At 41.6% G+C, this 118,397-nt stretch overlaps 10 protein-coding genes and 1 long non-coding RNA gene across 17 annotated transcripts; 7 read left to right on the forward strand and 4 right to left on the reverse strand.

Annotated features, from left to right (window-relative positions):
* Window positions 1-6,039: 6,039 nt before the first annotated feature.
* Window positions 6,040-27,563, forward strand: tinagl1 (tubulointerstitial nephritis antigen-like 1). Its single transcript, XM_044052900.1, has 12 exons — window positions 6,040-6,170; window positions 8,946-9,256; window positions 11,391-11,457; window positions 17,041-17,133; window positions 17,218-17,332; window positions 19,042-19,168; window positions 19,421-19,571; window positions 19,673-19,859; window positions 20,855-20,900; window positions 21,630-21,753; window positions 24,630-24,675; window positions 24,801-27,563. Exons 2-12 carry the CDS (start codon window positions 8,953-8,955, stop codon window positions 24,966-24,968), a joined length of 1,428 nt encoding a protein of 475 aa, XP_043908835.1. The 5' UTR covers window positions 6,040-6,170; window positions 8,946-8,952; the 3' UTR covers window positions 24,969-27,563.
* On the reverse strand, window positions 8,247-9,049 carry LOC122786532. The gene is made up of 3 exons (XR_006362452.1): window positions 8,921-9,049; window positions 8,811-8,842; window positions 8,247-8,606 (listed from the first exon to the last, which is right to left on the reverse strand). It is a non-coding gene; the product is annotated as an uncharacterized LOC122786532 (long non-coding RNA).
* A 2,188-nt stretch (window positions 27,564-29,751) lies between the features above and the next one.
* Window positions 29,752-32,261, reverse strand: LOC122786127 (lens fiber membrane intrinsic protein-like). Its single transcript, XM_044052171.1, has 5 exons — window positions 32,055-32,261; window positions 31,085-31,293; window positions 30,552-30,701; window positions 30,313-30,447; window positions 29,752-30,106 (listed from the first exon to the last, which is right to left on the reverse strand). The coding sequence occupies exons 2-5, from the start codon at window positions 31,257-31,259 to the stop codon at window positions 30,045-30,047; spliced, it is 522 nt and encodes a 173-aa protein (XP_043908106.1). The 5' UTR covers window positions 31,260-31,293; window positions 32,055-32,261; the 3' UTR covers window positions 29,752-30,044.
* A 1,887-nt stretch (window positions 32,262-34,148) lies between these two features.
* Window positions 34,149-42,595, forward strand: LOC122786321 (ubiquilin-4-like). Its single transcript, XM_044052542.1, has 11 exons — window positions 34,149-34,347; window positions 38,198-38,349; window positions 38,613-38,761; window positions 38,869-39,131; window positions 39,257-39,415; window positions 39,582-39,804; window positions 39,929-40,068; window positions 40,443-40,526; window positions 40,771-40,886; window positions 40,992-41,160; window positions 41,253-42,595. The coding sequence occupies exons 1-11, from the start codon at window positions 34,204-34,206 to the stop codon at window positions 41,403-41,405; spliced, it is 1,752 nt and encodes a 583-aa protein (XP_043908477.1). The 5' UTR covers window positions 34,149-34,203; the 3' UTR covers window positions 41,406-42,595.
* A 1,848-nt stretch (window positions 42,596-44,443) lies between these two features.
* On the forward strand, window positions 44,444-46,744 carry LOC122786324 (ras-related protein Rab-25-like). The gene is made up of 6 exons (XM_044052547.1): window positions 44,444-44,535; window positions 44,705-44,764; window positions 45,257-45,452; window positions 45,557-45,750; window positions 46,279-46,359; window positions 46,442-46,744. Exons 2-6 carry the CDS (start codon window positions 44,728-44,730, stop codon window positions 46,567-46,569), a joined length of 636 nt encoding a protein of 211 aa, XP_043908482.1. The 5' UTR covers window positions 44,444-44,535; window positions 44,705-44,727; the 3' UTR covers window positions 46,570-46,744.
* A 4,991-nt stretch (window positions 46,745-51,735) lies between these two features.
* LOC122786322 (zinc finger protein 385D-like) lies at window positions 51,736-66,345 on the forward strand. Of its 3 annotated transcripts, XM_044052545.1 has the most exons (8): window positions 51,736-51,875; window positions 55,492-55,607; window positions 60,350-60,457; window positions 61,987-62,155; window positions 63,229-63,480; window positions 63,922-64,103; window positions 65,172-65,273; window positions 65,550-66,345. In XM_044052545.1, the coding sequence occupies exons 1-8, from the start codon at window positions 51,866-51,868 to the stop codon at window positions 65,790-65,792; spliced, it is 1,182 nt and encodes a 393-aa protein (XP_043908480.1). In that variant the 5' UTR covers window positions 51,736-51,865; the 3' UTR covers window positions 65,793-66,345. The 3 variants fall into 3 exon arrangements, with proteins under 3 accessions (XP_043908480.1, XP_043908478.1, XP_043908479.1); XM_044052543.1 differs by lacking the exon at window positions 55,492-55,607 and having other exon boundaries at window positions 51,811-51,875; XM_044052544.1 differs by lacking the exons at window positions 51,736-51,875; window positions 55,492-55,607 and adding an exon at window positions 58,600-60,242.
* Window positions 66,346-72,148: 5,803 nt separating this feature from the next.
* Window positions 72,149-77,333, forward strand: sgo1 (shugoshin 1). The gene is made up of 9 exons (XM_044052048.1): window positions 72,149-72,605; window positions 73,310-73,521; window positions 73,617-73,669; window positions 73,765-73,829; window positions 74,172-75,029; window positions 75,117-75,248; window positions 75,421-75,588; window positions 76,562-76,733; window positions 76,837-77,333. Exons 1-9 carry the CDS (start codon window positions 72,461-72,463, stop codon window positions 76,994-76,996), a joined length of 1,965 nt encoding a protein of 654 aa, XP_043907983.1. The 5' UTR covers window positions 72,149-72,460; the 3' UTR covers window positions 76,997-77,333.
* Window positions 77,334-77,853: 520 nt separating this feature from the next.
* Window positions 77,854-85,715, reverse strand: kat2b (K(lysine) acetyltransferase 2B). Its single transcript, XM_044051993.1, has 18 exons — window positions 85,392-85,715; window positions 83,854-83,980; window positions 83,621-83,766; window positions 83,428-83,514; window positions 83,149-83,330; window positions 82,866-83,057; window positions 82,645-82,748; window positions 82,413-82,538; window positions 81,993-82,126; window positions 81,666-81,874; window positions 81,457-81,583; window positions 81,250-81,360; window positions 80,969-81,112; window positions 80,761-80,875; window positions 80,633-80,663; window positions 80,340-80,403; window positions 80,165-80,249; window positions 77,854-79,293 (listed from the first exon to the last, which is right to left on the reverse strand). The coding sequence occupies exons 1-18, from the start codon at window positions 85,590-85,592 to the stop codon at window positions 79,100-79,102; spliced, it is 2,379 nt and encodes a 792-aa protein (XP_043907928.1). The 5' UTR covers window positions 85,593-85,715; the 3' UTR covers window positions 77,854-79,099.
* Window positions 85,716-86,426: 711 nt separating this feature from the next.
* rab5aa (RAB5A, member RAS oncogene family, a) lies at window positions 86,427-93,498 on the reverse strand. Of its 3 annotated transcripts, XM_044052001.1 has the most exons (7): window positions 93,338-93,498; window positions 91,047-91,087; window positions 90,425-90,646; window positions 90,102-90,253; window positions 89,837-89,959; window positions 89,595-89,688; window positions 86,427-88,927 (listed from the first exon to the last, which is right to left on the reverse strand). In XM_044052001.1, the coding sequence occupies exons 3-7, from the start codon at window positions 90,588-90,590 to the stop codon at window positions 88,812-88,814; spliced, it is 651 nt and encodes a 216-aa protein (XP_043907936.1). In that variant the 5' UTR covers window positions 90,591-90,646; window positions 91,047-91,087; window positions 93,338-93,498; the 3' UTR covers window positions 86,427-88,811. The 3 variants fall into 3 exon arrangements, with proteins under 3 accessions (XP_043907936.1, XP_043907934.1, XP_043907935.1); XM_044051999.1 differs by lacking the exon at window positions 91,047-91,087; XM_044052000.1 differs by lacking the exon at window positions 93,338-93,498 and having other exon boundaries at window positions 91,047-91,299.
* A 621-nt stretch (window positions 93,499-94,119) lies between these two features.
* Window positions 94,120-97,236, forward strand: otud6b (OTU deubiquitinase 6B). The gene is made up of 8 exons (XM_044051998.1): window positions 94,120-94,390; window positions 95,165-95,313; window positions 95,419-95,517; window positions 95,756-95,956; window positions 96,250-96,370; window positions 96,484-96,545; window positions 96,628-96,734; window positions 96,862-97,236. The coding sequence occupies exons 1-8, from the start codon at window positions 94,315-94,317 to the stop codon at window positions 96,944-96,946; spliced, it is 900 nt and encodes a 299-aa protein (XP_043907933.1). The 5' UTR covers window positions 94,120-94,314; the 3' UTR covers window positions 96,947-97,236.
* Window positions 97,237-97,315: 79 nt separating this feature from the next.
* Window positions 97,316-100,058, forward strand: lrrc69 (leucine rich repeat containing 69). Of its 3 annotated transcripts, XM_044051995.1 has the most exons (9): window positions 97,316-97,818; window positions 97,926-98,052; window positions 98,149-98,221; window positions 98,310-98,505; window positions 98,648-98,719; window positions 98,816-98,917; window positions 98,995-99,174; window positions 99,266-99,392; window positions 100,000-100,058. In XM_044051995.1, exons 1-8 carry the CDS (start codon window positions 97,621-97,623, stop codon window positions 99,371-99,373), a joined length of 1,056 nt encoding a protein of 351 aa, XP_043907930.1. In that variant the 5' UTR covers window positions 97,316-97,620; the 3' UTR covers window positions 99,374-99,392; window positions 100,000-100,058. The 3 variants fall into 3 exon arrangements, with proteins under 3 accessions (XP_043907930.1, XP_043907929.1, XP_043907932.1); XM_044051994.1 differs by lacking the exon at window positions 100,000-100,058 and having other exon boundaries at window positions 99,266-99,675; XM_044051997.1 differs by lacking the exon at window positions 100,000-100,058 and having other exon boundaries at window positions 98,995-99,179; window positions 99,266-99,307.
* Window positions 100,059-118,397: the final 18,339 nt, after the last annotated feature.

A 118,397-nucleotide genomic window follows, 5' to 3' on the forward strand; every position in this document is an offset into this window, starting at 1 on the left:
GTTACCACTTTTGCCTGGAAAGTAATGAATTACAGTCACTCGTGTTGCTGTAATTAATTAGTTTTTTTTGAGTACTTTTTGTGTAAAATTTCTAATTTTACTTTTAATTAAATATGTGTTTTTGGAAGTACTGTACTTTATACTACGTTTTAAATCACATCTGTTACTGAGTAAAAAAATGATGGCCTAAATTTAATTTAAATTCCACTTTCACGTAAACGTTTGGCAGTGAATGGCGAGGACAGGTGAATTGTCGTTAATTAAGGAGTGAGTGACATTTGTGACCTTTTAACTCATTTTGACTGATACATTGTGTGTTTAAATATTCAATTTTGTCTTTATTTTGTAAAGGTTTGCCTTTAATTAAAAACAATAATGTGACATTTGTATCCCTTTGTCACAAGAAAAAAGTAATTATATTTAAAACTTTAACGTGAGTATATTTTAATCGAGTATTTTACTTGTACTTAAAATTAAAATCTTTATAAAAATAGTGATACTTTTACTTGAGTAGAATATTTCAGTACTTTTTCCACCTCTGGCCTTTGCAGCAAGAAGACCTGGGTTCACAACAAGGGCCTTTCTGCATTCTAAATCAGTGTTTCTCAATCCTGGTCCCGGGGACCCAGTGTACTCCATGTTTTAGAAGTTTCCCTGCTCCAACACACCTGAACGAATAAGCGGCTCGTTATCAGAGCTGACTGTTTGCACCAGGTGTGTGTGAGCGTGGCAGCATCTATTATTGAAGAAACACTGGTGTGAGTGTGAGAGCGAATGGTTGTTTGTCTGTATGTGGCGCTGTGATGGTGACCTGGGTGTCCAGGCTGTGCCCCGCCTTTCGTCGTCGCCTATGACGGCTCGGATTGGCACCAGCATCTCCCTGTGACCCTCATGTGGAGGATAAAGCAGTAGAAGATGGATGGAAATCTTAAAAAGGTACAACTTCCTTCTTTTATTTTGGTGTTTTTAATTCCTGTTTTGTGTGCTCTCATTGCAACTAACTGCTGAAGATATCTATGACGTGTGGCGGGGTTTCCTGGTTCATGTGGCAGGGCTGCCCACCTGATCTTCATTTCCACTCTGCCGTAGCACTTAAAGTGACACAATGTAGTCACAATTTTAACCTTCGAATAACGTCTCCATGACTATTCTGATGGTACATCAATTTACAACAAGGTGAATGGCGGCTCTGTCAAAGCCTGAGCAGGTCTGCATCGCCTGCATTGGCACTTCTGGTTTTGCGTCCATGCCACAAAAAAGAACTGCAACATTCTACTTTACGGCAACTGCAGGAGCCATTGGAAATCTTTGAGTCTCTTTGAATCTCTTCAAACCTGTGATACATCTGAATCCACTCCAGCCGCTCACAACACCCAGCAGTACAAGAAGTGAAGATACGTAAGTAACTGAATAAAAAAAGTTAAAGGGAAACAAAGTGTTAGAAGTAACAAGTGTTTAAAAAAAAAAGTGGAAACCGCTATAATCTTTCTCTAAACTTGAGCATTTATTGATTATACAGCAGCTGTAGAATCTGTGAGTGTGTATCCTGTGTTTGCGCTGCCTTTTTTTATGACTGACTCCTCTTTGCCTTTAGCCTACAGACACTTTTAGGAATTGGCCTGATGCTTTTTCCACAGTTTGATTTCATATCTGCAAACTTAAATTTCACAAGCATTTTCTGATCCATGGAGCTTTATTAGGAAAAAAAAGGTTCCTTCTTTTATCAGCCTTGTTCTTGCTTCACTGTCTGACTGTGAGACAAGGGTTTTGTGTGGTTCCTCAAACAGGATCGGGACCTGTTTGACTCGACATGAGACGTATTTGAGCATGAAAGTGACTTGAGGATCAGTGGCCTAGCGCAGATCTAGCGTATCTCATATTTCACTCTTCGCCGAGCTGTTTTTGCTGCGGTTGTTTTGAGAGAAGCGTCCACTTCTCTCCAAAACAAATATATTGGGAAGCTGCAGCTGCAGAACAGAGAGGACAAACAGTGCAGTGAGGTTCTGATAGTCTCCCAAACGTCTGTGCTTCTCATCAACACAAACTGGTGGCTGTTGTTTCCACACACACACACACACACACACCTGCTGCTTCAGCAACTGCAGCGAAACTTCTAGAAAGATTGTTGACGCGCTCCGTTCACGTGTGCGCTGCCAGCACGCTCGTTCTTGTTGACTGTCCGCAGCACTCGTCCCACATGTTCTTGGAAAAGAAAGCGCTCCAGAGAGATGGAGATGGATACGTGTCCACTCCTCCGTGGGGTCAGGGGAGCTGACCTCCACCCTGACTCAGTGCAGCTGGGATTCCCGGCCTTGCTGCGTAGCATCTCGAGAGGGTTGTGATGCAATGAGCTTAAGAATGAGAGGGATTGTTTTCTAGGATGACTGAGTGTGTGAGTGTGTGAGTGTGTTTGGCCCGAGCTTTGTACTTGTCGGGTCCAATTTCAAAACAAGGTCCTCTCTCTCTCTCTCTCTCTAAAGGTTCCGTTCTTGAATAAACATTAAAGCTAGTGTGTAACTTTTAAATATAAACAAATATCTGTTACTTTCAAACCGTTTTCATCTGAGTTGACACACACAACTCTCTCTGTTTCTCAGTATATTGGTGTTTTTTTAGATCTTGTGTCGCCCGTCGAAATCCCTGCGCTGCACATATAGGAAGTGATTTATTTCAAGCTGGGGACACAACTACACAACTTTCACGCTTGAAAAGACTTTGAGTTTATAATAACCGACTGGTTTCAGCAGATTTACTTATTGTCAAACCAACTGAACACCCCAACGAGTGCTGACTGGTGCAGACTCTGCCCAACTGTATCGTATTGTCGGGCAAATCGGGCAAAAAGATCTTGTAGGCTTTAGGTGAAGACAAACAAAGGCAACAGCAACACTGAGCTAGTTCATTGAAACGGCTGCAAACACACACCAAAACCTTTTTAATGCTAAAATTAACAGATTTTTTAACAACAGCAACAACAAAAATCCCCAATCTGAAAAATCAGTTAGTTCCACAGTGCATCCACAGTGTGTCGTGCATATGCTCCTTGTATATGTATAGACTCTATTGTTACCATGTGTGTCCTCAGCCTCCACAGTTCAGCCTATTTTCGGGAAATGACCTCACAAACAGAAGCACTGATATCTGTTTCCTTTTTTTTCCCCGTTTTTTTGCAGCGTTGAAGAAATTAGTGTCACAGTGCAACATGTGTAGGACTTGTTGAGGCCTGAGTCACCACAGGCTTGGTCGGGGCCTATGTGAGCTCATATAAAATGTACACAGTGACATGATTCTTGCAACACGCCACCTACACGTGTTGCAAAACGTACAGTATTTGTAACAGCCGGTGATTCACTGTCCTCGTCTTCACGGAAAAATGTAGGATGAATCATAAACACACTCCCTTGTCTTGTGATTTCCTTTAATAGGGCCAATCTGAGGGTGCTCACCACTTGATAATACGTATTATTGTTTAACTTATGAGTTGCTGTTTAAACTTACAATATCTAGTCAAGCACGCATGCACTTATGGACTTATTATGCTCATGTGCTCATTTCAAGTTTGCCAGTTGCACTAAATCAACATTTGACTAATTTATTAGGTCTTTGTGGATTATTTGGAATAGTTTTTTTTTTAGGGGCAGGAGATGGCAACTTCATAATAAACATCCCCCCGTTGTTTACAGAATTTATGGACAAAATTCATAATTAGTCCTGACAACCAATAACTGCAAGTTTAACTTTCGAAAACTGTGAACTTATGTTTATTGGGGGTATCATGTTTTGTACACAAACACACACACTTGTTTTCATATTTTTTTTTGAAGACACATCATAGACAGTGCCTTGCCTAGTCCCTTACTCTAAGCATAACCATCTCAACTAAGTGCCTAAGCTTAACCTTAACCATTACAACTAAGTGCCTTACCTTAACCCTTACCCTAATGCTAACCTAAACCTAATTCTAACAATAACCCTAAAATCAGGTCTTAACCTTGAAAAAAGCCCTTTAAAGTTTCGAGGACCAGACTAAATGTCCCCACAAAGAAAAGGGTTTTTACATTTTTTTTTTTTTGGACCTCACAAAGATATAAACACAAGCACACACACACACACTCTTCACATGGGGACAATCAAGCTCTTGAGCGTTTACCGTCAACAAAGCATCACAGACGTATACCGATAGACGTGAATCATTTGCTGCCAGTATTTGTGAGAAACAGCATTCTTTACACATTAGTACAACTGAATCAGTCTTCACTTGAAGGTAAATATCATTCACAGGAAAACAGTTAAAAATGATAGAGTAGGTGGAGACAGTAACAGAGTGTAAACACACTTTACTGTGCTTGTCTTTCTCGAGGGGCTACCGCAGGCTGTGGAAGAAGTGTTGAAGCTGTAATTACAGTGGGTTTTTTTTTTTGAAAAGGGAAACACGCTACTCAGATCCGTCTCATCTTTGTTCACGTTACTGACAGAAACTGTCTGGGAGCTTTTCATTTCACTCTTCTGAGTCTTGCAGATGACAGATTTAAGTGTCTGGGGATTTTCCCCCACATTAGACTTTACAGGATCAAATTTAGCAATAGAATAGTTTTTTTCTTTATTGCATATTCAACTCACATTTGTCTTCAATCAAAATAGAGTGCAGAGCTTTTGAATGCAGAAATATTTTCCTGACGTTTAAGAATTCCGGTCTATAGCATTTCATTCATTGATATGATCACAGGCTGTGAAGAGAAGTCAAATATTGTTCATAAATCTTTTACAGTGGATTTATTTTTTCCCTAATCTGATCTGACTTTAAGCTGTAGAGTGGAATTCATAAATTTAAACCGTTTCCAATGCTAATTAAGCCCATCAGCTCCACATGACTCTCCTGTGGTGACACACGCCGATGCATTTCACATCACGACGGATGGAATTAAGGCATTAACCCTAAGTTCTGGTGGGAATGAAGTTTGTTGACGCTTGTTTATTTTGAGTTTTTATTTTCTTCATCTTTATGTTACAACTGCCTGTATGTTTCACGGCAGCGTCTTCGGCCATTTTTGTTGAGTGTTTTGATGAGATACTCGTCATTGATCAGTTACTGCTGGAAGACGCAGCTTAAGTACATTTTTGTGTTTCTTCACATTTCTTTTGTCCTTGAAAGCTTTTCTGTCTTCCCTCGCTCCCCAGCCTCGTCTCACACCCTGCTGTGTTACAGTTATTGATTCAGCCTTCAGTTTATTGATCAGCCCTAACAGGCGGGTCCGTGGGGCAGCTGTGTCTTTTTGGGACCACCATGTCAGTCCCATATGAATCCCTATATTTAGGACCTGAAACGGTTAAACAAATCCTACACACTTTGAGAAACAAGTGTGGATACTAATATTTACAGACTACACGATAGTTAATTGATAAATTCATGAATAAACGAAAGAAAAACCTTTGTATATTCCTATTCTGTCTTTGTTTGTTACAAAACAGAGGCAGATGATGTCATAGAGATCCACACATGGCTCGTGCAGAAAGAAAACATCCGTAATATTTTGTACATACAGTACACAAAACCTCAGCTCCAGAGAGTCATTTGTATGTTTCTAGAAACTGGGAGGTCTTCCACAGACTCTGAGAGAATTCCCTGGCTGTCTGACGTGACGTTATGCAACCTCATGACCACTAGATGGTGGACAGGAGGTCAGCGGTTCCAAACCACAGTGTCCACAACAAGTGGAGTTGACCACGCAGGGGGAAATGCATAGATAGAGCAAAGGAAACTCACTGTGAGTTAAAAACAAAAGTGACAGTGGAAAGAGAAGAAGCATTAGGAGCAGCAGAGTGAATACACAAAAGTTGTCACACACTCACACTGGTGGTTCCACTCTGACAAGAGAGGAAAGACAGAGACGGACAACCTGTGGGAGTCACAGGGAGGGACGACTGAGGGAGAGTGAGCACAGACTGGAGCAGGAGGCAGTGAAGCAGGGACACAGTTAAGGGGGTAGAGGTGGGGGCGGGGGGCATCAGGGGAGGAGTGGTTTGTCCTCACCAACCGCCTGTATAAAGAGAAGACAGTCTGACAGGGCAGATCCTGTGAGACGGAGGCAGATTACTTTCCTACCTGAGAACAAGTCCATCGAACAAGCCTCTGTCGGATTACACAACCTGGATTTCTCTTTCAATTTGTGGTAAATCACCCTTTTCTCCTTTTTTTGTCAGCAGCTCTCTGTTTGTGCCAGATTTGAAGCAGGTGCAAACTGAACACCACAGATTCTTTCAAATGTCTTTATTTTTCTGTGTTTGCTGATCTTTTTTCTCTCTCTTTCTCTGCATTTGTCTTTGATGAGGCAAAGGTTCTGAACTTGATGAACTTGAGTTTGTCGTGTCTTGACTGTTGCAGCATATTTACCAACTGGGTGTGGAATTGTATGGAACAATATTCATGTTTGAGTTATAGTCGGCTGCTGAGATTTCTTTTTAATAAGGTCTAGTGAGTGAGTGAGTGGCTGCACCAACACCAGTAATCCCTTAAACCCCCTGTTGTGGTTAAGGCCTTTTTAGACACCTGTATGTGTGTGTGTGTGTGTCATAAATGTCGTCCACTGCCTCTGACCGGTGGGTGTTTTTAAAAATAGAAGTGGTCAGATAAAAGTCAAGGACTGTGTCTCACACAGGGGGAAACGCAACTGAAAGGGCTTTTATGCAGATACACTGAGCCAAGATTCCTGAATGTTCTGCCGGTGGGTGGTGCAGTGATATCTCAAAGTTCAGCGGAGTGAAGGAAAGTGAAAAAAAGTGTTGTCATAAAACATGTATAGGCAAATGTGTAAAGGTTCATCTCACCCAAATTACAATATGCATAGAGTTTGAGTTTCTTATTATTTGGAGATATCCATCTGCAGTGTTTCTGCCTTAACACCAGTTCATGAGTGTACATCTCTCCTGTGTGTGGCATCAGTAGTTTGTTTGGCCACAGCTGTCCAGAGCAGTGATGGCCATATGGAGGCTTTAGTGACACTCTGTCGCTAAATCCTTCTTTCATTAGACTAAAAAGAAGCTGAGACATCAGTATAATAATAAAAAGTATTGAATTAGAATTTTAGTTTTTTAGATGTGTTTGAAATAAAAATAATGAGTTTTACTAAATAGTTTGACACAAACTCATCAGTTATTTAGTCTTTAGTTAAAAACTGAGCCAAACACAATCAAATGACTTACTCACTTTTAAATGATGACATTGATTTTTGCAGCACGTCAGGAGAAAGTTGTCAGCAGGCACCATTAGAGTCATCGCTTTTTTTTTTTTTACACACACACACTTTGACCTGAAGGCTCCAGCAGCTTGTTGAGCAGACTGGTGTTTTTATTGCACTGCTGCCACAACATAACACTTGGGTTAAAAAGGTGGACCAGCCCATCCCATGCTAGTGTGTCTGTGTGTATGTGAGCGAAAGGTGCAGTCATGCAGAAAACTGCACAGCAAAGAACCTTTTTCCGGAGCCCCCGTGTCTATTGTGCTCTGAGATCTGATTGGATAATTAATGATGCTATTTATGTAAGCAGAGGGCCAACCCCACATCTTTGTCCGGCCCCACAAAGACCAGCTCCCATTGACTCACATGAGAGAGACACACTCACACTAACAAGCATAGGGATGGTTTTTTGACCTTTTGTGAGGCTCTTTTATAACACACACACACACACACACACACACACTCCAAGCTAAGCCTGAATAGTGAAGGTGTTACACAACATAGTGACACGTTTGAGATTAAATTGCGCGATGACTGAAACAATAGATGAACTGTATCGGTGCCTCACTGGGCGTGTGGGAGATGAACCTACTGTGTTGGGCAGGACAACACAAGAAAAAAGTCAAACTTAGGACATTGAATCATACAATAGCATCATACAATAGGAGCAGGGGACACCGTGGAGCATTAAAATGTGAAATCAAACGACTTGCTTTTATTTAATCAAACCCTTAAATCAACTAATGCGTAAGTGACTGACTAATTGTTGCAGCCTCAGTCATATTATATCTGAGGATCCAGTCAAGGACAAGGAGACAAAAACATTTTAGGAGGAATATTTCTTCAAATGCTTGAAATTAAATTACATGCACTTTCTTTAATTTGTTCTACAATGGTTGAGAAAGTGCACATTCTGCAGATCACAATCAATCATTTATATATATACACACACACACACACACACACACAAGCCCCAACATGACATTTAGATAAACTTTATTGTCTCCGGGGTCCATTACAACACGAGTAGACTATATCTATTCACCCAGACAACTTCCTCGAGGGTGACAGATTACCTCTGACAGCAGGACATTACTTTATTTCCGTTACTAATCTTGGATGATAGTGGCTCCTCCCTGTGGTAGTAACTGCACTGGTGATTCTGTTTTAGAACATTTAATCACAGCGTGATGACAGTTCAGCTGGATTAAATCCCATTCTAATAGACATGGTGGAAGAGGAATTAAATCCCAGTTTGTACTGCAAAGGACACCTGGAAAAACGAGCCTTTCACCCTCTCTTAAAGGCAACATATTTCAAGTGCTTGTTTTCCATCCATTTTCATATTTAGCTCCTGTTTGTCTTGGCATCCTGAAAGGTAAAGTTGGTTAAGGTTAGCAGAAGTAAGCAGATGATCTCCAATGATCACATGGGCCTTTTTTGGAGCATTCAAATGTATCCGTGTGCTTGAATGCCAGCAAATAAATGAGTGTGTGTGTATATGAATTACACAGCCTGAGGTGGGAAGTGTGTTGGCAGCAGTCACACCATAATTAACCTGCTCTCCTCACTCACCTTTCTCCTGGTGAAGCACTTTGACTGTGTCTCTGGAAAACAAGACAAACATCTTTTATTCCATATTTTAATTATTTTTTTACAGCTTAAATAGATTCACGTTTGCATACATTTCTGTTCCCTTTCCTTTTCCAGATTCATCATGAAGCTCATCCTGTTCACTGTTACTGTGCTGCTCCTGGTGGTGGCAGAAGTTACTGCAGACAGAGTCCTGTCCAGGAGGACCAAGAGGGAGCTTGCGAGTCCCCTCCATGTTGGTGGCGTCAGGGATCCATTTGGCTCCTACTGCGAGAGGAGAGGAGGCTGCTGCCCGGGCAGAGACGACCAGTGCACGGTGCCATACCTGGACACCATCTGCTACTGTGACCTGTTCTGCAACCGCACTGTCTCTGACTGCTGCCCGGATTTCTGGGGTCACTGTTTAGGCGTGGCGCCACCTTTTGTTGGTAAGTATGAGTGCAGATGTGTGCGTCTCTGAGATTTACAGAAGTGTGTGGTATAGGTCTGTATTTTAGGCTTATTCAGTAACACAGAGACCCCACTTACAAGCTATGTGTGACTGGACCACTATGCAGAGCAGCAGGACCTGAGAATGAATTATTATTACACATCTGCTTTTTAAAAAAATACATTACATTACATTACATGTCAGTTAGCAGATGCTTTTATCCAAAGCGACTTACAATGGAATTGAGTACAATCAGCCAGGGGTGGAGTTGAACATGCCACCATTGCGACCATGATGATCTATAAAATAAACATGTGTCCAAGTGTGTCAAGTTTAGCATGAAAACCTCCATATGTGCATGACAATGCTCAACAATATGGAAATAACACAAGCACACATCACGTACCTCCCCCACAGAGACACACCCTTAAATACCAGGTGGGCGCCCCAAAATCACAAAGGTTCCACATGACACCATAAACTCCCGTGTCAGGGTAAAACTTAACAATAAAAAAACGTTACATACATTTTGTAATTATAACATGAAAAGGAAAAATCAAATAAGTATCAGGTGTGTGATGAATTGCAGAAGGTTAAAATATGCTGCAGTAACTTAACCCTGTTACATTAGGAAAAAAGAAATCTACTATGCTATGAAAGCACTTGCCATTTCGTATTCCCTCCTCTTTCGTGCAATCGCCAAGAACGTCACATTTCCATATTCCCCCCCTTCAGCTTGTCTCAGTGCTCAGTTATCTGGACTCTGGACTCACACATGTGTCATGTGACATTCCAGCCGTGCAGAGGTGTAAAAAGTGTCAGCGACAGCAGAGACCTACCTGAGGACAGAGACGGGAACACTAGGCTTCTTATTAACCCAGACAGGGGGAGGGATGAAAGGATGAATGGAGGTCAGGAGAAAGAATGCGGGCAATGCAGAGGGAGGGACAGACAGACAATGAAGGCGGGGTTGGGGGTGGAGGGGCAGCCGGTGCAGGTATGTGTTCCCTGGGTGACAAGGCAGGAAGGATCATGAGGTGGGACCCGTGCACACGAATGTGTGTTCAACACGCACCTCATGATCTAATCAAAGGTTTTGACACCTGAGCAGAAAATACGTGAGTCCTCTTGCTTCGTGCTGCTGTTCAGTCACAGCTGGACTGGAGTTAAATATAGGAAAACAAAATGTGCTCAGTCAAAAAAAATGTCACAACCACCCATTAACACGAAATCACATCGCTGACTGTCAGCTTAACAGTCTCCTGTATATAAATTACCTCTCCATAAAAGTTTGACTTGTCCCACAATGCAGCTAAGCACTAAATGAGTTGTAATTGGCATGTTGAGACAGCTGTGTGGGGAAAATGGGCTTCAGAGTCGTAAATTACACCATCAGCTCAAATCCTTGCACCAGAGGTGAGCAGAACATACACATGCTGCAGATTTCCAGCTGTAAATTCTATATGAAATCCATACTGTGACAGCCCCAGCTGCTGTAAATCAGCTTGTAGATACACTTGGACGTGAGCCTGTCACCAAGTCAGCAGGTGAGGTTGAAAGCTCGAGCGTCGTTGTACGAATTTATTCAAACGTTGCCACTCTTTGCTAATTTTGTGGTTTATGATAATGCAGAGTGAACTTAACGCCCCCACTGGAGCTCACTGATGCTGACTACTGTTTTTTTTGGTGCTCAATTATGATCGTTGCACACTTTTGTCGCCCTGTGCCTCCATCTCAGAGGAGAGGAAAAGTTGAGCGTAATCTGGGTAAAGCATTCCCATGCCTGGGAAGCTGGGATAGAAGCTAACACCACATTCCAAGCCTGGATTACTAGAGCTCAGAACTCCTTAGACCTCACATATTCTGTGTATACTCGTACACAGACCCAGGCATACCGCACACACACACACACACACACTCTCTACAAGTTACTCTTAAGATGGTTTATTGTAGAAGTATTTGAAGGACTATAACCTTTGTGTTTGCATTGTATTAAGTATATTAAGCTGTATATGTAGGTCAGCCTCTGTTTGTATCATTTGTGAGGGAGTGTACTTTTGTGAAATTAGATTTGTGATCTTTGTTACTCATCCACATGAGACTTATAGAACCTTCTCTTTGTCTCCTCTCAGGCAGCTGCGAAAGAAATGGAAACAGGTTCTTTACAGGGCAAACATACAAAGAAAACTGCAATTTATGGTATGTAAACACTACTTTCTTTCTACACTTCTTTCTCTTAACCTCTTAAATCCTGGGCTTTTCCCTCCAATGTCCCTTTAAGTTGCTCAAAGTCAAAAAAACATTCCCCCTCCCTCCGTATGAGCGGTTTACCCACATGTGCTGTCAGTGTACTGGATCTGACACTTCACCTTTAAGTATTAAGAGATCACAGACCAAGACACCATGAGTGCACATTACAACAAATTCAATTGTATGTCTTGTATTTTCGTATTTCGTCAAAGTTCCTATTGACTCAGAGGATTATGTTTTTTTAAACACATTGATCTGAATGCCAATCCCAGCTGACAGGGGGCGAAAGGTGGGTACATCCAGTTCATGGCAGGGCCAACATATAGAGATGAAAACAAAAACTACGGACAATTCAGTGTCCACTTAACCTCCATACAACCTGGACTGGACCTCACGTGCATCAGTTCAGAACGATGCATGTGGCTAGCACTGTGGCCTTGTAGCAAGTAGGTTGCTGTGTGTGTGTGTGTGTGTGTGTGTACACCATGTGTTTATAATAATAAACAACTGATGGTTTTATTACTAGACACAATAATGGCTTTAGGGAGCAATAACTAGTCTTTTTTTCAATCTGGCAATATAGCAATTTTTAGATTCACATTTTGGGTAATCTCACTTTAATAATGACATGAAGTTCATGCCACACACACACACACACACACACACACACATTTTGACGTGTGCAGCAAATGTGCAGGTCTACCCAATAAAATGAATGATGGCTGAATTCCATTTTGCTGCTGTAGTTTCAGTGTGCTCGTCACACTGTTGTAGCTTATGCAGATGCTGAACAGGAGAGAGTTCCTGAAACCATACCAACTATATATTTAAAGGCAGAGAATTACTGAAATGTAACTGTAATTACTTTGTTTGTCTATAGTGATGTTATGCCAATCACTCCCAAATGATCCCAACTGAGAAACATCCTGACTCCTTGAGTAGATCTCAACAGGGTCCCATTATTTTGTCCACTTCAAGGTTACTGACCTTTAAACAAACCACTGTTCATTATATTATGGTCCTGACCTTAAATGAAGAGGTCCTAAAAGCAGTTTTTTAGATAAGATTGCAGTGACTCAGTGAGCTGGCTTGTATCTCCTTGGCTCCTTGTGTAATTTTCTGAGTGGACAACTGTCAACGAGACATTGCACAGTTGTTGACGTACTTGGGACGAGGAGAGATGGAGGAGGTTATAAGAGTGGTGGCAGAAAAAAAAAGGAAAACTGAATTCCTCACCTGTGCTCACCTCTATGGTTCCTCACATCTGCGTAATCAGATGTTCCTCAAAGACACTGTACATGAACACGTGTGTGAACATGCACACTTGCGTGTTAATGTAAAGGTAACATCTATTTGTGCATCCGCTGTATATTTAGTTGCATGCGAGTGAGTGTTTGTCCTGACACGTCCAACTTAAACCAGGCTGACCTCACTGATCTCCAAATGATCCTGTTTAAGCATCCTGCTCATCTCCTGAAGCTGGTGTGTCAGTTTGGTCCAGGGCTGAGGTCTGACTCTTTAATTAGACAGCTCAGTTGGGTTTGACCTAAAGGGTGTGATGGGTTTGCAGATAGGCGAGGATAAGTTGATGAATGGCAGGCCTCACATTTTTCTTCAGGAAAGACTTTTGTGCTTAAAAATAACCCCCAGTGTTCCTGGTAAAAAAAGAAGAAGCATTTTTTCTGCTAACTCCTCCTTTCTACACCAAACAAAAGAGTGTTTTGTGCGTACGCTCTCACACAGGCTTGTTAAGGCAATACACATGGACGCTTGAAAAATTGCACCACAACTATGGCACACAGGGACAAACACTCCCTTTTCCTGCACCCACTCCTCCTCACTTATTCATTTCCCAGATGTGTGTCCTCCCTGGCTGGAGGAGGAAGACAAGCCTTCCGCTTTGATTCCATGGACAGCTTTTCCTCTTCTCCCTCCAGTCACTCATTAGCAATGATGGAGCCCCCACGCGCACTGTACTGTGCTATTTCTCAGTGTAGTGGTTATTTCAAGACAGACAGAGGCAACAGCGAAACACGGTTAGAGAATCACTGAAAACACAAAGAATCACCTACAAAAAGTTCAGTAAATTCAGCTAAAAAACCACTTCTTTATTAAGAATAAATCCATTCCATTCCATTATTGCTCTTGCTTGACGAGTCTAGGGTCATGCTGGAGATGGCATCGTGTGTAGAGTCAAATTCTTGTCACGTTGGGGTTTCTCCTCCGCACTAGATGATGGGTCATCGTTGGTCTGAACCCCCCCCCCCTTGCCACAACAAGACCAGACCCAGAGGGAGTTGCTTCTTCTTGTCCGTGCCCCTGTGTTGCTGCTGCTTAGACAAAAGATGAATGATGCAGAGTACAATAATATTACATTGTTTCTGCTCAATGGCCACACGGTGGGTGAAGTGGTTAGCACTCTTGCCCTGTCGGAGCAAAGGCCTTTCTGCATGGAGTTTGCATGTTCTCCGTGTGTGTGTGTGTGTGTGTGTGTGTGTGTGTGTGTGTGTGTGTGTGTGTGTGTGTGTGTGTGTGTGTGTGTCTTGTTCAGGTTCTCTGGTTTCCTCCCACAGTCCAAAAACATGCAGATTTGGGGATTAGGTAAATTGAACACTCTAAATTGACCGTAGGTGTGAGTGTAAGTGTGAATGGTTGTTTGTCTCTATATGTGGCCCTGTGATGGACTGATGGCCTGTCCAGGGTGTACTCTCGTATTTTGCCCTATGCCACCTGAGATTGGTACAGTCCCCCCCCCACCCTCATGTAGAGGATAAAGCAGTAGAGTATGGATGGATGGATGTTTCTGTTCACGAAGACCAAACAGATGCAGAGTAGTGATTTCACCAACAAAAAAAAACCACAGAAAGTTATGCACTGCAGCTTTTACACAATCATTACAAACGTTATCTTTCTGTACAGTATCATTACAGAAATAAGTGGGGTATTAGGAAAAAAAATAAAAAATGCTCATATGTGCAGTCATGTGTGAGAAGATAAGTGTCATGATAAGTTTGGCAGACTGTTGTAGTTGTTTTAATGAGATCTCCTGCTTTTCCTCCCTGAGGCCTTTGGCATTCTGATAACATCTTTATCTCCTCCAAATCATCTGAAACGTGGCACCGCCTGCTCGCACTAGCGCTCTCCTACAGAAGCAGCTATGCTTCATCCTGCTTGTACCGTACTTCAGATTGGACCTCAGACAACGCCACCTTGGACTTTTTTCTACACTGTCGATGGTGCAGATAATGTCAGATTAGAGCGCACACAAAAATGGCTCTGTTCCACTGACCTGGCAGGTGTGTGTGTGTGTGTGTGTGTGTGTGTTGTCTCCTCAGTCGAGACGGTCTCTGTCTCCACAAAGAATGTGACAGGGATGTGAAACTTGGTTTCTCACTGTCAGATCTTGGATTTCATCCCTCTTGTTTCCATAAGTCTGTCATTGTGTGTATGCATGAGAGAGACCCCCGGCTCTATTTCTGTGTGAATTTACGGTTTTGTTTTGACCCTCTGTCACTGAGCTGCATGCCTTTTTGTTCCTGCGGCTGAAGCGACTGAGGTCCCGGAGGTCAGAACAATCTTACAGTCTTCTGCAAGAAAAATTAGACTTAAAGGTTCCAGTCCCTGGACAAACAGTCACATGTCTAAACTCTGCTATTGTGTTTATACAATGTGCATGTAGGTGTGTGTGTGTGCGTGTGTGCGTGAGCTTGAACATTGTCCTTGTGTCCCAGCAGGGAGGTGGGCAGTTTGACAAGTGATACAGACTCTAGGATGCAGTGTGACCGAAAAGGAATTTGACCATTTTATCTTTATGTGTGTGTGTGTGCGTGTGTGTGTGTGTGTGTGTGTGTACACTTGTATTTGTAACCTCTTTAGGACCCTTTCTGTTGTAAACTCTGACCTTGTCAGGACCAGTAGTCCTCATGGAGACCAAAACTTGGTAATAAAGAGGCAGGATGTCATGTAATTTCTTAGAAACTGGTTGAGTTAAGGGCTCATATATGAGATTGTGGTTAGGCTAAGGTTAGGGTTAGACATTAACTGGTTATGGTTAGCGATAATAATACCGCCGTCAAAATGAATGGAAGTCAATGCAGAGTCTTTAAAAGGATAGCTGCGTGAACCTGTGTGTGTGTGTGTGTAATGATCCTCCTGGAAAGGTTCCCTACTCTGTATCAGTAAACATAATTTCTCAGGAACAGTAGACTTAGATAACAGTCTATACAAGTCTGCATGGGAAACACCCCTCATTCTTTTTCTCTCTGTGTTAGTTCTTACAATGATGGAAATCACACTGGCATCATCATGACACAATATATTCTACTTTACTCAGTACATACTGTAGGTTCAGCAACTCTTGTCACACAAGAGAAACCACATGAAAACACAAATGAATATTAAAAATAAGCCAAATGTCAAAACGTTTGCAGTTTATTTTGTTGCACAATGGTCAGCCTTTAAGCCGAGTATCAGCTCTAAAACGGAATCCTGCAACAAACCAACGTGTCATTGGTACAGTTCAGTTTTTGTGTTGAAAAAACAAAACACAATGGGAGGTTGAAATAGTTTGTTACCTTTGGACAGAGCCAGGCTAGCAGTCTTTAGGGTTTATGCTAAGCTAGGCCAAATGACTATAGTGCAGGCATGAGAGCAGTGTTTCCTCATTTAACTTAAAACAAAAGGTATTTCTTCTTCCTTCACAGACATTTCTCTAGAATAAATACTGACATAAGATGTGACTTTTACAAATGTATAAATTAAATGAGTAATTATGTTATGTTCGATTGTCCATGCAGCTGCCTCTGAGAAAGGGTCATTGTAAAAAAAAACAAGGATATTTTGATAAAACTACACTTTTTATTGAGCAACAGCTGAAATAATTTACTCTGAAGTATCGATGAGGGGTGAACTGTAGTCGTGTGCACACAGTTGTTATCAATGACAGTGACTCATCCGAGTGAGTCAAGTTTCTGTCGCACATTTTTCTAGCGTATATAAATCCCTCCATCTGACCTCGTCATTTTCTCATACAAGACAATTGAGATTTTCCCCCACCATTAATGTCACTGCATTGCACATGCTCACAGATTAAGGGGAGTTTAAGATTCAGTGGCGCCAGAAAAAGGTAGATCTCTCTCTTTATATGATTTGTTAAAGGTTGCATCTGTCTTAAAACTACAAAACAAACCTTTCTATGGGGACGATAAAGGGACATTACTTGGAGGTTACACACCCACGTACAAGTAAAGCGAGAGTATCTGAACACTAATATCCTGCTTTTTCATCTTTATCACGTCTTCATTCCCTCTCACTAAAAAAAGAAGTGCATTCTGCAGCCATAAAAGGCTGAAAGTTCCCTCGAACATTTCCTTCTCTTTACTGTAATTCTTCATAATTCATGTCTTATTTGGGAATTCCGGGAAACCTCGGCATATTTGTCCGAGATGGTCTTCCCACCTTAGCTTCTGACTTCATACATCGGATACATTTCAAGGTCTCACATCTCACTGTCTTTACTGTGTGTCTCTCCAGTACCTGTGGGACTACAGGGCGATGGGAGTGTGAGCAGAACGCCTGTCTGATGGATCCGGACATGATTCATGCAGTCAACAGAGGAAACTATGGGTAAGAAGCAAACCCATAATCACACACATGTAAACACAACATATGGATACAAATGTTTTGTTGTTCTTTTATGACACATTTCAGGTGGAAGGCGGCTAACTACAGTCAGTTGTCTGGCATGACTCTGGACGAAGGGATCCGGTACCGCCTGGGGACGCAGAGACCCTCCAAGACTATCATGAACATGAATGAGATGCAGGTACAGGACTGTCTTCATTTTCTTTATTTGGGGTTTTCATGACCTGACTGACCAAACAAATGACCAAATGAAATTCTCAAAGACACAGAAACAATACTCTTTCATTCTTTCCTCAAATTCCCTTTTGTCCAGTCATGAATCCCCACATCTGACATCTGCCCTGAGGTGGCAAGAGAGATAAAATGTTTCTTTATGTGTTGCTAGTCGCATAACCTCTTACACCCCTTTAACCCTGGATTTCACCATAAACTTTTTTTATATTTTAAAGATATTCCCTATGAAAATAAAATAAAATTTACACTGATATTAACTGATATTAGTCAATATTTCTTCACGTATATACACTCTGTGCTTTTCATCGGCCAGAAACTCAAGAAAAAGAGAAGAGAGAAGTATAGTTGTGCAGGGTGTGAGTAAGTGTGGAAAACTAGTTTTGTTGTGGCTTTTCATGCTTCCTCTAAATCTGAGATTTGTCGATGACAGGTTTTATGATCTATTACCAAACAAGGGAGTGCTGATCAAAAATTTTTTTTTTTTTTTACCTAATTATAGTAGCATGCTGGTATGTGATGGCGTTTCCGTCTGGAACCTCTGTCTGCTCTCAGCCACTCAGTCTTTGTTTACATTTCACCCAGACAGATTACATAAGACGGAACCAAAACACCATGCAGGGAGAAGATGGAGGTTCATGGTGGCAGTGTCCTCCTCAGTCTGCACCTCCCCACCACTGCTCCACACCCATCCCTTCATCTCTCCATCTATCCCTCCTCACTTCCTTCTTTACGTCTCGTATGCAGCATTCCTTGACTTCTTCCACCTGTAAATTCTCAACTTCTCCTCCTCCTTCCGCCGTGTGCGTGTCCCCACCTGTGGCAGGGGCTGGATCAGAGCCTTGTAGCCCATTCATAAATATTTCTCTCTCTCTCTCTTTAGTTTCCTGTGTGTCTGCTGACTCCTGCGTAAGGGGCGTAAAACTGGAAATGACTTTTCCCCATTCACGCAGACACTTACAGTACCGTATCACGGCAGCTTTTATCACTCCTTCAGGTGTCTGATTTGTTGGACTCTGGACCCTCCACAACTGTAACTTTGTGAACAGTGGTACATTCCTGAGTTATGTATGAGGTGGTGATCTGTTCCCTGAATACCTCACTGTTTAATCAGAGGAATGCAGCTCAGGCAGCCAACCTCTTAATGAGTGAGAGGAGCAGGAAGTTGCACAGCGGCGTGTGCTGCGTTTCCACACATTACAGGAAGATTAGGAGAGCATACGACTTGGAGAGGAGACTAATGGATTGAGCATGTTTGGCATCCGGGAAGCACCTCGGAATGAGTGTGCTCTATCAGACAAATATGTGCCTGATAGACCACACCCTTGTACTATTTAAGAATTATCACCATAGAGGCAAAGGCCCTTCTGAATCCTGTGACTACTGTTGGGGCAAATAGTCAGTTATACATGAAATGGTCTAAAGGTTTTGTATCAAAGGTTCCATTATCAGAGATTCCTCCTGGGCTCAATAATCCTAATCATCAGTGAATAAGAGATCATTTCTCTCTTACCTGTCAGTTATGATAACTGTTTTTCCAAAGTATTATTTTAGTATGTTTTTCTAGAACAGTCTAGAGGGAACACAGGAGTGATTAAGCTGTCAGGACGAGGACTATCATGAGACCACTCTGACTTTGACTTACTGTGTTTCTCTTAGATGAACATGGATCCACAGAGTGACCAGCTGCCGTCCTACTTCAACTCGGCAGAGAAGTGGCCAGGGAAGATCCACGAGCCGCTGGACCAGGGCAACTGTGCTGCTTCGTGGGCTTTCTCCACTGCAGGTAGGACTGGAACATGATTTATTATAGTAGGGAATGGTATGGAAAACATGGGATACTATTACAAGACATGCTGAAACATAAAAACACACAGATGCTCTGTGCAGACAGAGACAAAGTTCAGTCACCTGAAAAGAATTGATGGGTGTGTAGTTTCCTGCATTTTAGAACTTAAAGAAGAAACGTATGATTAGATGTGTTCATAAATATGTTTTGGCCTGTATAGTTTGTAATAGACCCAATTATGTTCACCAGCTGTGGCCTCGGACAGAATCTCCATCCAGTCAATGGGTCACATGACTCCTCAGCTGTCTCCCCAAAATCTTATTTCCTGTGACACACGCAACCAGGGAGGCTGTGCAGGGGGGCGCGTCGACGGAGCCTGGTGGTACCTCAGGCGCAGAGGGTAAAGCCTTTCTTTTAAACAAACAACGCAAGCCATTTTATTTACTTTATTGTGTTCTAATATGTTGTGTTGATCATCTCACCTCTCCTCCCTGTTCACAGAGTGGTGACAGAAGACTGTTACCCGTACGTACCTCCTCAGCAAACACCAGCGGAGGTGGGGCGATGTATGATGCAAAGCCGCTTAGTCGGGCGGGGGAAGAGACAGGCCACGCAGCGTTGTCCCAACACAGTCAACTACCACAACGAAATCTACCAGTCCACACCGCCCTACAGGCTCTCAACCAATGTAAACACACACAATGCAGATGCACACAAACATCTCTCAAACTCATAAAAGGCGATCCTGCATCAGTTCAAGACGAGGCTCCAGTGAACATGTTGCTTCTATAAAATCACTGTACAGTTTTGGGACTTAATCAGTAGAAATCATTTCTCTGAAGTGTTTCATGCACACTCCCTTCCTACGTACTTTCTTTAGGATGTGGAATGTGTGGGATTAAGTACTCAACAGCGCGCACACTTGTGTGTTGGCCAGCTTTCATGGTCCCGGCAGGTGAAAGATATTGGATGAACATGGCAGTGATTTCATCAGACCAATTTTTCAGACTTTGCACTTTAGACATCATAAATAATAATCATGATATTGATATCACTTCAAGTGCATCAGTGTGTCTGGATTTTGATTTACATGTTTACCTTCTTACAGTATATCAAATAACTCCACTCTTACTAAGCTTCTTCTTTAAAATGCAAAATGCATGCTCTGGCTGGTTTGGTTTCGGGCTGCTTAGAAACATGGCTGCGCATCCTGACAGCCAGCAAGCGGAAGCAAGGCCCTTGTCAAAAGTAAATGTAAAATGTATTGTACGAAATTTTTATTTTATTTTAAATGATTATACATTTTCCACAAGATTCTTATGGGTACTTTTAAAATACCCTCTTCGAGTCTACAGTACTGCATGACAGCACTTCTGACCTTTTATATTTGTAATTATTGTTCAACTCCATTATTATTATTGCATCCATCCAGGTTAAATTACAGATAATGCCTCTCAAAATCATTATAGTCTGTTGTTTTCTGTCACCCAACGTCTCGTGAAGTCAATAAGCCCAGCATTAAGGCCTGAGTCGAGGGCCCTGCACTGAATCTTGTTATCTAAGTTTTATCATCATGGGTGGGGGGTGTTGTTGTCATCCTTCCAATTCCCTGACATGTAACGATCTTTCTGTCCATCTCTCTCTGCTCTGCCTATCAATTCTTCCTTCCGTCTTGTCTTTCAGCAAAAGGAGATTATGAAGGAGATCATGGATAATGGCCCTGTGCAAGGTAATGTGATGCCTCCGTGTGTTTCTTGTTTGAAAATCCACTTGTAAATTGTATATTAATGCTAATGTTTGCTCTCAGTGTGCATTACTGCTTCCCCCATGGGACGCACAAATCTAGATATGTGCAACTTAAAGCCTTATGTTGGGTATATGACCTAGGATGATGTCATGCTTGACCTTATCACTCTGAGGGTTTTGCCCAGGTTTTCAACTTTGACCTCATTTGGTTAGTCAGAAAAGATGGGTCGACATGTCAGGGCAGTTGATCTGCCTTTCCTTCACAAGCCCGCCTCTCTGTCTGCTGCCCATCTGGACCATTGTCCGATCAGAGCAGTCTCATGTGGTGTGTGTGTGTGTGTGTGTGTGTGTGTGTGTCTCTTTAGCAAGAATCGCTGGCTTCACATCAAGTTTCCTTTTTTGTGTCTGACTTTTTTTTAGACATCATGTATTTTAGTACATCAGTGTATTTTTATAAGTTTCATTTTCTCAGACGCGAACATGGGATTTAGAGGGACTTTCTGAGCTTCATATCCAAAAGGATATTACCTTTTAAGAAGGAAAATGAAAGCTGCATGGAAAAAACCCCTCACACAATTACTTTTTTTTTGATTATTACACTACGATTTTTTTTAATTCCCCCTTTAACAATAGATTCAACTGTGTGGAATGTCATATTGTGTGTGTGTGTTACATCCGCTCACTAATTCTCCCTGCCTGTGTGTTCTTACAGCGATTATGGAGGTCCATGAGGACTTCTTTGTCTATAAGAGTGGGATCTACAAGCACACTGATGTCAGCTTCACTAAACCTCCACAGTACCGCAAACATGGGACACACTCAGTCAGGATCACTGGGTAAGTTACCACTATACAGTGTCACTTTAGACTGTATAACGCCTTTATATTATGGTTGTTTGAATGGTTGCACATACTGTACTGACAAAAAGCCTCAGTTTTAACCTTTGACATATTACAGTGATCACAGCATGGCCACGAGTAGACGTGTTCTCTTTGCACAAACCCGATTAGACCCAACATAAACACACTGGGTTTTGAGATAGTGGTGGGATTTTTACGATGAAAGATTTTCTTCAGTCTAAGTAATCGGGCAGGAAAACCACGTGCTGTGTCTCACAAACTTTACACTTCTCACTCTCCTCCCAGCACATGTCTGGTTTCACTGCTGCTACATGCTCAACAGTCACCGTTTCAGCAGAAATCTTATTTATTAAGGATGAATCAGATTTTAATTGAAGCAGCTGCTGCTCTTAGTCCTAATTCAAAGCTTTGTTTGCACGTGTGTTTGAACAAGAGGGCCGAGAGTGTACGTGTGGATACGCTTCCCTCCAGGTCTATTGCTCTCACAGACACACCTTTGGCTACACTCCTCCGTCTGCCCTCGACTCCTTTATCTAGTAAGAATGGCGACCACAAATATGCAGGCGGGCAGACGGCTGACACACCTGGATTACATTCCCCCACCCTCTTTGTCTCATTTCCCACCCTGTCTCCATCACTCTCCTGCCACGACTCCTCTCGCTGTCTCCATCCGTCTCTTCATCGCCGCTCAGACTGCCTTATTACTGACCAGCCGTCCTGCTACTGACTACTCTTGCTTTCATTCGGGCAGACAGGTGGTTGTTTGCGGCTGATTTTATGTGCTGTGTGGAGAGCAGCACGAAGCCGGAGGTTCTGACCTGTAGAATGTCATAACTTTCAACACAGGACACCCGCCTGTTAGTCACCCAGCTGTTTTTTTAAGTGAGGTCAATGATATGTTCCTGCTCACTAGTCCCACTTTCCAAATCAGTGAACTAAGCAGCTACCTTGTAATGGGTCCATTGTGGAGGCTGAGGAATGTGTGTGAGAGAGAATTTGACTGCACATTGATGGATGGATGGATGGATGGATGTTAAAGCTTGTCCCAGACTCTGAAATAATAATAATACAAAACCTCCAGACAGCTGACTTCAGCACTATGATAAAATCAGTCTCTCTGGTTTTGTCTGACTGGCCATAAATGAAGACATAATATAACCTGTTGAGAGGGGGGGGGGGATCTTCAGCTTTTCCTGTACCTTTTGTGTGCACGTCTTCTTTCATCATGAATAGACATGTAAATGATAAACATTCAACCAACCGGTCTTTAGCCGGTATAAATCACATTCCTGCCCTGAGATGTCTTGTTGGGGTGCTGTGCATGTCAGGATCCCACTCTGTGGACTGTAATTACATCTCACCCTGACTTTTTTTTCAATAAACCGTGGAGATGTGCCGGGTGTGAGGCAACGCTGAGGATACCCAGCTTCCCTGGAGGCATCCTGCTTTTTGACACCTGTCTGTGATTCATCACCGGTCACTGTGTGAGTGGATGTGGATGGAACAGTGGCATTGGTGTGGGGACAGATGGAGTGAAGCGCTAACCTGCCAGCCACGAGTATCCGTATGTCTACATAGGCCAAATCCCATCGCGATACGTTCCTTTAAGCCAGGGCCTGGGAAAGTTTGTGGAAAGAGCATTGAGGTCCACTGTGGTGGAAAGGTCTTTGTCCGGGCTGCCGACTCTGGCTGCACCGGACAGAAAGAAGGGATCAGTGCCCTGGAGAAGAGGTCAGGGGGTTGGTTGAGGGCCGGTGGGGTGAAGCGGGCCACATGGGCACAGTAGTCTGCCCATCATTGTCCCCCGACTGAGCAAGTGAGCTGATTGGAGGCTTGATTAGAGTTCAGCAGAGGTACAAATCTGTCTGTCAAAATAAAAACAGACAGGAAAGCATGCAGATATTTACATACACACACATATACGCTATAGGTGACACAAATCACATCTCTCCGGTCTTTGTCAGATTATAATTAGGAATGTGATGATTACACAACTGTCTCTAAGGTGTCTCTCTGTGGTTTATGTCGCGTCTCCAGTTATGGAAACTCTGGCCTAATAAAGTCACTTGCTGATAGAAGGCTGGCACTATCTATGAGGGCTGTGGTGGTAGACTGCTGAGTCTGAGACCTGCCACTTTGTTTCCCTGCATTCCTGTCCTCTATAAAAGATAACAAGTGGTCCACACTGGGTCTCTCTTGGGACATGAAAGGCTCAGAGTGCAAAAACAGGATGGGAATAAGCTTTGGGAGAATGTTTTAATCATAGCTACCAGAAACTGTTTGCGGCTAAGCTAAAATGAAAGTGCAAAGCGTGATGGAAATTCATGGGCCTTTGCCAGGTTTTTCCTGAGAACAAAGCTGCTGGAAAAGGGAGGTGGACAAGATAAGCGTCTGTGTTCAGACTGACATGTTTGTGTGTTTTTCATCACTGGTTGGTTGTGTTGTCTATGCTATTGATGGGGCACAGGGTGTGTTTGCTTCCTCGTAACCTTCCGTCTACTTCCTGATTCCCGTGAGTATGGAAATAGCAGAGGAAAAGGGGAATTCCGTGTTCTTTGGATTGGATAGACATAGGAGTGGAACTAGGTGGTGTCCAGCCATAAATACTCTGTTTTCAGGATGTTTTTTAACTTGATGAAACATAACTCCCCCCCCACACACACTTAAACACTACTTTAAACCCCTTCCTGGTTTCTTTATTAATAATACCAAGTGCTTCCAAGTGATCACATTCCATAGAAATGTTCAGACAGCATGTTTGTTGGAAATCATGCACACATTCACCTTTTATCCGTAGCCCTGTAACTCTGACACAGCTGTTGAGTAACCACATTTTCTACTTTTTGCACCAGGTGGGGAGAGGATAAAAACTTTGATGGGACATCGAGAAAGTATTGGGTAAGCTCATTTTTACAAAAATGTACTTGAACTTGCGACACTGTCAAATCATCCTTTTAAAAAGTTCCTTTTACCATATCAGAAAATGTGAAAGCTGTCAAACCTAATCACAATCTATGTTCCAGATTGCTGCCAACTCGTGGGGGAAGAACTGGGGAGAGAACGGCTACTTCCGCATCGCTCGCGGCGAGAATGAGTGCGAGATTGAAGCATTTGTAATTGGAGTGTGGGGCAGGATCGCGATGGAGGACATGCACAAACATCATCACCACCATCGCCGCAGACACATTTAGAAACACAACAGATGTTGTTTTTATCCCACGTATTGTAGGGTGTTGCCCCAGAGGAGAATCACAGCAAGAGTCTGAAAGCATCATCATTTTCCCTTGTCCACTGAAATGGCTCGGACAGCCACAAAACCAACAACAGAGCCCCCGATTGTTCTCCTTTTTCACCTTGCTTAAATCTGGGGATTACTCCCCCTCTCCTCCATTTTAACCATTTTAAGAGAGCGCCCTCTCCAAATTTCTCCAGGAACTTAAGGTTTATGTCACCAAAAAACAAAGGAAAAACCAAGCAAAAGTGCTTTTGTTTCCTTGCAGTGAAAACACCTCAGGTACCAACTGTTCCAAAGAACCACACATCCCACAATCCTCAGTAATATCAGGTGAAGGCCCAAGATGAGGCTCAGTCTGATCTTTTTAGGCTTTCAAGTGTCAATGTGAACCTTTTACTTTTCTGTAGCTTTCTGTAGGACAGAGAACAGGAAATCTGAGAGTCAGATTAGCAGACATCAGACCCCCTCAGTGTGTCACACACCCAGCTCAACCTCGTAACGCAATAACATCTCATAGATGCTCTTGGTGACGTCCACCTGTCAGCCATACATGGTCACCGCTTGGTTTAGAGTTAGTAGCTGCAGGGAAAACAGTTGCGCACACATCCTAGTAAAAACGAGACCAATCCATCACTGGAAACGTGAGCTGATGCGCGAGTGTCACATCACCAACATTTCTGGACAACTGACACGTCAACTGACAGTGACTGACAATTAGAAGTCGTCAAATGCCAAGAATTGTGACATAATAATGTAACAGGTTAAACCGTGACCTTCTTTTGAAAGAATACAAGTGTCAGTGGATATGTTTCTTCTATCTAAGACACCAGGTGAATTCATTTATTTTCTGCCAAGATAATAAACGGTAGATAAAAATAAGAGAGACGTGAATTCTGCCATTCCTGACCCTGACCATCTTATTTAAGAGATTAAAGAAGAAAAACCAGTTTCCAGCATTTCAGAGGGTAAGAAGAAACAAGAGACAGGAAATAGAGTTGTTTAGACCACTAAGAAAAAAAAAGACATTCTTGTATAGTTGTCTTAAATTGCTTTCATTTGTTTTGTATACACTGTTACAATTTTGAGCTAAAGATGTTTTTGCAGTTATATTTTAAAGTTTTATTTTAATACAAATGTACTGTATTTAGTGACTGTCATAACACATGCATCACGTGGCTGATTTTCTGCTCGTACACAGCTGTAAATCTTTTTTTGGGAGGGGGAGGTCCATACATTCATACATAAGTCTTAAGTTTGATGCATTTCATATGAAGCCACTTCTCACTAATGCTGAAAAAAAACACCAACTCACACAGATTACATATAAGCTGTTCTGCATGTTTCTTTATATTCCGCTGGGAATTGATCATGTTCCAACTTCTCAGCCCTGGGCTTGTTGTTGCTACAGTGTCATAGCTCTTTGTGATGTCAGGGTTGAGGGATTTTCTGATCCTTTTCAAACACAGCCTCACTTAAAAAGAAAGAAACATAGAGTATTATTACACCTCACCTTAAATTACATCGGTGTGTCATTCAAGTGCAACTTGAAAAGGATTCTATATTTATTCTTTATTACTATCAGGTCTTGTGATCTCTTTTTAAGGCATGGATCAGTAGATGGATTTAAAAGCAAAGCGAAAATGTCTGGATGGACGCACAATGTGCAGCGTGCTGGAGGGAGATCAGACGTTGTTTCATTACATGTTCTCACTGAATGTATGGTTTAAGTTTTCATTTTGAAATAAGCAGTGGTAGTAAAGAAACATGTAGGGCACCTCCGACCTAGGATTCACACCAGCGTTGACAATACCCAGAGAACAATGTGAGATTATTTATGTTTTTATTTGCTAGCTGCATTTAGCATCATTAACATTAATTTATACAGGAGTGGCATCAACGTGAGATATATTTAGCTCTCTTAGTGGACCGTGTTCCCTACATGCACCTTAGGACCAAGATGATCCTTCAGCCATTTTAAGTCTGTCAGCTGAGATCATTCTAGCAGTGAGATGGTTTTGAGAAAGAGAAGCATCGTGTGAAAACAGACAAATGAGTTTGTTCATGCAGAGGACGATACAGTGGACTCTGACCAAAGCTGGAAACATTTCATTTTGATTGTGCAGAGATATGTTGTTTTTTTGTGTGTTTTCAAAATGTATTTTGCTTAGATTACGGATTAGCTTTTCAACATAAGGTTTAAATAGGACTAGTAACACAGTTGTTGCTCAATACTTTTTTTGCAAACTCCTATCCATAGAAAATGAGCCAAACACTTCTCTCCAACTACACCTCTAAACACAGCTGCATCACACATCCACTCATAAGTTGTGTATTTTATGTAAAATGTATGTAAACCACTTAGTCGACATGTAGACTTTATTTATGATCCGATCAGATGTGTAAATGACATACCTTTTTATTCTTTGTTTTTTTTTTTTTTTCTCCCTGTTTACCCGTGCAATTGTTTTCCTGTCTTGTGTATTGTGTGCACTAAATGCATTACCACGTTAGTGTTCACCTGTGCGGCACAATAAAGTCTTTCCAAAATGGCTCGGGTTGTATTTTGCATTTATAGAGGGCGAAGTTATGTGGAAAAAATGTTTTAGAATTTAGATTTATTTTAGACAAGGTGTGTGGTTTTCAGGAATGTTTGGGATCAGCCAGCGTGGAGAGACTGGTGAGCGTTCAGGGAGAAGAGGCTGGGTAGGATGTGTATTTCCAAGGATCTGCTGTGTCGACATAATTTTGCAGTACTAAATTTTCCAGTACAACTCAATAACATTGACTGGTGAAAGACCAATGTTTTTTTTTGTCGCATAATAATACTGTTTGTACAGTATACATTGTTTTTCAGCACAAAACTGCCTTCTCCTGCCTTAAATTAGTCTGTGATTTCTTTATGTGTTTGTGCCTCTGTGTCCCACCAACACACCTGGCTGCACATCTGCCACAGAGAGGGACAGTGCTGTTTGAAGTGTGCAAAATTGCAGGTCTGTAAAATTAGCCATATTAAGCAAACAGCTTCTGTCAGTGAAAAATACCAGTTGTGCAGTTTGTCTAACGGTGTGTGAGTGAGAGCAGATCTATGGCCGTGGGTGACCTTAACCTTGCATTCCTGAGTTTAATATTTCATCTATGAAATGTTTCAATGAATTTTGAGTATGTATTCCTCAAATTAGGTTATTCTTTAACTTTAAGTCCACACTGGGACCAAGCATTACATTCTTTAAACTAAAGCAACAGAGTGGGTGTGCAGCTGAGATGATCGCTCTAACTTTCTGTGTCAATTCACAAGAAAGATAATAGTGCACATAAACAAAAGAATGAGGGTGATGATGCTACTCTTTCAAAGAAATCTCATACTGTACCTCTTTGTGTTTGTTGTGTAAACTACATTATGTTTTCAGGTAAAACACACTGCAATTAAAATACACGACTAATAATTGACCAAGCCTATTTTGGGCAAAGCAACATTTAAGGGCTTATCAAATACTTGAGAAGGTATTTTTGTAATTTCTCAACTGATGAAAAGACCTTAATGATACTTCTGCATCTTGGACTGTAGCACATTATGAACACCCTTACTCAAACTACTCATTGTGTTCAAAAATGTTGTTATATTAACTTGGATTTATAAATAAAACGTCTTGTGGCTGCACTTAGGGTTAGTGCTTCTCTAGAGTCTATAGCGTTAAGGTCTTATGCTTCTGGCCTCGGTGAGAGCCCAGGGACCATAGAAGAGTCTGGAGAAATAATCTGGGAATATTAGAGTTTATCACTTCATTGCAGCCACAGGGCCAGTCATGGAAACTTGGATCAAGGGGTCGGTCCAGAGACTGTTTACATTTCCCTCATTGTTTCTGCGTCACTATGTAGCCAAAGCTTCATTACCTCAGCAGCTACTGTTCTTGTCCCCGATGATGGTGATTAATAGATGCATACCAAGAAAAAGGAGGAAGCAGTTATTAAAATGGAGGAGATGGAACAATCAGAGCCTGGAGACCCCACCCGGTATTGTCCCCCGGTCCAGGAACATAATCTTCTTCTCAGGTTGTGTTCTGCATCATGAGGCCTATCACACACACACACACTGCCATAATATATTCCCTTTACCTTACACCTCACAGAACCTAATCAGATACCCAAATCTAAACCTAAACCTGACCAGATCCCTACAACCTAACAGAAAGTCTTGACCCTGCACAATCCTTTTGAAGGTGTGTCACAAAGTTGAGACTGTAATTCAGTGTACTATACTCAGAGAACGTCAACAAACATGTTGTGAAAGATCGTGCTTGGAAACTTGGAAGCTGGAACTATTTCCCATAAACAACAGCCTAATAAAAACATATTAGTTTGGGGGAAGCCTCAAACACATATTGTAGCTTCAGGGGCAATCCTGAGACAAAGCTATGCACTGTTTACCTTTTATGCATTGTTCTCTGCCGTGCAGACTAATATTTCCATTTCAGCTAATTCTTTGAAGCATTTCCTGAGCAGAAACATTGTCTGCGATCGGTGAATTACTGAAGTGAAGTGAACAACTGTAGCTCGAGATAAAATGTTTCTCAGCATCTTGTGCTTGTATCAGATTTAACCTTGAGTCAGTCAAACAAACACGCCGCTCTCGTGCTGTGCTTCAGTGCTGCCATCTTCTGGTGTCCTCTCAGTGCAGCAGCGGAAACAAAGCAGTGGAGCATCAACTTTATTGAACGTGCCAAATCACAGAATGAACAGTATGATTTAATGAAGGTTTAATAAGTTTGATAACACCAACATCATGTTACAATTATCAGACACATTATTCAGTTTAACTGGGTTTGTTTTTACTCCATGCTAATATAATGAATGCTGTTAATATCCGTGATTAAAGAAGGTGTCTTTTAGAAAGCAGACCGTCTAAGGCCTCTAGGACCAGCGTCAGTCATCAAATCTTCTGCAGATCAGTGAACACTGCCTCAGTGTGTCCAGCTTCTCCTCTACTCAAAGTGGCATTTTTCTCTTTTGAGAAACACAAGCAGTTTGTCTCCCTCTAGCGTGGGCTGTTTCCTCTCCTGCATTCACACATTCTGTAAGCACATATGTAGAAAATTCCTGCAACAGACAGAGGCAGAGTGTTTGGTGACGTACATTATGTTTGATGACAAAATGACATACAAATGACACACTATACAACTACAATCTAAATATTATTATGTATATATATATATATATGTATATACAGTGTGACCTTTGGACCACCTTTGTCCAAAGTGACCTTTGGACCACCTTTGTCCAAAGTGACCTTTGTCCATTCTCACCAGCAAAGAAGTTCATGAGCATGGCCACCCAGCCCAGTATGTAGGACCATGAGAAGCGCCAGTCACCAAAGCGCCTTCCCAGGAAGTTGATGGTCACTCCGGTGTAGATGGCCATAGCCAACAAAACAAACAAAGCTGAGTGGGACAGAGGACAAAAACATGTCAGTTATGCTTTGTGTGTATGTGCTTCAAAGTGTGTGTGAGTGTGTGTGTCAGGTCAGAAGAAAGACGGCACTCACTGGAGATAAAAAACATGACTCCTGCAGCAAAGGAGCGGTTGAACCTTTCGAAGGAGGAGAAGTGTGAAAAGGACATGATGCCAGCTATGATGCCTGCAAAGCACGACATCCCTGAGAGGATCATGAAAGCCCGGGTGGCATTCCAGTAAGCTGGAAAAAAGAGGTACACGTTATCAATAATGTCATCTGCTGTTATGGATATACAGTCACCCTTGATTAATACTAACATGACATCCGCTTTTACTAAGTGCTTTTGTGATTTTTCTAGCCAGTGATTATTTCATATTTAGCTCAGGTAGTTGAAAAAGTTGAATACCTTTGGCAAAAACACAAACCAGCTGCTGAATCTCAATAAAAGAATAATGTGACATGGCTTGTTATGGCAAAGCATAAGACCTAACAAGTTAGTCACACAACTAGTGTCATTTCAAGGAGGCAAATTCGTCAATACACTCCTACAATAGAAAGAAAACAACCACAGGTGCTTTTGATTTGTTTAATTTGTTTCCGTGATTGCTCCACAGATGACTTACCTATATTGTCTGTCTGCATGTAGCACTTGTTGGACATGCAGTATCTCCACAGACCCTGGTGGGCATAGTTTCCAGAGAGCCTGTACTGCATCCAGTAGTCAGTTGCAGTGGAGACCACCAGCAGGATGTTACCCACGATGGCACAGAACAGACCCCCTCCCATGAAGCTGTACATCTTGAGCTGAGACAATGGGGCCACTTCAGAGCAACTGCAGGAGAGGAAATCAAACGTTTGGGTAACATCATACCTGACTGTTCAGGAGTGCCACTGAGGAGTAAGCTTATTAAAAATAATGAAAACTAAAATTGAAAAAAAAACAAAAAAACATTTTCATTAATTCATAATAAAATGTTTTTACTTAGTTTTTGTTTACAATGTTGGACATACATGTTAAACATAACATTTGTTATGTAGTTCATTAGGTTGAGTTGGTTCATCTAATTGAATCAAACCTCTAGTCTTTGATTGGGTTTATTTATTGGGTTGTTTTTTTCCTCAGATTGAACTCCCTGAAACTAAACTAACACTAAGAATTTACAAAAATAAAAACAAATAAAAACTAGCAACTAATTAAAACAAACAAGCTTTAAAAGCAAAAAGTCAAAACTAATTAAAAACTAAAATGAAAAATCCAAAACTATTGTAAACTCACTGAGGAGCTAAAACATAATGTATGAATTGAAATACGTTGTCAGTCAGTGTCAGTGTGGCACTATGCATGTGCATGTGTAAAGCCCTTGGCTGGGCTATCGTAAAAACGAAATAATACAAATCCTGCCAAAACTTCACAAAGGATTTAAAGTTCTGCTTGAAAATCACATGATTCTAGCCAATACAAAACTTCACTCAACAACACGGACGACTAGAAACTAGTGACTAGTGCACAAGTGCAAAGCAAAACCAATGTTCAAGCTGCTCTTTACAGTACGGTTATGGTAAATAAAAAAGGTATGAAATTTGATGCCTTACCTTGTTTCTGAAACTGCCCACCTTCCAGAGGTAGAGATAGAGATGGGTAGAGGGTAAAAAGTGAGAGCTGCTGCTCACTTAGTGGGAAAGAGAGAGAATCAGAGAGAATACGGCGACCAAAAAGCTGTCCCTCACTTTTCTGTTGATGATAGCAAAATTCTTTGCAGCCACCACTGTCTCTGTGTGGGGGGCATTTGAATGAGATGCTACAGAGGCCACAGTGCATGTGACCCTGCACATTTGAGTGTGTGTATGTGTGGGCATGGGGCCTTGGAAAAGGTGTGGTGGCCCATGTTCCTTTTTTGTGGGCTTTTGTTTGATTTGCTCTAGAACTAAGGAAATGCATAGGTATGCAGGACTGTCTGTCTGTGTCAGTGCAACGTGCTGAAACAGACACTTTCTTTCAGTGCCGTCACCGTCACACTGTGGCAGTATGGAAGGGCACATACGTATAGAGGGAGCACACTACATGAGCAGCTCTTTCTCTGTCCTATTGGGCTGTTTTAACTTAAAAAACAATGATTTGTTGGTTCATATTTTAATATCTGACAAAGTTAATTGTGCATAAGAGTTCAGTGGGAAATTGCTGGAGAGTTTGGGGTCTGGAGATCGCTGCCAAGTTGACGTTACCACCACCAGGACACGTCTTCAGTTGTGTACAGTTGTGATTATTTTAGCGTACAAAGGTTTAAATCTAAATATATTTGAGCAATAACACTGGCCAGGAAGAAATGAAATACTGCTGTATAGACCGTTCACATGACATTTTGTTCTGTGTTTGTGTGAATTGATGAGCAAAAATAAGGCAATGTATCATCCCTTCAGTCTATGGTATAAAATAGTACATAATAAAAGAGAAATGACTCATACTGTAAAGAGAAGTAAAACCCTGCACTGTTGCCCTTGAGCAAAACACAGAAAACAAAACAACTCTACTGCTTCACAAATTATATTATATCTGTATTTATTGAGTGATTTTCTTTTACATAATACAAAAGAAGATGAGCTCAAGTCTAAGAATTTGACCAATCATGTCATGTGAGCCATTTATGTAGCTTTGCTAACCAGTGTCTCAGAGTATGTGTAGTAGAATGACAATATTTATATTTAGTAACTGATAAAATCATGTACATATTGTATTGTGTGCTTTGGGCTAAAGTGCAATTTGAAATGTTCAAGTTTATATACATTTGAGATTACATTTGAGATTACAGAGTTTTATAACTGTGTTTGAGTTGACTGAACAAGTGGACATGTAAATATGTATGTGCGTGTAAAGATTCTGTTGCAAAGTCTGTTGCATATTCACACGTTTAACGCTTTGGTGTCTATGATGTATAAACAAGAAACATGATACAATTCACAATTTATGCATAACATTTACAATGAACTTGTGATAAATGACTGTCCTGGACTTTATTCATCACCATCATCCAGGGACCATCTTCATCTCCATTCAGCAAAATTATTGTAACTTGGGACAATCTTTTTGGAAATGTATTAAGAAAATGGAGAGTAGGACAAACTTTTCAGTTCTTTATTGATATTGATACTGACTCGCTGAACTGTGAAGAACCTAATCTGTTAACTTTCATGTAATACACTGCCTTTACGTAAGGCAGTTGTTGTGTGTTATTTGAAGTGGAAGTACCCCTGCACCCATGTCTTCTAATTCTTTCTGGCAGACTGAACACTAAGAGGTGTAATGCTGCCCTGCATGCCATGGTTCCTAATCACAGTAGGAAGTTCTTCATAATTATGATCCCATCTCATCCTTTCCTCATCCTTCTTTTTCATGGGTCAAGTTCTCCTTCATTCTCATCCTTTTATTATCCTCTACCTTCAAAGGCATGGACCTTCAAAGGCTTAGCATATATTCATAACATGGTTTGGATTCGTCTTTTAAGAATATGAAACTTTCCACATCATATAAGACTTACAAAACAAAAATAATAGTCTTAGTCCCCACCCCCTTTCTCATTGTAAATAAAACGTATTCCCACATGAAACTACACACGTAAAGGCCCCTCCCTCCACCCCCCTCTCTCTCATACGTGAACCAGTGTATTTCTTTCTGGAAAGAGGTTTTGACGTCTTGTGACCCGGAAGCTGACGCCAGACGGTGAGCTGTTCCATTGGTGGAGTAAAGATGGCTGACCAAGGCGCCGCAGATCCCGGTAATAACAACAATAATAAAACCGAAGCCTCGGAGGGAACTATTATTAAGGTCACAGTGAAAACACCAAAAGACAAAGAAGAAATCCCTATTCCAGAGGATGCCTCTGTCACTCAGGTATGTTGATTTGGCAGGCGCAGAGCTGGCTGCTGCGTGCTCTAACGTCATGCCCCTGCCCACAACTTTAGCTACGAAGCTAGTTAGCCGTGTTAGCATTTGTCGTCACTCTTACCGGCTAGCTGGGAGTATATGAAATTAAAAAAGTTTTGTGCTGTGGATGTACAACTGTTTTGGCTAACGGTTATTCCGCGTTAATAGTTAACGCTACTGGTCACCAATAGTGAGATATAGCCATCTAATCGGAGGATATTAAAGAATTGCTACGACAGACCGGCTATCCGTTTTACGGCTAACGGCTATTTAGCGTCTAAAGAGCTAAGTTAGCTTACTACGTAGCTATACAAGTGTCAAATGACGCGCCGCATTTTGGCTCTGCCAAGGATAATGGCCTGATAAAACCAAAGATATGACATTTGGTGGGTGGGGAGTTGAGGGGCATCTGTTAACCATCTCTGTTAAGAAGCTTTAAAGATACCCAAGTTCAGTTTCACTCTAGAACATTCTCCCTGCTACCACTGAGTCATTCGGCTTTCCAGGGAATACACAGCACTCTCAGAGCTACAGTTTGCTTAGATACGCAAAACACTGAAACCATAATGCAATCAGACGTTAGAATGAAATCATGTGCATTCTTTAGGATTGTTTATTGTGTAAACTCCTTTTTATAACGCGTGTCTGCTCTAGCAGCCATTTTTAGATTAGCTTTTCTGACTCACTGTGTGTTGTCTTTCCTGTATTGGCTGGGTGTAAATTAATGTAATTTTAATAGGAGGACTGTGATAAAGCCTTAAGAAAAAACTAACTATTGAAATAAAACGGAACTAGGCAAAAACACTTAAGAGGGTGTGAACCTCATTTTCTACTATTTGAGTTTGCTGCACACAGACTATTAGACAAATGGTTACAACATCACTACCTTGGCTAACGTAACGGTTAGCAATGAGAAATAATCAGAGACAGGCTATAGACTGAACAAAAAATAGGGAATAAAACAAGGGAAAACCAATAATGATAATACAGGAAGCAATTAATACTTATCAAATAAAATAGGAGGATGTACCAATTTAGAGAAAATAACTAAAAGGTATAACTTAAGCAAGAGAAATACCAAGAACAAACTAGAGAAAACACTCAGAGGATGTGATTCCCATTGTGTCAGTACATTCCTTGAACTTCTTTTAATGTATTTTTTGAAATCCAGAAAGATACAAATCACCAGAATTTCATTATTGAGCCATAACCTACAGTCCCAGAAAATTTCACCCAAATATCCCTTTATTTTTTAAATTATACTGCTCACAGTCAAATAGACAACAAACGTGATTGATCTTTTTCCTTTTTATCATTTTGAAAAAGAAAATATACTATATTACTCTACGCCAAGCAGTATAATGCTTTTGAGCATAAAGGTCTCATTGTAAATCTCTTCGTGAGCGTTGTGCAATCAGATGACCTCTGCTTGTATATAACACTGTTACACGTCCAGACTTCTATTAAACTACCTACTATAGTTTAATAAGCTCCGCTCTGGAAAGGGTAATCAGAACAAGTACGGCAGGTACAACTTGAGTGTTTTTTATGATTTTTTTTATTACTAACAATGCAAGTTTTAGTCATTCACCGACAAAGCTTACGAGTTCTGACAATCAGTTTAATGAAATGAAATAAAAAGTTAAACAAACTGTGCCTTAAAACTGTGCTTTGATGATGAACTGCGGATGCTTCACACACAGTCTGGAGATCATCATAATAATAACTATCATATAAAATAATATATAGAGAGCAATAGTTTCACCTGTTGGAAAGTTCTACAAATGCGTCATCCAGTCCCTTATTTTTATGTCAATAAAAATTGTATTCTGTAATTTGAAGTTAAAATATTCCTCAGTGTACAAACCAGCTCCAACAAGTTTATTTTTGTGTGTAAAGCTTATATACTGTGAAAAAGGAGATTTAATGATAGTGTGGGGTCCCATAAAATTAGGTATTTTTCTTTGAGAATCATTAATTAAAGTGTAGTTAAATCACAGTAGTTAGAAATTGACTTAGAAGCTAGTCCTTGTACTGGTATGATATTCTGTCAGTATAATCACCTTCCATCCCTTGCTTACCACTTTATCCTCCACACATGAGGGTCGTGGGTTGCTGGAGCCAGTCCCAGCTGAATACAGGGGGCGAAAGGCAGGGTAGACCCTGGGCAGGTCACCAGTCCAGCACAGGGCCAGCACACAGAGGCGCATAACCATTTACTCTCATATAGTGTTAAATTAACCTTTGCATGTTTTTGGACTGTGGGAGGAAACAGGAGTACCAGGAGAAAAAAAAAACATGCACAGGGAGAACATGCAAACACTTCGCAGAAAGGCCCTGGTTCCAACCGGGTCGTGAACCTGAGTCTTTTTTTGCTGCAAGCCAAAATGTCATGGTTTCACTGAAGATGTTTATTTCAGAGTCACAGTATGTGGTAGGACTGATCAATTCATCGAAATTGTGTGAGCCAAAGTGTGTGTTAAATTACCATTTTAGATTAAATCTTGTCCTGACCTGTACATATCATATTCTCCAAACTAAAGAAAACATCTTTATTTCTCACAGATCTACACAAATATCATACAGTAATCATTTTGAATTGAAATCAAAATGAATAATAATTACCTTTCCGTCTCATATCGCGAATCCTATTGGCCTTTAAGTCAGAGTTATTGCAATTGGATATTGCGATAATTCTTAAAATTGTTCAGCCCTAGTATGTGGTTTTACACCATAATTAATTAGATTATCCAATACACTGTTCAAATTTATGTTTAATCCAGTACTTTTATTAACAGAAACAAGATTAAAGATGCTGAACCTGTTATTGTAACATTTCATCTTGTTTATCATCGAGAACAATTTGCAAAATGAGACCATTAACTCCTTGAGAAAATGTATAATGATGGGGGATGTAAGCTCATTTCCCTGTAGACTTTAGACTTCTTCTTGCACTGAGCCAGTTCACCCCCTTGTGGCTGTTTCTTGGTAGGCCTAAGAATGGACTTGGAGGACCAAATAGAATCTCTTTGTACAATACACAAACAGTTCCAAAACCACCAGAGAAATAGCAGGCCATTTGAAAATGTAGTGATTTTCAACAGATGTACACAATAATGGAATATTTAAACAAAATATAAATTGTGATACTAGCTGAATTGAGTTACAGTATGTCATCCTCCAACTATGTGATATTAGCTATAGAGCTGCAACTAACGATTATTTTCATAATTGATTAATCTGTCGATTATTTTCTCGATGAATCGCTTGGTCCATAAACTATAACAGAAACCCTTAAAAAATGTTGATCTGTGTTCGTCAAACCTGGAAATTATGATGTTCTCAAATGTCTTGTTTTGTCCACAAACCAAAATGATTAACTTTTAATGATTTCTTTGAATAGAGCAAAGAAATTCAGAAAATATTCACATTTAAGAAGCTTAAACAATCGGAAATCTAGTTTTAGTCATGAAAAAAAAGCTTCAAACCAATTAATTGATTATCAAAATAGTTGTCGATTCATTTAGTAATTGATTATTAATCGATTTATCGTTTCAGCTCTAGTTAGCTATTTTATTAGTCCTGTTATCTGCTGGGCACAAATGTTTATCAAGACATGAATTTTAGTGAAGAGTGATTTAGGGATGAGCTGATATGATACTCTGTATCGTTACAATACTGGGCACAACCATAGGATCAGATATTGAGTGTAAAAACTGATACAATCCAAAAATCCTGTATATTGCATTCTTCATAGTGTATGAAGTATTTTAGCTCAGTCATGTTGTGGACTGTTTATTTCTTCTTTTTTTTACAGTTCAAAGAAGAGATCTCAAAGCGGTTTAAAGCCAAACAAGACCAGTTGGTTCTGATTTTCGCAGGGAAGATCCTAAAGGATGGAGACAGCCTCAGCCAGCACGGCATCAAGGATGGCCTAACAGTACATCTTGTCATAAAGACAGCACACAAGTAAGGCAAAACTGTTAAACAAAGAATTGACGGGTCATGGTAGTTGAACTTTTGAAAAGTTAAATTATACAAATTAACTATTCATCACTAACTGTATTTGTTTTTAGCGTTATTTTAAGGAGACAGGTATAGTACACCCAATTTAAATGGTTATCTAATTCAAGTACTGATTATAGTACATACAAGGTTATTTGTAAAACGTTAACTTCAGACAAATTATAAGCCTGTGTATGTACTGAATGTTGTATTTTAAATCCCCACAGGGCAGGAGAAAGCAGTAGCACCCCAGCCTCCAGCTCAGCCTCCACTCAAGCTGCCAGTTCATCCACCTCTAGTCCAGCAACCAACCCCCCTCCCACAGCAGCGTCTACTGGTTCTGCTCCACCACCGACACAGACACCCAACATCTTGAGTGAGTCCACTTTTGTGTCTCTATTTCACATTCAAATACCCTTTATTAGTCCAACACCACAAATGTAACATGTCAACTCATCACATCTCCCACCATGCCTCTCTCAGCTGGCTTTGGCGACCTGGCGAATCTGGCAGGAATGGGCATGGGCTCAGGGAACTTCATGGAATTGCAGCAGCAGATGCAGAGGCAGCTCATGTCCAATCCAGAGATGCTTGCTCAGATCATGGAGAACCCACTGGTGCAGAATATGATGTCCAACCCAGATCTGATGAGGCAAATGATCATGGCAAATCCTCAGATGCAGACACTGATGGAACGCAACCCAGAGATTTCCCACATGCTCAACAACCCTGAGCTCATGAGACAGGTAGGAAAGCTTAGGCATTTTACAGAGGGTTGTCATGACATATGGACATATATTGTATTCAGAATTTTGATAGCTGTTATGAAAAAGAATATTTTGGAGACTTGCCTTGTCCTCTCTCCTCCCAGACCATGGAGCTGGCCAGGAACCCATCCATGATGCAGGAAATGATGCGGAACCAGGACCGGGTTTTGAGCAACTTGGAGAGCATCCCAGGAGGTTACAATGCCTTGAGGAGGATGTACACAGATATTCAGGAACCCATGTTTAGTGCTGCCAGGGAACAGGTAAAGTTTACTGATCATATCTAAAATAATTTGCAACATATGATCAGTCTGTCAGGATTTTGTCTCATCTTTTGTAAGCCTTTATTTGAAATTGTTCTGTGGATAACTGCTGGAGGTTTTGACCAATGTTGGGTCTTTTTAATATGTCCAATCTCTTTCCCTGTAGTTTGGTAGCAACCCGTTCTCAGCTCTAGGTGGCGGCTCTGAGTCTGGTGCCCAGCCGTCCCGGACAGAGAACCGGGAGCCTCTGCCCAATCCATGGGCCCCAGCAAATGCTTCTACCCATCCTGGGAGTGGAGACAACACCACAGGAGGCACCAGCACCACAGGGGGCACCAACCCCAGTGTGTCCAACCCGCTGGGCATCAGTTCAGGAAGTCTAGGCAACGGTAAGACAGAAGGCTTTAATATATGTATGCTCTCTATTTAGCATGTTTGTCCATTTTTCATATACCAGTTTTGCAGTTACTGTATTTACTTGTACTCACATAAACATACTTGTATGTGTTGCAGGCATGTTCAACAGCCCAGGTATGCAGAGTCTACTGCAGCAGATCTCAGAAAACCCTCAGCTGATGCAGAACATGCTCTCTGCTCCCTACATGCGCAGTATGATGCAGTCACTGGCCCAAAACCCAGAGTTGGCCTCCCAGGTAAGAAGTGGAAAGAGCAACGAATGTGCTTGCACATTCCCACATAACCACCATCATACAGGAAACACACAGATATTGAGGAGTTCAGCTTGTAATAAATTGTGGGATCTGGGTCAGTTTATTATGCTGTATGCAGTAAGCTCAGTATTTCAGTGCACCCTCACAGAACATAGCATTTGCAGCAAATTTAAAAAAAATGAAAACAATATGACTCTTTACAAACATGATACAAAAGAACCAGAACAGCAAGGTGTTGCTACACACAGTGACATTGAAACCTTTCTTAGTTTAAGACCATTGAAATATCCACTTTGAAGCTTTGCAGCATCGCCTGATGTGGAATTATAAACTGACTATTTTTCACTCTCCACCAGGTTCTGATGAATAACCCCTTGTTTGCTGGAAACCCACAGTTGCAGGAACAGTTCAGGTCTCAGCTCCCCGTATTTCTGCAGCAGGTACTGCTCAACATTCAGTCCAAAAACCCAGTCCTATGTGTTTATTCTTAAGCTCAACGTAAAAGTGGAAACATGTTGTGGATATTAGTTCAAATGTACGTCCTCTGCTAATGACTCAGTGATTGTTGATGAGTAACTTTCATAGATTAATTGTCTCAAACACCAGGACAGAATGCCAGACATGGGATAAACCATAAATGAGTCACTCGGTTACGTCAATGCTCCTATTTCTGTTTGATTGCAGATGCAGAATCCTGAAGCCCTGTCAGTGATGACCAACCCCAGAGCCATGCAAGCTCTAATGCAGATTCAGCAAGGCCTACAGACGCTGCAGACAGAAGCACCGGGCCTCATGCCAAGGTATGCCCACACAGACGTACACATACATGTTGCATTTATTATTATTTATATTATTTAATATACATGGAGATTTTTTTTTTTTCAACTATTTTTCTTTTGGCCTAGTTTCATGCCAGGTGGAATTCCTGGCATACCGACAGGAGGAGCCGTGCCCGCAGAGAACCCGGCCCCCTCTCCCAGCACTGCAGGAGCAAGCCCCGCCCAGCAGCAGCTGATGCAACAGATGCTCCAGATGTTTGCAGGAGGAGGAGGAGGAGGAGGAGGAAGTCCAACGGTACACGCATGCACAGGAAGTGCATCCTGTGTCGTTTTTAATGACGTGATGATTTCATTCATCAACACTGTCGTTTGTTTTTCTCCCTGTAGACCCAGGCCCCCGAGGTGATGTTCCAGTCCCAGCTGGACCAGCTGAACGCCATGGGCTTCATCAACCGTGAGGCCAACCTGCAGGCCCTCATCGCTACTGGGGGAGACATAAATGCCGCTATAGAGAGACTGCTGGGCTCACAGCCCTCGTAATCGCATACAGTACACACTGACACACAACCACATGCATACATACTTAATTCATACACACACACTCAGCATATTCACAGAACTGAGACATAACTGGTTCAGAGAAAAGGAATAAAAACGTCGGCTGGCAAGGAAATCACAACAGTTTCTTAATTCATTGATATGTTTGTGCAAGACCGGAGAATACATATTAATCCCATGTGATGTGATCGGCTGTTGGCTCCTTTTCATACATGGTCATCATAAGACAGTTTGTTTGCATTTTCCTAGCAAATCAATACATGAAGATATGTTGAACAGACGGAGCTTAACAGGAATCTTGCCCAGGCGTTCAGTCCCATTCCTTGCTCTTTCCATGTTCTTGAGATTCTACATAACTTACTGTTTAGCCCAACAGTTTTTACTATTTATTGCAAAAGCTTCAGGAAATAATGCCCTACATTCAACCTTAAACTTGTGATTTGTCATTCTGGATAAACGTGCCCAAACCTCTGGTGCACAGTGTTTTTATTTCTTCTTTTTTTTTTTGTTTCCGAGGCACCACTGCTGTGCCTTGTGTCCATCCATGACGTGTCAGAGCATAGTCAGCAAACCACGCACACAAACACACACACACACACACACCCTCACTTGATGATTTAATAATGAAACGTCAATGAATTCCCCACAGCGCCATCTAAATCTGTGATCATACTCAAACATTACTTTACTGCAGCTCTGAAGCAGAAGACACAGGTAGAATGAATACGAATGGAAAACTCTTTCTTTCATTTTAATCTGATTCTTTGTTTTATTTTAATTTTATTTTTGTATCTCTTTTAGGTGCCGTTAGTACCTAGAGATAACGATTATGATTTGTGTGACATTAAATAAACATGGAAATCAAGAGAATAATAAAAAGAGAAGAATATGGTGGAAAGGCTTTACAAACAATTCTGTTCTGGTTACAGTTGCACCATGTGTTTCTAAATCAAATTCTAGTTTGTCATTTTTTTTTATTTTATTTTTTTTTTCCTTTAGAAAATCCCAGCATTGTAGTTGTGGTAACCTTGGCAACTGCTGCGATAGCTTTGCTTTGTCTGTTGACCTCAGCTGAAAAAAACCCAACAAAAAAAACAAAGTCTCCCAGTCAAACATGTTGGAACTAACTTTTAACAGTACTGTACTAAAAAAATAAAACATGGTCAAAAACAGTCCATCCCCTGTGTTGGTTGATTATAGCCCTGTGATGGTGTAGGAGTATGAAATTATGAAATTAATTATTACAACGTCTGTTGCTTTTTATTGTTTAAACATTCCTCGCATTATCTTAACACACATTTTACTTTGAAATGCAGCATGTAGATGAACAAATGATCATACTGTTTGTCACCTCAGTGTCTTATGTTCCTTTTAAGAGAGTTAATTGTGAGTTATTTTGGATGAGATTTAAGAAATGTAATATTACACGTTTATATTCATTTCCAAATGAACAAGTTTGGTTAAAGTTCCCACTTAAATGTAATGAATCTAAAAGATAAAAAAAAAGTCTTTGATGATATTCTTCTGCCTGCTCACTCTGGAAACATCTTTCTACTGCTTGTAGACTTGACTGCTGTGTGTGATCTTCTCTTGTCTGGAGCACTGGGTGGTGGGTATTAAAGGTGTCGCCTTGGAATGGTTTCGTTCTTACTCGGCTGACGGAAGCTTCTGTGTTTTTGCTGATTCTGTGTCTTCGACAGCATCTCTTCCCCCCCGTGGAGTCCCACAGGGTTTTATCTTCTAACCCCTTGTTCTCGCTCTGTCTGCTTCCCTTGGGATTTTATTTTTCGGGAAAATATGGCATTCCATTTTAATGCCGACGACTGACTGACTGCCTGCCTGCCTGTGTGAGAATGAACTGTGTTTAGCGCTGTCGTGGAATGATGATGATTCTGTCCAACCTCTATTTGAGGTGTCTCAATGACACCACAGCATTGATTGTAAGTTTTACTGACAAAGATGCTGAAGTTGAACAGCTTTGCTGGGGCAGGACGTCTCTACTTAAATGAGCTCTGCTTTTTTTTTTTCCAGTTTAGGCAAATGGCAAAAATCAAATCTATTTTTGCTGAGGCATGACTTTTGGCTTTTATTATGACTACACTGGATTACTGTAATGTTCTCTATATTGGGTTTATTCAGGCTTCCTTCGCTCGCCTTCAGCCCGCTCAGAATGCTGCTGCTCACTTTCTAACGGGAGCTCATGTGAGCTCATTTCCCTCATTCTGGCTTCCTTCTATTTGCTCGCAGTAGACCAACAATTGAACTTGAAGGTGTTATTGTTTGTTTATAAGTCTTTTCATGATTTGCCTCAGCCGTACACACCATCGCAGTCCTTGAGACAGCTGATCGTCTTTTCTTGCTTGTCTTGAAAACAAGGGTGAAGTTCAGGCGAGGTTGGGCCTTTGTGGTCGCGGCTCCCTGACAGTGAAACGAGTTGTTTGCTTAAGCAAAATCCTCGTGGCTTTCTGTTTTCGGTTTAACCTCGGCGGTTCTCTTTGGCCTTTGACACCGAGTCGTTGCTGTTGTGTGCACTGTTTGTGTTGCATAATTACTGTACAGTACTTTGGTCTTGGACTTGTGTTGTTGTTTTAAATGTGCTTTATAAATAAACTGGATTGGATTGGTACTGTGCACAGACGGCAGTTTGCTTCCTGGTGTTTTAACAAATGAATTTGTTCCAGGAAGATAAGAAAGAGGTCGTTACAGACCTATCAATCTAATCATTAGCCTAGTAATTTGTGGAACAGGAATGCATTGTTGTTCTTTCAGTTATGGTATGAGCCTAAACATTTCTGTTCCACGTGACACTAAATGCAGCTTAAGTGGCAGAATGACAATGATGCACAGGTCCACCTGTTGGGTTGCTTTTATTGTCATACAAATGAATCGAGTTATGAGTGAAAGGAGACAGTAGGAGAGGGTGGAGTTTGTTCCTGATGAGCAGTTCTACCTGTTTCACCTGCTCTCCTCCCTCCCTCCCTCCCACCGTCCCTCCCTTCCACTTGCCCTGCCTCTCATGTCAGCTGATGAGGGCTCGGCAGGCGGGCAGGACTCCTGTCTGCCTGCCTGTCAAGCAGGAGCTGCCCCTATCCACATGTAAAGAAGGAAGCAGGTGGGTACAGCCGAGCCTGTTTCCCCCTTTTTTTTTTTCTATTTTCCTCTCACCTTTTAATCTCTGTCCACACTGGGGCAGAGACAGTGAGAGAGAGAGAAAAAAGTCTTTTTTAGTGTGTGTGTGTGTGTGGCTCTTTTCATCTTTGGACTTGCTTTATTTATTCAAGAGCCTTTCACCACTGCATGCAGCATGGGGTCTGATGACTCGTACAATTTTGTGTTTAAAGGTGAGTCTTGTTTGGTTAAGCTGAGATTGTGTGTGTGTGTGTGTGTGGCTGTAAAGTAATGCTGTCAGTTTACAGCTCTGGTTGTAGCCGAGGAGGACAACAAGGAAGTGATTGTGATCTGTTCATTTAAGTGTAAATTATGCTTGACATAATAAGAGAAACCGTACATTTCCTGCTGCCCCTTCTAAGACAGTTTTGGTCATTTGTACTTCATGAGAATGTCTTTTTTTTAATTTTAATTTCCCATTCCATTCATTCCAAAGTAAACGGCTGCAATTATGTGATGTCACGGTGTCAGGTGTCATGTGAGGGTGAAAAAGTCTACGTGTTCCTTCAGAGGAAGCGTCTGTGATTGACTAGTGAACACATACAGAATTTCTTTTTTGTTTTTTTTTCTGTTACATATTTGATTTAACATCTTAACAAATCCCCAGACAAGCATTAATACAACAACTCTCCCACTTCTACAATAATGAATTCTCTCCTGTTCAGTGGTTTTGATAGGGGAGTCCGGCGTAGGAAAGAGCAACCTTCTCTCCCGCTTCACCAAGAATGAGTTCAACCACGACAGCCGCACAACCATCGGTGTTGAGTTCAGCACGCGGACCGTGCAGCTCAACAACTACATCATCAAAGCTCAGATCTGGGACACAGCTGGACTGGAGCGCTACAGGGCCATCACCTCAGCGTGAGTGCACACACACACACACACACACACACACTCAGCGTATACAGTTTCATCTTCTTCAAACTTAACTTAAAATCTATGTATATTTAACTTGGTGGTCCCAGGTATTACAGGGGAGCGGTCGGGGCTCTGCTGGTGTACGACGTGAGCAAGCACCTGACCTATGAGAGTGCAGAGCGGTGGCTGAAAGAGCTGTACGAACACGCAGACCCTCACATCGTGGTCATGCTGGTGGGAAACAAGAGAGACCTGGACACCCTCAGGACTGTGCCCACAGAGGCGGCCCGGGACTTTGCAGGTCTGTTCACTTCTAACTGTGCATCTTTATGAATTTCATGGCTGGTTTGTTGAACGTTCAGCACTGTGAAGCTTGCTCTTAACCCTGAGCTGATTTACCATGGGCGCAGGTGCACCTATGCTTAATTGCTGTGGGAATAGTACACTACTCCTTATATGGACATCCTGGGCGGTGTGTGTTTATAGGTCGCATATACAGGCTTTAAAAAAACTGTAGAGTCAAAGTTGTGATTCATTATATCGCGTTTAGACTGTTTCTGCTTTTCTTTTTGTTCATAAAAACGAGCCCAAGTGAACTTTGAACTGTGACGTATTTCCAAATTTCAGGAGTTCAATCCGGATTGTAACCATTTTGAGTACTTTTTGCTCAGGTGTGTTTATGTAGTTGGTGAAAATGAAAATTGCCTTTAGATATAAGACACTCTATATAGTAATGTTTGTAAAGTAGCGTAAATGCTGCGTTCTAAGGGGTAATAATGACCACACGTGTTGATTGTGATCTCTGCTTTGCTTTCCCTGATCAACCCAGATAAGAATGGTCTTATGTTCATGGAAACGTCAGCGTTGGACTCCACCAACGTGGAGGCTGCTTTCAACGAAGTCCTCACGGGTAAGAGTTCACTGACTCTGTCGACAGACGCATCCTCTGTTTTTCCATGGAATAGCCACTGACGTGTCTTCACTTCCTGCAGCGATCCATAAGAAGGTGGCGAGTAAAGAGGTGACCCGTGGCTCCATTAGCGCTGTGACTCTGTCCGGCTCCTTTGGACCGACCGGTGAGCCTCAAGAGGAGCGGAGAAGCTGCTGCAAGAGCTCTTAACTCAGACTCTGCTCGGCCCACGTTACAGCTACGTTTTGAGTATGACATCAAGAGCACCGTGTACCACGTGGTGGCCGATGGATGCTTTTCTCCGTGTGTTGTGAACGTGTGTAATGAGTTGTAAAGTTTATAAAGGAATGCACTGGGATTACTTTGGAATAAATTATTTATGTCATTCCGTGTCTCCATGAAATATGTTCTCTGTTATTCGACAGGCAATAATAACAATAACAACAATAATAATAATAATAATAATAATAATAATAATAACAATAATAATAATAATAATGATGATGATCTGAGGCAGATCAGGGGATGGGAGAGAGGCCTGATGTATGAGAGTCAGACCAAAGTTCATGTGATGATTCCTGGAGGGGAAAAGTTCACTTCTGCTGCACAGGATGCTTTTGTTTTGTATACTGAGTACACGGGGGAGTTGTTGCCAGTTCACAGACACAGACGAGAAACTCACTCACTCACTGAGAGAGTGACAGAGTAAGTTATCACAAAGCATGTTACAAAGCCTCAACTTTTCCCCCAAAGAATGGGGGAAAAGTATCACAAGTTGAATGTGTTGTACAGCCTGTCAACCTCTAGGTGGCAGTGCTGACCCTGAAAACTGAAAACCAAGTATTTAGCCTCTTCCATTTGCTTTTTTCTTTCTTTTACTCTCTGTTTTTTTTTTTTTTAGCAGTACATCTCATCTCTCATTCATTGCATTATTGATCATGGTATTACGGTCATGCGGTGCTGTCGTGTTTGTCGCCATGGCAGCAGCCTGTGATCGCCACTTCACAAACACAATCAACCTGCTTATTAAATAGGAAATAATTAATTTCCAGTTTCTTCACCAATCTCACCCTGTGCCAGTGTTTATGGATGCATTTTTGACAGACGTGCTGTGGCTCCCCGTGTGTCCCTGTGTGAGTCTTTCATTTTCTAATGTTTTATTATGTCCCCACTATGAAAGCCTGATAGGGGAGATTGTGCAGGATATTTCTTATGAACTGTGTACAGGCGGTGTAATAATCCACCGGTTGATTATTAAGTCGATAGGACACCACAGAGCATCTGTTCATTTCTGACCCCAGCATGAAGGGAAAGGTCAGAGGAGTTCAAAAGAACTGGATTTATCTTTTTAACGAGGACTCCTGCTAATCAATCAGTGTACGGCACCCACAGATTTTTATTCTAGTGTCAGATTGGTGTATATCTCTGCCATGTTTTTAAATAATAACTCTCTGAAACCTTTGTACTTGTTGCATCTTTGGCCCTGGATTCTAACCCTCTTACTCTTCTCTCCCCAGACGTCTGATGTCACAGACATCCTTGTGATGCGGCTTTGCAGGTTTATTTCTTCTTCTCAGGTTTGTTTGTTTGTTTACACATGCTGGCTCCTACATAATTATAAAAAAAAATGCATTCAAATGTCCTTTTACACTCACGGATGCATCTCCACCGTCTTCTCCCTTGTTTATCTGCTTTCTCTGTGTGAATGGATGTACTCAAAGCCCCAGAGGCCCACCATATTTCTATATATTCCCTTGTCGATTGGCTTTAGGGAGTAGGAAAAACATGCTCAACCCATTTAAAATCACATAATCCTCTGGTTTAAATTTGGGAAGGTATTTGCAGCTGTGGCTCCGAGAGATTGTCTAATAATCCACGGGTTGGTGGTCCAATCCCTGGCTCCTCCCGTCTCACTCCTCCTCACTCAATCAAAGTGCTCCTCGTGCTCTTTTTTAACGTGGCTCCTAATTAACAGTGACGTGATGAAGCCCGTTTACTTTGCTTGGCTCGTAGTAGAAGATCTTTACGGTGGGTTTTTAGAGGAGAAAAAAACTGAAACAACACATGTATTTGTGCTGAAGTTTTGTAATATGAAGGATTTGAACGTGCACCTGTCACTGACGGACAGATTTCAAACTTGTCTCTATGTCAGAATGGGTGGCCGGCGTGTCATGTGAGGACACACGTCTGCATCTGTGACCCAAAAGTCTGAATTCCTCCACCGCGCTGCATCTGCTCGAGCGCGTCAGTGGAGAGAGACACACATTTGAGATTGTTACATCAACTCACACCGTCACATAAATAGAACTCAAAGTCAATACATACTGATTACCATGGTGATGTTGTTATGGCGACCAATCAAATGGGAAGGTGAGCTGATGGGAGGCGGTGGATTCCGACTCTTTACTCCCCAAAAATGTGCAGCCGAGCAAAGAGAGAGTGAGCTGAGAGGTGGATTATGGCCTGTAGGTGACTGCAGAGTTCATGTCAGCCGTGTGTTTGAGTGCTTCACTCTCAACTCACCTTACTGCAATTGAATTAAAAATGAAGAGCAGTGTCTCTGGATGTCTGTGTGCCCCTATTGTGTTCAACTGCATCATAGACTTTTGTCAATTAGCTCCATTTAAAGGCTCCTCTTTCATAATGGAGTGTGGAGTCGTGTGCAACCGTCTGCATTCACGGCCCAGCAGGGATCGCAAGATTTGTTTCCAGTGAGCAATTAAATAAGCGGGCTGCCAGCGACAAACACCGCTAAGAGCCTTGTTTTTGGCCCACTTAACATAATATTGCATACTTCCGTTGCCATGACAGCCACAGTGTTTGTGTGTGACGCTAAACGGCTGCAGGTGTAAAGAAATGCACCGAAACTATCGGCGGAATGCTGCTCTGAGCTGCAACATGAGACCGAAAGCAGAGTAAAATGGGAATGTCATTATCTCAAGTGTGTCATGAGCTTTCTGCCGGGTCCACATTTGTGCTTAAGTGATGACATATGGAGAGTATGAGACGGATCCTGCTTTTGTCAGTGAAGGGCAACGTTTATCACTCATTTGAGCAAACGGACCCTCTGTCATGGGGTGATACTTGAAGCCACACTGACCTCAAATGACCAAGACGTCTCAACAGTTCATTTCACACATTACTCCGGTGATTTCCTTCCTTGGCACCACTTCTACTCTTGAGGAAAGACGACAACTGCGAAAAATCCCGAGCTTTAAACGGATCTGACTCTTGGAGAAACTTGTCAGCAGCTGCCGAAGAGGAGCCAGGGGAAAAAAAAAAGGCGATAATACCACCCATCCCCACAACGCGCTCTGCTGTTTCTCAAAGTAACACAGAATGTCTGGCAACACAGGACGTGACAAAAGAGGCGATAAATTGAGTTTATGAGTAGATCTTTCCATCTCACTGTGTTTTTCTCCTTCATGGCTTTTGTTCCATGGTAGTGTGGTGGAATCAGGGAGGCGCAGTCCAGCATAGCCTGCAGATATGTTCTGAGCATGTCATGCATACAGAAGCTGCAAGTCATATCGTATTTAGTTTGAAATCATGACGCCTTTGCAGCAGGAAGACACAGGGTCACGACCCAGTTGGAACAAGGGCCTTTCCTACATGGAGTTTGCATGTTCTCCCCTTGTGTGCGTGGGTTTTCTTTGGGTTCTCCGGTTTCCTCCCACATGCAAATTGGACACTCTAAATTGACCTTAAGTGTGAGAGTGGATGGTTGTTTGTGGCCCTGTGATGGACTGGCAACCTGTCTGGGGTTTCCTCCCGCCTTTGCCTTATGTCAGCTGAGAGTGGCACCAGCGACCTTCATGTGGAGGTTAAAGGGGTAGAAGATGGATGGAACGTCAAAACATCTCTGGAGCAGGACCTAAGTGGGACCCCATCTGTGAGTCAGACTTTGTCGTGCTCTCTCATCACAAACACAGCGATGCAGCCACAACAGTTAAACATGTGGCGGCAGTTTTTAATGTTGCTGCTGATCAGTGTACGTTTCGACTCTGAAGTCCAAGCCTCCAAAATCATGGACAATCATTTCAAGTTGAAAGCGAGGGGGATAGATCGGCACACTTTGAGCTCCCACTCAAAGGTTTTTTTATTGCCAGTCAGGCTCCTCCTCCTCCTCCGATGACGACTGATAAATACAGAGCTACCGTCTTAAATACCCACAATCCATGCTGATCAGCTAATGTGATACATCACATTAGTCATCAATAATGGTGACGTTTTAAAGGCATATTAGTTTAGGAAAATAGACACACACACACACCTTACATATTTTAAAGTAGAAGTGTTAGTCGTGTGTGTGTGTTCCAGTGCCATGTGCACTCATGAAGGTTCAAGACGCCGTGTGCGTTTGCCTTTCATTTCCCAGAGTTGTTAAATTCACAGCCTTCCTGAGCTTAATCTCTCTAGAGTTTGGTACTGTGGGAAAACACATGTTGTTGTTGTTCACTTTCCTCACACAGAGGCAGGATGCTCGGGCTGGAGGACAAGAAAGTTGAACCGCGCTCTCTTTTGCCAAGAAATACAGTACATGTGAACTCTCCGAGGAAATGTGTGTGTGTGTGTGTGTGTGTGTGTGTGTGTGTGTGATAGAGACAATGCAAGATGGAAGTGAAATCTCCTGCATCTCCTATTTTGAAGTTGCTAAAGTCTAAGTGAGCAACATTATGTGCATATATATATATATATATATATATATATATATATATATATATATATATATATATATATATATATATAGATAGATAGATATAGATATAGATATGTGTATATATATTCATGCATATGTATGCGTAAATGATTACAAGTGTGCCCGCCAGCTGTTGTGATGTTTTGAGCCGGACTGATCATTTTCCTCTCTGTACAGTGAAAGATGCATCTAAAAATACCGCGCGCTCAGGAGGAAAAGGAGTAATGATGGAAACCATTTCCACGAATCATAAGAAGAAAAACCCAGAGCTCCTTCCAAATGACAGCAGTGCATGAGGGGAGCCAGAAAACAAACAAAAGTCCCCCCCTCATCCTCTCACACGTTGGATACACTTTGAACGAAGATGAATGACTTTTGTTTCATGAAGAGAGTCTTGTTGTCTCTGTTGTGTTGGATGGACTTGAGCAGCAGCTCTCTTTGAACACCAGTAAGTGCCTCTTGCTTTAATGTGGGATGACGCGGTGAGGACTGCATTTATCCAGGGGCGGCACTGAACGCTCATTAACTTAATTTCCATCAATCTGCCGGATTAAAAACAGGTTTCTGGAGGTGTTTCGTTGCAGGGACAGACTTGGTCATGGATCGTGAAGAGATGTGAGGAGGAGGGCAGGTGGTGAGGAGGAGGAGGAGGAGGGAATCCAGATGGGAAGGAGCAGCATCAGCGCTGCTGCAGGAGACACAGAGAGTAGAGTCTGTGGAGGAGAAGACGGAACGGCAAATCTCTGCCCTGGACATGAAAGAGACTTTTGTCAAACACTGAGCAGTTGGATCTCACCTGGTGCAGCCATGTATTTTGGTATGTAAACGATCTCAAAGTGTGTTGTTGTTGTGAGTGTGTGTGTGTGTGTGTGTGTGTGTGCGTGTGTGTGTTGATAAGGCAGTTCAGTCACTTGTTGCTATGTTAACATGGATGTAAGAGCTTATTTGTGAACTCGGTCTGCGCTGTGGTTTGTCCAGAGCATCTCTTTGAATTCTCACTCGTGTGTTATTATAACAGGAGGTGAGGATTACAGTTTACTCATCAGCATGAAAGAAACCGGCTAAAATGTAGGAAATGATGGAGATCTTGTTCTTCTGAAGATGAAATGAAAGTTTAATAATGAGACGAAAGGTTCTGACCATTGACGGCGTGTAATTATCCTGAGCTAAAGAACTGTGATTCACCATATTATTACAATTATTGTACAATATGCTTTAATATAGTTTGATAATATTCTTAATCATACTTTTGATTCATTTTTGTCAAAGCTTGCAGACACAGAGGAAACACATGAGCTTATGTTACTAATACTAAAATAACTACTTGGTTACCAAAAAGGTAGCAATGTTATTTAAAATATATATATATATATATATATATATATATATATATATATATATATATATATATATATATATATATCTCTACATAAGGGAAAAACAAGAATCTCGAGACCCGGTCTGTTCTCCTGTCCCCCTTACAGTCCAAAAACATTCAGGGGGTTAATTGGACACTTTAAATCAGGGGGTGTTAAGCTTAAATGACCTGGGGGCCAATGAGCGTCTAGTCTGGTCTGGAGAAAATAACAATTCATTAGTGAGTGCACAGTATGAGCTTAAAATGATCATTAACATCATATTCCATCATGGTATTGCAATAAAGATATTCACGATGATATTCCACAATATTTCCAGAGTAAATATGCTCACTTTGATGTGTGAACTTCACAATTATTAAGTATTTATGACGTGTCGTAAATCTGTCAATATCAAAAACAGAGAACTAGAAATGAAGTGAACCGTAACGTGCACACGTGTAATTAAAACACCAAACAAGCTTATATTTGTGTACTTTAATGTTGAATGTAATACATTTCATAATGTGACTGGACAAATGTTGCTCACAAATATATTTAGGATTATATTCTGTCTGTGTTGTATCACCTGAGCCTCAGCAACACACACACGTAACATGATATTAAGTGGTGGGCCGCATGTAATCGATTGGGGGACTGCATTTGGCCTGCGGGCCGCCAGTTTGGCACCTCTGCTCTAAAATGACAAATGTGAGCGTGAGCGTGAAGTATCGTCTCCAGCGTCCCACGATCCTCATGTGGAGGCTAAAGCTGTAGGCAATGAATGAATGAATGAATGAATAAATCAATCTGAGGTCCTGAAGTGGAAAAACATGCAGGCTCCCCCTTGTGGCATTTCAGAATAAATCACTAGGTCTGTATATTGGTGAGCCTCTGTCAGTCTTCACCATCATGCACTGTGAGAGCTTTTTTTTTGAAGGTTTCTGTTTTTAACAAATGCAAGAAATGTATTACTCACTCACTCTCTCACACACACTCACACACACACATTCAGACGATAGCTCGTTAAAGGCAATCAGACTGTGTCAGAGCGGATGGGTGTGTTGTGGTTGTGATTATACATGTGGGCTGGTCCTGAATCAAGCTGTAATCAAGCTGAGAGAGGGAACGTGCACGCTGAAAAACAAGCGCCTGGAGTCAGAACTTGTGACAGTGACAACAACACACTTATCACACAGCACTTTGACCACACACATGTTAATGTTTGTGTGAGCCATATATGCACGCGTACGTTTATTTTGTGTGTTTTTGAAGTGTTATAGATAAAATAAGCTTTTTTTTTTTCTTCTCAGAGCTAATTTATTAGTTGTTAAGTGACGATGGAAGTCAGTGGAAGTGTCTTTTCTTTACAGTTATGAACACCGTAATCACACACACACATATACTTTATATGTATATATGATGGAAAGTGAAGTGTGCACATTCTCATACATGCACATACATGCCACTTATGTTTAGTGTATTTAAGATAATTAATAACATAACCTCAGAGCGTGGATGTGGAATAACTGATGTAAATGATTATTTTCCTTAGCTCAGTCACTTCCCATCTGGATTAGTAACTGATGATCAGTCATTTCATTGTTAGTGTTATTTTTATTTTTATAATTTTTCACACCAGACCCAGGTCTATTTAAGCAAAAATAACAACAGCATGTTACTTTTGTTGTTGCTGTTGTTATTAATAATTAGAAAATGATTAATTAGCTGCATATAATGATAATTTTGGTGGTTGACCGATCTGATTTACTACTGCACTTAACGAACAGAACATAAAAAAAGCATTTTAGTGTGCTTGTATTTCAGATGCTCATGTGTTGCTGCTTTACAGTCTCCATTCAGTTTGTTTCATTTATCTACTTTTGGTCAAATGTCCCCATACTTTGGAAAGTTTTTCTCTCTCTCTCTCCGTTGCACCATCCATCGTCCATGTGATCTTCTCCATTAGTTTCAAATGCATGACATACAGTGAAATAGTCCTCAGCACTTCATGTAGCGCACTGAAGTCACAAATGAATATTGATATGCTGTCATATCCACTAAGGCCACGTTCACTTCGCCGTTCGTCAAATACGTTTCCCATCAGAAAATATAACCAATAAGATAAATAAGCCTTTATTTTTGCGTCACAGCAGATTTTGTGGGTGAGATTTAGCTCCAGAGGACGACACTCTCCTGCATTGTTGTTTGATTTGAGCTGAGATGCTGCTGCAACTTCATAATGACAAGGTGTAGAAGCAGAAAAGCCTCACGGATTCTGATGCGACCGCTCTCTTTATCCAATCTAGAACTGCACTCTGAAGCTGAAGTGCCAAAAAATCTGATTTTAAGACCTGAATTGATGATTAATTGGATCACTTCAGCCTCATAATGTGAATGTGGCCTTATGCCGTGTTTCCACGACATGGTCCCAGCTCGCCTCGCCTCGCCTCGACACGGTTTGGTTGGTTTTCCATTACAAAATGGTACCTATTCAACGTGGACGGAGTCATCATCACTGCACGGCTGCGTGAAACAAACCAGTGACTTGTAAAGCAGTTGTTTTCGATGTAAATGAGTCATTAGTTAATTAAAAACATTAGTTTGGTACTTCCTGCGTGAGCGGAGCACAGACTCCGTCTGACACAGTCACTGAACTGAAATACAGCGGAAGGGATTGCCCTCGCAGGCTTTCAGCAGTGCTGTCGCTAAATATAGCAGACTCTGTTAAAATGATGACATTTCCTTACTAAATGTTGGAGATTAAACCCACGTTTTTAGGATTTTTAAGTCTTTTTAACTGAGCTACAGTTCGGCATTGTTCGCTTTGATTCTTGCGTCGGACATCGCTCTCATGTGACGTCGTCATGCATAGCATCAGCTCAGTTCGCTTGGAAGGTACTATCGCTAATGGAAATGCAAAATAATCTTGCCGTGCCGAGGTGAGGCAAGAGTCGTGCTAGTGGAAAAGGGGGCTTTAGTGTTGCAGCCCCTGTACTCTGGTCTATATGTTTTTCCTCATCATCATCACCTCACCTGGACTGAATCATGTCTCCACTCTGCTGTGATGTTTCTCAGGTAACACGTGTCACACTGTTACGCCGCCGCCGGCCCATCCTACGCTGTGCAGGACCCAGCCGTCCCCTGACCCAAAGCCCCTCCTCCCCTTCCACCTGCTGCCTGGATTCACTGACGTGAGTACTGTCGGTCACCGAAGTTGTTATGACAACCGCAGTCTCCCCTACACCACTCAGAAGAAAGCGAAACATCATCGTTATCACGGAAGAGTCTCGCCTGCTCAAAGTTATTTTTCCAAACACGCTGCCTACATCTTTCCAAATATATCACCGCTGATGCAGGGAGCTGTGACATTTCCACACATTCCGAGGGGTAGATCTGGTTCCTTGGTATTCCTCACACAGAGCTTTTCATAGAACTGTCTGCCCCAGTGTTTGTGACGGGTGAGGATGGAGAGAACTAGAGCAGGTCAAGTGCACGCCTGGAGCAGAGTTGATGTGTCAGAGCTGATGTCTGCGTTACAGAGGAGTCGTGCCGTACGTCTTCATATATTTCTGGTTTAATGGCTCCATGTGAACCAAGCACAAGCACAAAACCTGGGGAGACGGAGCCTTCACTACCCCAACCCCAGCCGTTCTGACCTCTCCTCATTCAAATCACTCATCTCTTCTAGCCTGCTTTTAATGTTTAATGGTTTTAACCTATTTGACTTTCATTCTTGTGCTTTTACGGTAAGGCTATGTAAAGTGACTTTGAGTCCCTGAAAAACGCTCCATAAATTAAATGTATTATTATAATAATACTCACATCACAGAACATCCTTTGTGTGTGTATTTGTTCTGAGCTTATAAAGCCAAAAGGACGAAAACATGATGTGTTTTCGTCCTTGACATGCAGAGACTGAAAACCACTAATAAGACCATCATTGAGTCTCGATGAAAACCCACTCTGAACCAAAAGTGACAATTTTCCCATTTGTTCCCCCTTTCACTTTACTGCTGCCTCGTCTTTAATGTGTGTGTGTGTGTGTGTGCTCGAAGATGTTTAGAGGAGACGCACAAACAGACAGGCAGAGGATTTAAAACAAGCATGTGTGTGCACATCTACGGGACTTTAAGTGTGCAATGTAAGAACCGCACTGTTAGCGAAGTGTGTTCTTCTTGAGGAGAAATCACTCATCAGTGTGGGTCGTGGCTCCCTCCACTTCCATTTTAACCTGCACTCTCTTTCTCTCCAACCTCCTCTTACATCCACTCATCTATTCTTCTTTGCTCTTGTTGCGTCGCACTCTTCACTTCACCGCGCTGTTTTCCACTTCATCTCCTTCTGTCTATTTCCCCTGTCCTTCACCCTCTTGCACGCTTTTTGTTCCTTTTTAAAGTTTTTAGCTCCTCGCCTTTCCATTACTCTCTCTAAATCACTAAATCTCCTCTTCTCTTCACAATGTTTGTCACTCGTACTTCCAGCACACTCACACTCAAGTTGGAAAAGCTTTCATTCAGCACATTTCTGTTTTTCATAATTAGAGAAGAAAATGCTCTAATTCCACATGTGCACTGAAAGACCCTTCTATGTGTAGGCATGTACACCTTTGTGATGCGCTGCAGGGAAGTTTGTTTTGTGCCCACATGTTGGTTGTCATGGTTATAGTGCCGTTCTGATGTTTGTCATGAGTCAAAGGATCCAAAGCTGCAAACTGGGATTTCATCAGCCTGTTTGGATTTTAGTTTGAAAGTGTTTTTCCTTCCTGAAAAAACAAGAAACGTGTTTGATTCCAGGCAACATACACATTTAAATGACAAAGAAGCCAAAGCAGCAGCTCAGTCATCATAACCCACGTCATGTCAATCAGGAACATTCGTTATTATAAATGTTGCGACTCTGCGGCTCCAAGTGAAAGTCTGTTTTACTGCACTTGTGTTTCAGTCATAACTCACCGTGTGGAGCCGAGTGTGTCTGACAGGCCACCGCTGCTCTCTGAGACCTGGTTCTAACTGATGCTGTGAGGCATGAGTCACATAGCTTTTATTTCTCTTAATGTAAAAATGGATAAAAAAAAAATGGATCAAAGGCTGATATGATTCAACAGGTGATGCACTACTGTCATTTGCAATCATGTCCACTCATATGTGTCCTACTTAATTATCTATTTTTCTCTAATGGGAAGAAGACTTAAAACTACCAATGAGACCAGTAACTGCTGAGGAAACTCTTTACTGATGTTATCAATTATAAATCAAGTGAGAAGTAGGCTCATTTTCCCATGGACATCCATTCAAAGACTTTGGGTAATGACCGAAAGAACGAGATCACAAACTCAGTTGGACGGAATTAGTTTCCTCTCTGCAGGGTCGCTGGGCTCAGCCTTACCAAACTGCTGCTCCTCCATGTCGAGAGGAGCCAGCTGTGGTGGTGTGGTGGTCCTGGACACCCATCTGACGAGGTGTTTCAGGTGTGTCCTTCTGGGAGGACCCCAGGACTGACCCAGGACATGCTGGAGGGCCTGGGAACGCCTTTGAATCCCCCCAGAAGAGCTGGCAGAAGTGGCCAGGGAGAGGGCTGTCTGTCTGGGTTTCCTTGCTAAGGCTGCTGCCCCTGCGACCCGGTTGCAGATAAGTGGAAGGCAACGGAACGGAGCAGAATTTCCATTCAAAGATAGCTCTTTCACACCGGCACGGAGCCCTGCTGGTTCTGCCTCAGAACCTAATTTTGAACCAAAAAAATAAATTCAAAATTGGTTCTGAACCTGAAAAGTTGGTTCTCAGCTGGAACCAGTGGGTGTGTTATATTCTGGATATATATATTCTAGGCTTCACTTTTCAAACTGGAAGGCTTTTATGTCTTATATATGGTCTATGGTCATGTAGTATCATGTAGGCGTGTTTAATAAGAAAATATCATCCCATAGAATATAGTGATATTTAACGGTGTGATACTGCGTCGATTCTCTGAAGTGTTATATTGATAGGCAAGTATTCTTGACTGTGGTTTGTGTTGTATTTAAAGCCTCCATCCACTGTTAATCAATAGTGTTTCCCAATCCTGGTCCTGGGGTACCCGGCCCTCCATGTTTTGGATGTTGCCCTGCTCCTACACACCTGATTCAAATGAATGGCTCATTATCAGGATTTCACAGAGCTTGATGACGAGATGACCGTTTGTATCAGGTGTGCTGGAGCAGGACTGGGAAACACTGCAATACCTAGAGGAAACTGTATTGTGTTACTGCACAACATTGTTTTTGTTTTACTCTGGGAATTTTTCTTAAAATAGACAATAGTCTAAAGAGAAAACGCAATACACCACCTTGCTTGTTGTATCCCAGAATGTCTGGAGAGAAAATGGGGCAATGTTACTTTTCCACAGGTGCTACCGTGCTAGTCCTTCTCAGAGCGTAAATTGGGAGTGAAGGGAAGGAAAGGGAGGCGAGACTACAGGGAGACAGCGAGGTGACTTTGATCACGCGGAGACTCGGGGAGAGGCAAAGGGTTCAGACGGGAGCAGATGGAGGGGTGAAGTGTGAGGAATGTGAGATGGAAGGTCAGACGGTGATAAAGGAGCCGAGGAGATGAGGAGGAGGGAGGAGTGGACAGAGACAGAAAGCAAACGCTCACATTATGATTTCTTATTCCTTTTTTTTTTCCATTTCACGTGGGACGCCGTAAAAGACATGTATCTGTGTTTTAGATGCAACATATATATATATATGTGTTGCGTGTACACAAATTGCTGCGAGGAAACTGAAGGAGATAAGAGACTGCAGAGAATATTTTCAGAGCAGCCGCCTGGAGTGATGATCAAAGAAAACACAAACACACACACACACACACAGATAGAGAGAGCGAGAGAGAGAGAGAGATCTTCTACTTTTGAAGAGCAAAGAAACTGCCTTCAGCAGTAAAGCATCTCCAGTGCTGTTCCCAGGATTGACAAAACGAGAACATGGCTGACCTGTAACAACACATATACATCCAGACACATTATTTCCACAGATCCTCAGCAGCGGCGGCTGCCTGTGTGACTCCTCAAATGTCGTCACAGGTAATATGTGCAGCATGCTTAGCTGCACCGAGCCCTGGTGGGGTTTTTATTGTGCTGAGCACGTGTGCTCATGAAACCGTCCTCCAGTCGGTATAACGTCCATAAGTGCACCACATTCACTGTGTGGTCAGAGACACGTGCGACGGCACCAGGAGTTTACGACCTGTGTCTGACACACACACACACACGGAGAGGTCACTCATTTTAGCAACACAATCACCTCCACACATTGTGTGATCTTAAAGGGGTAAAGCTAGCTATGCGTAGAAGTGAATGCCGGTCACACCTTGCAAGGAATGTTTTGCTTTAAGCTGCTTGAACATTTAATAGCTCAGCCCTAGAACAGGGCTTGGCGAGGAAACTCACCCCCTCTGTAGATTTTTAAAGAGGGCTGTAAAAAGTTTGTAGTTTGTCCGTTCTGGAGAGCAGAGGATGTGGTTCGAGTTGACATGTTCTTATGTCACGGCCACAACATTTAAAGACACTTTCAAATGTTACATCATCTCCTCCACTGTCTATTTAATCTGGAATGTACTACATTACTCTTATGCAACACTGAGTGTCTCTTTAAACCTGTTATGGTCTGGCCCAGGTCCAGACTCTTTTCAGCATTCTGCTGCCTGAATGGCAGTAAATGTTGCTGTATCTGTGCACAAACACGTGTGTGCATGTATTGCACCAGCTGTGTGCTGGTTGTTGTGTTGATGCCAGATCGACTTCATTCAGCTGCTTCTCAGCAAACATGTTATCTGTGCCCATCTTAAGGGAAGGTGCGTTTGCACACAGCAAGTATTTCACGACACACAGGTGATCACTCACTAGTCACTCTTGCCTTTTCAGTCGCGGCTGTTACCCCCATGTTTCTCCTCGGTTGCAGATGGATCGCGCCCATAAGGCTCTGACTGGTCCAGGCTTCGGGTTAACCTCGCCTCTGAAGAGGAAGACCAGTTCCTGTGGAGTCTGTCAACGCGGGTTCAACTCTGAGGTGGGCGGTGTCACGTGGGAACGCTTACAATTGTTTTTCTTTTTAGGATACTTGGTATTTTGCACGCACACCCTTGCATGACAGTTGAATGGCTGAGGAGACCTGCCCTTGTATTCTGCTGTTTGTGCTGGATCAGAGTGGTGAGAGCTTGTGGTGAGAGTGTGCACACCCTAATATGTCACATATCTGACCTTTGCAGAGTTGTTGTTCTTTCATTACGCTTGTGTACACGTGCTGTTAATTCAATGTAATGTTTAATCAAGTATTTAGCATTGAAACTCACATGATTTAACTGTTATAGGCCATGAAATGGGTTTTTGCAACCAGAAATTCAGATGCCACCTGCAACCAGGACCTTATACCTGATTGCAGGTCGCTATAGATCAGAGGTGTCAAACTGGTGGCCCCCAATCGATTGCATGCGGCCCACCACGTGATATCAAGGTATCATGAAAACATGGCCCACGACCTCACCTTCTTTTAAAAACATAGTCTGAGGCACAGCTGCCAGCGACGTATAGAATACAGACAGAATATAATACTAAATATGCTTTGCTATCAATGTTTTTACAACACTAATAATAAGACATTTGGTCATAATTATCATATTATTATATGTATTACATTCATCATTAAATTATATCATACACATATATATATGTAAGCTTGTTTGGTGTTTTAATTACAGTTGTGAACATTATTATTTTTTACGGAATTTTAAATGTATTTCTCTGTTTTTGATTTATTTCATTGTGAAGTATATATCATTCCATGTCAAAAACAGACACTTTTACTTTGAAATTCTGTCAAATATCATCATGAATTTCTTCATTGCGATAGCATGTTGGAATATTGTGTTTTAATTTGGCAGCAGGCGTTCAAATGTTCTTGCTACTGAAGAGTTTAGTCTGGCCCCCTCTTGACTAGACCAGTAGAGTCAGCCCCTGGTTGTTATTCAATATATTCTTACTTCCTGACCAGCGTCACCCGGGAAATTATGATAATAGTAACAATAATTGTGCCTTTCAAACACTTAAGGACACTTTACAGAGACAAACAATAAAAACAATGACACAGTAAACAGATAATGGAGTGAAATTACAGAGAGTAGGCTATTTTGAACGGGTGACTTTTGAGTCTGGATTTGGAGAGGGGGAAGAGAGTCAGAGTTGCAGATGTCTGGTGGGAGAGAGTTCCAGAGATGGGGGCCAAAGTGGCTGAAATCTCTGCTCCCCACGGTGCTGAGGCGGGCGGAGGGCACAGGGAGGTGGATGGAGGAGGAGGATCTGAGGGAGAATGTGTAAATTAGTAAACTATGTCCACTTTTTATATGTAGCTCATGGTTGCTCTGTGTTCACTTCTCTATTAAAACGTCTGGCAAACAATGTGGTTTTGTGTAATATTTTTTTATTATTCAAGACAGACATTGTCACATAAAAAAAAACAAAAAAAAAACTGTCAGGTTCACATCACTGAATAACGATGCGTCGTTAGTTCACACACCCTCTCCCTTGCTGTCATCCGCACAGGTGCAGGCGTCGTTGCATTGCAGCGGCGCCAAACGTGCAAAAATGCTGAAAGCTGCGGATGCCCCGGATTCAAAGATCAGGACCTCTGAACCTGTCGTCAAGGAAACCACGACGCAAATCCTCTCGCCGCCCTGCTCACATCCCCCCAGCTCTGACACAGCATCAGGAGGTGTGCGTCGTCCATACACTATATGATGTGACCATGTGCATGTAGACATATGAATGAATAACTCTTCTCTTCCCAGTCACGACTTTAACTCTTTGATGTGATAAGCCTTCTGCTCCTTTGAGTTACACAGTGGAGAGATTAAAGGTTGAGCATTATCCTCCGCTCCTCTTCATGTCTACATTTACTGAGCTCGTTCAGTCGCCTCCTGAGATCAAACATACATTGCAAATGCTTTGAATATGATCTGTGGGTAGCTGTATGTGTGTGTGTGTGTGTATTTGTGCAGTGCCTGGAAATATGTCAGCATAAGGGTGAAACTTCAATGGCTCTCCAACATGTGTGTGTGTGTGTGTGTGTGTATACGTACTGTAAATTAGCCAGTGCTGAAATGCTACTCTTGCATGTGTGTGGGTGTTGGGAAATGAAAATAATATATTTGTTGCTGCAAGCTAAAGCGAGAGAAAAGAAAATAAATAAATAAATAAATAAAAAGAGGGAATCAATTTGCCACCAGTGGAAAAAAAAGAAAGAAAAGAATGATAATTTTAGTGTGAGAAAAGTGTATTAGAAGGCGGGAGAGCACGCTGAAGATTATTGTAGCAAACAGCCAGCACGGCCAAATCAATGGTAACAAACAGACACTTTTTTCAAACAGGCAGAGCTAATCATTGTTATTAGCAAAGAGAGAATCCTTAAATCCGTACACAGGCTCCTCCAGGGAACCTCCACAAGTCAGTCGCACAAAAGATAATGGAGCCAAATAATTTCTGTACAAAAGTGTTCATTTAGGTGCTGGGAGGAGACAGCTCCTCGGGGAAATCATTGATTATTCGAGTGATTAAAGACGTTATAGGACTAGCAGTCACCTATAGTCTGGTGACTTTTTGTTTTGTATCCAAGCAAGTCTTGAAATGGGTGATTCTGGAAGCTGTCAGGGTTCATAGAGTGGAAAGATGTTTGTTACTATCCCATCCATCTTCCTCTGTTTGCTTTCTCCTTATCTTTTTGGCTCTCCCACTTCTTATTTATGTACTCTGTTTCATTAATGTCGTATTTTTTTCTATTTTTTTTAGAACCCTCAGTCCTCAGCCCGACTGCCGAGGTGGCACCTCTGTGCAGCGGCCCTACTGAAACTGTGAAAGCGCCGTCTGACACCTCCCTGTCACTCAGCCCCGGGATGTCAGAGAGGGAGACACAAAGAGATGACGACGTGGAGGCTGTTCCAGAGGAGGAGACCGAAGAGGAGAAAGCGATACGTCTTCTCTACTGCTCCCTCTGCAAGGTGGCCGTCAACTCTGCCTCGCAGTTGCAGGCCCACAACAGTGGTGAGAATCTAAAGTTATGTGCAGGTGTCAGTTTTAGCCTTGCATGTCCTTTGATTTTATATTTTAAAAAAAAGGATCAGAACAAGGGCCTTTCTACATGGAGTTTGCATGTTCTCCCCGTGTGTGCGTGGGTTTCCTCCGGGTTCTTCGGCTTCCTCCCACAGTCAATATGGGGATTAGGTAAATTGGACACATTAAATTGACCGTAGGTGAGAGTGGGTGGTTGTTTGTCAGCTGAGACTGGCACAGCTCCCTCATATGGAGGATAAAGCAGTAGAAGATTGATGGATAAAACAAACAGCAAAAAGCATCAGCACACCAGTTGTTGCTCCCTGAGAACCATCCCGGTGTCAAGCAGTGTGCCATTTTGTCAGTCCAGCTCAGCAAATCAGATATTTGTGCCTTCCTTCACACACGTTCTGTGGTTTCATATCTGCACAGGTACCAAGCATAAGACCATGCTGGAGGCACGAAGTGGCGATGGAGCCATCAAGTCCTTTCCGAGGACGGGGGTCAAAGCCAAGTTGGCCGCGCTGTCTGAGTCGCCAACTGGACTCCAGAACAAAACTTTCCACTGTGAGATCTGCAATGTGCATGTCAACTCCGAGACTCAGCTCAAACAGGTTCATTGCTAAAGTTTAGTTGGACACAGACCAGTGTTTTATACAGAAACAAAGGCTTTATCCTCCAAGATAACTTTGTTTGTGAATATACCTGAACAGTGAATATTTTACATATGGACATACAGGGGATAGAGAAGTGAAGGTACACACAATAGGAGAAACTGCAATCTGTTCATATTTGGAACCTAAATCTAATTTGCACACTTATATTCACAGTTAAAACAAACAGCATTAACAATGTCCGCCCACAAAAAAAAGATTGAGATCTTGTTTGTGTTTCAGCTCTTTGGGCGACTGATGTAGCGACTTCCCTGTAGCATTTTTTTGTGGCAAGATTTTATTCCTACAGCTCCAGGCGAGATGTCTCTTTCGCGAGTTGCATTCTTGTCTGACTAAAATATCGTCACACCGACGCTTTATGTCCAGGAATCTCGGCCGAACCCTAACACTAATATGGGGGCAAAAACTGCATAGTGAACACAAGATACTGGCTCATCACACTTACTGGTTAGTTCCTTTAGCGGATGTGAAGCTGTGAAAACTGACGCTCACAGTCGGTCTGACAGTCAACAGAGCCACATCTCTCGCCTGTCAGTGCAGAGAAATGATAAATCCCAATCAGAAAATCACACGTCCCTCCACATCCAGCACTGGAATGTGAAGCGTGACACTATAGCAGCAGAGTCTTTGCGTGTGAATGCATGCAGCAGTGCTGCTCCTCATAGCTGACTGTTTAAAAGTTAGCTTTGGCCAGGTGCTCATGAATATTCAACAGTTGACTGTTGATTGTTTGCCGCGCTCGCTGGCTGGAGCCATCTGTTTGTGCTCGTCAATAATGAAAAAAAACACACCCACCCTCCATGAAGTCTCTGCCAGCGAGATATCAGCGTTCTGGCTGAATTGTCCAAAAAGGGAACTTTGATTAAGCTTCTCTTAATTTCCTTTACACTGATTATTCACATGTCCACAAACAAAGGCGACCAGCGCCTTCTGTCTGCGTCTGCTTCGCCTTTATTGTGCTGCATGTGTCTGTCCATGCTTATTTATTCTCAATCTACTCCTCCGCAGCACATCAGCAGCAGGAGACACAAGGACAGAGCTGCAGGTAAACCAGCCAAACCCAAGTTCAGTCCCTACACTCCCACCCAGCGTCAACAGAGTTTCCAGGCAGTGAGTACTGTGTGTCCGCTGCTTGATTTGTTTTTCCTCTCCATCAGTGTTTTTGTCTACAGCATGGGATTCTCTAGAGCCCTTTCCAGGAAGTTCCACTCCCTACTGAGACAAAATCTCAGTGATAAGGGTTGAAGAATCTCAACAAAGTCTCACTATGTTTATTATGAGACAACGAGCAGAATCTTAGAATTGTTTGATCTGTACTGGTCAAATAGCTACTAAGACTTCAGGTAAAAGAAGCCTTGATTACAGCTCGTTTGTTTGTTTCGTCAGATTCGATTGTCTCTACGGAAGAAACAAGACCTGACCGAACCTCTGGGCTCGTGTCTTCTACAGCGTCAACTTTTTGTTGCTGCTGCCGCCGCCATGGCAACGCTGGCCCCCTTCCCTCTCCGGTCCGCCTCGAACTCGAGCCCTGCCCTTTTTCAGAGTCAGCCCCTCCCGCAGGCGCTTCTACATCCAGCCCCTGGACCCATCTGCTCAACACACCCGCCAGTCCTGTTTTCTCCCTACTGACCATGCCAGTGTCTCCTTCAGCTCGGAACTACAGGTGAAAACAGACCTGAGACCTGAACAGATGTGAAATCACTGAAGTCCACGGTACAACAGAGACTGTTGGGCGTCAGGGACCAGGACTGAAGACTGGAACAAAACAAGAGTGTTGGATGGAGGAAGCGAGGAAACAATAAATGAGTGAACACAAGTCTTTTCTGATGTGAGTGTGTGAATGTGTGCGCACAGATGTCGTCGCAGCTTCATGCAGGTGTTAGTGCTCTGTTCCATTAACTCTTACAGTATAAAGATGAACTTGAATTGTGAACCTCCATGATGACTGAAGTTCATCCATCCATCAATCCATCCATCCATCTTCTACCGCTTTATCCTCCACATGAGGGTCACAGGGGGGGCGCTGGTGCCAAGTCACACCCTGGACAGGTCGCCAGCCAATCACGGGGCAAGCTGTGTTCACATATGCATATCATTATGAATGAGCATATGAATGCCAATCAAAGCATGCTTGACTAAAGATGTGTATTATTTTACAATAAAGGAAAGATGTGGATACTCACGTCAGATTCCAGAAAATTCTTTGTTGCCTTTGTTTGAATGCAGCCTCATGGAACGGAGCATACGTCTCTGTGCACTGATCGCGCATGCTTATGCGAGCGTGCTAAATCCAACGAGACAGTTGGAGCAACGTTATGGCAGGAAAGGTCGCAAACGAAAGACGTATTTTTTGGGAAAGCTACTGCCAACTTTATCTTCTCAGCTCCGTGTGTACGTGTTCACCCAGACACGTGATGTGTCGAGACACCGTCAGGCATCACCTTCTCTGAGTCGGACATAACCCCACTTTATCCTCCTTTGCTACATTGCAGCACGCAGAAACAATCTTTCCTTGGTCTGCGTTCAGGTATTTGCCAACAAAATGAAAAGGACACATCCATCGCCTTTATTTGGCTTCGGGAAACTCTTTTTTTTCTTCTCCAAATAATTACTACTTGAGAGTTCAGATAATCCTAACTCACTGCATCCCATGCAGGTTCTCTCTCTCTGAGATAAATCAAAACAGGAATGTTGTGTCTGACTTCATTGGGTCTTTTTTGATGAGCTTTACTACATCGCAGCCTCAAGCAGCATGAGTCTCATTTGGAAGTTAATTTCCAAATCCTAACAGAGAAAACTGCTGATTTGAGGAGGTGCATTATGTTGATGATTCATAACTTCAGGCACTCTCTGTGTTGTTGTTTTCTGGTGTTGTCTCTGCTGAAGACTGAAGACTGAACTATGTGGAAAAACACACAAGTATAAACTACTAAATCAGATAATACCGACATTATCTGATTAATCTGTCACTTGTGTGAGTGATGGTTACTGTAACTTCATCTCAGAGGCCACACTCGGCTCAGAAGGTCAGAGGTCGTGTGATTGCTGCCTTTTTTTTAAACTTAAAACTCTCCTTTTGTTTGGGTCTTTCCTTCTTGTCTGCCTTTGCCTGCCACAGCCACTCCAAAGTAAATAATTCCACCATCCAATTCTGAGAATTATCATCCAATCACTCACTGCCCGTCATTCTTCGAGTTGTCACAGCAGTCATTATTATTGTTATTAATTATCTGGCGTAGTGATTGTGAACATCTGTGTGTGGGATGCGCAATTCTCCACAGGCTGTCAGAATTCAGACCTTCTCAGGCCCCTTAAATCCCTGGCTCAGTCCCTCGCAGCCTCCACTTTTCTCCTTCACTTTTTTTTTGTTATCCCACAATTCAGTTCGGTGTCTCCACTGGTTTTCCCTTCCACTCCTTTGTCAAACTTGTGGTATGCATGAGCACATGCACGCTTAAACAAACAGTGTGCCAGCAACACAAAAGCCTGACTTGGCATCTGGGGAATTTATCGCTCTCTACCTGGAGAGAGTACAAAGGTACAGAGCAGAGCTGTGCATGCCTTGCAAGGGCAATTCTAAAGACCGTGATAAGCTTTTGTCAAGACAACGCAGCGCTTTCACTTCTTCATTTTGACTTCAATTCTCACGAAACAACGTAAACATGACCCAAAGAAATAAGGGATAGGCATCTTTAATAAAGCTCAAATGAGAACCAGATCATGTTTGTAAATGAGAACTGGTTCTACCTGCAAGAAAATATTGTGTAAATTGTATAATAAGTTAAATAAAAAAACACATTTTAAGAGACATCTTGGTGCTGAAGACATCAGAGATTACATTAGATTGGATTAGACTTTATTGATCCCAAACTGGGGAAATTGACATGCTGCAGCAGTCAAAGGACAAAGAATAGAAATATAACACGATTGATCCAAAAGAGATGATCCAGTGTTTAACTCAAAGAATATTGTAATCATTATTCGGTGACTGTATGGTGACTGTTTATAATGAGGACTATGTATTATACACTGCAACGCCAGTCAAATCTGTACCGTAAAACATTCAATTGCCACATAATACAAATATTGAAGTGTTTTATAGCACAGACATTGTAAATGACACTGGACTATTTCTTACCAGTAACTTGCTGGAGTTTAAGCTCAACTAATATAATCAAGTCAAGTGAATTTGTATTTATATAGCCCAACATCACAAATCCAACTCTCCTCAAAGGGCTTCACAGTCTGTACAGCGAGTATTATTCGTGTGATATTTTTTAACAAGAACACAACTATAAATAACATCTAATAACTTGTCTTGAGCATAATGATAAACAGCAGCCGCTGCATTTTAGATGTGTCCATCAGGTTGACAGTCCCACACTGTGGACTGCTCTGTGGGTATTTGTATTCTTCCAGCTCGAGTGGGCAGAGTGGGACTATGGTACATGGACAACATGCTTCCACAGCTGCCCAGACAACAAAAGTGACTAGTTCAGAGAAGTCGTCAATGTAATATCTTTTCTATTTCTATTCCTCAGGAGCAGATTCTGCCCCAGAAGTAGCAGACAGACTTTATTTAGTCCCCTGTGAGACTTTCCAGTCCTACAGAGGCAGTGCAGCCCGTGTGGTATGGAGCAACACATCAGTGAGTGGAGGGGATGTTGGCTGTGAAGTAAATGGCACAGCAGGGTGTTCAAGAGCAGCCAGTAAGGCATAATGGCCAGACTGCAACCCACAGAGAGCCAATGTGTGTGCTGCTGTCATCCAGGTTCAAAGAAATGTGCTGGTGCTAGTGCAGCCACTTACCAACCTCACATGGATGGAGAAGCTCATGCGTCTGAAATATAAAATATAATAGATAATTTGCATCTTTTGCTTCATTTCAAAGTTATGACTTTTTGACTTTAGACTTTTCCTTTTCATGTTGGGTTTTATTGTTGTATTTGCTTTTTAAATTTTCTTTTCTTTTGTTGTGAAGCAGTTTAAGCTGCAATTCTTGTATAAAAGAATTGCAGCTGTGTGTGTGTGTGTGTGTGTGTGTATATATATATATATATATACATATATATACATATGTACTTATTATTGGAATATTTTTTATTGCACCGGTTTTCAGAAGAATCCACCACTAATTTAATCTTGTACAATTACATTGAAGTAATTCCATATAGGTTTTAATCGTGTTCTGATATAATTTCCTGAACTCTTGCATCTTTATTTTCTTAACGGCAAGCAACTGACTCAGACACACGCGCACACACACGTTATAACATTTCAATGTGTAATCTGATTTTTAAAATGCATAACCTGCATGGCGATGAATTTGTGAGTATGGCACCATTTACCCATTTCCCATATTCAAAGAGTAGGAGCTGAAAATGAGAGTGGAGCTAATGCTTTTCATCAGACAGAAAAGCATATGATCCTTCCATTGGCCAGGCACACAGTCTGGACAGACGTAGATGAAATAAGGAAATGTGATTGAACAGGGATGAATTTGTAATCTCCCAATAATGCAGTGCAATCACAGTGGCAGAAATTTGAGCCGCTGTTATTCTAAACAAGGGAATGTCTTAATTTGTGTTGACATCCACAGTCATCTGTTCTTTGTCTCTTTATTGTGCCGCTTTTTTTCTGGCTGCCACAGAACTCGCCATATTTTTTCAATTTTCAGTCCCTTCTGTCCTTTTCTTGTACCTGAGATAATAAGTTTCTCTCCAGGCGTCTGACACGTGGATCGTCATGGGTGGCATGAAATGACTGCATGATGGATTTATCCATTAACACAAGCTGAGCTAAAACCTGTGGAGTCCCTCTGGCTGGCTTTCTGTCAAAATGTCTATGCTTCTGTCAGCATCATCTGTCACTCGCTTTCTTCTCATACAAAGACGCACAAACACATAAACACACACACACACAAAATACACCTCTTGATATTTAGCCGTGGTAAAATAACTGCTGTAACATCTCCTTGCCTTCAGCAAGAATTATATATACCTTTTATGTACACATAGGTGATATGGTTGTTATTAGAATAGTGAGTCATTTACAGATTTATATGGTTCACATAATAACAGAGCAGTCACCACTATTATAACTATAAAAAAAGAACATGTGATAGTAATTTGAGTATGTAGGATATTCAACTCTAGGGTTTTCATTAATTTATTTTCTTAGTAATAAATCTTAACTGCTACATGATCATTAAGGAAATAATCCCAGACAAAATTAAGTTAAATCAGCAACTGACTACCCAAGGGTCTCGCCTGAAAGCCCAGGCCTGAGGTACCCTGCTGAAGTCATTTGTTTTCAGACAGCGACGCTGACAACACCCGGAGCTTTACCAAAGTCCTCTCTGTAGCCTCAATATGCCATTCACTTGGCTGCTACAGACACTTTCTTGGATCCTCACTGACAAAAGGTCCAAATGGATGTTACATTAGCCGCAGTGCCATGCAGGAGAGATGCGAGTTTCTTCCCAGTAGTCAGCCAAATAAGACAAGCCTGGTCGACTTTGACATGAGAATGTAAATGAGATCATGAATAGGTATTTACTTAGATCCAATATTTTTGGAAACATTCACAGAGCAAAACCTGAGGAGGATAGGAGTGGGCACATATGGCACTGAAGCAGGGTATCATGGAATACACGGAAAACTCGCCAGCTACTTCATTAGGTGGCGACAGCCCTTCAACTGCTTTTTAAATAAAAATGTGTAAACTCACTGAATTTAGGCACGTATACACGGTCAAGATGACCTGCTGGAGTTCAAACTGAGCATCAGAAAAGGGACTTTGAATGAGCCACGGTTGTTGGTGCCACACAGGCTGCTCTGAGTATTTCGGAACTGCTGATCTACGTGGGTTTTCACACACAATCATCTCTCGGGTTTTCAGAGAATGGTCTGAAAAAGAGAAAATGTCCAGTAGCAGCAAGTGTGTGACTAAAAATGCCTGTTACAACCAAGATACGCAGGAGACTATGTGAATACACAACACAGCAAACCTTGAAGAGATGAGCTACAGCAGCACAAACTACATGTCACTGTTGCCACTGTATTAGTGTCAAGATTTTAATTGCCACACCGGTTATGCAAGTATAAATGTGTGAAAGTGCTCGTGCTGGTTAACTCCAATACAAACAGGACAATAGAGACGTGTATGCAGAGGTGTACTTGGACAAACACACACAAACAGGAGGTTGGTTACTGGTACATAATGCCAACTACAGTTTTCATTCAAATAAACGCGCTTCCTGATGTACTGTGTTATCTTAAAGTTTGGATGAGTCATGAGAGTTACGTATAGACCACAAGGAATATCGCGCAAACACTGCCAGTCACTGGGCTTATAAGATTAATACAAATATTAGCTCCATCTTCATGCAGCTGAGTACTTCAGAGCACCTCAAGCTCTTATCTCCAGCAGTCAATTATAAATTTGGTTGTGTTGGAGGGGCTGAATAAGCTCGGCCCTTGAGGAATATTGAGGAATATTAATTACATATTTGTTTTAAACAAGATGTTCAATACACCCTTCTGCACTTTGTTTGTTCATACAAACAAGAAACACATAAGATAGTGAGGAATATAACAGGATTATGAGTACCCAATCCAATGTTTACAGAAGTGTGGGCCTTGGAGGTAAAGCAGAGTTAATTGTTGTTTTAAATGGCAGTTGTTAACTGACTGTAATGTTACATTAATGCCTTCATCCTAATGATTATCAGAATGATCTTTGGTTAGTATTGAGATTATTACGATTATCCAGCGTTATCTGTTCACTTCTGTGTTATATTACATGATACGGGCGTGGACCTCTGAAGTATTTGCATATTATTTGGGGTCTCTAAGGTCTGACACATCTGGAGCAATCACTTTTTATCGCTGCTTTGCATTTCTGTGTTGCACATTAGCGCCATCTTGCGAACTCTTCGCATCAGCCAGGCGGAAGTTACGTCAAGTCCAATTCCGACCAATCAGCAGTCGCGGCTCAAGATTCGAACGACTACTCTCTGGTTGTTGAAAGAAAGGAGTTACTTCTCTTATTTTGTTTATAAAAAAAAATACACATTTGTTAAATTTATTCAGCAACATTTTGGTGAAATATACATGCAGGTACGTTGTTTTCATTTACAACGCCCAACTGTAGCTCCGGGGGATAGCGTGTACTAACGTTAACGTAGGACAGCATGCTAACTTAGCTAGCAGGTTAGCCGAAGGTGCAGAATCGTGTTTCGCTCTGGATTAACTGGACAAGTTACATCACTTTGAACTCAACAAGTATCCAAAGCCATGGGGAAGGAGCGGGCCCAGAAGAAGTCCTTCCAGCAGAGTCTGGAGGACATCAAGGAGAAGATGAAGGAGAAGAGGAACAGACGGCTTGCTAGTGCCTCAGCTCCCAGCAAAGGACGGTCCAGAATCACAAACAGAAACAGTGGTGAGGAAATGTGGGCTTAACATGCACACATATCAGTTATTTTCTCTCTGTTATATTTATTGAGATCAAACTTTATTCGGAACATTCAGGTGTTTATAAGAACATGTCGTTTTATGCCTCAAAACACTCCTTTCACACAATCAAAAAGTACAAATGGTAATCTAAAATAAAGGCCATATCAGAATCCTCTATTATTATTACTATCATCATTTGTACTATTATTGTTATTTTTATAATAATACACCAATCACTTTATTAGGTTCACCGTGCTGATTTGTGTTATCTCGAGCATGTCTCGCTGTTCTCGGCTGACAGCTGGCAACAACAAGACATTTTCACTCAAAAAATTACAGCTTTTTTTTTTCCAGAAGAATTCTCTGTAAACCTGAGAGATGGTTGTGCATGAACATCTCAGTAGATCAGCAGTTTTTCCTCTTGACCATATCTTCATCTCTAAATGCACTGTGCTGCTACCATGTGATTTATGTTGAATTAAGTGAAGTGGCTGATGTTTGTGTTTTTCTACACCAGCGTGTCTCGTAAGCCTTTGGACGGTCACTTATACTTTTATAAGACTATTATGGACTTTATTTTAAGATTAAGAAGGACTGTACTATTTTGTTTTTTTCCTGACATTTTATGATCCAATGTAACACATTCCATGGTGTTTTTCAAACATGTGATCTTGTTTTATTTTATCCCAGTGGCTAACACTACACACACCATTCTGAAGGGTGTCCAGTTGAACAACAAAGCACTGGCTGTAGCCCTGCAAGCTGAGAAGGAAAGAGTGAGGCAGGGAAATGCAGTGATCCTGCAGCTGAAAAGAGAACAGCAAGCTCTGTTCCTTCACCTGCTTCTGCTCAAGAAGAAGCTTAAGGAACAGGAAGCACTGGCAGCTTTAAAGGCTGCAGAGGTGAGCCTTGGAAACTTGTCCATATTCACTTCATTTTTCATCATTGTGGGAGTTGAGGGCTGTACTCATGTCTGTATTTGTATGCGTTGATTTAGACTAAACCTGCAAAGGTCCCTGTTGAACCTCAGCACCACATTAATCTGACAGGGTACGTTTTTGAACTCATTCAAGTTCATCACATTAAAATTCAGTTATATTCTTCTTGCTGAGTTTGACTGTGAATCTATTGACTCTTATTTTCAGGAGAAAACTTGCCAGACAAAATGTTGAGGAGCCCAATGTGTTTGAAGACTCACCTATCAGGACAGGTATGTGAACACATGCTCTTTTATTCCAGGTCTGTATTGGGGATTATAGGCCATCATTATTAGCTTATTATCCAGTAAGTATTTATGACTCGAGATTTGAATGTATACTTCATTTGTTTAATTTTTAAGGCAGTCATTTTTCTAGCCTTATGCCCTATGAATTGTGTACACAAAGTTGTTCTTTTTATTCTCAAACCAACCCACTTAATTGAAATGCAGCCTGTTTTTCCAGATATTCATATTATATATTACAGCTGTAGTGTATAATGTCCAGTGTAACAACCATTTGTATTATTATTATTATTATTTGTCCTAATCATAATTTTTTTGTCTTTTTTTCAGAGCCTCGGTCCTCTGAAAAGAGTGGACAATCTGAATGTTACAAACAGATGACTCTGCCACCTTCTGTGGGCGTACGGCGTCAGCACACTGATAGAAAAAACAAGAGGAGATCTGAACGTGTGCAGAAAAGGCAGTCCTTGAGTGAGGGTGACACCATAGCAGGAATGGATGCTTTAAAAGCAAGTCCTATTCATGGTGATGATAAAATTCTAAATCAGGTGCAGCAGAGATCTGAACCAGAAATGGCACATGTCATTGACACTGAAGATTTTCAGCATTCTACCCCTGAACCTGTTCCAAATACAAAAAAAACCCAACAGTCCAATAGGAAACAAGCCCAGCTTCAGCCTCGTACCAAAACAGAACCAGCTCCACGGAAAGCTGAGCGGGGCCGCAGACCTGAGCGTGCCCAAATGAAGAAACCATGGGAAAATCCCAAACCCAGAGCCCGCTCTAAGAGTCGAGACCGCTCAGCCACACGTTCCAAAACAGCACCTCCACCACAGAGCAATAAGCTCAACACATCACTGGGATTTAATGACACATTTGACTTTGACTGTGAAGAGGCGGTTCACATCACACCTTTCAAGCCAAAAGTAGATGACAGTCAGGTGGCCACCCCTGTCAGTGAAGAGCCTCCACAAAGCAGACAGCCTGTTACTGAAGATACAGCTTCCAGAAATGAGTCCAGCTCGTCATCGTTGTCCTCTGAATCGGAGGACAGTCTTTACGTCCCTCAAAAAACCAAGAGGAAACAAACTTCACCAGACCAGACCAAGGTGATCACCACTCGTAGAGGCCGGCCCTCCAAAGTCATCAGACAGAAAGAGAACATCTATCCGAAACAGGAGATCTCTGGTGAGAATTAAGGCTTGGCAGCTTTCTAACTTAATGGCATGACATAATTATGTTTAGATAACTGATGAGTATCTTTGCATTCCATAGTATTTAGAAATGAAGATTCAAGTCCTCAGGCTATGCAGCCTGAAAAGAATCAATCTCCTCTCCATCGGTACCCTGACTCTCATATCTCTAACAGCCCTAACCCCACAGAGATGGGAAAGGAAAATCACCAAGGTGAGTGAAACATGTTATATTTGTTTTATACTGTTAAAGTTTCTATGCCACTCGAGACTTGCAAAACATGGTCGTGTATTCTTAGTGTACCTGCATCAAGAGAGTTGTCAGTGTCATATTAGAATGTTAATTTAAGATAATAAGTTAATTGAAGTTTGTCCTGGTTTCTCAGAGCCTCACAGGGAGGATTTGGAGGACTGTTTGCTCCCTGTCAGCCCTCTGGTTGAAGCTGAGATGATGAGAATAGGCGATGTTCTGTCCAACTTTGGAGATTCCCCCAGCGATGCTCCACCTCTTTTGTCCCACCAAACGCCCAAGAGGATCAAGACGTGCAGAAAACGTAGGTTTATTTTTGTCATTTACTGTGACTGTGTATGAGGACGGATGATGTGGTTATACTTCGTCACACGGAATAAAAAATGAAGACAATTCAATACCCCGCGACCCTCATGTGGAGGATAAATCGGTAGGCCATGAATGAACAAATGAACTTCCAATACACATTAGGGATGGACATTTCTAGAATAGACAGTATTTGAATATTCAATGGTATTACATGTTGAATATTTGAATATTCTAAACTCGAGTGCATTGAAAGTAATGCAGGGTTCACAGTGCTAACGGGAGCAGCGACCAAGATGCATTTAAAGACCCTGGTAAATTTCATCATTGTGGGATCTACAGCATGTTGAGCTTAGAGGAGCAGCTTCAAGATGCATTCAAGAAACCTTCTAAATGTGGTCACTTCTGCAAGTACACATGAAGTCCACTAACTAAATGCTTGCTGCTGCTGCTGCCACCTTGTGATAACAGATTCACCAGAAATAAGGTAGGCATTACACTAGAAGGATTTTTTTTATAGTCAAGTGAACAACGGAATAGTTGGTGACATAATTTGGCACCAGGGTCGTGTAGTCATTATAGAAGAGTTGAGTTAATCGTGATGTCACACACCATTTTCGTAGCATCAGAAAAATAAGAAGTTGAAATGCATAAAATAGGGTTCATCAGGGTGTTTTAGGCCTCACTTCAAAGAAGGGGTCTTACTGTCCATCTTAATGTACAGTCATTGGTCATTTCCCAAACATGTTAGTTGTAATAGAATCCCAGTTTGACCACTAAGGATTGAGCACTCCATCAAACACAAGTGTGCACTTGGGACGCATGGTCAGATTCACCTTTCAGTGTTATTACTTCTCTGTGCATTTGCCTTATTGCACTCTATACTTTAGCTGCTCACTGGTGTATTTGCACAACTCCTGTTTCCCTTTTCTCTTTCATTGTGTATCACATTATCCTTCACGTTTCTACAGGTGGGCTTGGTATAAGGACAGCAGGGCGGGGCTTGAGTCTGTGTGATGTGACCAATATGTCCCCCGCAGCCTATCGCAAGTTCCCCTCTGATGCCCGCTGTTCCACTCCTGTTCCTGCACGCAAGCGCCGCTGCACCATGGTGGTTGACTACAAAGAGCCCTCACTGAACGCGTAAGTTGGTACACTAGTACTGCTCTCACTGTAATTGGTTCTCAATTGTGTACTGTACTGTGTGAATGCTCAACAAATCAAATACAATCAAATTCCTTTACAGGAAACTTCGGCGTGGAGACAAGTTCACAGACCTGCAGTTCCTCCGTTCTCCTATATTCAAACAGAAGGCTGACCGGAGGTCTGAGCAAAATTCAAGGAAATCTACCAATGGCCAAAAGCAGTTTGATATGTACAATGAGTCCTTTGTTGGATGTCGCTGAAAGCAGTCACCTTGTATTTACTGTTGGCTGTCATTGTCAGTTTTTGATAGAGTTGTGGTGATATTTTAGTGTTTTTTCTTGCAAGGTTGTATCTTTGTGACATTGTTTGTAATGTGACTGTGAACTTATACTTTTTTTCACATCTATGTTCATGCTCTACATGTGTTTAGTCTGCTCTTCGTCATTTCTTTGCTTGATCACAAGATAAACGAGAAAGTAATGGCTATTTTTTTGAAGCGGAATGTTTTGTGATTTCTCTCAAACCATGTTAACTGTTTTTGTAATGAAATAACGTGAGCTCATACTGCTGTATAATAAATTCCAATTTCTATATTAATTTTTCCTGAAATATTTTTTAAAGACAATAACTTTTCTTCTATATTAAGGCCTATGCTCGAATGAGCAATTTGTTTGTCCTTGTGAGCTAGAAAACTGAGTCACATTCAACTATGTTTTTTTTTTAGATGGAACTAAGTTAGTGTCACGCCATCTTTTGCAGATTAATTAACCCTTGCTAATGCAAATACAACAAGGCAATCAGAGATGGCAGACTTCACCTCATTCTAAAATTCTAAAAAGGTTATTCTAAATTCTAACAAGCCTCTGTTGCTCATATTGCAAGCAAGTGCAGAAGTACACACACACACACAGCCACCAAAAACAATACTTCATGCCAACTTCATGGGGAGAGGTAATAAAAACTGACAAGATGTACGTTGATTATAAATATTCACTTCACCATATCTGAAAGGTATTTAAAAGTCACATGGGCAGCTTTGTCCTGTTGTCTTCACAAATACAACCTACTGTATTGGGAGAACATTTAATGACACAGAGTTGAAACAAAACACACAGAATTAACCCCACTTCTCTTTTATTCAGTCTATAAAATAGGGTAACACTATGTCATTAAAACCAGTTGTACAAAGAGCATGAAGTAATTTTTTCCAGACACTACAAAATGTATTTTTCCTAAAGTTTGAAAAGTACAAACACCTTTTTTACAAAACAGCAAAACTACATAGTATTGCACAATCTTTTCATTTATCTCCAAAGTATAAAGTTCAATCTCCATCTGCAGGACAAAATAAGAAAATAAATTAACCTTGTCTTTAGCATAATTCTTTTTAAATTACAGCACATAAATAAGAATAAACTCCAGGTAATTAAATTAGCTCTTGGTCAACAGCCGTAATTTATATGTCAAACAAAATCTGAAGAAGACAAATGCTCTAATTTATGTTAACTAATACTTGGAAAAATAAAAGTGCATTTTGATAGACAAACTGCCCTTGGTGGCTTTTACTAAAAAAAGATTATTTAGTTCTGAAACATAAAATATATGTTATATACACATTTAAAATATACAATGGGTATAAGTGCTTTAAAATGATAAGTCCATACAAATTTAAAGTATGTGTTCCTCTTTTGGCAGGATGAACTCATCACAGACAAACTTTGACCTCATTGATGCCGTGCACACTCACAGGTACGAGATTATATAGACAGGAAAATCTATTCTCAATCACAGTCCGTAAAGGTAACACTAGTGTAGTGATGTAACACACAGTAGATGTCTATGCTGCTCATGACAAATCTACCTGAGTCAACTGAGAGGATGTCGCCGTTCAAAGCGGCCGGATATGAAAGGAGAGATGAAGTTATACCGCAGTCAGCTGTCGTACCCTTCCGAAAAATAAGCCCTATTTAGTATGTTTTCCTATTTCAGCTTCCACTGTCCTCTCTTTCCATGGCACCCTGGGATTTCTAATGAAATATGAAGACACAAGCTTTTTTTGTTTCTTCTCAGCAACAGACTCGCTGGTTGTCAGTGAGACCTTCCCTTGTGGCCGTTTGTTCAGTGTAAATGGTACTGATTCAGGATCTTTGCCTGCATGCATCAAACATTGAGAGTGCCGATCTGAGACCTGTGTGGACCTTCCACACCTTCCTGAAACCTAACTGCTCCAGAATCAGTAGTCCTATCCTTGGCTTGTCTCTGCACACAGCTGTCATTTGAATCATCAACACACTATATCCTCGCCTTGACCACTAGTTTTAAGGTCTGTCTCATCCTCTGTCAAGGAGAAACGTCTTCTTCTCCTACTTCTCAATGAGGCCTGCTTCTTTGATTTTGGTGTAGAAGAACTTCTCAAGTAAGTTGGCACACTTGTAGTACTCGCTCTCTGGTGGGTTGTATTCACGACAGTTGGTGAAGATGCGCTGCATGTCCGCCATGAACAACTTGCGAGTCGTGTAGTACCGGCTCTTTAGGCGTTCACTCATTGTCTTGAGGTCTGTGAGGAGAAAAATTGTGAATTAGTGAAATGTGAATCGTACGGCTCTTAAAAGCTCCAGTGCGTAAAAATGACTGCCATCTAATAGTGGGAATGCAGGTTGCAACCATTGGAGAACACCACCTCTCACGACTCCCTATTCCAAGCATGTCAGGGAATTATTGGCTTGATTCCATCATGGAACGGTACGGTTTGGAATGGTAACCCTGGGTCAGGCTTGCATTTTGACACAGAACAGTACCTTTACTTGGCAGGCAGGGTGTGTGCTGTGCCTGGCAACCACATCAGCAAGGTGTGTAGCGTGACGTTGTACCAGTGCACGGACAACGAACAACAACATTGAACGTGACACAACATGTAACACAACGGACAACAATAGAGCAGTAGGGTTCTTTTCTGCTCAGTTTGTGGCTGTTTGTCTCAACAAGACGTCAAGCTTTGTGTGAGAATAGACTGTGGGCGTTGAAAGAAACACCAGTCGCAAGGGAGTGATGCTTTTCTGGCTCCACCCATACTTGTACCATACCATCACTGTAGCACCCCAAGTGAAGGGTACCAAAAATGGGGCCGGTTGTTCCTGGCACTATTCCTAATGGAAACGCCAAAAATGTGTACCATACCGAACTGAACAGTTCCACTCGGTACTGTTCAGTTCGACACATACCAGAAAGGTAAAACTTAACCACACTTAATTCTTGTTCTAATACTACTTACTGACTGAACACTGATCATAAACATTGTGGATGACATGGTCTGACTCCATATTCTCCCTTAAGTAGATCCTTACTAAACCTGATATACCTGATATATTGTTTGTTTCTTAAACCTTGTCCCCTCCCTGCTGAGTAACTGTGGCCATGCAACTACATACCCATGGGGAAGCGAATCACTTGATAGTACCCAGGAGCCTCTGTTTTCTTCACAGGCTCCATGAAAGGCCAGGCGTTCTGGTGACTCTGTGGCATAAGTTAGAAAACGTTGTTAGAAAATTGTTGTGTTTACTCGTTAAACGTTCTCTGCATGTCTCTCTGCTCTTCTGCCCTCACCTTCACATGTTGGAGGATAGTCTTCAGCGTGTTATACAGTTGATCAGGGTCTTTCAGTTCCTTCCTGGGGGAAAATCAATAGAGAGGAAACGGGTAATAAAAGTAATAATGACCAACAATAGTGTAAAACAACTAATAGGATTAAAGTGCTGTTAGCTAGGAGTTCCCCATCGTTTTGTCCATGTTATTGATTTATATTTGATGTTTAATTATGTGACTGTCCACTGGTCCTAAATTTGGAATCCTGCTTCTTGCCAACAGGGAAAACTTAATCCAAGTCATTTCACACTTACCCTTTGCCCACAGGTTTCCATCCAGTTTCACCTGGCAATGACATGACACCACAGTTAGACATGTATGTCACACTAAAAGTTAAATAGTGTAAGACAGAGACATGCTGCACTCCGTTAGTGTAACATACGTATGCCTGGAATACATTCTATGGGAATTTGCCGAACTCCTTCCTTAAAACAGGAAAGTCCAGGATAGACTTTTCTGATCTGAGTCTGCTTCCTCTCGATCAGTTTCTTAATGATCTGAGAGAGAAGGAGAGAGACAGAGACAAGAGTCAAGAGTATGGATTAAAAGATGTTAAGCTTTTTAATTTTAGAATTTAGACACCCACACACCTCCTTCTGCTTCTTGATGATAACAGAGAACTCTGTGTAGGGGATACTGGGGTTGAGTTCACAGCCCATGAGTGTGGCTCCCTCATAGTCCTTGATGTAGCCCACATACTTGGCCTTGGGAACCTTGATGTCCTTTGAGAAACCCTGAGAGGAAGAAGGAGACGTATCAAACAAGAGAAATGGTGGAGTAAAGGATTTTGACCACTAGAAAAACTAGAAAAAGAAGAAGTACTTTAGCAAGTATAATCAAACCAATCTGTGTATATTATTAACCATGGTACCTGTTTTTTGAAATAGCCAATGGCGTACTCGTCAGCATAAGTGAGGAAGTTGAGGATTTCATGCTTGATGTGATATTCCTTCAGGTGGTTCATCAGGTGGGTTCCATATCCCTGCAGCCACAAAGGCAAAGGTCAAAACTGACCAGTCTACTGACCAGAATATACTTTCAATGAAATGCCACGCTGGGAAACAAGGAGTGCTCTCACCTTGACCTGCTCGTTGGATGTGACAGCACAGAAGACGATTTCTGTGAAACCCTGTGACGGAAACATGCGAAAGCAGATCCCTCCGATGACGCGGCCGTCTTTGATCAGTGACAGAGTCTTGTGCTTCCTGTGGGTGAAAAGATGAATTTCAGTCACCGCCATTACACCTCCAACTGTGAAAAGTGGTAACAAACTGTGACGCCACCCACGGATCAAAGACCAGCCGCGTGATGTACTCCTTGGGCATACGGGGAAGTTGGTGGGAGAAGACATTTTGGAGGCCGACGAGCCACATCAAGATCCGCTTATTGGGCTTCTGGTTTAGGGAGTTACCAATGACATGGAATTCAATCACCCCCCTGCGCTCCTCTAAACGAGCGGCTTCGTCCCGCGCAGAGTGAGCTGACAGCAGATTGGTCTGAACAGAACGGAAGGAATTAAGTCATTATCTTCTCTACCATCATCAACTGAATATCAGCATGATATCTTTCACCAAAGTCTATTATTTCTTTACGTTTTTGTTTTTTTTACTTTACCTCAGGGATGGCGGCAGGGTCAGTGATGGTTGCCATGACTTCATTGATGAGGTCCATAGGGATGTCACCCACCACCCGTGGTCTCTTGGTTTCCTCATGTGGAAGGGGCTCGGAGGGTTTACGCTTCTCCCCAACTACGACATAGTCAATGGGGGAGAGAGGAAGTTCCTCGTCATTGAAATATTCTAATCAGCGGTGAAGCAGTGTGTCTAAATGCAAACAAGAAACTAACCAGCATTTGACATCAGCTGACAACACAAAAACTATCATAGAGTCAGTGTTAGGAACAGCTTTAATGGCAACATTCAGTTCAATTCTAACAGTGTTAGTATGTTAGTTGCCCTGGAGATGTCTGGGAAACATAAATAAAGCAGTCAGATGGAAACAATTAAATAATAATAGCCGGTCTAACTTGCATACCTGGGTTTGACTCCAACACGGACGCTGTTTTCCTGGCTGGACTGACGCTGCCACAGGTGGAGGGGTCCACTGACACTGGACTAGTGCTATAGTACAAAGGTCTGGCCACAGGGGGCGCACTGATAACTGCAGAGCAAAAGAGAGTAAAAAAAAACCCATCATATTCCATCATATGTTTAAAAATGTAGTGGTGCATGTGTGTTTCTGTGGAGCCTGTGAGGGCGTTTGCTACCTGTGTGAATAGGAATCTGTCCCCCTGATGCTCCTGCCAAGAAATCTTGGCTCCAGATCGGCGAGCTGTGGCTGTAAACCTCCTCCTCCAGCATCGACAAGAACCTGAGCCAAAGAAAACTAGGTTAAACAGGTTGCCACGTGTGCGCATGAGACTACTCTGTGGTTTGATATTATGAACGTGCATGTACGTTGGTTCCGTGAGTGTTTGTTTTTCCTTACTTGGGAAAGTGTGTCAGGATGAGTGTGCGTTTCTCAGGTGGCAGCTTGTCCTTTTCCTGTCTTGCCTGCTCGAGCAGCTGCTTCCTCATCACAGTGAACACAGAACGTAACAGTGTCCGGCCGAAGATCTGAGTGGTCTCGTACCGGGGGAGACTGTCACAGAACTGAGGCACATTGCAGTAGCAGAGCCATCTGTGATCAGCAGACAACACAAGTAACTTACTTTCAACATGCCAATGACACCGTGCAGCATGTTCATGAGTTATGCGTTGCCGTTTGCTACCTTGTGTAGTTGGCTTTGTACCCGGCTAAGTCGTCATTGGGCACCCTTAGGCGTCTCTGTGAGGGCGTCTCCAGCTGCCAGTAGTTGATCTGGTTGAGAAACATCTTTGCCAGCTCCACGATTGTTTGGCGTTCCTTTGATGGAAGGTGGCTGAATTTGTACTGGACAAAATTATTCACCCCCTATTTTGGGAAACATGATAAAAAAAAAAAGAAAGATAAAAATTAGAGACAAGGTGAAGCACTTATTTGTGTCAAAGTGTTTGTTTTGTGCAATTACTTGCTCAATGCTGGGTTTTTCAAACGGAGGACTCTCCTGTGCTTCTAACATTGGTTTACCCATCTGCAGAATGGATTTCCTCAGCAGCTGAAACATAAACAGAAGAGGCTTGAATATACTGTATTTGCTTGTACACAATGCAAGTAGTAAAATCCAGTGTTGGTGTATTTTGATTGCAAAAGCAGATGCTTACTTTGAAGAGCGAAAAGTAGACCTGCTTAGTGTCGGCGTCCTCCTCTTTGTGAACGCATGTGTAGAGATACTCCACGTCCAGGACAATACCCAGAAGTCTGTTCATTTCTTCCTCTGATACGTTTTCTAGGTGGGTCACATGATCACCTGGGAGATAAAATTGTAAAGCAAATCACAAACGTTTCACGTGATGATAATGATGTTCTCGTTTCTGTCTTCATCGTGCTAACATACCTAAAGTGTGAGAGCAGCTGCGGCAGGGCTCCTGCAGGTTGACTGTGTTGGACTGCTGGTCGGTTCGCGGGGGAGTAGGAGGGGGGTTCTGACTTTTCCAGCCATTACATTTACAGGCTCCCTCAGCCTAAGAGAAGAACATAGCAGTTTTAATCTTTTCAACATAGATTTAGATTCAATTGTCACAGTGAGTCAAAATACAAGTTAAACAGATTTTAAAAGCTTCAATAGGCAGTTTCAGAGTTTCATCCACATGTTTGTGTCTCTCTGTCCTGAGCCCCAGATACACTTGTTTCATTTGACCTAATGTAACATCTCACAACCTTTCTCTGCCATTATTGACATGCTTGGCATTCATTGTCTGACTCTCTTTTTTAGGTTTCTTTGCAGCTTCTTTGCAGCATAGAAAGTCATAGCAAACACTGGCGTAACTACAGTATCTTCCTGCCTAAGGGATGAGACCTGTATGCAGAGCAGCAGTAATATAACAGACCCAATAAGAGTTTCCTCTCTCTGAACTCTCTCTCTCCGTAATATGTCAAAGTCACCCATCCCAGGCTAAATGTCCCAAAGGCTGAAACGGAACGGTTGTTCCCTAAAACATACAACTCCTTATTTGCAACATTTCATAAAATATATTTGACTTATATATATATATAATTTACAATAATCCCAATTAGATCATGAATCTGAATTTTGATTGAGATTATCATGATAAGAATTGTTGTTAATATCGGGCCCAGTGGAAAGTTATGAGTAATTTGGTTTCTAACTTTCCTTCACTGTGTGATTCATACATAAATTTGTTAAAAATGTCCCAACGATAAAAACTTTGAAGCCTTTTATATGTTCATGGAGGTTTGTTATGACGGCCTGGTCAGTGAGAGGTGGGGGTGAGCAGGACTGTCACCCGCTAGAGGTGCTGCACGGCGCATGCGCTCTGCAACAACAACAAACTCCGCCCCACCCCCTTTTCAGCAGCTGTCACCCTGTCATAACAAAGACCCCGTCTCTCTCTCCGCGGATCATACGCTGCATAAACCCAGTCAAACCCTCATCCTCCACCGCCGCGCGCTGACAGGAGGCACGGGGCACCGTGGATCCCCCCCGTGGAAAACACCAGAGCAGCACACGCACACACCCACACAGTGGAGCTGCAGCCTCTGAACACACGCAGCCTCAGTTACTCCCAAAGACACAGAGCCAAGCCAGTGTTTACGTTCACAACCCCCCACCTTGACAGAAACACAGTCCCAGTGTAAAAACGGCGGACAGAGCACAGCTGGAGGCCCCGGCTTCACGGCCCCGTGGTAAAACACAACAACAACGCTGTTCATTAACAACGTCTTGATGTCGCTTTTCAATAACTGCTTCGTGCATGCATAAGATGATAAGAAAAAAATGAAGTGCGGCAATGGCTTCCTTTGCTGCGCTTGCATTTTGCAAACTCTTGCAGCCGCGCACAGGACAGGACACGGGCTTTAATCAGAGAACGCGCTCGCGCCGGTGTGTTTCACGAGTCTGCAAATACAGCATACTTTGCAGGATGAATACACTCCGAGTTTTTCCAGTTTCTTCGGCCGAGGAGAGGAGCGGAGTTGCGCCTTCTTCACGGCGATACGTGCAGATCCTCCAGCGGCGCCAGAGCCCTCCGTCCCCGCGGCTCCAGGAGCGGCCGGAACCGAGCCCGCAGCTCCGATGGCCGGCGAACCTTGCTGGATCCCCGCGCTGTCGGCCATTATCAGGAACGAATCCCCACAGGGACCCGTGGCCCGGGAAATATTCGCTCTACCGTCCGCTCTATTCCACAAGCGGAGGATCAGACATGGCGCTCATCCTTATTTTCAATTTCTTGCTGTAGGTTCATTTTCCTCCGCTAGGGGACTCAGGCGGGACAGACCATAACTGAGAGAGAGGAGAGGTCACAGAATGCAAACGAATGTGTCAAAAAAAAATTTTCAAGGTCAAATGAGATGGAAATCAAGCATATACGGAGTCACACAGTGTCTGAAGGACCATGAGATAGATTACAGTGAGCAATGCTTTTTAGACTACATGAATATTTATGTTGCACTTCAACATCATGGAATGTTTCAAACTTTCTATATAGGAACCCATTTTTTTAAAAATATGACAAACCATTGCAACCCAGTTTCAAGTACTGACACTTCTGTAACACAAAGCCGGACAAAGACAGCTGCTTATGTTCCCTAGTGCCATAAAAAGTAAATAATACACTAATATTAATTGTCCTATGAATTTCAGCTGGTCCCTGACTTCATTCAGTGTGAGAATAATCAAACACAGGCAGTCATTTTGTTAGTCCATGTCAAATTCTACTCAAGGTCCATGACAATGTTAGAAATAAATCACAAGTAAAAGTTTTTGAAAAAAACTAAATAAATAAAAATAAATCTCCATTGCACAATCTCTGGAAGAATATAAGACACATTTAAAGAAATACTGTCTGACGTCTTGAAATTAGTTGTTAAAGATGAAACTAAATCCAAGTCTTTATTAACTTCAGGTTGGCAACAACAGTCCATGCACACTCACACATACAATCAGTCTGATTATAATAAATGATCAAATTTATTTCAGTATTTATTTGGTCATTACAGAACAGTACTGTAAAATGCTTGCATGTAATTAATTAGGTGTTTATGACAAAAAAACAACAACCCCAAAACCTTAACCTTAACCTTGATATGTTAATCCATTCATTTATGAACCACCCTTTTTTACAGCACAGAGCTGTTTACTGTTTTCAATGAGATGGTCACAAGATGCTTTTCGGTGGCAGACAGTTGGTTTATCAAACCGTTTTGTACTGTGTCCAACTCCTCTGCATGTTTCTCAACAAGTTTTTCTGCAGGTTCTGATACTGCAGGTTCTTGGTGGACAAGAAATCATAGCTTGATACAAAAAGAAAATATAATATATGATAATAATAATAATAATTTGTGAGTGTTAAAAAATAGAAACCAACATATTTGGATATTACTTTTTTATCATTTGAGAAGAAAGTACAAGACAGATGAGTAAATAAATGCAATTTCATTCTTTTTTTATAACACTACATACAAGACCACCACTGATTATAATTTAACCATTTGTGTGAAAAAAGAACAGCAACAAAACCAAAGCTGTTTTTTTCTGATAACTGTACACTTTTTTTTTTTAAATGATTATCTAGACAGCCCCCTAGCAAGCATTAGTCCCGTCACTGGTAAGTCAAAAAAAAAAGAAAAACACCTACACTGCAACACCCTATTTACAGTATATTATTTATATATATTTATATGTATTTATATTTATTTATATATATATCACACTGGCTGAAATTATGACAAGATATATTCATGAGCATCATTAGTGCAAGGCCGGAGTAAGACAGATCTGTAAAAAGAGCTAACCACATGTATGAATGTGTGTGTTTCCATGTGTTTGTATAGAACAATGTACAGCTGAAAGGTTTATGGAAAAGAAAACAAAAAAATATGTGGTCAACATAAGTGAGAGGGTTGTGTAACAGGCTGTGTGTGTGCATGTGCTTATGTACAGTGATGTTTTGGTTTGACAGTTCAGAAGGCAGAAGTCAACGCAAACGTGTGTTCATGTGCAAACGTGTGCTTGACGATGAACATACGGGCAAATTAAGGTATGAGTGAGTCTATAGATGAAACCTGTCACCAGCCAGTCAGGCCCAGTTTGTACACGACGACACGTAACCGTGTCTTAAGCACTTCCTACTCAAGAGAAAATATATCATTATTCAAAGGTGACTATGAAGCAACCACATTGCAACTCCTTGCTCGCTACCATCACCTTTGCTTTTTACGATGTGCAAACCCAGCTGCAGCAACATAAACACAATGGAAAACGTTGTCTGAATTAACTACTGAATTATCCAAAAGGACGAAACCCAAGAGTCCCCGGTCTAATCATCGAAGGGTGGTCTACATAAGATTTATGAAAAGACACTGCATGTTCTTGTTGTGATTAGAGTTGGGTGTAACAGAGGGGGGATTGCTGATTTCCAATGGTCGTCGCGGACACTTAAAATCACAGAGTAAATACTGTGAAACATTGCACAATGCCACTAGGGACAGCTACAAGCAAACACAGGCCCATAATAGAGACTAAAGTTGGTAGAAAAGAATGTAATCTAGTGCTACTTTAGTGGGGAAAGGATGTAGATAAAGAGGCAAAGGTGAATCAAATCTAAAAACAACTATAGTCCACAGCTGTTTGAAAACCATCAGATAAAAGGGTCCCAGTGGCAAAAGAGAGACACTTGGGGTTCTGTTCGGCATTTCTTCCACTCTTTCCTCTTTCTTGCATACATAATACACTCCTCTTCTCCAGTAGTATTTGTCTATGTGCTACTGCAGACAAATGTACAACAGTTTGTCTATTTTAGGCCATGTAAGTGTATAGATATGTGCATCCACATTTTTGAAATTTGTATAGCAAAAAAGGGAAAACAAGAAACAAAACAGAAAAACCAGAAGACACCTTTTTAGTATTTCTGTAGTTAAGACTTAAGCTATTCCAGAAACGGGAAGTGAGCACTTCCCCTTAATGAAACTCATATCTACATGATGGAAAGAAGACGTCAAACAACAGGGTTCACCAATATCTGCTGCTGTCGTTAATCTTGAAGAATTGATACATGTAAGAGGCTAGATGACAGAAAGTAAGGACAAACGGTTAGGAGTCCTTATCAGGTAGCAGCAGAACCATTATGTGGGACAAGAAGCAGAGCCATGTTGATCAGTGTCATGGCATTGACTTCACTACAGAAAAATTAAAGGTGGGAACTTTTTCTTGTTTTGCCAATCAGATAATTGGGGAAAGAGCACAACATGTTGCATTAGGAACTGCAGTGGCAGTCAGGGCATCAGTCGCATTAGCTACTGCTATACAGGTTGTTTGGAGGGAAGGCATTCTTCAGGTTAGTTACTGCAGCAGGGAGCCTTGGCTGGCTGGGCAGCTTCTGTCAGGTCCACTCCCCGGTTCCGTCCACTGTTGACTCCTGCAGCCTGAGGCTCACTCTTCGGCAATCTCTTTGCTGAAATTAGACAATATAACACAACATGAACTAAACAACAATCAAAGAAATTACAACTCTACAAGAGCAGAAGAAAAAGGATACAACTTCCACCATACAGTTCTAGCACAACTCGTGTTTTTTTGCTTTTCCATCAGTGATAGTGCTTGCTCAGGCGAGGTTCCAAGCGAGCTGATACTAAAATGTGACACTGACAGACTGCCAAGCACTGATTGGCAGAGAGCGTAACGTCCGACACAGGAATTAAACTGTAGGTCAGTTAAAAAGACTTAAAATCCTGAAAACATACGCTAATCTCCAACATTTAGAAAGGACATTTCTTAAATCTGGAGGAGTCTGTTAAATAAGATGTATTTAGTGACAGTCTGTGCTCTGGTCATGCAGGAAGTACTAAACTAATCTTTTTAATGAACTGATTTATAATGATTCAGTACACTGAAAACAACTGCTTTGCCCGTGTGCTGCGTACCAAGCGGTGTCACAGCAGTTTTGTGAAGCCGCGCTACGACGACCCCACCCACATTGGGGAGGTGGAAAACAACATGCTAGAAATGTTTAGTGGAAAAATGCCATTATAAAACTAGCAGTAGAAATTATTAGCTTGATTGCCACTCCACAAATTCTCAGAAAAAAACCAATGAATTGAAAAGTGTTAAGAGTTACCCACCAATGGCCATGAATATCTCATTCACATTCATCGATGTCTTAGCTGATGTCTCCATGAACAGTAAGCTGTTGTCATCTGCATAGGACTGGGCATCCTGGAAATAGAACGCCATGAATTTTCAATGAATTCTCATAAATGCATGCTTTCTAGTTCAACATACTTCTCATAAATAACAAATAAAGATTAGATTCTCTTTGATTACAAATAAATAACTGTCAAGGCACTGTTATTTTTTGTCTAACCTGGAAGTCGACAGCTCTCTTGTTGGCAAGGTCAGCTTTGTTTCCTGACAGAGCGATGACTATATTAGGGCTCGCTTGTCTCTGCAGCTCCTTTACCCAGTTCTTTGCCCTTGCAAAGGACTCCTGCAAACACAGGAAATAGTTGCATTTGTAGTAAACTTTATGCAATGTGTTTAACTTGTCAACTGTATGCATAGCAAATACTTTAAGTACAACTCAGAGTAAGAATGTGTTCAGAAAATTGCATAAAGGTGGATGAACTTGCCTCATTTGTGATGTCATAGACCACAATAGCAGCCTGTGCTCCTCTGTAATACATGGGTGCCAGACTGTGGTAACGCTCCTGACCTGCAGTGTCCCATATTTCAAACTTGACTGTTGTGTCATCTAGACACACTGTTTGGGTGAGGAAGGCCGCTGAAAGGACAGGAAAGGATGATAGATGAGTCAGCATTGCATTATCAGTACCTGCACAAAACAGTCTAGTGTGATAGGAGGTAATAAATTCACCTATCACTCAATCAGCTATAATTACATACACCTACCAAAGAAGTGAGAGAAAGCCTGGTCTGTTGATATGAAACTTACCTCCTATTGTACTCTCCTGGAATTCATGGAACTGGCCCTTGACGAAGCGAAGCACTAAGCTGGACTTTCCAACAGCTGACTCCCCCAACAGCACCAGCTTAAACTGACATATTTTGTTCCCTGAATTGGGTCCATTGGGTCTTGTAGCTCCTCCCCGATTGGCCATGACCTAGTCAGATCCCTCGGTGTACTGTATGCTAAACCTCAGGAGCAGCAATTCTACTGCAAAAGTCAAGAGATGAGAAGGGTTAATTGAACAATAAAAAGCATATGACATTTGACTGCATTGTAGCATTATGAAATAACAGACACGTTAACACTGAAACAGAAGTAGCTTGACATATCTACTTAAAGCTAAGTTTAGAAGGATACACAGAAAATTAGGTGATTATTAAGTTCCATTCTTAGGTAGTTAAACTACTAAACGAAATGGGACCAAGGCTTTCTGTCCTGGGATGAGCACAGAGAGACAAATGTGTTTAAGAAGAAACAGATGACCTGAGACAATCCATGAAACATCCTACCCATATTGACACATTGTTGGTTATAATCAAACTTTTTCTTTTTCATGCCTTTCAACCTGTCCACAAAAGGTGTGCAGTGGAAGAGTCAATAGGATCACCTTCTCCCTGAACTGTCTTGTGAAGTCTCCCATCATGGCTTCTGGTTGGAAACAGAGATTAGAGAAACTACAAAAGTATAGTTCTCTCTTAGACCACTTGATTTACATTATGTTGAAAGTTTATTATGGAATTACTTCTCAATACTTACGTTAAAAAATATGTTATGTTTTTTAGCGTGTAACTTAAAAATTACATTCAGACACACAATGCTGATTAAGCCCATCAGCTCCACACAGCTCTCTGTGTTTCTCAGTATAGCTGTTTTTATGTCTGTAGTGACACAGCGTGATGCATTTTACATCACAACTGATGGAAAGGCGGCAGAAACATAACAGCTACAGTAAAGTAAAACACCAGTGAACTTTGTGTGAAGGAATTAAAACTGGAGTCTCTGAAACATGAGTGAGGTGAAACAAATGTTGGAAGAAAACTTAAAGTCAAGGTTATCCCCGGTTCTCTGAAACATGAGGGAGGTTGTGAGATATTTAAGCAAATATTGGAAGAAAACGGTTGCGATATGGAGTCATCCATTCAGAAAGTTCTGAGGTGTAGGTCAAGTCCTCCCAGACGCTAGCAGCATGTTGGTGACAGAAGTTACACACTGGACTTTAAGTGTAAGCAAACAGAGGCCAGAAAGACTACATTATTATTTTCAAAATACAGACCTAAGCTGTGACCTCTCTGATAAGCCGAATATAAAGGGTTTAATGTCCCTTTTCTGGCTGACACTACCAACCTACTTAGTATTTGTATAGTGTGTCACAGTACACTACATTATGATGTTACAGTACAATGACATATGATTCTTCCGTCACTTTGTATTTGGCCTTTCTTTCATCTGTCAAGCATGAAAAGCCTTCATTTACATCGCTGACATTGTTTTTCTAGATACAAAACACAAACAAGCATATACTGCCGACAATGCCTTTGTGATTGACATTATCCAGTAGATTGCGAAAACCCTCCAAAACCACATACAGTGACACAAGCAAAGAAAGGCTTGTCAAAACTCCCTGCAATTTCAAGAGTTCGGCCCACCCACGTGTATGGTTACATACCATGCATTCATGCATTGCTTACTAATTTATATAGAACAAACGGCTGAATATATAAAACAAATGGTGGTTGTCAACTAAGTGACAAACACATATCTGACGTTTCCAGGGGGAATTTGACCCGAGCATGATCGGTGCAAGCAAATTCCTGACCACAATGTCTCTCAATGTGCACACCAACTCCCTCATGCAGGTGTTTTAAATCAATGTAATACTGCAGTTATGCCAAGATCGACATAAGAAACAGCATTATTGTTCAGATGCACACTTTAAGTGTATCTGTAATAATGCTGAACAGAGTTGTAATTTTGATTTAATAATAAATATATGTATATATATATGTACTACCCCGTGGTGCTATATTGGTTATATACACATGGAAGCATCGAAATACCAACACAAGGAGGGTGATTCGTATAGAGCTACATTTTTAAAGACAATAGAAGAAAATGATTTGGTTATAAACACGTGTGTGTATACAATGCAAAAGTCGCAATATTAACATTTGTTAGGAGTCGACATAGAAATTAGTAAGAAACAGCAGTGAGAACAGACTCCTGAAACAGACTTGTCAACAAGCGCTGCACACTACAGAACTGAACAGCTCACAGATGATGAATAATAATCCTTATCTGTTATTTGACAACAAACACACCTGCTCATGTGAGGTGTAGCCAAGCATTTATTTGGATTATGAAAGGGGGAAGCCATTTTCCAAACTGTTTTGTAGTCTAGACAGTTAGCTTAGCTGCAATCGCCATAGTTGGTCTAGAAACACCAGTGTCTCAATTGCTTTAAGAACAGCAAACGAAACGGTATACGGAATGTTATCAAATAAGCGACTGTATTGAAAGATAGCGTTATCAGTCAGAAATGATTAACAGCTACGCGACAGTAGCCAAAACCACAACAAACAAAAGCTAACATTAGCTTGATAACACTGTTAGCATTCCACCCACTAACCTGATTCCACCCTTCTAGTGGTTGGACATTACAAAGTCAACTGTAAGACGTTTGTATTGACTACCACGCTGGACATTGCTATTCGCGTCTTTTTGGCAACACCTCAACACATAGCAGGACTCGCTGAGACATGACAAAGGCCCACATTCTCCTGGTAATTAAACAACACCGACATTAGCTGGACTAGCAACAGCGCTAGCTCACATTAGCAGACGTTAGCGTTAGCCAGCTCGCCAGCTGGAAACAGCAACTTGTCGCCTCTTGTCAAGTACCTGAGAGCAGCCAGACGGTGTTCTGAACTTTAAATACCGCCGCGGTGGTATCTGCACGCGGGACTTGGGAGGCTGTTGTGAGACGGTGCAGGGGAAACAAAGAAAATAATTTCAAAAACCCCGTCACGTCTCCTCCTTTCTTTCTTCTCGCAACTTCCCCTTAGAACCAAAACACAAACAAGACCTTCCGCCCCCTGTGCCACGTCACACGGCACGCCTGCTGCTGCTCCAACCTAGTTCTCACCCACATAAACGTTTTATTACATTACATTACATGTCATTGAGCAGAAATGCAAAAAAAAACAAAATGAACACATTTAAACCAGTTAAAGTTAAAGACTGACGATCTGTTGCACTTTACAATAAAGTAGGCTTAATTTTACTAATCGTTAAATTATTAAATTATGATTGCCAAATGAAAAACAATTTTTCATTTATATTGGGTCTTGTGAGGTTAAATATAAACATAATAAAAACAATTGTCAACAATATTGTGCTTAACTTGGCCTTTTCAAAAATATCAAAACTAAAATAACTAAATACTGTATCTTAGAGCATGATGTGCATTTAAAAATATATGTGAACGACTGGGTTGTAAAGAAAGCTTTAACTGTAACTATACTTAATTTACTTACGATGTGAAAATCCAATCAACAAACTCAGCAAATTAAAAACAAAAAAAATCTTGATTGCCTGCCATGAAATGTTGCAACTGCAACACAGTGACGAGCCAGGAGGTGGCGGTATCGCAACATTAGTGTCGGCGGTGAAGAAGAAAAAGAAGGAAGCTCCACCTTTCTTCTTCGTCGCTTCCTGATAAGGCCATAACAGCACGTTGTAGTTATTGCACAGTGTATGTTCTATTGCCCGTGTCAGTTGCATTACACCACTTTTAGCAGTCTCCAGGTTCATGTTGCTCACAAAGACTTTCACTGAATAAAGCGAGCGCCGGCAGCAGCTTCCAGTAGCTTCCAGTCATGGAGGAAAGGACAGTGGAGACAGCAGAAGATCTGTTGGTAAAGCAGCACCGCAAGGAAAAGAAAGACCTGCAAGGTAGTGGAGTGCAGCTCTTCTCATTCATTCATATATTATTCATCTAATATTAATCATGTCATTGTAATATTTAGATCATGCTCTCGGTAGTTTGTATATTCTGTGTTGTTATTTCATTTAGAATGAAATAACAACACATAGATAACCCACTAGCAGCAGCAGCAGTAATGGTTTGTTGTGTTTATCTTACCCCTGCTTTCTAGTACATTCAGCTGTATGTCTATTTATAAAATGCATAAGTACACTGATTGCATACAGTCAGATCCCATGTCTACTACACATACTTGGCCAGTAAAGCTTACATTCTGATAAATATTTCCTAAAACCTTCTACCTCTTTTTCTAAACTGTAAACACAAAACCATGTTTTAAGCTGCATTCACAAAACTTTCAGGTTATTCTGGTAAAATCAAACAATCATATTAAAACAGTTTTTCTGTCTGAGGTCAAAATCAGACTGTTTGCATTACACGTTTTTTAATAAAGAAAACACCCAAAAAAGCTCCAAAAAAGAAGTTTGCCATTTGTGAGAAAATAGTAAGGAATCATTTATGTCATTTTATGTCATCAATTATACAGTTACTACAATCAATGCATTTTAAATTTTGGGAGAAAAGTTGTCGATGACACACATCTGTCATCTGAGAGACTTGAACTTAATGTTTTATCAAATGTTATATGATTTATGTTTTTAAAAAGGTGTTTTAATCTATTTTAATAAAGATTAGATTGTATTGTTTAGATTGTTTATTTGATTATGTGCTTTGTTTTTCAGCTAAAATCCAGAGCATGAAAAATGCTGTCCCCAAAAATGACAAGAAAAGGAGGAAACAGTTGACAGAGGACATTGCCAAGCTGGAGGCGGAACTCACTGAAAAACATGAGGAAGAATTCAGGCAACTCAAATCTCCAAGTGACTCAGCGGTAAAAGCCTTCTGTCTAATTTCTGTACATGTATAAAATGCATCATATACAAAACAAAATATGCTTTCTTAGATTAATTTATTAGAAATTCTTCACTTTTTCAAGTTGGAAGAGGTTATAAATGGAGTCGAGACCATGAAGACGGAGAGTGTAGAACAAGACGAGAGCAAACAGCCACGAGTAACCAAGGCTCAGAAGAGAAGGGTGAGTCACAGGTGGATGGTTTTTAAGTGCTGTTGCCTACAGCAGCATGATTAGTCGTTGTCCTAGAATCCCCATGTATAAAATACTACATTCTCAATCACTTTTATTGAGCATTAAGGCCATTAACACTTCATCTCTGATTTGTAGATTAATCAAACATGTTTGTTTGACAGTTTAAATTAAGTTAGTGACAGTTACAGCTATTAATAAACAGTTTTATTGAAATGATCTTCTCTAGGACAAGAAGGCTGCCCAGGAGAAGGAGAGAGAGAGCAGGATAGCAGACGCCGAGGTGCAGAACCTGCAGGGTGTCAGGCACCAGGAGGGATTGAAGCTGGCTCAGAAACTTGCCCAGCAACAGCTGCAGATCAAGGAGATCCCATCTGATGGCCACTGCATGTACCGGGCTGTTGAAGATCAGCTGGCACAGCGGTCAAAGGTACATATAGTTAATGGAGTATTTTACCGTAGCTGTGTTTTGAATATCTAATCAGAAAGGGTGTGCAGTTTGGAGTTGCTACAGCATGACATGACAGTATCAGTAGGGTTCATGCTAGGGGTTGGTCAAAATATTGATTTAGTGACATGTCGTCCTCCTTCCTTGTGCAATATGAGAATTGATACTTTAATTAATAAAGTAAGTAAGTATATTATTGGTATCGTGGACCATGTATCGTAACGCGTGGTCCCCTGTGTTAGTGCGCTAAGGTACCATGTTGTTTTGTGTTTTAGCCTGCATTAACTATGAGTTTGGAGAAACTGCGCTCTCTTACTGCCGAGCACATGAGAAGCCATGTTGATGACTTCCTGCCTTTCCTCACCAACCCGAACAATGGTAACATGTACACACCAGGTAAATGTTGTCATTTTATCTTTGGTTATACCGTCAGAAAATAGCAGCCTCAGGTATTTAATGTGTATGTATATTATTCATGTCTGTGTATGTGGTTGATTATGTTTTCTCAGATGAGTTTGAAAAATACTGCTGTGATGTGGAGCACACAGCAGCTTGGGGTGGACAACTGGAGGTCAGTTGTTTTTTTGTTTTTTTTGTCACACATACACTGTGCTGTTGTTCCCGTTGTTTACAATATGTTAATTACCCCACAGCTGCGAGCTTTGACCCAAGTCCTCCACTTGCCAATAGAAGTGATCCAGGCTGACTCGCCAGCAATAAAAATTGGAGAAGAATTTGACAGTGAATCTATCACCCTCGTGTATGTTGTAAAATGGTTTATTTTTCGGTTTGTTTTTGGAAATTTAGGTTGAGTTGGGTATAAAAATATATTCAGCTTTATGTGAGATGTTTTGACTCAGAATTTCGTCTGTTGGTGTGTTTTACAGCTACATGCGTCACGCCTACGGACTGGGAGAGCATTACAATTCTGTGGAGCGGCTAAAGGAACCGGCCAATGTGGAGGACAGCTGAGCTACGGTGTGGGTGATGGGGAAAATAAACCCGTTTGTTTAATGCAGAGGGTCTTAACCTCTCACACCAAGGGCCCCTTTAATACCAAAGGGTGAATTGTGCTAAGGTGTGACACCTATGATGTTCCAGCGGGCCAGAAGAGAAGTGGGGAGCTGTACACCATGCATGCCGTGTGCTTGGAATGAACTGAGTTGGTGAACCTGTAAATCATGTCATTGTTACATAAACACAAACGATATTAAAGACAATAAGTTGGGTCTGCTTGGATTTTGGTTTTCCCGACCAGGAAATATTGATTGGATTTGATTAATTTTGTTCTACATGAGTAATCTTCAGGATGCACATAAACTCAAAAACAGAACTAGAGTTGTCCTGTGAGGCTTTTCATTTATTTTACAAATAAGCAATCTTCACATTTTTTAGTCTCTTTCTAGTTTAATTTTGACATGAAGTTTATGTCGTGTCTGCTTGATGCTTGTACTAATTACACTACATTACTTTACATTACTCACCATTCACCACTAGATGTCACCACTGCACAATAGGAAATCCTCGATGGCATCTTGTCGCCATGGAAACTTAAGTTCATGGATTTCACCACAGACTTAGAACTGAGGAAGCATCTTGGATGAAATGTGAAGCTACGTCCAGTTGCTATTTGGGTGGTAAAGCAAATGGCCGAGTCAGTGGTCGGAGCCATTGATGTTTCTGTGGTCAGAGCCTTGTATGGAAATTCCCCATCATTGAATTTGAGTTCAAAGAAAATAAGAGAGGTGCCTAAATGTGTTTCTAGACTCACAAAGCTGTCAGTTCTCCTGCTGAACAACAACTGTATCACCAGTCTGCCTGCTGAGCTGCTCTCCCTACAACATGTGAGTTTCCTGGATGTTTTCCAACTGGGAACATTTTGACTGTTTGTTTGTTTTTGACACAACATAGGTCTGTGATTACTAACTTTTCTGGATACAATGTATTTTAGCTAACACAGCTGAATTTGGGAAATAACTCCTTGAAGGAAGTTCCCGCTGCTTTGGGCCATTTGGAGTCCCTGAAGAAACTGTATCTATTCAGTAATCAGATTACAGTAGTCCCACCTGAGGTGATAGGTAGGTTCTCACTCTTCTGCATCATCAACACCACAGGGAATCCACTCTCCAACAAGACAAAATGAACACCTGGAGTGTTTTTTTTTCATCTTACAGATGGCTTACACAACCTTGTTGTGCTCAATCTGAACCACAACAAAATTCAAAGTCTTCCACTGGAGATTAAAAGGTGCGGTATCCAAGAGGTCTCCATACCTGCAGCTGTCAACTTAGTTGTTTTCATTAGTTAAGTTTTTGATCTTCCATGTTTCCCTCAGTTTGATGAAACTTGAACATCTCAGTGTGCTGGACAATAAGCTGGAGGAGCTCCCCGCTGAACTGGGTCACCTCAGTAAACTGTCCGAGATAAACTTGACTTCCAACCGGCTCTGTTGTTTACCTCAGCAACTGTGCCAATGTAAAGACCTAACCAAGCTCCATGTAGCCAGAAACAAGCTGACCAGCCTTCCAGAGGTGGGTATTTACTCCTTTCTATTGTTCTTGCTCACACCAAACAAATTACACTGTTTTCTAAATAATTGCATGTAATTTCTACATATAGTCTATGGTTTTGTACCCGGTCATGCGAAATGTAAATAACTGAAATGTAACTCAGGGAATTACAGCCCTGGAAAAACTCCAAGTCGTTGATGTGGCTGGCAACAAGTTGTCCGTGTTCCCTGTTGAGGTAAAAATATATAGCATCATTTTACTTACACCCATTATGTTGTAGATGAATTTGACAGTAAACCTGACAATCAGCCGTGGGTGTAACCCTGTCTAGTTTCATCGGCTGCCCCTGAAGGAGCTTTACTGTGAAGGCAACAGATTTGTGCAGTGTGAGCCAGTGCAATCAGAGCAGGATGCTGAGGTGCTAACATTAAAGGTAACTTTATAGAAACACGGCAGACACAACAAGAGTCACTTTGTAAGAAATCTCACTGTGACATCTTGGATTTCCAGGAGCTGGTTGCCAGATTTGTCTTGTGGGAGGACAGGAACAGGGTTTCTCTGGTGCACAGGATGCTTCCTCACTACCCGTGCCTGAGTGCTCTGTTGGCTAATGGCAGCTGTTGTGCACTTTGCCAAGGCCCGTTCCTCACCACCTGGCTGGAATGTGTTCATTTTGTCAATCTGAGGAAGGTGAGGTGCTGAAACTATCTTTCTTTGACGTATGAAATGAAATAAACCTGTTGTGTTTCATGTGATTATTGAACATGTTTTGTCATGACAGGACATGAAAGTGAGGAGTTCACTGACCATTCCAGTGCGAGCTGTTCTTTGTTCATACAAGTGCTTCAACACAGAAGGACACTGCTACTATGGTGTTGCGACAAGATAAATACACGTTCTTTGAAAAGGTATTTGCCATTATCTGTTTTGTCTTTATGATTGGATACAGTCTTTTCAATATCTGTTGTAATACAGTGTTCATTTTCCATAGCTTTTGTCCTGTTAACATGGCATAATGTTTTTTTTTAAAAACTCTGTGGTCACTAGATGGCAGCAAATGTACATTGTAATTTGCAAATGTAGTTGCAGCTTCTTCACGCGTCTCCCTACTTGATTTTGAATACACATATGACTGTAACTACAGGTTTTTATAACCTTTGTGATAATAAAACAAAACACTGCAGCACACTATGATAGAGTTGTTGTTTACGTACTTGCACCACATGTGAACGACAACGCTGGTCACCTACACATTGTTCCTGGTCAGGACAGGTGTGTGTGTGTGCGTGTGTGTGTAACTGTTAAACCTGCAAAAAAAAAGTCATCAGGTTTCAACACTGTAACTATTCCACTCTATGGCAATGATATATTTACAGTATACCTACTTATACTTGTATACATAGACAAGCAGTTTACCAAAGTGTACGTTGTGAATGTGGTGTCACACAAAGTGCACACTACATACAGTATATATTTATTTTAATTTAAAATAATGTTCTCCTGTTCCTGATCAAGCTGTGCCACTGATTCCATCTCCATTTCAAACCGGTGGCATCTGTTCCAACCTGCCAGACGAGAAAGATAGAGACAGTGAGGGAGACGCAGACTGAAAGAACTTCATTTGTAGCAAATTAATTTCCCATCCACGCCTCCAGAGCTTGCTAGCTCTCCTCGCTAGCTGCTGCGGCCGCTGCTGCGTGTGTCTACTGACTCAGAGCCTCATGCATAATGCATCAGGTTTAATTGCAAACCCAGAAACTAATGACTTTGGACTGGTTAACAGCAGGGGAGCCATACATCTCAAGCAAACTGAATGAAAAATCAGCTCAGAGGAGAGAAAAAAGGAGCCGAGCCCCTAATTGATGAATAATTGAAGCGGCGAGCTACAGGGCATAATTGTGACATTTTGTTTCAATCAATTTCCAAGTGGTGTGGGCGAAAGTACATTTAAAGGGAAAAGGCAATGACAGTAAATGAGAAGGAAAGAGAGAGGTGTAGAGAGTAGTTGGTGATGGTAATGGGCATTAGGTCTTTAGTGATTGCAGTGACTTTTTGTGTGGGGAAAAAAAAAAAAGACCAGACTTTTTCAAACTGAGAAATGACTCTTCTCTCCATCTCCATCTCACTTTGGAGGCCGTATGTCACTGTTAGGTCACTGTTTCACTCCCAGGCTATGGAAAAGTAAAGCTGCCATTCAGTTAAGTGCAACTACAGCTTTGGCTTTCACCTCTCACTCTCTGTTATGAGTGAAGTGGCCCACTTGGCCACTGTGGTGCAACTAAACAACCACACTAGTCTGTTCTGATTGGCATCAACCCGGCTTGAGCCTGAAGGTCAGGCAGACAAAGAGGAGCAGACAGAGCCACTGGGTCACGACGCCATTTGAGCTGATGCATTTGTACCACATCAAAACTGGACCCAAACACATAATCATATATGGCCCTGAGTGTAGACTGTAATGTTTAATATTGAATATTAGTCAAAGGGTCTTTGTAGCATTTACAGTAGATGAAAACCACACTCTGCTGTGTCTACTGTGTCCCTAAATAATTGCAGTCTGAAAATTCTGAATGGTTAAATCTCTGCAGCTTTGCCTCTTTTTCCTTCCTACGCTGGAAGAAAGCAGACACTGTTTTGTTCTGGGGTGAATGTTTACCTTAATGTTACATAAGTCTACACAGTGACATCACAATGGTGGCCTTAAGAGGTGTTTCATAGATATGTCATTATATAGGCCATTTGGTGAGAGGTTAACACTATATGCCTGCAGCAGCAGCAGCAGCAGCACTAGCCCAGTGGCCTCAGGATGTGTCTCATAGTTGGTCTGGTGTTGCATGTATTCACACATACACATGTGACACTTTAGCACGCTGCAGAAAAGCAAAATACAGTCTCTCCATCCTCTCTGCCTCTGATAGCACATCATCACGATAACTCTCCCCCTATCGCTTTGTTTTCAACACATCGTTTCACAGCTCGCATCTGCACCGCCAACCGCACCACTTGTGTGCACACACGCACACTTCTTCCATATCATTGAGCTGTCCCTCATGATTGCCATATTCCGAAAGCCCTGTGTTTTTGTACACAATGCCTCCGAAAATCCTTGCGCTGCCTGATTGACATCTATGGAAATGAGGAGGTTGCATCCTCAAAGGAGGCACCATACGGATGGGAGCAGCACGCCGATGAGAGGCATCTACAAAAGGTGCTTGTAAATTCCTGACATGCCTAGCATATGTTAATGAGCCATTCTCTTGCTCTGATATAATTACTGTGAGGGGATATTGCCTTTGGTGGAAATATCTGTCTCGCATGGCGTGGCTACCTCATGGGGGTGAAAAAAGTAAAGAATGATAAAGTAGCGGCTGCATAAATTCTCATTTACCATGCTCGGAGGTAAAGAGAGTGATGTTGGCAAATTCACTCAGGATGATGTATTGGGTGGAAGGCACCTTGGGTTCATTACATACCGCCTTTGTTAAAGTGCTTTCTGCAGTCTTGTGTCGTTTGTTAGGGGGTATTTAGTCTGTCTTGTCATTGGGAACACTTACTTAGGACGTCTTTAGAGGAGCCCACGGCTGCTCGGGGGCCAAGTGCTAAAACACAAAGATAGAATGCTCTTCTCTTGTTATAGATTATGATGGAAATGTGTCTGTTTGCTGCCAAAGGTCAAATAATCGTTTCTCCTGACAGTGGTTCCTTTAATTTCAACCATCCATCCATCCATCAATTTTCTACCGCTTTATCCTCCACATGAGGGTTGCGGGGGTCACTGTGCCAATCTCAGCTGGTACACCCTGGACAGCTCGCCAGTCCATCACAGGGCCACATAGAGACAAACAACCATTCACTCTCACACCTACGGTCAGTTAAGAGTGTCCAATTGACCTAAAAAACGGAAAACCGGAGAAAACCCGCGCACACACAGGGAGAACATGCAAACTCCTTTGTTTTCATATACTATTTATTCTATCGATTGTCAGTCAGTGTCATTTCTTAATTAATTCCATCATTTGCGGTTTCTGTGGTTGCGTATGAATCCACATGTCCACTACTGTGCTCATAAAGTATTTGCTGCCAGTTCCATCAGCATATCCGTCTTACTTTTGTGCATTCTTTTCAGTGAAAAACAATTTTTACACCGCCTTACCCTGACCTGCTCTTCCATAATAGCAGAGTTCCTTTTAAAATGAGTATAATTGATTGCTGAATTCGGGGCCTTGTGACAGAGGAAGGAGAAAAACAGTCATTCAGTGGTGAGTGGTCGAGCGGTGCTACAGTCAGGAGTGTGCTCCACTCGAATCAGTAAAATCTATTATTGTCCATTGCTGCCTGTGACTGAGCTTGGTATTGAGCTACTGGCAGAGAACCAGGATGTTGTCTGGTCGAGGAAGGCATCACTATTAATTCTGTTGTTGTATGTAATAATGGTGGGCACTAGGGGGCAGTATGAGTCTCTGTTTGCCTTCAAGCAGATTGGGAGGGGGGGAGATGCACTGATGCACTGATGCACAGCACAGTGAGATATGCCTGATGAATCTAAGAGATAGAGCAGTTAATAAAGGCACAAACAATGAGCTGTTATTGGAATTCAGAGCTTAATTGAAATCCAGGCATCAGATCGGAGCATTGTGACCGTAAAATCCCCCCTCAAAAAATACAACCAAATATGAGAAAATGTGAACGTATTCCTGGAACTGGATTGATGCATATCAACAGAAGCAGAGATGACACAGACACCAGATGTACAAGACAATAACTGTACTATCTCTTCATCAAAATCAATCAACATTTTTCAACAAAAGGGCCTCCTTCATATGAGAAGAAAGACTTGAGTGTCGCACTATAAAAGGATGCTATAAAGGAAAAACCACCCAGATGTAACAATCTCATAACTCAGCCTCCTCCTAATATTTTCAGGGTTTCTTTCTCCTTTTATACATGACAATATAGTCTGAATAAAAGTGAGTAAACTGTCTATCCTTTGAGGTTACAAGGAGAAAAATACCATGACTGAGCCATTCCTCATTAGTGAGGCTAAAACAAGCACCCGACTGTCAGGCCATGCAACCTGTCTATGGCAGTTCTGGGTCAGCACCAGCCGCACTGTGGAAACACCACTACCACACTACATTTGTTGCAGAAGCGATAAGACAAAACAGCGCTGACACTTCAAAGAACAAATAAATCTTTAATGCCAAGTGTCTTTGAATGACTTCAAAAGTTTCCTGGTGTTTGGTAATAACGGGGGACTGTGGAGAGGGACGTGTGTTTCTGTTTGTTCACGAGACGGCGGCTGCTTATTTATTTGTGGAACAAAACTGGAGGGAAAATGAGACTGAAAGAGCTGTAGATGCTGCATTATGTTGTTTGATGTCACCTCGGATGGTTCGCTTGTAGACAGACATGTGAGGTTTTATGTGTGTTTTGATGCTATCATTTTAGGAGAGTACTTCTTCTTTATAGTGTGCTGTTTGTTTTTGTTGCAATGTGGCTTTTCCTATCCGTCAAAATAGTGTGGCTGAACTTGGAAATCAAAAATACATATTCTATGACTTAAATGCAAGAGAGTCATTATTATTATTTAAAAAGAAAATAACCCCCTGAGCCGACCTTATTCTATCATCAGATTTGATTGACGGCAAATAATCGCAAAGCCCAATCTCAGGTCATGTGACGACCACTGGACCATGCCCAGTGTAGCAGAAAGGCAGGCGGGTGGGACACCAGGTAGCAGCATCTGGTCTCCGGGTTTTTCTAGACCACATGAGTGCCTGTGGCGCTGCAGGCCTGGCTGCTTGAACATCTGTCTGCGATCTGCAGGCCGGCTGGATGAGCAGCCCAACAACCCAACCAGCCAGCCAAATGAACGTCCTGCACACATGAATGTCCTTCAGGAATATGTGGGTTAATGTCTCTGTTATCTCAAGCTGACTTTCCTGTAATGTTTCTGGAGCTGCTGATGGCATTTGCTCTTCATTTTAAACTGCATATTTCTCTCCTTCTCCATCTTTATTAATGTTTTTCTTCAGCAGCCCAGAGTTTGCAGAATAGGCGTTGCCTACAAATTGAAACTAGTATGATTTTAGCTGAACGTTTGACTTTGTTAGATTTCTTAGGTTACATGATTAACTTTTGTCGCATCGCTTTAGTTACCAATTCTATCGCAATCGTATAAAAAAGATGTATTGCTTTTTTTTAATATCAAATTGATATTTTGACCTAATCTGCTGACAACAGCAATTGTATTAAAAGCAGCTCTAATTTCGCTCAACATTGTTTTTTAAATACCACAACAGTTTAACTCCCTGTCTAAGTTATAATTTATTTAAAAATTGAAATACATACAGAAAAGGGTTCAATATTCCCGTGTTCACAATGACAAAGACCTGCTGCGAATCAAGAGGCAGCTAACGTAACCTCGCCAGGATAATTGACGATACCTTCCCGCCACTGCCGTGCCAATCATGAATTCATGTGCTGTCTGTCTGTGAAGAAGTGTAAACATTTCCACGATAATTAGGAGAGAGTTCAATCTGACAAAAGACAACCATTTGCATGCGGTTTTAATGAATCCAAAACATTCTGTATGGGACATTGCTTTTGCGTAATTAGCATATGTTCAATTTCCTGGAAAAGAAAAAGAAGAAGCAAGAAGACACTAATGCCCCAAGCTCCAATTACGTTTAACACCGTGACAACCACGCAATTGTATTTGTAGCTTAATGCAACATTTTGTTTACCTTTTTCCCGTTGCTGAAATGTTGTCGCCAATTAACTCTGCTGAGGACTGAAAACAACACAAACTTGCTACAACAACAACACAACACTTCACACAACTCAGACCAGCAGAAAAGAGCAGCATGATGCACCAGGCCTGCTTGTCCCCTCCAAATCCAGCTTTGCCGACAACAGATGGCCATCTCTCCCACAATGCTGAGCGGTCACAGATGCCAGCAGAAGAGGTGACAAACACTCTGCAGGTGTCTGTCCCTCTGTGTCCATGGCATGTGCACACATTTATGTGTGTGTGTGTGTGTGTGTGTGTGTGCACCAGGGGACAAAGAGCATCTTTCTTGCAGGGAGAGGAGAGTGTAATTGATAGCAGAGGACAACCTGCGGGAAGGATGTGCCTTCATATGCTAAATGGATGGCTTGGCACAGACTGGCACAGACTGTTGGCACAGATGCAGCACAAGTCAACATTACTCATTATGGAAACTTATGATAATGTTGACAATCTCTTCCGAACAAATGTTTTGTGAGTGTTGTTGTTTGTGAAACACTGAGGTTCTCTGCAGCAACTGAATGAATAGTAAAGGTCCAGTATGTAAGGAGTAGTGACATCTAAAGCCGTGTTAGCACGGTTCGGTCTGGTACAGTACGGTACGGTTTGCCCTCTGTCAGGCTTGTGTTTCGACTGAGAACAGAACCTTTACTGGGTAGGCGGGGTGTGCGCTGTGCCTGATGGCCGTGTCGGAGAGATACGTAGCACGTGGTTGTACCGGTGCAACGACAACGAACAACGGCATTGAGCTTTTTATGAGAATAGACTGCGGGTGTTGAAGAAACACTGGAAGCATCGCAAGGGAGTAATGCTTTTCTGTCACCCAATCAGCTGACTGTCATGGGTCCACCTCTGGTACCACAAGTGAAGGGTACCGATAAGTGGAAGTGTTGGGGCTGGTTATTTTGGTACTATTCCTAATGGAAACACACAAAAATATGTACCGTACTGAATCATTCCACACGCCATAATGGTAAGACTGCAGAGTGTAAACAGACAGAATTCTCTGGTTCCCCCTCTTTTTCCCACGTGAGTCAGGGAGCTGTTACCAGAAAGGACATAAACAGTCTTTCACAACTCTCTCTACACTCTTACTACCATTTCCTCCTTCAACTTTGTTGGTTTATGCATCAGGTTTATATACCCTGAGCAGTTTCTTTTATGTTTGCATATGCAGTTCCTGCTTCAAAATTCGCACTTTGGCTGGTTTGTCTGTTTGCAATCTTGAAGAAACATGGTGGGGCAAGGTGGCGACCTCTGTAAAGCAAGGCCCTTTCCTAAAGTACATTTAAAAGACATTCTAAGATTACAAAAAAGCAATTTAACTAGGGTAGTAAATTCAATTCCTGCAGATGAACCATACTGAATGTTACAGACTGGACTTTTAACACTTGGTTTGGTCATGTAATATCTGATTACTAAAAACATCCCATTCATATTGGCATGACATTTATTTATAGCTTCTGCAACAACTGAACGGCAGATAAATCTTGTGTTACTGTGTTATTTCATGTTGCAATTTATGACTGCTTTTCACTGCACTGTGCAATCTGTTCCCTCTCCCTGTGTGCTGGCCGGGCCAGGTGTGGTGGTTGGCAGGGGCCAGCAGAGCCAGGTGAGTGAGCTGCTGGCCAGGTGCCCTCCAGAGGCTCGCTAGACTGACCACATACCAGATGGCTGTAGAACAGCAGCAGGCGGGCTAGTACACACACACACACACACACACACGCGCACACACACGCGCACACACTCTTGTGGGCAGTAAAAAGGAGCGCATTAGGAAACATTGCAGCCCTCCAGTGAGTTTCAAAGTGAACTGCTTAATGTGTTTTCACTGTACATCTTGCAACTGCAGGTAGAACTCGTGCACGACACATAATGACCACAGTACACTTCACCACTTGACCTCAGAGCTCACATAAATGTCACTCACACAGTCGAAAGCCGGACTCTGTCAGAGTGAAACTTCGAGCTTGTATGGGTCTCCAGTTTCGCTGGTTAAACAAACAGATAAATTAATAGAAAAGAAAAATAACACATTTTATTTTTGTAGAGCTCAAAGACTCTTTAGATGCATTAAAATGTGTCTTATATAAACTCAGTTCTAAATACACCCAGTAAACATTTATAAACAGATTAAGTTTAATTAAGAGAAGCATGCATTGGGCTGCAGATATGATTTATTGTACCCAATTTTTACAGCGTACATTTACTCATTCGTTTCTACGACGCACTGATTAACAGTGACTTCAGATGAACCATAGATTTAACCACTCTCTGGCCACGAGTCATGTTGTACATCATATGAAAGTTTCTTTAAGCCCATTGCATGTAAAGGCACTTTCAATTGTGTACCAGTAGTTTATCATGCCTATCATTCCAGCTCCTCTGTTTCCACAAAACCAACCACACTGGTAACGGACTGGTTTGGATCCAGGGATTTGCTAAATCCAAAGCTCTGAATCTCAGCCCAAGCCCGATTAGCCTGGCTCTTTGGTTTGGGCTTGATTCAGGATCTAATTCCCTTTGGTTCAAATTAGGTCAGATTTAATTTTATTTTCAGCCCGACCCACTTAACCCTCATTACCATGGAGCAATATTTTATCTTTATTTTTGTTGTATGAATTTGACATGAATTGAGGTCTATTTTGTATGTATTTGTTGTTGTTAGCAAAGGTGGAAAGTAATGAATTGCATTTACATGTGATTGTTGAGGACAGGTGAATGAACAATGAGGACGGGTGAATGATAAGGACAGGTGAACGATGGGGACAGGCGAATGATGGGGACAGGTAAATGATAATGACAGGTGAATAATGAGAACAGGTAAATGATAAGGACAGGCGAATAATGAGGACAGGTGAATGAACAATGAGGACGGGTGAATGATAAGGACGGAATGATGGGGACAGGTAAATGATAAGGACAGGTGAATAATGAGGACAGGTAAATGATAAGGACAGGTGACTAATGAGGACAGGTGAATGTTGAGGACAGGCGAATGATAGGGACAGGTAAATGAATGAAGAGGACAGGTGAATTGGTGTTGAGAAAGTTAAAGCATTTGTGACCTTTGAACCATTTTGACTGATACATGATGAGTTCACGTTTTATTTTGTCAGTATTTTAATTCATGTGAGATTGATGTCCACTATAAGTAAGAACTTCAACCTTGTTATTAAAGTAAATTTCAAACAAGCTACTTTTTTTTACTTTTACTTGAGTACATTTTTAGACCAGTACTTCTACTTTTACGTAAGTCATTTTACTTACATATCAAACTATTGCTGCTTTTATTGAGTAGAATATTTCAGTACTCTTTCCACCTCATGTTTGTAAGGAGTTTATGGGAACCAGGCGCCACAAAATGGCTTATATTATAACACAGTCAGGATGTTTCAGCTCCCCATTTTCAGTCAAGGTCAAAACTCAGTTTATACCCAATCTATTAGGGTTATTTCAGGGCAGCGTTTTAAAACTATAATATACTCAATTTACATGTCTACAATTATCCACCAGAGACCTGACAGTGACTGAATGCCATGGCAGCTGAATCCAACAAATGCATTCTGACCCAAAGTTCCAGGTGCTTGCATGCATTGACACAGCTGTGTCTAAGATATGAAATACTGCATTTAGTCCATAATATTCAGCCTCCACACAGAAGCAGCCGCAGTGGTTTTTTCAGCATTAACTGATGGTCCATAAATCACACTTGTGAGCCGGGCCGAGACAAGACAGATTGGCCATCTGTAAATATTTATTCAGCATCTCTATAATTAAACAGAACCAATGCATCATGTCATGGATACATGTCTGATAACGCGGGCTCACATACAGCACTGAATAATACAGTGCGCAACAACTTGGTCAAACATTTGTTGTAGATTAGAGGGAAAAAACAGTGAGACAGAGACTCGCAGAGAGAGAGGGAGGGAGAGAGAGAGGGAGAGGGAGAGAGTAACGACGTGACGAAGGACAGATGAGTCCAGCATGTTAGAATAATAAAGGATGGAGGGATAAATGCAAGAAGCCATTTGACAAAGAGCGATAGTAGACGAGAAATCAACAGATGGAGTGATAAATACAAGATGTGAGGGAACGGGTGGGAAAGATGAGAAGTGCAGGAAGATGTCAGAGGGAAAAGAAAAGCCACGCAGGGAATCCTGAACTGAGGAAGAAAAAAACTATTTTGATGGTCCGCTCAGGTCTTGTTTGACCTCATGTGGCACAAAGCCAACGGAGATCCAAGCAACTGTCAGGGAGGGGGATGATGCGCTAATCTGGTGAGCTGCTGAAAGAAGGTTCAGGAGACACAGGTGTCCTCATTTGTTCATGCCTGATGCATTGTAAATGAGAGGGATCAGCAAGTTAATGCAATGTCAGCCGTGGTCTGAGGGTTGTGCTTTGTGGAGCATATTTAGACACTATTTGGTCAGAAGGTCAGTAGATCGATCCCCGGGTCCTCCAGCCTGCATTCACAAGTGTCCTTGGACAAGTTACTTGCCTGCAGAATGATGTGTGCGACAGACTCCTCTGCCTATAAAGCAGGAGCGCTGCAATGAAAGTGTTTCTGTAATGTGACTTGTGCATTAAAGTGCTGTGAGTGGTTGTAAAGACTAGATAGGAATTACAATATAAATGCAGTCCCATTATCAGATCCTCACATGGCACAGAGTAGATCCCAGTTTCCACGTCATGCATCACCGTCGCATACACACATCACAAACTAAAGCGTGTTGCAAAAATGCACTTAACAAATGACTACGCAGGTGGAAATGAAATATATCCTCGCTCACATGTGTAACAAGATACCTGTGAAAATCAACACCATGTCAACATATGCTCGTATTCATGATGCAAAAAATGAACCTATTACTAAAAATAACACATTCGCTGAGGAGGTAGAATAAAGTGAGGTGAACACTTTGGCTTGTTAAAAACTAAAACAAGAAGCTTAAATAAATGATCTCAAAAGTGTGTGAAGTGAAATCCACACGGTAACGTGTTACTCAGCAATTGCGTACGTATTGCGAGTTGAATCTGTCGAGGTGTGATAATCGTCACCCTCTTTCATTTCAAAAAGTGAGATCATTCTAGCCCCAGAAAACTAGATTGGATTAAACATTACAACATACTGTAGATTTAGGAATCATTTAATAAATATCTGCATTTGGTATTTTAGGTTGCTGAACTGTGGTTTGTAGTTGTTTGCTTTTCCACCGATGAAAGAATTCAAGGCAATGGAAGCTGTTGTTTTGGTTTGTGTAAATTTGAAACATGATTAACTAAAATCAAAGCTGTGTGATTGTGTGTGTGAAGAGCTGAAGAAGTTGAGTCATTTAATGAAATTAGGATTGTATCTTAACTTTCTTTCATTATTCTTCAGAATATTAGAGATCACACGTCTGTGACCTTACATGCTATGAGGAGAGCTGAGTAGAAAAAAAGAAGAAAATGTAACTTCTTTTGCCAGCCCTATAATTTGCCAGAAATAAACAGCAAAAGGTGAATTACTGTATTTACTGGTCTGTGCTCAGTGTGGAAATTCACATACAACTCACACCACTTACTTTGTATTAACCTTGGAAAAAAAACATTTTCCCAGTTGAGATTTATCACTTAACTCTGGTTTGTTTTTAAAAAAGTATTTTATTTAAATTTGTGATAAGATTCTGTGGGTTTTTTTTGTTACATAAAACAATGCATATTATTTTAGTGGGGTCTATAACTGAGTGTTTGATTTAATATACATACCCGAGGAGTGACTTAAGCCGTGTAATGCCTTTTCCCTCATTGAGTTGATTATAAATTTCTTTAATTAAAAATGTATATTGCATGGTAATTGTGGTTTGTTGTCATGGTACACGTGCATACCTTTTGCGTATGTGTGCGCTTTAAGTTTATTAGCAGTGGATTATGTCTGGATTTAAATCCATATTGCCATTTCCAATATGAGACATTTCACACAGATTCAGCCCTCGCTCCCATGACAACCAGCCCAAGATAATCGTCATCATGGGACATCAAAGGAGCCCCATGTATATTTCAACCTAATATCGCTGCCAATCTGCGCTACAGAACTCACTGAAATATTGCGTTCGAAATGAAAAATTGATAACGCAAACAAACTGTTTACCAATAAATAGCATTTGAGCAAGATGATGATTTGACATGGTTTTAATTAATGCATGTCATTAAAATAGATTCATTTTATCCACAGGGAAAACATCATTAAGTGAAGCACTATAAATATTCCAGTTCTTCAACTTTCATCAACTCATGAATAAAAAAAAAGATTTTCTGACAGTGTGTATGGTTCATACAGTTTAATAAGACAAACTTATGCATGCAAACTCAAACTCTATCTTTTTAAGGACTTATTTCCATTCATTTGGACAACCTATATCCAAAGCCTTATCCCTAACCCTAACTATAACCAGTTAATGCCGCACCCTGACCTCAACCCAATGCACAAACTGCCACATTAGGGCCAGGTTTTGGTCTCCATGAGGACACAACCAAGTGCCCAACCTTGACCTAAACCTAATTCTAACCCTAACCCTAAAACCAGGTCTTAAAGGAATACTTCACCGATTTGCACTTAGCTTTGTATTATTAGAATAAGTGTAGTATTTTTGATAAGTTGTGCTTCCCAACCTCAGTTTTCCCCTGAGTTGAGAAATATCTTCATTCTTTTCTTTGTTTACGTGCTAACCAGTGACACTTGGTCCTGTTAGCTTAACTGTTAGCAAAGATGGCGGACACTGTTTACATTCTGGGAATGAGGTTCCGTCTCCCCTATGAGTGGGTCTAGAAAGTGCGGAATTAGTGTTGCACAAGGCTCGGACCAAGTGTCACTGGTGGCCACGTAACAAAAAAACGAATGAAGATATTTCTCAACTGAGGTTGGGAAGCACAACTTATCAACAATACTGCCCCTATTCTAGTCATTCAAAGCTAAGTGCAAACCGGTCAAGTATTCCTTTAACACTGAAAAAGCCATTTTTAGGGATGCCAGAATGTGAGGACCAGCCACAATGTCCTCTCTTCCTTAAGTATATAAGTTTTTTGGTCCTCACAAACCCAAGTACACACACGCACACCTCATGCCCCCTGAGAGAGAGATGGATGGCATGCATTCCCATCCCTCTCCCAGGCCGACATCCAGGTGCACAACAGCTGGGGAAGCCGGGGGGAAGAGCGCTGGATAAGGTGGGATGAGGGAGATGGAGGAGCAGGAATGGGTGTATGGAAGTTGGGCCAGGGGGTGTAAAGGATGCACAGGAATGAGCTATAAATTTCGTCAGGAGTGCTCTGGGTGCCTATGGCGTCTTCGTGTCTGTCCAGACAGCAGTACTAATGTATGGTATTGCTGTGGTGCTGAGCCCAGTTTCATCAGGCACACTCAGTCACAGTTGATTTTTTTCTCTCTCTCCCTCTCTGAGCATAACCTCTGCTCTGTGCTCTCCACTGCAGTTCTCCATCTTGATAGACAGCAGCAGACCTATGTAAATGTGGAAGAGGACAGCATAACAGTGGCTGCAAACAGGGGAAAAAAAAGGAAGGCAGAGATTGAGAGAAGTGTCGTGAGCGGGAGAAACTGTAGGTGCTGATTTATCATCTCCTCTGGAGCTTCATTTAAGATTGAACACGATACATCACGTGCGCTCGGTCGTCACATGCCCTAAATGTTCAATGTGGCCAGCAGTGATTAGCTTTCACTTTTTGATGTATAGCTCAAGCATCCAGCTAATGTTTAATAGTGCCTTTTATATGCCTCCAGTGCCAGGCAAAAAAAAAAGAAGAGAGTTATACATGCTTGGGTGACCCATTTGTAGCAACGGGCACTTTTCGGGGGGAAACACACAACCAAAATAATGAACAGGTATATTTATTATTCATGACAGTGGCAGGAAGATTAAATGCTGAATAATGTCAGGAGTTTAAATAAAACACTGCTAAAGGTCACTCATGAAACTTTCTATATCTCAGTGTTGATTATTTTCTAACAGCGGTGTCATTCCTTGCCATTTATTTATGATGCGTTGACAAATGTTTCACTTGATTAAACAACTGAAAATAAACGAGATGCATCACTTCAATGACTAATCACTGGTTTCCCAATAAATCTTAGTGTTTAATATCATTGTAAACTGAATGTCTTTGGCCTCACAGTGAAACATGATTAAAACACTGAGGTCAAGGCTGGGACTTACTGTATCTATCCAACAATTCATCACCTGGATGGTAAAAAAAGGGGGATATCCCAACTTTTTGGGAGTTGGGGTTTAGTCGAGGCTTATAGACTAATATGGGATGGACATGGTAAACAGTTTTTGATTGTGATGCTGGGTCGGGGTAATAATACGAGAAGCATAAAACATTCACCCTGTAAACTGTGAATATACATATGCATATAATGTGAATAAACATGCACTTCTTCCACAAACACTTTCATCGAGACTACACCCCGAGGCACATAAACTGTAAATATGAGCAGTATGTGTGGGTACTATATCTCAGTCAGCGTGTAATCCATCATGTGACAAAGCCACAGTGGGCAGTGAGCAATATGCTTGGCCTCGGCTCCTCATTAACCATCAATCACCTCCTCTCTACTGGCTGTCTGCATATAAGAGACCTCTTCAAGATGCTCAGTTTGGTGCGATTGTTCGCTCCAGTTCCAGTGTGATCCGCACAGTCTGAGCTATGATTTTCTTTGAAGAACAAACACACATTAGCAGCGGAACACCACAGCAGACCAGAGAGAGAGACAAACACAAACTGCCATTTACACGCTCTGATTGCACAAGTGGAAACCAAGGTTATTATAGTTAAAAAATTGATCGTTAAACGTAAAAGAAAAGAAAAAGAACTTCCAGTTTTGTCTTTTTGGGTTCATATGAAGTGTGTTGATTTTTTCATTCATAATAAATCAATGTTTTTGTTTTCGTTTACAATGTGGGACACAAGCGCAAGTTAAACATTTGTTATGTAGTTAACTGGGTTGAGTTTGTTCATCTAAGTGTATCCAACCTCTCGTCTTTTATTGTTTTTTTTTTCATTTTGCTCATGTTTTTCCTCAGATTGAGCTCCTGAGAATCCTGACTCTCAAGCAATGTGATGTGTGTCATGAGGGTTATTTATTATTATTGTTTACGTTGTTATGATTCACGTGTGTCTTTAGTCTGGCGGCTATATTTTTTTGTGTAGGCTGTTAGATTTGATTCAGGGATGCTTGTTCCTCCGTCCTAATAAACCTTTAAAATGTCATCTTTTGCTGGATTTTTATGACACAATACTTATTATGACCTTTTTCAATCTTGTACCTGGCAAATACTCCATATTACAAACATTTAAAACAAAAAAAACAAACTCAGCCTAACACTAAAACAAGTAAAAACTAAACTAAAACTAAGCAATTACAAAATGGAAACCAGGCCTGAAAGTGATTATTATTTAACCAAACATGGGTGTGTTTAAATATAAACCCTTTTAGAACTGGTCCAGTAGATTCTGTGACACTCTACATTATATCCTCTGAATGTCTTTGTTGTCGGTAATAAACAGTGAGTCCGACATCATTACTGAAAGCACCAGGAACTCTCATCTGAAGTCTCATAGAGACTTGAGAGTTATTCAAAGAAGAAGACAATAAATCCCCCCCCCAAAAAAATTCCCCCTTTGAGTGGGAGACAGGAGGAAGCGAGGGAGTGCAGAGTAAACAAAAGGGAAAAAGATGAGTTTTTTTTCCTACTGAATCATCCCACTGAGTTTTCACTTTCCCCCGGGGACAGAAGGAAGCATTGTGTATTTGTCTCTGCACTCACCTGCTGGGCGGTGTGTGGAGGCCATTACTTGACATTGATAGCTGCATGCACCTTTTTGTCCTTGGTCTGTTCTGCGCCACAGCTGAATACACTCAATACTGTTTCCTGGTGTGATGGACTCACTCACTAACTGGTGGTTTGTCTTGTGATCATGTTTGATCTGCGATATGTATACAGCACATTTTTAACTAATGCTGCTGATAGTGAGCATCTCATCCTCATATTTCTCCTCCTATTCTGGCTGAAAAAGCGAGAGAAAGAGGTAGAGATAGAGAGAGAGAGAGAGAGAGAGAGAGAGGGAGAGAGGGTGAGAGGTCTGACACGTGGGCACGGTTCCTTAATAATGTCATTCGGTATGAACACTATTAGCAGATTACCCCCGGCCCAGGGCAGCCCAGCCATGTGCACAAACTAGATAACCTTGTGTTCAGTAATTTAATATCAACACTTCCCCTCTTTTCTTACCACGCTTTACAACACACAAATACCCTGCTTGTCCCCTCCAGTCCTATTTCTTGAAGAGAGAGAGGGAGAGGGAGAGAGAGAGAGAGGGAGCATTACAAGATAGTGACTTCTTGAAGATTCCTTTCCTCTGCTGAGAAGTGTGGCAAATCCCCTCTTGTTCATGGATGTGAGAAAATACATAAACAGGCTTAGAGTGAAAATTCCATCAGATTTAATGCAGTGAATTTAACTCAGCACAACATCAAAGGAGCCGCCCATCTTTTAAAAAGCCCCAGATGGGGGTAATGTCATCCCCCCCCTTCCACATTTCTCTCCTTCCTCGCGGGCTATCGTAGGCCTAACATTTAGCACATATCAGGCCAGCATGAAAAGCGCAGAGGAAATTTCCTGTCACACAGTTTGATTTTGTAAGAGTGGGTGAGAGAGGCAGGGAGAGAATGACAGCGAGAGATCTACCACTTAAAGGAGCAGGCTGTTATGGAATCAAATCCCACGCTCTATCCGCCACAAGCTGAATCACAATCCTGTATTAGCTGCGATATCACACTCCGTCCTGCTGCTGCTCTTTTTCCCACCGCCCGTGAGCCAAGCGAGCGCGAGAGGCCAGACGGCGAGGCCCTATCACTCACCGGCACTCTCCCGCTCCGGCATTACCACGCCTTTATCTCATCTCCTGCAGCCCGGCACGGCTGGCCACCTCTCGGTCCTCCAGGCTACTTTACTAATAACCTATTCCTTATCAGTCACCATGCACCTCTGCCTGTGATCAAAGAGCCAATTAATGGAGCGGGGAAAGGTGAGGCATTCAAATAATGGAGACAGCTGTTTTTCTCTGTTTGAGAAAATCCATTTTGTATTGTTATCGGCTCCGAGCAGCTCCCGCCAGAACAGCGCTTAATTCAAGCCTCTGTCTGCTTCTGCCGTGCTTGATAAGAGAGAGTAAGAAAATACAAGGGAAGAGAAAAGGGGAGTTAAGGGGAATAGAAAAGAGCCCTGGTCACAATGAACTTTATGTAGAAGAATGTGGCAGGAATATGGCGGCAGTCCAACTCTTCCCCGAGCTTTATCAACTCCAGAGGGGTCCAGCGCAGAGAAAGATTGGGAGGTTGGGGAGGTCATAAAGACGCAGAGCTTCTGGAGATGACAAGCTGCTTCACAGCGTCACTGTCATTCATTTTTGAAAAAAGGGGAGCAGCTGATCCCGGCTCTTGGAGGTCCAGCACAATCTCGTTAGGCAAAAAGCGGAGGTTAGTCAAGAGGTTAATTGTGCTTGTGTCAGAGTAGCATATAAATAGCGCCATCAAAGGCTCATATCTTAACTGCTGTGTTGTAATGTGTGTATCTCGCCTTTATTGTAACCAGTCTTTCAGGTTTGTCAGCTGTGCTCGGTGACATTTCAACGTGGAGAGTGAAATTGTTGCAGCCGATGTCTAATCAGTCTTGCAGGTGTCTTAAGATGCTACTTGAGAGCCAGTAATGATTAGACTAATTTGTTTCCTTTGTTAGCAAGCACACTATAAACGTATGAGTTGAATGGGTTGCGCGAGGAATCATTGCAAGCCCACACACTTGGGCACCTGAGACTTCAAAGCACTCAAATCAGTCATTTAGTTTTAAACATACACTCCAGCAAACGTCTAGATATATGGGCAGTCTTGTATAAAGTACCTCAAAGGGACACTTAAGTAAAAGTATCTCACCAGAAACTGACTTTGGGAGAAGTTAATATCTGGACCCTGGGTAATGGCAGAGCCCTCTCTTGAATCAGATGAAAATTATGGGTAACACATTAGATGAGGGAACACATATTCACCATTAATTAGTTGCTTATTAGTCATTATTAAGTACTTATTAATGCCTTATTCTGCATATTATTATACAACCAGTAAGCCATTAACTAAGAGTTTTCCCCCAATAACCTCTGAATTATTGCTTATTCGTAGTAAGTAAGGAAGTTGTTGTACATAAATGACGATCTCAATATGCTTTGCTTAGTATGGACTTTATAAGGTGGTAGTATCACAAGTCAGTCTGACAAGCTCATTAGTTGTGGCAAAATTCAGTATTTAGAATAAATAAAGAAAAACACATTTTTGCTTTGCACTGTTGAAGTATACTATACTGTATAAAGTATTAGAGTGTAGGTTTTCTGTGTGGGCCGTGGTTCAAACTGTGAAAAATAGAGATGAGCCCACACTCATTCTGATACACTATCACAGGTCGTTGTAAAACATATTCAATGTGGCTCATTAGATGGAAGGAGTCATCTTTTAATTGTAAGGATGGCAGTTTGATCCTCAGCTCCACAAACTCCCTAGCGTGTGATTAATGTGTGATTAAATAAAAAAAAAAACTGTGTGAGTGAATATGAAGGAGTTAATGCAGGGGTCTCAAACAAGTCCAGTCTGCTCAGGAAGGGGATGTGTTTTTTTGTTACTTATAGGCTTTGTAGAGTTTTAACTATTTTACCCAAATGTCCAAGTAAAAGATGGAGTTAAGTGTTTTATAAAGGGCCAAATCCTGGACACAACGTCATGAGAAGCTGTGTTATTAAAAAAAACTAAGTATGTTGCATTTAATTTACTAATTTGACGGATGATGTACAGTATGTGACTTAAAACACCATCGCTTCAGTACAGAGGAAGGTGAAGGTTCTTCATATGTAACAATATGATATTAATTATTAAGAAGATGACAAAATCGATTTTGGACGACATACTATACTATGACGTTTTTTACCAATTTTGGACGACATACTATACTATGACTTTTTAGTCACATTTTGGACGACATACTGACCTATGTCTTTTTTTGTCAAATTTTGG

This window comes from Solea senegalensis, linkage group LG20 (assembly GCF_019176455.1).
Source record: "Solea senegalensis isolate Sse05_10M linkage group LG20, IFAPA_SoseM_1, whole genome shotgun sequence".
NCBI lineage: Eukaryota > Metazoa > Chordata > Actinopteri > Pleuronectiformes > Soleidae > Solea > Solea senegalensis.

Excerpts from the sequence above, each read along its gene's own strand:
- tinagl1 (XM_044052900.1), top strand. The coding sequence starts at position 8,953 with ATGAAGCTCATCCTGTTCACTGTTACTGTGCTGCTCCTGGTGGTGGCA. Across the intron at positions 17,333-19,041 it reads TGAACATGAATGAGATGCAG|ATGAACATGGATCCACAGAG; the intron begins GTACAGGACTGT and ends TGTTTCTCTTAG. Across the intron at positions 21,754-24,629 it reads CACTCAGTCAGGATCACTGG|GTGGGGAGAGGATAAAAACT; the intron begins GTAAGTTACCAC and ends TTTTTGCACCAG.
- LOC122786127 (XM_044052171.1), bottom strand. The coding sequence starts at position 31,259 with ATGTACAGCTTCATGGGAGGGGGTCTGTTCTGTGCCATCGTGGGTAAC. Across the intron at positions 30,702-31,084 it reads CATGCAGACAGACAATATAG|CTTACTGGAATGCCACCCGG; the intron begins GTAAGTCATCTG and ends TCTTTTTTCCAG. Across the intron at positions 30,107-30,312 it reads GCTCATGAACTTCTTTGCTG|GAATTTTCTACATATGTGCT; the intron begins GTGAGAATGGAC and ends TGTCTGTTGCAG.
- LOC122786321 (XM_044052542.1), top strand. The coding sequence starts at position 34,204 with ATGGCTGACCAAGGCGCCGCAGATCCCGGTAATAACAACAATAATAAA. Across the intron at positions 40,069-40,442 it reads ACCCAGAGTTGGCCTCCCAG|GTTCTGATGAATAACCCCTT; the intron begins GTAAGAAGTGGA and ends ACTCTCCACCAG. Across the intron at positions 40,527-40,770 it reads TCCCCGTATTTCTGCAGCAG|ATGCAGAATCCTGAAGCCCT; the intron begins GTACTGCTCAAC and ends GTTTGATTGCAG.
- LOC122786324 (XM_044052547.1), top strand. The coding sequence starts at position 44,728 with ATGGGGTCTGATGACTCGTACAATTTTGTGTTTAAAG. Across the intron at positions 45,751-46,278 it reads GGCGGCCCGGGACTTTGCAG|ATAAGAATGGTCTTATGTTC; the intron begins GTCTGTTCACTT and ends TGATCAACCCAG. Across the intron at positions 46,360-46,441 it reads TTTCAACGAAGTCCTCACGG|CGATCCATAAGAAGGTGGCG; the intron begins GTAAGAGTTCAC and ends CACTTCCTGCAG.
- LOC122786322 (XM_044052545.1), top strand. Across the intron at positions 60,458-61,986 it reads AACGCGGGTTCAACTCTGAG|GTGCAGGCGTCGTTGCATTG; the intron begins GTGGGCGGTGTC and ends TCATCCGCACAG. Across the intron at positions 62,156-63,228 it reads CTCTGACACAGCATCAGGAG|AACCCTCAGTCCTCAGCCCG; the intron begins GTGTGCGTCGTC and ends TATTTTTTTTAG.
- sgo1 (XM_044052048.1), top strand. The coding sequence starts at position 72,461 with ATGGGGAAGGAGCGGGCCCAGAAGAAGTCCTTCCAGCAGAGTCTGGAG. Across the intron at positions 73,830-74,171 it reads AGACTCACCTATCAGGACAG|AGCCTCGGTCCTCTGAAAAG; the intron begins GTATGTGAACAC and ends TCTTTTTTTCAG. Across the intron at positions 75,249-75,420 it reads GGGAAAGGAAAATCACCAAG|AGCCTCACAGGGAGGATTTG; the intron begins GTGAGTGAAACA and ends CTGGTTTCTCAG.
- kat2b (XM_044051993.1), bottom strand. The coding sequence starts at position 85,592 with ATGGCCGACAGCGCGGGGATCCAGCAAGGTTCGCCGGCCATCGGAGCT. Across the intron at positions 81,361-81,456 it reads CATCCAACGAGCAGGTCAAG|GGATATGGAACCCACCTGAT; the intron begins GTGAGAGCACTC and ends TTGTGGCTGCAG. Across the intron at positions 80,876-80,968 it reads TCATCAAGAAGCAGAAGGAG|ATCATTAAGAAACTGATCGA; the intron begins GTGTGTGGGTGT and ends CTTCTCTCTCAG.
- rab5aa (XM_044051999.1), bottom strand. The coding sequence starts at position 90,590 with ATGGCCAATCGGGGAGGAGCTACAAGACCCAATGGACCCAATTCAGGG. Across the intron at positions 89,960-90,101 it reads TCTATGACATCACAAATGAG|GAGTCCTTTGCAAGGGCAAA; the intron begins GCAAGTTCATCC and ends CTGTGTTTGCAG. Across the intron at positions 89,689-89,836 it reads AGAGAGCTGTCGACTTCCAG|GATGCCCAGTCCTATGCAGA; the intron begins GTTAGACAAAAA and ends TTCTATTTCCAG.
- otud6b (XM_044051998.1), top strand. The coding sequence starts at position 94,315 with ATGGAGGAAAGGACAGTGGAGACAGCAGAAGATCTGTTGGTAAAGCAG. Across the intron at positions 94,391-95,164 it reads GGAAAAGAAAGACCTGCAAG|CTAAAATCCAGAGCATGAAA; the intron begins GTAGTGGAGTGC and ends TTTGTTTTTCAG. Across the intron at positions 95,957-96,249 it reads AGCTGGCACAGCGGTCAAAG|CCTGCATTAACTATGAGTTT; the intron begins GTACATATAGTT and ends TTTGTGTTTTAG.
- lrrc69 (XM_044051995.1), top strand. The coding sequence starts at position 97,621 with ATGGCCGAGTCAGTGGTCGGAGCCATTGATGTTTCTGTGGTCAGAGCC. Across the intron at positions 98,053-98,148 it reads AGTCCCACCTGAGGTGATAG|ATGGCTTACACAACCTTGTT; the intron begins GTAGGTTCTCAC and ends TTCATCTTACAG. Across the intron at positions 98,918-98,994 it reads CTGAGGTGCTAACATTAAAG|GAGCTGGTTGCCAGATTTGT; the intron begins GTAACTTTATAG and ends TTGGATTTCCAG.